Source organism: Microcaecilia unicolor, chromosome 2, assembly GCF_901765095.1.
Source record: "Microcaecilia unicolor chromosome 2, aMicUni1.1, whole genome shotgun sequence".
NCBI classification, from domain to species: Eukaryota; Metazoa; Chordata; class Amphibia; order Gymnophiona; family Siphonopidae; genus Microcaecilia; species Microcaecilia unicolor.
In genome coordinates this window covers 512417511-512545943 of record NC_044032.1, presented here as the reverse complement: position 1 = coordinate 512545943, position 128433 = coordinate 512417511, and the positions used below count along the sequence as shown (strand labels likewise).

The window sequence follows — 128433 nt, the reverse complement described above, 5'->3', positions numbered from 1 at the left end:
AAATATATAAAAACATAAACGGTTAAAAAAAATCTGACCCTTAGCAATCTATTTCGTTCTTCAAAAAAGGCCTTTACAAAATAGCGAGTCTTTAAAAAACATTTACATTGTTGAGGGGGTCTTTTACTTAGGCACGCTGGCGTTTTTAGCACGTGTAAAACATAGGTGCGAGCCAAATGCTAAAGAAGCCCATAGGAATACATTGGCGTTTTAGCATACGCCTATTTTTAACGTGCGCTAAAAATGCCAGTGCGCCTTAGTAAAAGACCCCCCCTCCCCGAGTATTTTCACAGGCTCTCCGATGTCCCAGTAAAGCATTCCATAGTGATGGACCAGCAATTGACAAGGCTTGCAGTTTTGTCTCCATATAATTATATGATTTTGGAGAAGTAAAAGTGGGCACTTTCTTTTATCCTGGGTGATATGCGGCCAGTATGAATTCTTCCTTCTCTACCTTTTTGTGTTATCTTATTGTAGACTCCTGAGGCAGGCACTAGCTGAAACACAGTGCCAGGTCGAGTCTTTTATGAAAGAAGATTGTTTTACACGATTCTAGGACTCTTTGTCATAATAAAGCATTGTTTCATCGGTGATCCCATTGTCTGCTGAGTCTCTTTCCACCTCCCACTCCTTCAATCTCTGTTGGTGTCTGTGGGATCCTTGTGTTTAGCCTTTACTTCTTGGCTCTTTTGTGTTATTTTGCCATGCTGAGATTTGGTATAGGTTTTATACAACAGACTCACCATATGAAGGTACTTAGCAGTTCACCAGCTTTCCTGCTACATTTTCCCCCTGATTCTATAAAAGTCACAAAAATTGCATGTACAAATTTAGGCGCGGCCCTGGTTTGCATGCGCAATTTAATAGAATAATGAGCTAATTAGTGCCAATAATTGATTTAACAAGCAATTATTGGCACTAATTAGATTTAATTAGGACTTATGTATGTAAAGTTAGATACAGGATCAGTGCCTATAATTTACGTGTGGCACGAAAAAGGGGGGTGCAGAAATGGGAAGGTCATGGGCGTTTTGGGCAGATCAGGGGCATGGTTTTGAATTACACATATACAAGTAATACCTCGGTTTTCATTGACTTCGGTTATCGTCGGTTTTGGTTTTCGTCAATTTTTTCCGCGAAAAATTTGTCTTGGATTTCGTCGGTTGCCTCGGATTTTGTCGGCGTGCCCACGTGACGCTGCTAATTTTGCAAAAACAAAGGGCGACCCATGCGTTCTCCTGCTCAGTGTGGCGTTGTTTTTCATTGTGTGAGCATCACCCCGCGCGTCTAGCCAAACAATTCCATGTTAAATGTTCATTTATTCTTTACATTAGTCTTTTATATTAATTTTATATTAACTTCTTATTGTTTTTAGTATTAAACACTATATTTATTCTCTATAAAATGTGTTTTTGGTACGTATTTTGGAGTGTCTAGAACGAATTAATTGGATTTACATTGATTCATATGGAAATAATTGCCTCGGTTTTCGTCGGTTTTGGATTTTGCCCATTGTTTTCGGACAAATTATCGACGAAAACCGAGGTATCACTGTAATTGTAGAATAAGGGTGCTCTGCATGTAAATTTAGGCATGGGTATTTGCACCACATTTTCGTTAGTGCAAATGGTGGCATCTAAATTTACGCACGTCAAACTATAGGCACATCTTATAGATACCACTTAAGCAGGTTTTTCGGCAACGATTTTTTAGGCACCATATATAGATTCTAGCCCTTTATGTTGTGCTTTATGTATGAGGAAATTCCAGTTGCAGTCCTAGTTTTAGCATAGAAGCCCATAAGGAGCCCAAAGCTGAAGGTTGCACTTAGAAGGCTTGAGCATGGACACTTATGTAGCTATGCTGTTTTTGCTAAAACATAAAAATTTGTGGAATCAAACCCTAACCTCCCAAATGTTTAATGATCAAAAATAAATTCACTTCAATTCTAATTTTTGGTTTTTTATTATGATAAAAAAAGAGGAAAAAAAGGCCTCGGTAGTCAAAGGTTAATGCTGAGGATATTGATCACTATGCATATGACCCCCTAAACATCTCAACATGAGAATTACAGCACCTAATGACTCAGATCAATCATCAGCCAAAACCCCCCTGTCAATCTATTTAATGTTCAAAATTCAAATCATAATCGCATGCTTAATTCTTCAGTATCATCCAATAGAGTTCAATGCCATAGAATGCAGCGCCACTAAATTCTTGTATCAGAACTCTTAAACAGTTCATATTTCTGCAATCAGTCACACAGCAATAAAGAAAGAACTCAACTTGTGTTCTCTTGTTCATATCCCAGCAGGGACCCGTTTCACCATGACAGGCTTCATCAGGGGGAAACTACACATTTTTAAGCAAACATTGATGCCAAACGCTTTTGATGCTGACCAGCAGCTGAGATTTTTACACATTGTAAACACTCAATTCAGAAAGCTGCTATTTACACATGGAGATCTATTCCATATGACATTTGAAGGAAGCATGGTTTGGGCAGGACTAAAGTCTACAGGATCAATATAAAGCTGGCGTTGGTGAGTGTTTTGCTGACCGTCACTGGCATTATTCCTGGATATTCAATGCCAGGACACATCCGGGCTTCAGCACTAAATATCTGGTTTATGCAATGCCAACTGTCCCGGTCCGGGCTCTTACCTGGCGCCCCGCGGCCCGTGGCGGTCGTCAAAGGCGCCAGGGGAGCGCGGACCGACGGGTGGGGGCTGCCGCGGGGATCACCGCGACGATGGAGTGCTCCGAGGCCGGCGATCCGAAAGAACTAACGCCGGCCTCGGAGAGTGAAACCCGCCAGCCAAGATGGCGGCGCCGACGTCGGCGTCCTCCTCGCTGCAGCAGGACCAGCGAGGAGGCTCCGCCCACCCGCGCCGGATTGGCGCATCTTCCTGGGAACACCGCCCATCAAATGAAGGGACCTATCCGGTTCCAGTGGCCGGCTGGGGTGGAGACGATTGGCGCCAGCTGTTCTGCAGGCAAGGCAAGCGGGGGATTTAAACGGAAGCACGGAGGGGAACCAGTGCTTCCGTTTTCCTGTCTGAAGCCGTCTTGCCAAGAGGATTACAAGCCTGTTTGTTCTTCAAGACTGCTAGCTGTCCTGCTAGCCTTTTCCAAGTTTAATTGTTCTTCAAGACTGCTAGCTGTCCTGCTAGCCTTTTCCAAGTTTAATTGTTCCTCAAGACTGCTAGCTGTCCTGCTAGCCTTTTCCAAGGTTAATTGTTCTTCAAGACTGCTAGCCGTCCTGCTAGTCCTTTCCAAGTTTGTTTGTTCTTCAAGACTGCTGGCCGTCCGGCTGGCCTTTTCCAAGTTTGTTTGTTTTTCAAGACTGCTAGCCGCCCTGCTAGCCTTTTCCAAGTTGTGTTTGTTCATCAAGACAGCTAGCCGTCCGGCTAGCCTTTTCCAAGACTGTGCGGTGCCTCAAGTCTACTAGCCGTTGTGCTAGCTACTGTCTAGTCAGCGTACGTTCCTGTTGTCCGCTAGCCATCCCGCTAGTCCACGTTACCTAGGACGCTGTAACCAGATCCGACCAGGCCAGCCGTTCCCCGTGGTTCCAGCAGTCCTGCTGGCCGCCCGCAGCTGAGGGCTCAACCCTCGGTGAACGGCGGTCGCCGCGGGTGAAGATTCGGGGTGCTCGGTTTTCCTGGTCTGCGGAGTTCAGGAAACTCAAGAGCTCACCTACACTAACGGGACCTCAGAGCCGCGACAGAAAACGGAAGCCATGAGCTCGCCGACACAACCGGATCTGCGGGACCTGGCCAAGGTTCTACAGCAGCAACAGGAACAGCTTAATGCCCTGTCTGGGGCGCTCCAGAATGTATGTTCTCAACTTTCCACGCTTCAGGTACAGAACCAGGCCGCTGCGGTCCAAGGGGCCGCAGCAGCTCCCCGTATGGGAGGGTTCCGCGTGGGACCTCGGTTCCCTGAGCCGGCACGATACGACGGGAACCCAGCAGGTTGTCGAGGGTTCCTCCACCAGTGTAATCTGGCCTTCCGGATGCAACCGGAGGCCTTTGCTTCAGATCACAGTAAGGTAGGCTACATTATGGGCCTGTGTACAGGAAAGGCCCGGGATTGGGTGGTTCCTCTGGATGAACAACAGGATCCCATTCTGGAGGACTATAGCGAATTTCAGCGCCGGTTCCGGATGGTGTTTGATATTCCGGGAAGACCCTCCTCCGTGGCATCGGAGCTGCTTCGGATTCATCAGGGAGAGGGTACAGTGGCCGACTATGCCATCCGGTTTCGTACCGCAGCTGCAGAACTGCGTTGGAATCCGGAATCCTTGATGGCCATTTTTATGGAGGGATTACAAGAACGAATCAAGGATGAATTGGCCGGACGGGACGTTCCCGGATCATTGGATGCCCTCATCTCACTCTGTATCCGGGTAGACACCCGATTCCAGGAGCGAGCCAGAGCTCGGATGGAGCGGCAGAAGTGGGGACGAGGGTTCCCCAAGACGAGCAAAGGGTTGGCCTCTCGTCAGGCGAGCCGGGACGCTACGGAGCCCGGAGAGGAGCCCATGGTAATGGGCCGGCAGCGGTTGACGGCCGCCGAAAGACAACAACGACAGTCTAAGGGGCTGTGCTTCTATTGTGGACAGGCTGGGCATTTCCTCCGGACTTGCCCGATCCGGCCGGGAAATGCTCCCCCCAAGGCACCCTGAGGGGAGGTTTCTTGGGGCACTCCGCTCCCCTACAGGAGACCTTGCTCGTCCTACCAGTGACCTTGCGGTGGCAGGAGGCCACGCTTCAGACCCGGGCCCTGGTGGACTCGGGGTCTGGGGGTAATTTTATTGGACTCGAACTGCTCCAGCAAATGGGCTGGCCCATGCTCCCCCAGAGACCAACGCTGCGAATAACCTCCATCCAGGGAACTACCCTTCCACAACCGGTCACTGAGATTACGCCGATCTTAGGATTGCAGGTTGGAGAGGACCATCGGGAGGAGGCCGAATTCTTAGTATTACCCCGGACCATTCACCCGGTGGTTCTGGGGCTACCATGGTTACGATACCACAACCCAGTTATTGACTGGACCAGAGGGAAGATTCAAGCTTGGGGCATTTCCTGTCAAGAGACCTGTTGTAAGGGTCGGGCTGGATGCTGTCCGGCGTTAAATACGGTGCCCGGAGAAGAACCACGTGAAGGGAGCTCCCTGCCTGCGGAGTATAGAGACTTTGCCGATGTGTTTAGTCCCAAGGAGGCGGAAGTATTACCTCCTCATAGGTCATTTGACTGTGCCATTAATCTGAAGACAGACACCGTGCCTCCGCGGGGTCGATTGTACAAACTGTCCCGCGGAGAGTTCAAGGCTATGCGAGACTATATCCATGAAAATCTACGGAAAGGATTCATCCAGCCGTCGACCTCCCCAGCCGGTGCGGGGTTTTTTTTCGTCGCCAAGAAGGATGGAACCCTGAGACCTTGTATTGACTATCGGGGATTAAATGCCATCACCGTGAAAGATCGGTTCCCTCTGCCCCTCATTCCGGAGCTCTTAGACCAACTGCAAGGGGCCCAGATCTTCACGAAGCTAGATTTACGGGGAGCCTACAATCTAGTACGAATCCGGTCAGGGGATGAATGGAAGACGGCCTTCAATACCCATGAGGGACATTTCGAATATCGGGTAATGCCATTCGGTCTGTGTAACGCCCCTGCGGTATTTCAACGTCTGATCAATTGTGTTCTAGAAGAATTCCTCCATTCCTCGGTGATTGTATATCTGGACGATATCCTAGTTTACTCCAAGGACCCCAGGGAGCATCCGGGCCATGTCCGGGCGGTATTGCACCGCCTACGTCAAGCCCACCTTTTGCGAAGCTGAGTAAATGTGCCTTCCATCAGCACTCCTTACCATTTTTGGGGCATATTCTGCTCCCAGGAGGGTTACAAATGGAACCAGACAAGCTCCAAGCCATTCGGGAGTGGCCCCAACCGAAGAGCCTGAAGGCCTTGCAACGATTCTTGGGCTTCGCCAACTATTATCGCCAATTTATTCCCCATTATTCCAGCTTGACAACACCGCTGACGGCGCTCACCCGTAAGAACGCAAGGGTCAAGGATTGGCCGCCAGAGGCGCAAGCGGCTTTTCGTCTAGTCAAGGAGGCCTTTGAGTCCGCGTCTATTCTGGTGACTCCTGACCCTGCGAAGCCCTTCACGGTAGAGGTGGACGCATCCGCGCTAGGAGCCGGAGCGGTCATTTCTCAAATCAACTCCGAGGGCCGGCGTCAACCCTGCTCCTTCTTCTCACGAAAATTCTCTCCAGCCGAGCGGAACTATACGGTGGGGGATAGGGAACTCTTGGCCCTGAAACTAGCACTACAGGAGTGGAGACATTTACTGGAAGGAGCGGAACACCGGTTTACGGTCATCACGGATCATAAGAACCTCCTATACCTCCAAGAGGCCCAGCGGCTGAATCCCCGACAGGCTCGGTGGTCATTATTCTTTGCTAGGTTCCATTTCCAACTGGTGTTCCGGGCAGCCTCCCAGAATACTCCGGCCGATGCGCTTTCTCGGGCATTTGAGGTACCAGAAGAGACTACGGAGACTCACCCCATGCTAGACCCCGATTGTCTTAGTGGGGCCACGGGGAAGCTTACCCAAATCCCGAGATTCGTGGCGGCCGCGGATCGGAAGAAGGTGCTGCAGTGGGGACACTCGTCAAGATGGGCCGGGCACTTCGGGTATCATAAGACGCTCCGATTCATCTCGCGACAATATCGATGGCCACAGATGAGAAGAGATATCTTCCAGTTTGTGACTTCCTGCCCGATATGTGCCCGAACCAAGCCAATAGGAGGACCTCCCGTAGGAGACCTACAACCCTTGCCCGTACCAACCAGCCCTTGGACGGAGATATCCATGGACTTTATCACGGAATTACCACGGTCCCAGGGTCATACGGTGATCTGGGTGGTGATCGATCGATTCTCTAAGATGGCTCACTTTGTTCCCTTTGTGAACCTTCCGACGGCCGCCGCTCTAGCTCAAGCATTTATTCAGCACATCTTTCGATTACATGGACTGCCCACCAGGATCATCAGTGACCGAGGGCCCCAATTTACCTCCCGTTTCTGGAGAATGTTATGCAAGGCCTTGGGAGTGGAGAACCATTTCTCATCCGCTTACCATCCACAAACCAATGGCATGGTTGAGAGGATAAATCAAACCCTGAAAGGATTCTTAAGAGCCTTTGTTAACCAACGACAAGATAACTGGGCTTCTTTACTTCCTTGGGCCGAGGTCGCATATAACCAAAGTACCCATTCCTCCTCAGGACAGTCCCCGTTCTTCCTGGTATATGGACGACATCCACGAGTTCCAGGGCCGCTCCCGGCTACCGCCATGACGCCAGCTGGGGACCAAGTGGTCGCCGACCTACGGAAGGTCTGGAGAATGGCTAGGGAACAATTACAGAAGACCGCGACCAAGAACAAGCTCTTTGCTGACCGTCATCGGCGGCCCGCCCCCGTGCTTCAGCCAGGACAGAAGGTATGGTTAAGCACGAAACACTTGAGACTCCGAGGGTCTTCCCGTAAGCTGGGTCAGCGATACGTGGGACCGTATGCCATCCAAGAACGAATTGGATCAGTAACCTATCGCTTGCGGCTACCCGCCACCCTGCGAGTACATAACGCCTTTCATATCTCGCTATTGAAGAGGTTCCGAGAATCCAGATGGCACCCGCCTCCAGCCCAGGAAAAGGATCTCCAGGTGTCCCCAGAACCGGAGTACGAGGTAAGAGAGATTCTCGACTCAAAGTGGCGGCGGGGAAAACTATATTACTTATTATCCTGGAAATCTTTTGGCCCCGAAGATAATTCCTGGGAACCCGTGGCTAATGTTCATGCTCCAGAACTGGTCAAAGCCTTCCATACTCAATATCCATCCAAGCCCGGGCCTCGAAGGAAGGGGTCTTCCGGGGAGGATACTGTCCCGGTCCGGGCTCTTACCTGGCGCCCCGCGGCCCGTGGCGGTCGTCAAAGGCGCCAGGGGAGCGCGGACCGACGGGTGGGGGCTGCCGCGGGGATCACCGCGACGATGGAGTGCTCCGAGGCCGGCGATCCGAAAGAACTAACGCCGGCCTCGGAGAGTGAAACCCGCCAGCCAAGATGGCGGCGCCGACGTCGGCGTCCTCCTCGCTGCAGCAGGACCAGCGAGGAGGCTCCGCCCACCCGCGCCGGATTGGCGCATCTTCCTGGGAACACCGCCCATCAAATGAAGGGACCTATCCGGTTCCAGTGGCCGGCTGGGGTGGAGACGATTGGCGCCAGCTGTTCTGCAGGCAAGGCAAGCGGGGGATTTAAACGGAAGCACGGAGGGGAACCAGTGCTTCCGTTTTCCTGTCTGAAGCCGTCTTGCCAAGAGGATTACAAGCCTGTTTGTTCTTCAAGACTGCTAGCTGTCCTGCTAGCCTTTTCCAAGTTTAATTGTTCTTCAAGACTGCTAGCTGTCCTGCTAGCCTTTTCCAAGTTTAATTGTTCCTCAAGACTGCTAGCTGTCCTGCTAGCCTTTTCCAAGGTTAATTGTTCTTCAAGACTGCTAGCCGTCCTGCTAGTCCTTTCCAAGTTTGTTTGTTCTTCAAGACTGCTGGCCGTCCGGCTGGCCTTTTCCAAGTTTGTTTGTTTTTCAAGACTGCTAGCCGCCCTGCTAGCCTTTTCCAAGTTGTGTTTGTTCATCAAGACAGCTAGCCGTCCGGCTAGCCTTTTCCAAGACTGTGCGGTGCCTCAAGTCTACTAGCCGTTGTGCTAGCTACTGTCTAGTCAGCGTACGTTCCTGTTGTCCGCTAGCCATCCAGCTAGTCCACGTTACCTAGGACGCTGTAACCAGATCCGACCAGGCCAGCCGTTCCCCGTGGTTCCAGCAGTCCTGCTGGCCGCCCGCAGCTGAGGGCTCAACCCTCGGTGAACGGCGGTCGCCGCGGGTGAAGATTCGGGGTGCTCGGTTTTCCTGGTCTGCGGAGTTCAGGAAACTCAAGAGCTCACCTACACTAACGGGACCTCAGAGCCGCGACACCAGCTAAGACATGGCCGGTTAAGTCAATATTCGGACTTAACCGGCCATGGACTGCCACATAAAGATAGGACTGTGTTTTATGTGGTTCCATTTATGCAGTTACCCTGGCCGGTTAAGTGATGTCAATTCTGCCTCCGGAAGTTCCCGGAAAAGCTGGTTTTCACTTAGGGCCTCTTTCTAAGGTGTGCTAGTGTTTTTAGTGCATACTAATATTTAGGGCGCGCTAAACGTTAATGACATCCATGGACATAGCTAACGTTTAGTGCAAGCTAAAAACTCTAGCGCGCCTTAGTAAAAGAGGCCCTTAAGCGCTAACTGCTAATTTTCAGTGGAAAAAGCTGGTTAAGTGCTGCTGAAAATTAGTGGCTAGCCCCCATCCAGCAATTTAAATGGTCAACAGCTGTTTCTGGCTGGTTAAATAATTTTGAATATCAACCGGTACATATGTATTTCCCATTTTACAAAGGGAATACATGTGCATGGGGAGAACTTTCCACATCAGGTTTTACACCAGCTCAAAGGCATGCATATATATATTTTTAAACACTGTTCATTTAGGCTAGTGCTTTACACAAGGGATTATGGGAATCATTCTCCTTAATCCCATGTGGTTTAGTTCCATTTTTTAAATGAAACCAAGTTAAAATTGTCGCCTCGCGTCTTCATTGGTGGCACTTATACATGTAGGCTTGTAAAAAGGGGCAGATACACATGGAAGTGGAGCCACTTAAACGTGGGGGTTGTGAAATCGCCACTTCCATGTGTAAGTGCTGACACATCTATGTGGAAGCTGCTGGGTTTGTGCCGTTCATTTTTTCAAAGTGTATGTTTGTAAAATGGCTGCTTCCACTGCACATGCCCCCAAATACATATACAGGCCTGCATGTATTTTAGAAAGGGCTCTAAAATACTGCTGGAACTGAGCACATCTTGACCGGGGTCTTTCAATTCTCATTTCTATGTTCTATGTAAAATGGAACTCTTTGTTTTACTAATTGACCTTTTCACTGTCTTTTATTAAAAAATCATCTTTAATCACTTTTAGGCCCATTCACTAAACACAATAACCCATTCTAAGTTAATGTGGGCCATAGTATATGTTTGCACACATTAATTGATCTGGGCCCATTAAATTTAATAGGGATGATTTATTAGCCTTGTACGTTAACCTGTATTAAAGCTTGTATTTAATCTGCCTTAATTTAGTGTGGGTACTTTAGTGAGTAGGCCTGTTTACGTATTATATGGGTAACACATGCAAAATAAGTTACTTCAATAAAGTTAATTGAATATGATCTTTGTTCTGACTTCCCCAATCGCAGAACTGCAGAAGACTTTTGTACATTTTTATTCACCTACGGAGGGACCAATAAATGGGTATTTTTGTACAAATCCCTACCAGTTTCTCCTAATGCTTCTCCCAGTGTGGGTTGCCTGTGCATGTTCAAAGACTATTCAGAGACTGTTAAGTCAGCTGCCAGGGACCTTTGATCTTTGTTCTTGGGCCATGGGAAGAAGAGACTGGAAGAGGAGATTGTAGCTACAGATTCTAAATTTATATGTATCCGTAGTCCCACCAACTGGAGGGACTGACTACACAGCCTTCAACTTGTTAATTAGAAGTGGCTTCTGTACTTACACTGCAACAACATTGTTCTGTGAATATCTTTAAAAAAAAAATTTTCCACAGTGAGCTCATTGGGTCACAGGTTAACAGTGCTACCACAGCTTCCTTCTACAGAGATTTCCCATTAGTTCCAGGGGTGCTAGTCTGGATCTAGGGTTTGTTGACTAGCTGAAACTATTTTCTGCTAGTGTAGACTGCTGCTGTAATATGTTACATCTCAAGATCAGGATTTCGCAATCCAGTCCTTGAAATACACCCAGCCAGTTAGGTTTCAGGACATCCACATTTAATGCGTATGAGATAAATTTACGTGCATTGCCTTTATTGTATGCATATCTATCTCATACATATTAATTATAGGCATCCGTTAAAACTAGGTGTGTCCCAAGGACTGGGTTAGAACCCCTGATCTAGATTAGTCTCCACTTTTGGTAAAATTCTAACATTCTGAAAGATCCAAAAAGATCTTTATGTCAGATAACTGATCTTTTTTTTAAAAATTTGGATTATCTCTCATGAGTCCACATCTCCAACGCTGCAGGTATTTAAAGATGTACACTTTTGCACAGAAAACAGAGTTGCCAATCTTTTTCATTGGCTTCTGGTGCTCAGGACAATGTTTTAGTAGAAAGGCCTTTATTCGGCTCCAGATCAACAGGCTTAATAAACGATTCCTGCAAGCAGTCACTTCCTGCAACAACATTTGCATCCAAAAGAGCCATTATTAATACATGATGTCTTCTGCTGTAACATTTGCCTCTTCTGTTTTAGTCTTAAATTTAGGAAGATGAATTGTGCTCGCTGCCATGAGTAACATATTCACAGCGGGAGTCCCAGCACTTGCAACACAGAGCCAAAATGAGAATTGATACTGTTCTTCCAGAATGACAAACTTAAAGACGTTTTCCCGAAAATTAGCCACTCTTTCAGTGAGGCGATGCAGTTTGACAGCAGCAATAAAGCTAGTGACTCCCAGCACTGCAAAGAAACCTGCAACACATTAAAAACAAATGTCTGATTTACTGAATAATTCCTTGTGGAGAACAAGAAATGGTAAGTCCCACCACATGAAATATGCTGTCTTAAAACCCATCTCATGCATTATGCTATTTCCATCAATAAATATCTATTTAATGTTTAAGGCTTGAAATACTGAATTATAGGAATTTTTCCCAAAGCATGCTTACATGAGAGAGAAAGTGATTAAGGGCAATTTATAAGAATGCACAAGCGTTTACATTTTCTGTTAGATGAACAGAACTGCCTTTCTGGGTCCAGCAGGCCCAATATCCTCTTTCCAGCAGTGGCTAAGCCAGGTCACAAGTACCTGGCAGGATTCTATGCTGTTTATACTCATAGCCCTAGGCAAACCTTCAGTCTTGTGCCCCCCCCCCCCCCCAGCCCACCTCCCAAATAATTTTCACGGTCCTAGCCTCTCCCCACCCACCCCCACACGTTTTGAAAATAAAATTTAACAACTGTGATTATTCCAGCACCACCCTCACAGCACAGTCCTGGGTAAACATAAATCAGAATAAAAATAAATAATTCTCTTCGGAAAAGGCAGAAGCAAAGAATTAATTTAGTTTTTCTGCTATATTCTTTTCCTTCCTAAAACCCCTTTAACCTCTTGGTCATCTGATAGTCCAAATGACCATCAAAGGCTTCTTGTCTTGAATAGACCTTAAAAAGTTTCTGAACAAGTATAAAAAATTGCTTGTAAAATTTGTGAACTACTTAATAAGAAAGTTAAAATAAAGCAATGTCCATTCCTGCTGTAAATTCTTAATCTTTGCAGCAGCTCTTTTTAGTTATTTTCTATTTTCCTAATTTTATCATTGCCTCCCTTTTGAGGGTTAAATGCTAATGCAGTAGGTTTCTTTAATATCCTCTCCCCCCTCCAAATTAGGTCAAATTTGATTGCATTATGATGACCATCGGGAAGTGGCCCCACTATTGTTACCTCTTGCATCAAATCCTGTGTTGCACTAAGCACTTGGTCTAAACATCTCACCATCCTGTCAGTTTGTCATTCAACTGCTCCATGAGGCAGTCAATTATTTCATCTAATAACTTTACTTGATGTGTCATTTACCAAGTCAGGTTATTGAAATTTCCCATTATTGCTGTGTAGTAAAATTTGTTAGCTTTACTCATTTCTGTTAGCATTTCATCATCTGTCTGTTCATTCTGGCTAGGTGGACAGAAGTATACTCCCAGCACTATACTCTTCCTCATCATACATGGAACTTCTAACCATAAAGGTTCTATAGTACATTAATGGGGCAGTTCCATAACTGGGCATCCCCTTGTAGGCACTCCAATGCAGTGGCATAGGAAGGGGGGGCGGGAGGGGTGGTCAGCCCCGGATGCACGCGCTCGGGGGGTGCCGGCCCCGCTGGTTCCCTGCTCCCTCTGTTCTGGGGCAGAGAGAGCAGGGAACCAGCGGGGCCGACGCAGCTCCGAGTGACGTGCACTCAGGGTGGATCGGCCCTCCCGCAGGTAAGAATGCAGTCTGGGGGGGGGGGGTTGCACTCTGGGGGGGGGGGGGTGCACGCCGTGCTGCACCCACGGGGGGGGGGGGGGGGGTGCGCAGCGGCGACCCACCCCGGGTGCCATTAGCCCTCGCTATGGCACTGCTCCAATGCAAAGCAGGGAGCACCTATGCTATAACATTATCTAGGTCCCTGGATTCCGTTATACAATACTAGTGTAAATCTGCATTAGTGCACGGCATGCCCATTTACGCCAGGTCAGTGGCAGGTATAAGTGTGCACCTAAGTGCAGCATGTAGTGTGTTTTAGAGTATTCTGTAAATTGCACACATAAGTGGCAGCCTTACCCATGTCCCTCCCATGCTCTGCCTATGTGAATGTTTTCAATGAAGTTACACACTATGGACTGGATTCAGTAAATGGTGACCAAGTTTAGGTAGAGGTCAACCACCGAGGTAGAGGAACAGGATCCACTATGAACATACCAGGTAAGACAGAGGAGTAGCATAATCAACAAACCTCTTCCAATGCTACCAGAGAGGCAGAAAATATCATATACACTTTATTCCACAAATAAAATTATGTTAAAAATGATGACTTGACACGGCATCATGTTTCGGCTAAAGTGCCTGCCTCAGGAGTCTTTGTATATATGATAGATTGCAAAAGTAGCAAAGAATGCTTCACAAAATAGCAACAAAAGGGTGCAGTCTTTAAAAAGACTATCAATTGAGAAAAATGCCAAAGCTTTGGTGTTTTTCTGGATTGAAATTTTGTTTTAAGCAGTTTGCACCGCAGTCAAAGCAGTATACTACTTTGGCGCCTTTTTATTATCATCGGAAGAGTTTTGTTGATCGCGCTACTCCTCTGCCCAACTGTAAGTTCCAGAAAGTCGTATTCTATAATATAAAGGGTGCTCTGTGCCAAGTGCCCTTATAGAATTGCACTTAGCATTGATTTCTGTGCCCAGCTTCAGGCATGAGAACTTATGCCTGCTGACTTCAGGTATAAATCCTCACACCCAACTGATAGCAGTTGGGTGCACAAATGACCCTATTCTATAATACTGCACCAATGCCCCTGACCCACCCATCCCCTTCCCATGGCCATGCCCCCGTAAGAGTTGCATGTGAGACAATTTAGATGCGGAGTGTTAAAGAATATCATGAAGGCAGATCTGTGAGCAAATCCTAATCAGTTTCCAATTAATATCCAGTAGAGGAGTGTGGTAGCCGTGTTAGTCCACTCTTAAGGTTATCAATAGAAATCAAACAAAATAAAACATGGAAAAGAAAATAAGATGATACCTTTTTTATTGGACATAACTTAATACATTTCTTGATTAGCTTTCGAAGGTTGCCCTTCTTCGTCAGATCGGAAATAAGCAAATGTGCTAGTTGACAGTGTATATAAGTGAAAACATTCAAGCATTACTATGACAGACTGACAGGGTGGGAGGATGGGGGTGGGTCGGAGGTATGCATGGGGACATCAAAGCATATCATTGATATTCTAACAGGATGGGTGTGGATAGGTGAGGGATGGGGGTGATCAACAGAGACATACAGCTTTATGGTTTATAATGGGCTAGGAACCCCAGGTCCTTGTTAAGTCCTTTCTGTTGGGTGTTAAAATATTCAATCATTCTGACTTCAAATGTCTTACGTTCTTGTATGGTTTTAAAGTTACCTTTCAATCTTTTGTTCAATTAATAGCCATAATTCATTGTTAATGACTCATTCTCTAGTTTCTACAAAGATCTGGGATCCACACTCAAATGTGGATGCCATTTACCAAAGCTGGGGGTAGATGACTTACAAGTGCCCTAATAGAATAGCGTGTACTGCATTTATGCTCGTGACACCTTTCTGTGCACTTATGGGTGCAAGATGCACGTAACTGTATGTTGCGTTCTCAAGGGCCTTGGCATTCTGTCAGGTCCTCGAGGCAGGACTGGAGTTCGTGAGCCCTTGGGCCACTGCCGAGGAGCGGCAGGCAAGACCACCTCGGGACTGGAAACACAGAAGAGCAGTACTGGAACTCTGGACTGGAGTAGTACAAGACAGGCAACTAGAACAGATGAGACAGGAACAGCTTCACCTGCACCTAGCCACCGTTCCTCCGGAGTTGAGCTCCGAAGTGCAGGCGGCCGGCAGGACTTGCAGGATAAGGCAGGAACTGAAGATCCAGAGGACCCACCCTGGGTCTGGGATACACGAGGGTGACAGGGCACGGAACTAGACTCAGACAGTGTGCTGCTGCACAGCCACTAGCAAGACCCAGAAGACAGACCAAGGAACACAAGGCGTACAGAAGCTAGCAGGAGCAAGGACTAGGGCAGCAAAACACTAGGCAGAACGGGGATCTGGGAATACCCACAGGGTAAACCCTCTAGCTAGGTGGAGACAGGATACAGGAATAATCACCCAGGAAAACACACTAGCCAGACAGATACAGGATACAGGATATACCCTCAGGATATACAAGCAGGGTAGGCACACAGGCTAGGCAAGGCAGGGTTCAGGGTAAAGAGAGCAAACCAGGAATAACAGGCCAAGGGTCTTGGGCAGGCAGCACAGCAAACAGAGTAACCAGGAAGAACAGGCCAAGGGTCTGAAGCCACGGCTGTTCCACACACTGACTGGGGAACTCATAAAGGCTGAGGCTTCGCATACAGATAGAGAACAAACCCGGACAAAGGCTTCACCCCAACCCAGGGTAAGCCAGGAACAGAGGCTTCACCCCAAACACAGGGTAAGCCAGGAAGGACCTGCAGTCCACAGACAGACAGTGGCAGGGAAGACCCCCCCACGGAAGGACAACAGAGACACAGACACAGAAAGAAACTGGGCTGGAACCCAGAGAGAGGCTAAGCAGTAGTGCAGCAGACACTTACTAACCTGACCTGGCCTAAGAGCATAACACTTATGCAAAGGCCTTGACTGCAAGCATAGCACTTCCTTATGAAGGCTCTCACTGATGAGTCACCAGCAGTAGGGCAGAAGCAGGAAGTACACAGACCCCAAAGAGAGGCTTGACACACATAGGAAGTGAGCCCACAGGAAAGACAAGCAGGAGCCATCTTGGAAGCTGGCACAGAGCCGGTGGCAGCCATCTTAGATGCTGGCTCCCTAGAGAGACATAGCCCACACAGGTGAGGTCTAGTGAAGCAATCAGGTTCATGCTGGAAGCAGCCAGCACACCAGGACAGAGACAAGACTAACACAAACACAGAGAGAAGCCAGCAGAGCTGCTGACCCCAAGAAAGAAGGTAAGGCTGAGGGTGGTCACGGCCACAGACGTGACACTGTACATGCTCAGTTATAGAATTGCTTTACACATTTCATGCAGAATTTTTATTCTGTCACAGCCAGGGCCATGTTCTTGATGCCCAACTCATGTCCCAACTCACTGGGCAGCGTCTTCAGGTGACCTGCATCTCTCACGCTGCAGTGGACTGCAGGCAGGGGCCTTCATGGCACCCCAGTCTGGTGCCGGCTCCTCATTCCTCAATGCCAGCAGGAGTTTCCTAGGTGCGTGCACGCACCGCATCACTCCAATTAAAGGTACGATAGCCAATGGTGCTCCTAAATAACGTCTCCCAGCTGGACCGCTCTGCCATTGCCTTCACAACTGCTACCTCTGGCCCAGTTGCATCCAGTGTCCTGTCTCCAGTCTGGTCCTGTGTCAGTGTCCTGTCTCCAGTCCAGGCCTGTGTCAGTGTCCTATCGCCAGTCCTGCCTGCCTCAGCATCCAGTCTCCACTCCAGTCCTGTGTTTCTGTTCCCAGCCTAGCCACTCCAGGTCCTGGTTCGCCAGGCCTGCTCCCAAGGGTCTTTTTTAGGGCCACTCCAGATCCTAGTTGACCAGGCGTGCCCTCAAGGATCCTTTTCAGGGCCATCCTCCTGATCCCTCTCGACAAGGTATAACTTGTCAGCTGTCCGTTGGAACCCTCCAGATCCCCTGGTTCGGAACCCCTATGACAGTTCAAGAGCTCACCCTTCATGGCCAGTGACATATTCTTTTTCATAATAAGGCCATCTTTTACATATAGCACCACCCTTCTAGCAGTTTGATTCACCCTATCTTCACACTTTCCCATTTGTTATCCTTCTACTAGGTCTCTGAGATGCCAATTATGTCTACCTTTCTTTATAAAATTCTAACTTTTCTGTATTAATTTTATACTTCTGGTAATTGATCCATACATTTTCAAGTATGTTTTGTGTTTGCATTTAGAACCTGCCTAGCTGACAAGGATAATTTGGAATATTTCAACTCCTTCAGCTCTATACTTAAAAGGCATCCAGAAAAATGTTGTCTTTATTGCAGCTTCTGTATCAGGATGTCTGATTTTGTTTGTATATACTTCACTCTGAACCATGCTGCTGATAGACTGTCATCTTTCCATCTTTTTGTTTAAAAGGTGCCAGATTTCCTTTTTAAACAATGGTGCAAGTATTCTGGTACCACCCTGGTTAAGGTGGACTTCAGACTTTCAGAATAGGCTCCTCCTTCCAAAAAGTGTTACCCAATTCTTATCTTCTTATGAAATCTAAAGGTTTCTTCTCTGTACCATTGTTTCATCCATGTATTAAGACTCTGGAGTGTTATCTGTCTCTGGGGTTCTGTATCTTGAATAGGGAACAGTTCTGAGATTGCTGTCCTGGAGGTTCCAGATTTCTTTGTTTATAAATTCAATAAAAATGATTCAAACATATTACCAAAAACAAACGTCTGACTTCTTAACAGGACATACAGGTGACAAATAGAATTTATGAAACCACAAGTTATGACATTTTCTTGAGACAGTGATCTAGCTTTCTCCATTTTTCACAACAAGCCTTTGATTTACATCTTTTAACATAATATTCCTATATTTACAAATTTGACATGCCCAATTCCACCATAAGTTAGAATGAAGATTTGAATAATCTTTCCAATGGCCAATAACCACCTTTAATGCCATGGATAGAAGAAAATAAAATAAATAACAGTCCTCCTGGGGAAGTGCAGCTTGCACTGTTAGTAATTTCCATATAACTATTCAAAAAGAAAGATCCTTTTCCAAACTCAAAATAGAAGTCATACTTCACCAAACTTCAGACCAAACAATCTGAAGATTTGGATAAAAATACTTCAAATATATATCAAATACATATATCAAATACGAAAGAGTGCTCACATCCTTTTTACAGGACTACCCGAGGCTACTGTTACAACATACTGCCTTAACCAGGGCTTATAGGGGAGGTTCTACTACTACTACTATTTAACATTTCTATAGTGCTACAAGGCATAGGGTTTCAATTTTCTATGTAAAATCCTAAAATTATCTTCCAGAATCTCCCTCCCTCACTTTGCTATGTTGTCCACCTGTATCGTAATCCCCAGCTTTTGTCCAGGAAAAAAGGTCCTCAAATACATTTTTCAGAGGCCGCAACCCAAGTAATTTTTCAATGTGCTGCATGCCATGAAGAGTCCCAGTGATGACAGTAAGGAGCACAGATACTGTTGACCTGTTCTGTATGGTCTTTGGCACTGGAATACCACTTGCTCTGACATATGTGGAAGTGAACTTCCTAGTTGGCTGTCCCCACTGGGAATGGCCACAGGAGGAGATGATGATTCACAGAGTTTATAAATTAAGAGGGTTTTTTTTTTTTTTTAAGATGGAATAGTGTTTTTGCCTTCTTTCTGCCAAACATGAGGCACATGGCTCCTGAGGATTCTGATATCCTTAGGCTTAGACCAGTGGTTCCAAACCTACTCCTTGGGACACATCTAGCTACATCAGGATACCCATGATGAATATGCATGTAATAAATTTGCAAGCACTACCTCTGTTGTATGCTAAACTATCTTGTTCATATTCATTGTGGATATCTTGGAAACCTGAATTGGCTGGGTAGGTCTCAAGGACTGGGTTGAGAACCCCTGGCTTAGACCAATGAAAAAGCAAGGGGTAATGGGATTTTGCCTCCTTTTGCCCTAATGAAATTTGAAGGGGTGCCTGCTGACAGCTTATGAGCAGTGTGGAATTGCAATGGGGGAGAGGATATGGAGTGTGGAGCAGTAAACTGGAAACTTATGACAAGAGGTACAGGACCCTGGGGAAGAAGATATTTGGCTTGTGTTTTTACATCTGAAACTCAAAACACACAGCTTCACACACGCTGTGTATTACAATGGATACAAGACACACTCTAACCCAGCAGTATCACTTATAATTCTTCTTTCTTTTATTATTATTTTTATTTTTTATATTTATCTCTTTTTCTTCTTATTATATTTTTAAGTGGAGAAAAAGGCTTCAGTATCGCCATCCAGCCAGCCAGAACTTAACCGATTATAAGGCATAGGCACGGCGCACCATCATTTCACCACAAAAAACTCCACAATAGTCAATCTGAAATACTGCTAGGCATCTCACGTATCCATAGCACACAGGATTAATATATGTACATTACTTTCCTTTACAATTGAATAATATGTGACTGCTGCCAGTTAATTAACTTAAATTCTCATCAAACTGGCTCTCTCATATCTGTCTTCACCCAACATGGAATCCCTGTTTCGCTGTCGCTGCTTCAGGGGTTCACTATCCTTGTAAAGATTCACATATTTCTCATCAGTTGCCGCTCATGGACACAATAACACTCCTGTGTCACCTCTGGAATGAGCTCAGGGCAGTGGCGTACCAAGGGGGGACGGTGGTGGCGGTCCACCCCGGGTGCACGCCGCTGGGGGGGGGTGCCGCGTGCCTGTCGGCTCTTCGTTTTCATGCTCCCTTTGCCCCGGAACAGGTTACTTCCTGTTCCGGGGCAGAGGGAGCATGAAAACGAAGAGCCGGCAGGTGCGCGGCACCCCCCCCCCAGCAGCGTGCACCCCGGGGGGTTCTTTCGCCGGGGGATCGGGGGTTCTTTCGCCAGGGGGGGAGCGTCATGCTGTTCCGGAAGGGGCACTACACCCGGGGGGCGGGGGCGCCATCGGCAATCAGCCCTGGGTGTCAGCTCCCTTAGGAACGCCATTGGCTCAGGGACCCACAGAGAGAAAGAGTGTGATGAAAAGGGGTCTTGGCAGTGTTCAGGAGGAGCTAACCCCATTGAAGAGATTAGTACAATAAGAAGAGGACACCAAAAGGAGGATTTAATAGAACCTGAAGAGGCCAAATGGAAGAGAAGTCCCAAATGAAGGAAAAGTAAGTAAACCAGTGCCATTTTGGTCTCTGTCACTTTTGATGAAGTTGAACAGATGAATTGTTTTTCTTGATATATATACATAGTATGCAGTCTAAATATGGAACTCTTTAGGGGTAATCTATGAAGCGGGTGCTAACATTTACACGCTGATTATATGAATAAATCCAAGTTTCCAAGTTGATTTAAAATTTACTATCCTGCCCTACGAGAAGCCTTCAGGGCGGCTTACAGATTAAACAATAAATCTTAAAACAGAAAGAAACAAATACACGTAAAACAGGATGGGAAGGACAAGAGGAGAAGAACTACAATATCTGATAGAACAAAGGGTAGGGAAAATATAAGGAAAATGCTACAGAGTGTTTCAGGACCCATCCTGAAGATTCACAGAAAGGAACAAAGATGAAAAACTAGTCAAATGCGTCATTCAATAAAATAGTAATTAAATAGTAGAAGTCTTCAGACAAAGTGATAATGGAGAGAGTTCCACAACTATGGACCTTGGACAGAGAAGGTCGTGTCTAATATGTACATACTGTAAGGAATATGCCGAAAGGAAGAGGGACCCCAGCTACCCACCGGAGAAAAGAGAGCCGGAGGGTAGGAGGGAAGACCCTAAGGTTGCGCAGTTTTTGCCCAAGAGGGACATACCCATAAGAGACTACAACTCCCAGAAAGCCCCAGGAGAACCCAGGGTAAGGAGAAATAGGGTGCAGAACCAAGAAGCTCCAGAAGGGGGCTACCAGAAAAGGGGAAAAGCTGAGTCACCACCCTGGTGGAGGAGGTGGCTGAACCGGTGGCAGGAGAAGGAAAAGCAGCCTAGCAGAGTTAATGAAGAAAAGTGTAATCAGCTGGAAAAGGGGTGGGGAGAGGAGAAAATGGACTGGGCTCCTGAAGGAGAGAAGGAGAATGAACCAGAGGCAATGGAGCAAGAGGAGGCAGAGCTGATCTTAGACGAACCCATGGAGCTCTTGGCTATGGCTCAGCCAGCACTCAGGTATAGGGTGGAAGTCCTGGGTCAAGCGGGAGGAGGTCAGGAGAATAGAGACTGACCTAGAGGGTGGGACCCAAGGCTTTGAGCCCGTGCAATGCCTGACTTTATTGAACTGTGCTGAGAGAAGCCTGGCTGTACTTGGACTGTGGTTAAAACAGCCTGACTTAATTGAACTGTGCTGAGAGAAGACTGGCTGTACTTGGACTGTGTTTAAAACAGCCTGACTTAATTGAACTGTGCTGAGAGAAGCCTGGCGGTACTTGGACGGTGTTTAAAACAGCCTGACTTAATTGAACGGTGCTGAGAGAAGCCTGGCTGTACGGGGACTGTGTTTAAAACCGCCGAGGAGCTGTTGAAGAAAGGGGGTCGGGTTGCAAATCCCAAAACAGGCCCAAGAAAAAAGAAGAAACACATAAAGGAGGAAAACAGAGAGCTCCGGGCTGGTGGTGAGGAGGCTGCTCGGACGTAGCCAGTAGGAGCCTTGTTTACAAGTGGTGGCAGTGGTGGGATCTTTCGGCAGGACCTGTCGCTAGAGGAGGCCGTGACCCGACTGGACGAGAAGCCCCACGAGAGGGCCAACGCTGAGAAAGGCGCAGACCCATCTTGGGTTCCGGTAAGCGGGCCTAACTGGGGGGGGGGGGGGGGAAGGTGTTAGAGGATCAGAGAAAGAGTCCAACGTAAGTGAGGTAATCGCACTTGGAGGTGGGTTCTCTGTTGTTTTGTCCCCTCCCCCAGGTGGCAGTGCCCGTGCCGTGATGGACCCCAAGGAGATCTTCGGGTGGATGACTCTCCAGTTCCAAAAACAGCAGGAGCTGACGGCCAAGATAGTCGAGGACTCTCTGATGGCGGCCCGGGATCAGCAGCAACCAGTACTAAACATGCTACAGGACTTCTTCCAGAGAGGGGCTACTGCCCCTCGAGATGGGGAACCCGGAGCAAATGGACAAGGGCCAGAGGAAGCGGTGCGGTAGGACATGTATCCATGAATGCACTTAATTGGGGAAAGTTGTCCGAGCAGGATAATGTGGACGATTTTTTGACTGCATTTGAGAGGGTGGGCTGGGGCTGCTGGGTGGCCACAAGAGCAATGGGCCATGCGATTGGTGCCTTCCTTGTCAGGGAGGCGTTGGCAGCCTTTAGGGATTTGTCTCCTGAGGAGGCTGCCAACTATGGAAGGTTGAGAGAGGCTATTAAGGACAGATATGGACTCAGTACCCAAGCTTACAGACGAAAGTTTAGAGCCACTAAATGGAAGAAGGGGACCCCCCCTAAAGCGGTAGCCATAAGCTAATGGATTTAGTGAAAAAATGGTTGGAGCCTGAACACCACAACCTGAACGAGATACTGCAAGAACTGGTAGTGGAGCAATTCCTCCAGGGGCTGCCTGAGGAGACTAGGGCCGAGTTGATAAAGAGGGGATGTAAGACGGGTAGAGGGAGTGACCGCGGGGTTGGAGTGTTACCTAGAAGCCCAGCAGTGGGGTGGACCCGATAGGGAGGGAGGAAAGGCTCGGGTGGTAGAAAAGTGGGGGCCAAAAGTTTCCCTAGTTAAGCCGGAGGCTCCCGCGGGGAGTAAAAAGACCGAGCTGGACGCCGGCCCGAGTAGAAAGGCTACTCCTTTTGGGGGCAAGGTGTGCTTTGAGTGTGGTAAAGCGGGACATTTCAAAAAGGGATTGCCAGGGGCGAGAGGGGTGGATCTCGCAGGTGAACCAAGGGTACAGGCCTCGGTACCTTACGCAGGTTAAGGTGGAGGGAGTACCCATCACAGCCATGTTAGACTCGGGGGCTGACCAATCCATGATCTCTAAGCGGCTGTGGCAACAGATACGAAAGAGGGGGACCCGGGAAGGGAGACCTATGATGGAGGCGTGTCCATACAATGTATACATGGGGCCCCGGACACGGTATGCGCTCCACAGGGTCAACTTAAAGGGGCCCACCGGGGAGCTAGAGATGGCCGTGGCAGTGCTGCCCAGATTACCCCATGATATTATTCTAGGGAGGGATTGGTCACCGTTTATAGAGTGTATGGGGGAGAAACAAGTGTTGGTTACTACCAGAGCTCAGTCACGCCGGGGGGCGGACGGGGAAGAGGAAGGCCTAGGGGGTGTTTTCCTTTTCAGGGGGAGGTTTGGGCGAGCCGGGCCGGGAAAAAAAAAGAAAGGCCGTGAAAAAAAAAGAACAGAAGGATAGAAGGGAGGCTTTTCAGCGGGTACAGAGGGAGAGTTACCTGCCGGTGGCTTCCGGAAGAATTAAGAGAGCAGTTTCCCCAATTTCATAGGGAGCAGGCCACTGACCCAACTTTAGAGTATGCCTGGGAGAGGGCGCGCCAGGGAGAAAGCCAGGTAGCCCCGGGGTTCCTGATAGAAGGGAACATATTATATCGAAGGGTGCCTAGCTGGGAAAACTCGGGAGGAGGGAGACAGCTGGTGGTACCTCGGGCTTTCGTCCGTTGGTGGTAAGGCTGGCTCATGATCATCCTCTGGGCGGACATAAGGGCTCCCAGGCTACCCTGACTCAAATATTGGCAAGGTTTTATTGGCCAGGTGTTTATGGGGAAGTGGAGAAATACTGTAAGTCCTGCCCCAACTGTCAAAAGGTATCAGACAGATTCCCTCCTAAAGCCCCGTTACAGCCTCTTCCGAGGGTAGAACAACCGGGGAGGAGAATAGCCATGGATATTGTGGGGCCCGTAACTAAATCACAGAGAGGGTTCCTCTATGTGTTAGTGATTATGGACATGGCCACCAGGTATCCATGGGCCCTGCCCTTAAGGAACATTTCGGCGAAGGGTATTGCAAGGGAACTCATAAAAATTTTTTGTGAGATAGGTTTTCCCCAAGAAGTCCTGACAGATAGGGGGGTCCAACTTTATGTCACATACCTTAAGGCAAGTATGGGAGGCATTTGGGATAAAACATGTACGTACGGCAGCTTACCATCCGCAAACCAATGGGATGGTAGAACGCTTTAACAGGACCTTGAAGGGTATGCTAAAAAAAGCCTTAGGGGAGGTTAGGACCGGGTGTGACCAACTTTTACCATTTGTGCTATATGCATACTGGGAGAAGGTGCAAGACTCCCTAGGAGTTTCACCTTATGAGTTAATGTTTGGCAGGAGACCCAGGGGTATGTTGGATATCTTACAGGAACACTGGGTACCTCCGGAAACAGCTGATCAGTCTGTAGTTGATATTTACATGATCTGAGGGCAGATTGGATAGGACGCAGGAATATGCCCAGGACCGGCTAGAACAAAGCCAAGAACAACAAAAGGGCTATTACGATCGAGGGACTAGGGAAAGGGAGTTTGCCTCTGGGGATAGGGTTCTTATCTTAATATCGGAGGATCCACATAGGTTCGCCTCTAGGTGGAAAGGACCTTGGGTGGTGAGGAGGAGACTGGGCCCCCTCACGTATGAGGTGGCGAATGAGAGGGGGCAGGTTCAGACTTTTCACGTTAATCTTATGAAACCTTGGGTAGCTAGGGTAGGGTTCCAAACTCGGGAGGAAGAAGAGGAAGAAAAGGAAGGGGAGGAGTTGGGGCCGCAAATACGAGAGATTTTCAAGCCCTGCGAGCCCGGAGTTAACCCACAATTACCCCAGGGACAGAAAAAGGAGATACGAAGGCTCTTGGAGCGCTTTAAAGATGTTTTGACGGCATGCCCAGGGAATACCCATCTAGTCGAGCATGAGATTGTAACCGAACAGGGTAAGGTTGTACGGCAAAAGCCCTATAGACTCTCCCCAATGAAAAGGAGGGAAGTCATTAAACAAGTGCAGGAAATGTTGAAGTTTGGGGTAATTGAGGAGTCCCATAGCCCCTGGTCTAGCCCCGTGGTATTAGTTCCCAAACCTGAAGGGGAGTGGAGATTTTGTATTGATTTCCGCCAGCTTAATGCTATCTCTCAAACGGATGCATATCCTATGCCTTATATTGAGGAGCTGGTGGACCGGTTGGGATCAGCACAGTATCTTACGACCCTAGATTTAACAAAAGGGTATTGGCAGATTCCCCTTTCTTCGGGAGCCCAAGCTAAGACAGCTTTTAGTACCCCCATAGGCTTGTACCAATTTAAAAGGCTGCCCTTTGGCCTTAATTCGGCGGCAGCAAGCTGCCAGCGATTGCTTGACCGAGTCCTCAGACCACATCAGACATATGCCGCGGCATATATGGATGATGTGGTAATACACAGTGAGGACTGGAATACCCATTTGAAGCAGGTAGGGGCGGTGGCTGCAGCTTTTAGGGAGGCCGGCCTGACCCTGAACCCGAAGAAATGTTACTTTGCACAGTATAGGGTGAATATTTAGGGTATAACGTAGGAAGGGGGGAGGTGCGACCCTTACTGAATAAAGTTAAAAGCATCCAAGAATTTCCAGACCCAATAGAAAAAAACAATTGCGTAGCTTCCTGGGTATGTGGGGTATACAGGAGATTCATCCCTCACTTTTCCGAAATGGCACACTCCCTTAACGGACATGTTGAAGGGTAAGAGCCCGGACCATCTGAGATGGGGGGAGGCGGAGTTGCGAGCGTTAGAGCAGATGCAGCAGGCCCTGTGCCATGAACCGGTGCTGAAGGCCGTAGATTTCGGAAAACCCTTTATCCTACAAACGGATGCTTCGGGGAGGGGGCTAGGGGCAGTGCTGTCTCAGGAACATGAAGGGGCAGAACATCCCGTGCTGTATCTAAGCTGTAAACTCCTACCTCATGAGAACCATTACTCCACCATAGAGAAGGAGTGTTTAGCTATTAGGTGGGCAGTACAAGAGTGTACGTCTATCTCGATGGGAGGCAATTTAAGCTAGTAACGGACCATGCCCCACTGAAGTGGCTAAATTTAATGAAAAATAACAACGGAAGGCTAATGCGGTGGTATTTAGCACTGCAACCCTTCCAATACACAGTGGAGCATCGGCCGGGGAGATGTTTGGGAAATGTGGATGCCCTATCCCGGGTAGGCGAGGATAAGGAAGAAAAGGGGGAAGAGTTGGGGAGTAAAAGCTTAAGGGAGGGGGTATGTAAGGAATATGCCGAAAGGAAGAGGGACCCAGCTACCCACCGGAGAAAAGAGAGCCGGAGGGTAGGAGGGAAGACCCTAAGGTTGCGCAGTTTTTGCCCAAGAGGGACATACCCATAAGAGACTACAACTCCCAGAAAGCCCCAGGAGAACCCAGGGTAAGGAGAAATAGGGTGCAGAACCAAGAAGCTCCAGAAGGGGGCTACCAGAAAAGGGGAAAAGCTGAGTCACCACCCTGGTGGAGGAGGTGGCTGAACCGGTGGCAGGAGAAGGAAAAGCAGCCTATCAGAGTTAATGAAGAAAAGTGTAATCAGCTGGAAAAGGGGTGGGGAGAGGAGAAAATGGACTGGGCTCCTGAAGGAGAGAAGGAGAATGAACCAGAGGCAATGGAGCAAGAGGAGGCAGAGCTGATCTTAGACGAACCCATGGAGCTCTTGGCTATGGCTCAGCCAGCACTCAAGGTATAGGGTGGAAGTCCTGGGTCAAGCGGGAGGAGGTCAGGAGAATAGAGACTGACCTAGAGGGTGGGACCCAAGGCTTTGAGCCCGTGCAATGCCTGACTTTATTGAACTGTGCTGAGAGAAGCCTGGCTGTACTTGGACTGTGGTTAAAACAGCCTGACTTAATTGAACTGTGCTGAGAGAAGCCTGGCTGTACTTGGACTGTGGTTAAAACAGCCTGACTTAGTTGAACGGTGCTGAGAGAAGCCTGGCTGTACTTGGACTGTGGTTAAAACAGCCTGACTTAATTGAACGGTGCTGAGAGAAGCCTGGCTGTACTTGGACTGTGTTTAAAACAGCCTGACTTAATTGAACTGTGCTGAGAGAAGCCTGGCGGTACTTGGACGGTGTTTAAAACAGCCTGACTTAATTGAACGGTGCTGAGAGAAGCCTGGCTGTACGGGGACTGTGTTTAAAACCGCCGAGGAGCTGTTGAAGAAAGGGGGTCGGGTTGCAAATCCCAAAACAGGCCCAAGAAAAAAGAAGAAACACATAAAGGAGGAAAACAGAGAGCTCCGGGCTGGTGGTGAGGAGGCTGCTCGGACGTAGCCAGTAGGAGCCTTGTTTACAATACCACAAATCTGCCTAATCTCTATTTTGTAAATATGTGGATATCTTACATAGCATGTATTTTACAGGTAGGCACATGCAGGCAGAGTCTGAGCAGAGCATACGTGGGATTCAAATTTATGCTCATAAATTCTAGAATACAATAAGTTACATGCATATCTTTAAGCCCAAACCAAACGAGGAGTGGAAGTCACCACAACCACAAGTCCAAAGATACCAAATTCCAAGGACATTCAATTTTAGTGTTCCAAATTATTTATTTGTCAATGGTACATATAGGCAAAAACCCAACAGGGGCCGTGTTTCAGCACATTGGCCTTCATCAGGGGTCTTCTTGTCAGAACAAATCTAGTCCCTGTTGCTGAGATGAAAATTCAAATGTGAAACCTTGTGCACATGTGTCTAGCATGCTCTCCCCCCCCCACACATTTGTCGCAGGTTTCCTGCACCTAAAATTGCTTGCAATTAAGTTCATGCCTATCATGGTATTATGCTCGTGGTAGAAGCCACACATCCATTCATCTGCATGTGGCTCTACTGTGAGCCTGTCTGCATCAGGGCCACAAATAGGTACAATCAGAATGAGATTAGCTTGTGCACAAAACTGGATCAGCAGTATCAGCCTAGTGCTTCAGTGATAAGCATTCTATAATACCACATGGAGGATCTGAGTTTGATTTCTGGGTATGGTCTTTTGTTTCTCAGACCAGCTAGTGTTCTGTCCTCCGACAGCCTCGCACTAGTTTATAACGTGATCCTAAAATGTGTGTAATGCCTTTACTGTTATTCTCAGTCCCAAGGACTATCATTGCTGCAGTTTCCCCACTGGAAAAATACATGAGCAATGCACTGTGGGTAATGTAGTTCACAGGCAGTGCAACCACACTTGTTTGGCTGTGTAAGAACTGCTATCACTGGTTGTGAGGCTGCTCAGACCTTCTCTCTCTCCCTCTCTCTCTGCCAAGCTTGGCTCTTTTGTCTTCCTGTTCAGTCTTACTATTTGTCCTCAGAGGTCAGCCAGGTATGACCTTTCCTTCCTATCTCTAGGACTACCCCTTGCTATCCGATAGCAGGCTCTGTCCCCATTGGTCTCTATCTGCTCCTCCCTGTGTGAAGCCCCACCACTTCTTTGTCCTTTCAGCCACGTGGGGCTTCTTCCTCCATTATAGCCAGGGACATGGAGCCAATACCATCTTGCTCCAGACAGCTCTGTCCTGCTGAAAATCCCTGTAACAAACCTGGATTTTTTACCCTGTAAATATCTTCTTCCAAATGAGATATCGCACATTGCAGTCACCCAGCTTTGGACTATTTCTACCTGTTCAACTACTTTCCCCTCCCCCTGCAATACAACTACCTCTCTTCAGATCTCCACCTCCCACAGCCTCCAGATTAAGAAGTCTCTGTATCCTGAACATCTATCTGTGAGTAAATTATCTGTGATTTATTCAATAAAAGAGACTTTATAAATAATAGAGACTTCAGGTGATTGCTGCGCCAGGGTTATGCTCCATGATATTGGGGCTTCTAATTACCAAGCTCCAAGAGTCATGACAGCTAGTGCTGGAGATGTTGGAGCAGTGTCAACAGCTCTGGTGACTGGATACACTTAAATTGCTCAAAGGTGACAATATCTGAGCTAGAGAACATTTTACATTTTTTATTTTGTTTGTGGCTTTAACAGAGCTGTCAAGTTACCCATTCCAGGAGGGACACTTTTTGTCCAGTCCTTGCTTTAAACTTTTATCCCAAAGCAGTGTAGTATTTGTAGTCCACGATTCTACCCATTGAAATAAGTGTTTCAGGTCCTATAGTGCACCACGAGGTTGGCAGAAATCCAGGACCGGCTAAAAAGTCTCCCTCCTGGAATGGGTAACTTGGCATCTCTGGCTTTAACTGTCAACTGAATTATTTTTAAAAATGTTGGTAACTACTGCTTTAACAGTTACACAAAGAAATGGCCATACACTCCAAAACCTGCTCTCTACCATGTATAGATTTTTAGGTTAATAAAAGAGTTAAATTACCGGCAAGCAGGTTCCACAGGCAGACCCCAGCTGGTCCTTTAATAGCACGGTATGGGACTTTGATTATATTGTGAATACAGAATCCAAAGCTGACCAAATCAAAGGACATGGCAGTACAGAGGAAGAGAACAATCACCACATGAAGGGCGGTATTCAGTTTTTTCACCAGATGTGGAAAAACTAAGAAGGAAAAAAAATTCAGTTATTCTGTTGTACTTTTTCTGCATTTTAAGAACTGTGTAAGTTTGCTTGCTACAAGTTGCTAAGTTATTGTCTGCTGCACAACTTCCAAGTTGCCCAGTTCCAGGAGACAGATTTTAAGCCAGTCCTGGAATTCTGCCAACCTCATCCTGGTGCATTAAGGGATACAATCAAAGACTACAAATATCATACTGCTTTGGAATGTAAGTTAAAACCAGGACTGGAGTGTCTCTTAGACTTGGGTAACTTAGCAGCTCTGCTGTTGGTGAAAAATTGATTAACCATCATTACACATGGAATAATTTTGTGGAACAGGACTAATGCAGAGCTGCCAAGCTACCCAGTTCCATGGTGGAGACTTTTTGGCCAGTTCTGGCTTTTAACGTACATCTCAATGCAGTGTGATATTGTAGTTTCTGATTTACCCTTTGAAGTCAGTGCTGCAGGTCCCGTGGAGGGGCATTTTTGATAGAAAGTCTAAATCAGAATTTGAACAGGAAAGAAGATCATTTTCGAGAAGATAGACATCTATCTTTGGTGTTCGAAAATGCTATGGACGTCTTGCGATTTGGACGTCCTTTTGGGGGTCAATTTTTGAACAAAAAATGTCCAAATGCAAAACATCCAAAATAGAGGAGGAGTGGCTTAATGGTTAGTGCAGTGGGCTTTGATCTTGGCAACATAGGTTCAATTCCCACTGCTGCTTCTTGTGACTTTGGGCAATTCAAATGCATAAGGGGCATGTTTGGATATGACATCTAAGTCTGAATTTGGATTTATTTTTGTAAAACGTCCAAGATCAGAACAGGAAAGGTCATGTTCTACAAAAAAAAAGTCTATCTTTTTGTTCTGAAAGTGCTGTTTGGAAAAGTGTTTTGTGATTTGGATGTTTTATTTTTTGGTCCATTTTCAAACAAATACATCCAATTGCAAAATGTACAAAATACACAAGAACAATCCACAATAAAGTGAAACCATTCACATGTTTTAAGTGTGGTAAAAGCTTTGGTTGTAATGTAAATCTCAAAGTGCATCAGAAAGTCCACATGGGAGAGAAAACATTTGCATGTATAGAGTGTGGTAAAAGCTTTGGTCAGAAGGTAAACCTCACAATGCATCAGAGAATACACAAAGGAGTAAAACCATTTACATGTCCTGAGTGTGGTAAAAGCTTTGGTTGGAAAGAAAGCCTCACATGTCATCAGAGAATCCATACAGGGATGAAACCATTTACATGCACTGAGGAGGTAAAAGCTTCAGTTGCATTGGGACAGGTAATTAAGGAATGTACACTCTTGCTATGAAGTATGGAAAAATAGCATTCTGGTATTTAGATATATGTAATGAGACCTCCTTTTCATCTATAGATCTGAATTCAAAGCCCAAATCTAATGATAAACAATAGACACAAGGCTCAGATGTTATAAAAAAAAATAGAAAGCTTGGCATCAGGTAGAATAGTGGAAAAGTGACATCCCAGGAAAGCAATAGGACATCTTGGGGGCACTGCAGTGGACTTTATAAAATGCTCCCAGGTACACATCTCACCAATGTTCCCTTACCTTTTCTGCTGAGCCCCCCAAAACCCATCCAAAACCTACTAACCCCAACTGTACACCACTACCATAGCCCTTACAGGTGAAGGGATCACCAATATGTGGGTACAGTGAGTTTCTGGTGGGTTTTGGAGGGCTCACAGTTTCCTCCACAAGTGTAACAAGTAGGGGGAGGTAGAAGCCTGGGTCCACCTGTCTGCAGTGCACTGCACCACTACTAGAATACTCCAGGGATCTGCATGCTATTCTAATGGACCCGAGTATAACATCTGGGGCTGGCATAGAGGCTGGCAAATAATATTTTTAATCACATTTTTTTTAGGTGGGAAGAGGATAGTGACCACTGGGGGTGCAAGGGGAAGTGAGCCCTAATTCCCTCCAACAGTTATGTGGAGTAGAGGAGTAGCCTAGTGGTTATTGCATCAGACTTTGATCCAGGGGAAGTGGGTTCAAGTCCCACTGTAGCTATTAATTTATAAAAACAGGTCTAGCTCAAAACACCTAAGTTGTAGTCTTGGACGTTTTTGTTTTGTTCCATTATGACTGAAAGATGTCTAAGTCTTAGGAACACCCAAGTCCCGCCTCAAACATGCCCCTGGCACACCCCCTTGAGATTTAGAAGTCCTTCTGACGGACTTCAGAGAAGAATGTCTAAAAGAGGTTTTGAAAATACTGATTCAGATGTTTTTGTGAGATAAACGTCCAAGATAAACGTCCAAATGCAGATTTATATCACTTTTTGGACATTTTTCTTTTTTGAAAATGAGCCTGATAATGTTTCATGACTGGATTGTAAAAATCCAGGCCTGTCCTAAAATCTCTCGCCTACTGGAACTAAGTTACTTGGTAGTTCTGCTAGTGATCGCAGGAATGTGTTCTTACTGTGCATCTTGAGAAACTGGCACAGCCCAAATGCTTGTTTGACTTCTATCCAAATAAAATATTATTGAAAGCTCATTAAATCACTTTAGGGCTCTTTTACTAAAGGTTAGTGGGTGATAATGGAATTAGTGAGTTAGCTAAACCTCTTAGCATTTAACACATGCTAATTCTGTTAGCATGTACTAAGCTTTAGTAAAAGGGCCCCCTATGGTGCCTATGTATGTTTCATTTTGCATGTAGTAAAGATAGTGTGACATGAAGACCTAAGAGTACATGCTAAGAAGGTCTCCTGACACATCAAGGAGTAAGCACTGAAATTAGCACCTGTTTGCACGCCCTTGGTAAGCATTTTCCCATTGCATATTAAAGTCCATTTTAACATGCACTTGTGCATTTTACTGCATGGGCACCTATGTCTTAGACGTGTTATGACCAGGACTACATAAAGTTATAGCAAAATTGAACAGTCACAGAACTCTGCTTTGTTACTGGATGCTACGGCTTTCTTGTGTCCTGGAGATTTATCATTTTTTTAATTAAAGTCCTTAGATTCAGCAATGGTTTTCTCCATTTCCCTTTTTACTTGTAGAAAGATGACAGAACACTGTATGATGGCCTTCCTTGAGGGATGAATTTGGACTTGTTTTAAAGTTATCCTAAGGATTGCAAAGTTACTGTGAGAATATTGATGATTTTATGTATGTTTCAATGTAACCTGCTTTGGATTAAGACGGGATATAAATATGAAAATAAATAAATAAAATTAACTATCACACTATGGTAATCTTGACCCCATGGACTGAAAATGTCCCTGCACTGTGTAAAGTTTTATCTGTTTTAAATTTTGCTTTATTTTTTGGCTTTATTGCTTTTTCCCAACAGTTTGCTTCATGTTCTTCTTATGAAGCATAAACCTGAAGGCCTGTTGATCCAATCATTCAATGATATAATAGCTGGGCAAAGAATATTATATTACAGTAAGGACAATGGGTGCTGGCAAACATGGAAATACTTTCAAAACAAATAAGGAGGAAATATTTTTTAAATCAAAGTATAGTTAAGCTCTGGAACTCTTTGCTGGAGGATGTGGTAACAGCGATTAGAGTTCCTGGAGGAAAAATCCATAGTCTGCTATTGAGATAAACATAGGAAAGCCACTGCTTGCCCTGGGATCGGTAGCATGAGTAATGTTGCTACTATTTGGGTTTCTGCCAGGTACTTGTGACCTGGATTGGCCACTGTTGGAAATGGGATACTGGGCTAGATGAAGCATTGGTCTGACCCAGTATGGCTATTCTTTTATTCTTATGTTCAATGAATTTATGATGCTAAGTTGAATAGTACCATCTGATATTTCTCCTAATTGTATGATTGACAAATGAAGTATACTCCTTTTTCTCCTGTGTTAGAACTCTATTAGTAATGTTAAGTCCAGTACTCACTTTTTATCCATAACTTAAAAAAAAAACATGGCCACACTTTTCTGCCCTGATATTCAGTGAGTCACTGTATATGGCCCTGCATCTCTTGTCATCCCCCATGGGTCACTCTTGCATGATTCAGTCCCTTGTGTTATTTAGGCTTGATTACTGTAACACTATCCAGAGAGCTGCCTGCTGTGATCCACTTATTATCGGGATCACACTAAACTGACCATATTTGTCCAATATTGTACATTTGTTAATCCAGTTCAATTTATTCTTTGAAAAAATAAGTTTGAAAGCAATTTCTATCATTGTACAATATTGTGAAGCCGCTAAGTAAGATGGCGGCACCTGACAGTGGTTGTTTTTAGTAACACAATTTAAAGGATTGAGGATATTAATGTATTAAGTGTTAAGACACGGTGTAATAAAAATATTTGGAGGGTTTTTATGACCAATGATGGTGGTAACCTCTTGAGGTTCTTCCATAAGCTTCATATAGGAGATATGAGAACCACTGAGATCTTTTCCGTCTTGATAAAATGTCATGTAATATGAAATATCTTAGAAACTCATGTGGCAATGGCTATGTGCTAATTGGGAAGTTAGCACATGGCCATTAATGGCACAAGCAAAATTGTGGCCATTTTATAGCCACACTGTGTTTAGTGTATGCAGGAAACCCACATGCTAAACACAGTGCCAGCCACTTTTTTAGCGTGGCTTAGTATAAGGGCCCCCAAGTTTTTCTTTCACCATATATTTATGCACCTGGTTTCAAACTGAGAATAGTGGTATTATAACTGCATTTGCTAGCACACAGGAACTTGCTAGATGTCATCTTATATATATTGTTCAAAAGTTGATTAAAATTCAAGACAAAATATTAGGTGAAACTGAATGCACAGGAATTTGTTAGATATTATTTTTATATGTTAAGTTCTTGATTTAAACTGAAGACAAGGTTTTGTTGACAAACTGGAGTTCAGATATGCTATCAACCCAGAACTGCCACTGGTCTTTGAGCACTATTGGGCCCTTCTAGTAAGCTGCGTAGGCATCTACACGTGCCCAGCGCATGCCAAAATGCAGTTACCGCATGGCTACCACGTGGCTCTTGCAGTAATTTCATTTTTGGCGTGCATCCGATACGTGTGGCGTAAAAATAATGTTTATTTTCTGTTGCGTGTATTGGATGTGCGCCAAGTGGAATTTGGCATGCATAGGTCATTACCGCCTGGTTACGCATGAGACTTTAGCACTAGGTCAATGGCTGGCAGTAAGGTCTCAGGCCCAAAATGGACATGCGGCAATTTTCATTTTGCCGCACATCCATTTTTGGCAAAAATTTAAAAAAGGCCTTTTTTACAGGCGTGCTAAAAATGGATTGGTGTGCACCCAAATCCCACGCCTACACTACCGCAAGCCATTTTTCAGTGCACCTTAGTAAAAGGACCCCTATGTACTTTGAAATGTGCATCTAAATGCATTTGGCACAGAAATGCAGTAACTCCTTTCACAATCGTTGAACTCTACCACTAAGCCAATACAATATTAATTCAAATCCAAGGTGGTAATCTGGCTTGTACTGTGCTATATATCCTAGAGGGGGAAGAGGGAGAAGGAGTGATTTCCAACAGATGAGATCACTTGCCTTGAGAATATGGCGCTGTACGCCAGCAGTCTGAGTGTCTTTGCTTTACAGACTCGCTGAGCTGACTCTTCATAGGCACCAAAACTCACGTTTTTTATAGTGACTGAATTCTCATCACCCTGTTCTCCACTCAATTATTCTGTTCTAAGTTTTACATTTTTTAAATTGTCTGTTTAGAACTTTTTTATTAAATGTTTTGATTTTTTTATAAAGAGATATTTTCGTACTGTTGAAAGCAACAATCAAGCAATTGGAAGCGAAATGACTGAAAGCAAAAAAGACCTGAGCACACTTATCTTCTCATTGTTTGCCAGGTCTTCACCGCTGGCCCAATGACAGAAATGCAGTAAGCCATTATTTTGGGGAATTTATTTTTCTGGAGCTTCCAGTCCAATCTAGCCCAATTTTTAACATAATGACTCTCATTTTCAAAAGAGAAAAATGTCTCAAAAGTGGCACAAAGCAGCAGATGAATGTTTTTCATAGGAAAACGTCAAGTTGCGATTTTCAAAACTCAGATTTGAGACATTTTTCTCTGCAGTTCATCTAAATTGCAAGGGGTCATGTTAGGGATGTGCTGAGGGTGTGCGTTGGGGGGATCTGGAATTTGGATGTGTTTCAGGGATAACAGAACAAGATAAAAATGTCTAGGGCAAAAATTGGGACATTTTTATCTAGACCTGTTTCAATCATGACTAAATCACAAAAAGGTATCCTAATTGACCAGATGACCACTGAAGGGATTAAGATATGACCCCATTTAATCCCTCAGTGGTCAATGACTCCCCTCCCACCCCTCAAAGATGTGACAGTAATAGTAAACAGCAGGCACTATGGCAGCCTCAGATATTATGGCCACTCCTATTAGAGCAGCAAGCTGGTCCCAGGAGTAGGCTAGTGGTTAGTGCAGTGGACAGTAGAGAAATGGACCCAGGTTGATATCCTACTCTAACTAGTAAACATGTAGTGGAAATTGTGAGCCTTCCAAAACCCACAAAATACCAACTATACCTATAGATAGGAGACAGTTTTGTAGTGGTTTACAGTTAGGTACAGTGGGTTTTTAGTGTTTCTGGAGGGCTCACAATACAAAATAATGGTGTTTAGGATTTGTACCCGAGTCCCTTTATGTGCTGTCCACTGCAATGACCATTAGGATAACCTTCTCCTCTGCTGGGATGTCTGTGTGGCCGGTTTATGAGGAATGGTGCCAGATAGCCATCCCTATGGCTTGTGTGTGTGCATTTTTCTCTAGGAGTTTTTATTTTTTTGGGGAAATAGTACCTACAGAAACATGTACCGAGTACGTATTTTCAAAACAAAAAAATAGATGTTTTCTTGTTCGAAAATTGCTATGTTCAGGATGAGAATTTTAGGCATTTTCAGCAAAACGTCTGCAATTGGACTTGGACATCATATTGAAAATGCCCCTCCATGTGTCTTTTCCCCTGTTTTTTTTTTCCATGCCCAATTTGCAATCTTTTCATTAAGTTTTTAGGCAGTTATTTTGCCCCCAGACAGACATTTCTGGTCTCTTATGTATAATTTCTTTCCATCATTTTTGGGGGTTGGAAACAATAAAAAACACAAACGTACAAAAATGATTGCCTCTTCAATTATAGCTAGGTCGTCAATAAACAGCAGATCTGTCTCATCATTCACTGTGGATATCCTGAAAACTTGACTCACTGGATTCCCTCAGGACAGGTTTGGGAACTAGTTGGTTATAGGAAGAAAGTGCCCCGTGTTTTCAGTTGTAACATGTAAAATCAGTATGTTTCCTTTCTAAAATCTCTCTGTTACTAATCTAATTGTATCTCTGACCTATATGAATTAGGAAACCAGAGTTATTAGGAGAATCACAATTCTCAATACTTTGGAGCCGGAGAAAGCTGAAGCTGAGTTTTAGGGAAGAGAGCTGGACCAGAATTTTTCTCATAATCTACTGACAAAATAAAATTTCCTAAGACATCAGCAGGTGGGCTTACACTGAAAGATTCCCAATAGAAGTAATATTCTCCCCCAAACATTTCAGATATATCATACAGTAGGGAATTCAATCAAGTAACATTATTTTAAATTAGAACTATCAACCATACTATCTGGGCCATGGCTGACTCAGCCAGTCAGTGAGCTGATGTATAATTTTGTCTGGATCTGTCATCACACCAGAACACTACTGGTTTGTGATTTTCTGCTCCTTGCTCATCTTCATGAATGTGGGAAGATTTTTTTGAGAGTATGAGAAAACAGTAGTGCAAGCCTGAGGGGGTGGGAAGATAGGAATGGGGAACAGGGAGATCTGAAGACTATCTGTAACTTCAGTTCACCAAAAAGTGATTCTTTTCTGCAGCACTTCATTGTTCTGAACCTTAGGAAAACACAAGGGGTGACCTGCCAAAATAAATGTAAAGTGGATGATATGATTATGGCTTGACTGTCTGCAAAGTGCTTTAAAAATTATTCTATATGGGGCCCTTTTACTAAAGGGTTGCCGTGTGGCAACCAGGAACTACCGCTGGCCCAATATGGCCACTGGCGGTAATTCTGCCTCCAGCCTGTGCCATTTCCAATGCTGCTGGTTTAAACAAAATACCACAGGGGGTTACTGCCGGGGTACTGCAGGAGTCCTTACCAGCAAAAAGGGTCCTGACACATGACAAAAACGGCTGCTGCCACTATCGCAGCTTAATAAAACAGCCCCATTATTATTTGTAAGTGGTACTGAGAGCAAATTGATGCATGCGTGTGATGATAATGCTGATAAGTTGATTTATTATTCAATGTGTATATGTGATTTCTGATTATTTTAGGAATGCAAACTGCTTATGTTTTTTTGATATGTGGTATATTAAATAAAATGAAACATGACAGAAAAAAAAGCTTTTGCTATTTTGCTGTACTGTACAGCAGTCATTCTACTTAAGATGGAAAGATAAGTAGCTATCTGGGAGTCTGTGCATTTAAATAATTCAGAATGCAGGCTCCTAGGGCATCCACACCTCAGCACTGGTGCTACTTCAGTAATACAGCATCACATTGAAGTATTTTCAGTCATCTTTGAGAAGTACATAGGAATAGGGGCTGTAGGTCTAATTTAAATAGTACCTGAACTTTCAGAGTAAAATAAATTTTACTCTTTTTTTTATAATGTACATCTCCATGAAATATATAGATAAAAGTAATACTTAAAAAATATTGGACAAATACATTGTGTACAATGGTAATAAATTCCTGCCCCCAAAGAGCTTACAGTAACTGCAATGATAAAGTGATTTTGCCTGAACTCACAAGGGATGTCAGTGGCAGGAATGGGTTTCAATGCTACGTACCTGTAAATTTTGACCATCTTCCACCCAATCCACAATGCCTTGTCTTTCCCCCTTGGAAGAGTCCGTAGTAAATACTGCCAATGAACTTAACGAGCTCTGGGTCTGAAGCATTCACCAGATCAACTCCTGTTTTGCAAAGTATTTTTCCCGTCATCCACTTCTGGGATGACATTGCAACAAAGATCAGGAGGAAAGATATAACGCTTACTGCAGAAGCTATGCAAAATAAGGTCTTTTTGAAGCATCCAGGCATTTTATGATGTTCAAGTCATCATCTTGAGGATAGCTGTGCAGCTGTGAGGCAAATGCTTTCTGCTATTTCCTCACATTTGGTGGCTCAAAATCCTTTTCAGTTTTCATTGTCCTTAAAGCTCCCAAAAGCAAGGTTCAATATTTGAGTAAAATTCAAACTCAAAACAATTTTTACCAATGTGAAATCCTGCAATCGTTGTATAAGAGAACTTCACTATACCAGAGTGTTCCTGTGTTTGTATCTGAAGGAAGTAATCCTATCTGTATTGTACTACTCATATTTCGTCAGATGGTTTCACTGTCCCTTCTTAATACTCGGACAACAGCGATTTCTCAGCCCTTTATCACATGCAAGATGTTTAGATGCAGGATCCAAGAACATACATCATTAAAAAAGCATTTGAAGCTGCCTTCATAGGAGAAGAGCTTAAAGTAATTTGCAGTGTGGCATCTAAAATTTTGCTGACAGCTGAGCTGTATCAAATGTCCTTGCTTTGCAGTTTCATCCCTCTCTCATTCACTAAATGCCAGTGCTGTCAGTTTTCTAAGCTATTCATGAGCTGTGCGTTGATCCTTTGTTCTCTATGACTGTATATAGAAGTATGTAGCTAATGTGTTTATACAGGAAGATGTCTCATTGTGGTAAGGTTATATATGGTGTCCAGAAAAAATGGGTCCCCCAATATTTTTTCAAATAACCCAAAAACTAATGTAATATTATTAAAAAAAATCAATGCTATTATTAGCAGGTGTTACTGCAAGATACTGTAAAAACTGGATGATCCCTGTTTTCAAAATGACATCATTCACAAAGTGACCATTAAGATCCATTTTAGCAAAGTGGTGTTTAGCGGAGAAGATAAAGTTGCGATTAAATTTTTGCAACAAAATAAGGCATACGGGGTAAAGCATTTGCTAAGGGAGTTTTCTAATAAAGGTTGGACTAATGTATTTTCAGAGGTCATACTAAGGGTCCTGCTTACGAAGCCACGCTGTAGGAGCGCTAACCTTTTAGCGCACGCTAAAAATTAGCATGCACTAACACTAGAGACACCCGTTATTTAAAACTGTTAAATCAGAAGTGGAGTGTGAGAAATAGCAGAACCTTAGGAAACAGGGAGATTGGGCATCAAAATGAAATTTAATATGGACAGGTGTAAAGCAAAGCACATAATCCAAACTGTAGCTACATGATGCTAGGTTCCATTTTTAGCACGCTAAGCATTAGCGCACGCTAAACATGTAGATGTCCACAATATTCTTATGGGCATCTACATGGTTAGCATGCACTAACTTTTAGAACATGCTAAAAACGTTAGCACACCATAGTAAACAGGGCCCCAAGGGGTCTGCTTACTAAGCTGTGTGGCATTTCCGAAACAGCCAGCCGTGCTAGCGGTTTAGTAAACCCCAGCATAAATGTTAGAAATTATTAGAAAAGGAATAGATATAAAACAGAGAATATAATAACTCTGTATTGCTCTATGGAACAGCTCCCCTATGAGGAAATGTTTATCATGTGGGCTCTTCAGTTTAGAGAAGAGAGAGCTCAAGGGCAATATGATAGAGGTCTATAAACTGATTAGCAGAATGAAACGGGTAAATGTGATTTGGTTATTTATACTTTCAAAAGGAACAAAGTAAGGGCCCTGTTTACTAACCCGCACTGTACGCACGCTAGCATTTTTAGCATGTGCTAAAAATTAGTACGTGCTAATGCTAGAGACACTCATAGGAATATATGGGTGCCTCCTGTGTTTGTGCATGCTAAATTTTAGTGCGCAGTAAAAATGCTAGCGCATTTTAGTAAACAGGGCCCTAAGGATGTGCACATGCAAATATTTTTGTTTCATTTGCAGAAAATGTGGACATGTTCTCATTTTTCATTAATTGCTCATGTTTGTTTTACACGGTTTAATACAAATTTCTAATGCACATAAATCAATTGTACACATGTTAATTCATAAGTTAACACACATTAAAAATTTTAAGGAGCCATTATAAACTGAATGTGTGCTAACAGATGCACATCCCTATTACAAGGACTAGGACTCTATGGGGGGGGGGGGGGGGGTGGTTCAACTTTGGTTACTGTATTTCCTCTCCCATCACCCTTCCCTAAATCAACTCTAATACTCTCCTGTCCTTCATTTCTCAGCCTGACCTCAGTATTTTTTGCCTTTTATATCTCCACAACCTCTGATGTTGCCCATTGCCTTTCTCTGGCCTGCATAAGTTGATTAACGTCACGTGCCACAAGGACTTCATTTAGCCTGTGTTAGCTTCCTTCATCCTATGATGCCCCTGCATGTGCCTCAGGCGTTTCCCCCTTCCTCTGTGTGGATGTGATCTCCCAACTGTGCCTCTGTCCATGGTGGGAGAGAGAACAGCTTAAATGATGGAAAAGTCAAAACTGCATGCTTCGCCAATTTTCAAAACCGTGCAAATCAAGGAGGTTAGACTGAGAACAGAAGATGATATGAGGCTATCTAGCCCATCATATGGGTTGAAGACACAGTAGCAGGTGGAGCTTGCCGACACACTGGTTTTACCTAAAAAAATAGCATTTTTCTCTTTTGATCTAGGCACTACTACTACTACTATAAATCACTTCTATAGCGTTACCAGTCGTACGCAGCGCTTTACAATTGAACATGAAGAAGACAGTCCCTGCTCAAAAGAGCTTACAATCTAAATCAGGACAAACAGACAGGACCAAAAAGGATAAGGGAAGGACAGACAGAAGGACACATAAGGATAAGATAAAAGTTACAAGTCAGGAATTGAAAGCAGCATCAAACAGGTAGGTCTTTAGCCCGGATTTGAAGGCAGCCAGGGATGGAGCTAGAAGCAATGGCTCAGGAAGCCTATTCCAGGCATAAGGTGTGGCGAGATAGAAGGAGCGGAGTCTGGAGTTAGCAATGGAGGAGAAGGGTGCAATTAGGAGAGATTTGCCTAGTGAATGGAGTTCTAGGGAAGGAGTGTAGGGAGAGATGAGGGTGGAGAGGTAGTGAGGGGCTGCAGAGTGAATACACTTATAGGTCAACAAGAGGAGCTTGAATTGTATATGGAAACGGATTGGGAGCCAGTGGTGATTTCAGGAGAGGGCTGATATAGGCACAGGGGAAAAAAAAGATTTTAAATGCTCCTAGTTTTAACCAAATTCATGTTTAATGTGGGATATAAATAAATAAATAGAAACTCTGAATGTTGAGCACCTGATTCTCATCATACATGATGTTTGTTTTAGTGGCTGCATGAATATAACACACGCTAGGGTGCATAGTTACTAGGAGCCAACTTTTCAAAATTATTGGGGGTGCTATAACCCCTCTCCGAACACATGCAAGGAATTTTCTCAATATTGGGGGTGCTCAAGCACCCACAGAGCCGGCTCCTATGCTAGGTTGTCCCTATAACCAGCCCCTCCAAATGTCAAGATTACGAATTATAACAAATTACTACTCTACCTAGGAAAAGTTATGCCATTATTATACTTCCTCTGTTTACATCCGTGTGCTGCACAACATGGCATGTTTCAAACATAAGTGAGATTAAATTAAAATGCTACCAACAATAAAAAAAACAACAACGTAGATTCAGACAGCAACTCATAGGTTTGGGGGAAAACACAGAACCAGTAAGTGGCTTCAACGTTTTGACGTCATGCCGTCTCCGCTCAATCAAACCTCCTTGCTGCGAATCATTACAATCCCTTTTCGGCTAGTAGAATCCACAAGACCATGGAACTAGAAAGGGAGGGAATATAATCTGAAGTGGCCAATGACAAAGCCAGTGCTCAGTGACCAATCAGATCTGGGCTTGCATTTCCATTTCAGCAGCTGGCTCAAGCCCCGCCCTGCCCTATCTGCTCGTTTCCTATTGGCTGTGGGTGCAGCTAGCTAGCCAGGCCAGGAGCCGCGAGGGTGCAAAGTGTCAGAGTGCACCGTGCAGCACGCGCAGACGGGCGGGCAAGGAGGCAGGACATGGCTGCAATAGTGGAAACTCAGAAAGTGTTGATTTATGGAGGAAGAGGAGCTCTGGGTTCTAAGTGTGTGGAATACTTTAAGTCCAAAAACTGGGTAAGTAATGGCATTTAAATTTGCACTAAATCAGATGCTGGGAGTACCAGTAAAGTGACAACATATCTTGGACTTGAAAGCATTACGACAGCTAGTTGTTGCGATTAGATATTTACTGTTTGTTGGTTGGCTACAAATCTGTGTAATTTTAGTGATCCAGCCCTAGGTTTACAACTATTACGTTAGGTCCCTGCACGCAGTGGTTGTAAACTCAGGACTGTATCATCTTTTCCAGTTGCTCTGGATCCTGTAGACAGCCTAACTGTTGTATGATCTGAGTTCTTGTTAGGTGTTTTAGAGCTCATCCTATATAGCTGCTGTCTTCCAAATAGTGGTTGAAAGCGCTGACTAGGTTGTTCGCCTGCATGAATTGGCCCCAACAAACTGTTGCTAATAGGTAGTTTTGGAGCTCTAGTATTTTTTTCATATGGGAGCATATTTAAAATGTTAACTAATGATTTTTTTATTTTTATTTTATCAGTGGGTGGCTTGCATAGACATAGTAGAAAATGCAAATGCAAATGCAAATGTCCTCGTGAAAATATCTGACTCTTTTACTGAGCAAACTGATCAGGTGAGTCATTAGATTTTATTTTTTAACTAATGTATAAATATCTGTCAGGTGGAGAACAGTAGAATACATTTTTTGTCCAGATATGATTGAAAACTGGAGTAGGTTCCTTTAATATGATGCAAGCAGCAACCCCCTAAAATCTACAGTTCTCATTACAATATGCCTACTAATTATAAGGCACAGTTCAATACTTTAGCCACTGTAGTGTTCAAGTTATATTGCTTTGGTACGCTTGTACTTTGACATCCATACAGATCCCCTGATGCAGGTAGAACTGTGGCTGTTTGAAATCACTGTGACAGTCTAATAAAGCCTTTTGTGCTACGTTGGACTCGGAGTTTTTGTTCCCCCTCTGAGATGTTTCTGCTCATCTTGGTTTGTTTGTCTAGCTTTGGTGGAGGCTACATAAAACAGGCTGACTGATTCAGTACAGAAGGTAGGGTAAGGAGGAGTAATTTCCTGTGTGTGTTGTTGACATGTTTCTGATTTTTTTTTCCTCCTGTAGCCATGAGGGCAGGAAGCTAGGATCACAGGCTGAGGACAGTGGCCAGCTGTGATTCATTATAATTTGAAAGGTTTTGCTTCCTTTGTTGGGCTCCATGCAACACCTTACCAGCTCACTGACAGATGAAAGCAGTGAACTTTCTCTCGCTCTTTTTTTTTTTTTTTTAATTTAATTTGAAATTTTCATGAAATACATGCAATATCATTATTTACAAGCAACCAGTGGCGTAGCTAGGTGGGGTGCCAGGGGAGCGACCACTCCCCCAAACGGAGTTCTGCCGGTGCTTATTTTTTTCTCGTCATGTTGCATTAAAAATGTGCGCTGGCGCCGCTTTCGCTCCCCCACACCGTCAATCTGGCTCCGCTTCTGCAAGCAGCCAATAGCCCACATCACGGGAGAAAGAAGAAAATAGTTAACATCATATAGTTAAACTAAAAGAAATCAAGAGAGCAACAACAAATGCATCCCTACCTATCTGGGGATTTACCTATGGTGATAACAAAAAATAGCAGCATTGAGCTTTCTCATTTCATATGTTTACAAGTGTCTGATGGGCACAGCTCAGCCTAATATATTCCTAGCTGCTAAAATCATTCCCTTTCTTGCCCGTCTTCCAGGGACCGCCGCAGATTTCTGAAAGGCAAGCAGGGAGGGTGGATGGGTTTGCAGTCTTATTTCTCCATCTCATATTGGTTGAGAATCATTTCAATCTAGCAGACCTTGAAGATGTTGGCTCTGATTGCCACATTTTTGAAAAGCAAGGTGGTTCACCGGATGCAAATATTCTACATTTTTTGGATATTGTCCTTATTGTCCATACAAGGAGTAAAATTGTCATGCAATGCACGGTTTTGCCAGATGAATAATACATATCACTTGTATGATTTTTGAAGTGGTATACTGTGACTTGTGTGGTTTGCTAATCTTGGAGGTGTTCTCCTGACTGGCCTTAGATATATGTTCCAGTAGGGGAGAGGGTGCATCTACACGCTTCACTATCTTGATCTGTCATAGCTAAACCCTTTGGTATACAACCAATGGAAAATAATTTGCAGAAGCTGTGTTTTTCTTTTTATTCATCTACTGAACACACAAAGATTTATAGAGCAAGATTTGTGTGTGTGTTTGGAGGGAATTATTGTTTGGTAAATTAATATTTGCCTTATTTGAGCAACTTGCGTAGAATCTGTGTAACTAAAAACTTGGTAAATAGACTCTTGATTGGGTTTGGAGGCCACATATTGACCACTAGATCAGAATCTTTTAGGTTACCTCCGTCTGGACATATGACAGTGTGCTGGCTAGGGGTTCTAGACAGTCTGTCACAATACCTGAATATAGTATTTCCCTGCAGAACCATTTGCTGCATAATTAAATTTTGCATCATTGATGTTCTCTTCTCTAGAAGTTGTAATGCTTTGTCCAGTGCCTTTGGAGACAAATTTTATACAAGCCACCTAGGCTGGGAGGCCAGGTAGGCATCTATTTTAAGCCTTTGTTTCTTCATAAAATTGCCTCCTAAAAAACAGCCAAAATTGTGGCTATATTGAACTCATGACACTTTTTACTACTACTACTACTACTATTTAACATTTCTAGAGCGCTACAAAGTGTACGCAGCGCTGTACAAACACAGAAGAAAGACAGTCCCTGGTCAAAGAGCTTACAATCTAATAGACAAAAAGTAAAGCATTTAAATTTAAAATATTTAAGCAGTCAAGCACAAGAGAACAGTCACAGAAGGACTGAAGATGTTGAAGGGTGGTCAGTGTGATTAGGTGTAACACTTTTTACCCTAGCTTGAAAGCACATACAGGCCGTATAAACGCATGTATTTGATAAAGAACGTGTGAAAATAATGGCTCTCCCCAAACTAAACCCCTGAATACATCTACACCCGGGTTGTACATACAAGTTTGTGTCTACTCGTCACTATCCATTCTTGAATGGGGGGGGGGGGGGGTATTATTCTGCATGGCAAGGGTGGTGAATTCATAGAGATGAAAACTGTAACCAAGTTCAAGAAAGCTTGGGACAGACATATAGGATCTCTAGGAGAGAGGAAGAGATAGTATATGACAAGGATGGGCAGATTGGATAGGCCATATGGTCTTTATCTGCTTTCATTTTTCTCTGTTTTTAAGATGCCCTTTACATGTGTTTGCTTGCTTATGTCTTATGTATTGTGTTGACATTGTAAGTAGCATATTTATGCTATAATATATATTGTTCAAATATTTTATTGTCTTATTACCTATGTCCAGGTGATTCTTGCTGTACTTCTTGGGTGAATTTCTTAAAAAAAGGTGGTAAATAACTCCTAATAAATATACTCGCAAAGAATCTTTTATTTGTAAAATTGCACCATTTTTACCATGCATTGAAGAGCTAACAAGATTTATGAGTCCTACTCCATCTTAATTTTTTCCTCTCATCCCTTAAGGGGCCCTTCTGCTAGAGCAGTGGTTCCCAAACCTGGTCCTGGAGGTTCCGCAGCCAGTTAGGTTTTTGGGATATCCACAGTGAATATTCAGGTTCCCCAGCCTGTCAGGTTTTTGGGATATCCACAATGAATATTCAAGAGAGATATTTGCATGCACTGCCTCCATTGCATGCATATCTCTCTCATGAATATTAAATGTGGATATCCTGAAAACCTAATATTCATGAGAGAGATATGCATGCAGTGGAGGCAGTGCATGCAAATAATCTCTCTTGAATATTCATTGTGGATATCCTAAAAACCTGAGTGGCTGGGGAACTTCCAGGACCAGGTTTGGGAACCACTGTGCTAGAGTGTGTTAAATTTGGGGCTTAATGCACTGTAATGGAGGATTTTTAACGTGTAGCAAGCCCAGAACTACCATGGCATCAAGAAAGGATGTTTCTACTATTTTGTTTTTTTTAATTGTAGGTTGTGCATTAAAATGTGGATTAATGTGTAGTACCTGCTCCTGAATAGCATGGAAGCACTTACTGCCTCCTATTTAGGAGCTGGTAAATGATCCTGCATTAAATCTGCTTTAGGCAGTTACCCCCGGGATTCTGCATATAGCGACTAAAGTTATGCGTGCAGTTTTGGCAGAATGGCCAAATTAAGGCACGTAACTGAATTGACAAGCCAATCGGTGCTGATAATTGGCCACTAACAAGCAATTATTGGCAATAATTAGAATTTACGTGCACAACTTGCAAAATGTTTTCTATAAAATGGTGCGTGTAAATTCTACCATGTAGATCTCAAAGGGGGTGTGGCCATGGACTGGTCATAGGCATTCCTGGGGATATCCTAAAAACCCCGACTGGCTGGGTGTGCCCTGAGGATTGGGTTGAAAACCTCTGCTTTATTCTATAAAGGTTGCTTGAAAAAAGCGGGTAGAATTTTAATAGGATAACAAGCCTATTAGTGCCAGTAATTGGCTTTTTAACAAGCAATTGGCATTAATTAGATTTAATTGGATGTTGTGTGTAAAGTTAGGCACGGGGTATACGCCTAAAACTTATGTGTAGCTCGAAAAAGGGGGTGCAGAAAGGGGTTGGTCATGGACGTTTCGGGTGGAACAGGGGCATGGTTTTGAGTTACATACATAGTTACAGAATAATGGTGCTCCTTACATAAATTTAGATGTGGTCATTTGCACCACATTTTCGTTGGTGCAAATGGCGGTGCTTAAGTGTTGTTCTATAAACCACACCAAAGTTTAGGCGTGGCTTAAAGAACAGCGGTTACACAGGTTTTTTTTTTCAGTGCTAGTTTTTTTTAGGTACCATATATAGGGCCCTGTTTACTAAGATGCACTACCGTTTTTAATGTGCCTAAAATTAGCGCACATTAACCGTGTAGGTGCCTATAGGGATATTGTAGGCGCGTACACAGTTTACGCGCGTTAAAATTTTTATGTGAACATGCCAATTACGCAGCTTAATAAAGAGCGCCCATAGGATCTAGTCCTTAGCACATGGTAAGTGCAGCAGGTTAACTGCCAAACGCCTTCCACGTCCACTCTCCACCCATGCGAAGCCCTCCAACAGAGAAATTTACAAAAAATTAAGTGATGTGTGATTTAACACACGATAACTGGCAAACTACTGCAGAACTTCTTAACATGGTCACACGGTAGCCTGTTTCCATGCGTTAACCACATATTAAGGCCCCGATGTTGAGAAGCAAATTCGGGTGCTAGAGGCCACTAGCACCTGCATTTGCTGGCACACAATGCTTAGAAACACCTGCCATGGAAAATAAGGAGGCCGCCCCAGTTCTGTTGAAATTATATTCAGAAGGAGGTTATTACCTATACCAGGGGCGTAGCCAGACCTCGGCGGGAGGGGGCTCCAGAGAGCCCAAGGTGGGGGGGGGGCACGTTCTAGTCCACCTCCCCCAGCCGCCACCCCCCCTCTGCCACCGGCGCAAGGTATGGAACGTGCATGCCGTCAGGACTCACAGAACAGTTCAGCGAAGTGAGCGAACACGCCGGAAGCCGGCACTGAAGAAGACTAAGGCCTGCCAGCAAAGGTACCTTGTGGTGGTGGGGGTGGGTGGGGGTTGAAAGTGGAGGGGGCCTGGGCTAAATCTGTGGGGGCCCATGGCCCCACCTAGCTACGCCCCTGACCTATACTCCGATGCTTAAAAACCGGCGAGCAGAATGAGGGTGCACCTACCATGGGAAATCCTATGCTAGCTCAGAGCTGGCATTAGGGTATCTAAACGTGAGAGATTTTCAGCAGCTAGCTGCTTTCAAACCTGGTTTAATTCCCCATTGTGTACTTTTTTATTGATCATTAGGGAGCTGTGTTGCAGCGGTGTTGTGGTATTTTCCCAGCGCTGTATTGAACACTGGAGTTTTGAGCATCAGGGCCTGAGTGCTGTAACACACTTCGTAAAAGGGCCCCTTAATTAGGTCCAGCTCTTCAGACCTGGAAAGAGATTCATGCTGAAACATTTTAGACTTAAGAACACATGGGAAATGTTAACTGTTTCACTTAGCATTTTTATACATTTAAGGTCACAACAGATGTGGGAAAGCTTCTTGGTGAAGAGAAAGTGGATGCCATTCTGTGTGTAGCTGGCGGATGGACTGGTGGCTCAGCAAAGGCTAAATGTAAGTGTTACAGATATATAGGATATGAGTAGAGATGTGCAAAAATCTTTCTAGCAAAAGTGAAAACTAGAATTTTCCTCCTTTTGTAAATATTTGGGGGGGGGGGGGGGGGGAAGGTCGGCAAATAGTATGTTAGTTCTCTAAAAGGTATTTGTGACTTTCATCAGATCAGTGCAGAATGAGCTATGGATTAATGTACCTGATGCATTAAAGGTGGTATTACAATGGTAATATGTGTTTCAGAGTTCTAATGACATAACTGCATAGGGATGAGAAAATTGAGGAGAAAGCCTTCTGTTTTCAATATTCTCAGAACACTATGATGTTCATTTTCAAAGCACTTAGACTTCCATAGTGACCTATGGAACTTTGTAAGTCTAGGTGCTTTGAAAATGACCCCCATATGGAACTTTGTAAGTCTAGGTGCTTTGAAAATACGCCTCTGTATATTATGGGAGGAATTCAATAAACGGTGCCCATATTTAGGCACCAGGATAATCTGCACTAAGCTAGTATTCTGCAAAGGCCGCTCTGGGTGAAGTGACATTATAGAATACTAGTTTAGCGCGCTTCTCATACCTAACTTTGGGCAAAAGGATGTACGCCTGCTAATGGCTGGTGTAAATGCTGGTGTCCAACTAGTGGCAGTTATATGCATAAATGACATTATTCTATAACATCGTGCCTAAATTCTGGGAACGCCCCTGACATGCCCATGCTCCTTCCATTGCCACACTCCCTTTGGAGTGGCGTGCTGTGAAATTAGGCGCACATGTTATAGGGCAGCTCCGCGCGTTTTCCCATTTACTGCCAATTAAGTGCCTGTTAAAACCAGTCATTGATAAGGCGTAATTAGCTGTTTGCACACAGATCTGTGATCCGCGCTAGAGGCAAGTGGAATCCAGTGAATTTGGTTTTGACTGAAACCAAATCTGCAACCGAAATTTGTTGCTCAGTTTCGGCTGAAACCGAAACTGTTATGCCTGTCATTTCCCCCCTCCCCCTGCAGAGACCTGGTTCTCCCACCCTGCGAACACCCATAGGCCCTCCCCAGGCCTACCTTAAGAAGCACTTGTGATCTAATGGCCTTTTTGGAGGCAGGAACGAACCCCATCTGTGTTCCTGCTCGGTGCCGCTTCTCAGTCAAAATGGCTGCCAAAGACTTCCTGCGGCAGCCTCATGAGACTACTGTGGAAGGTCCTGGTGGCCATTTTGAGAATAGAACCATCATAAGGAAGAGTGACAGGAGATTGGAACTGGCATAAGCAGGTCCAATCTTAGAATGGCTGCTGGGACCTTCCATGGCAGTCTCAGCAGCCTTCTTAATTGAGGTTCATTCCTGCCTCCAGAGAGGCCAGTAGACCACTTCAGCTTCTTCAGGTAAGCCCAGGGAGGGCCTATGGTGGTGATGGGGGGGGGGGCGCGGGGAGGTGTGAAGGGTGATAGTGGGTGAGGAGAGTTTCAGTGTCAGCTGAAAATGCGATGGTAATGTAATGGTAATGCAATGAAAATGCAAATCTGAACCTGGATTTCGGGCTAGTTTTAGTGTCAAATCCGAAATCAAATCCAAAATTCGGGCAGCCTTTAATCCACACCCAAATATGTGTATCCAACTCTGGTTGTATCTCTATAATAGTGTAAAAGGAAGTGGGTAGTGGACCAATGACTCCAGGGAAATAGGATACAAGTCTACAAGGATATCACTTTATTCAATGACTCGACACAGTACTGTGTTTCGGCCACAGGCCTGCCTCAGGAGTCTTAAATGATCCCTGGTGTTCGCAATAAGTCTTGAAGTTGATTGGTCTTGGACAAGACCTTTATAAACCTGCTGTGTCTTAGCGTTGCTGTGTGATATATACAACCTAAGACACAGCAGGTTTACAAAGGTCTTTTCCAAGACCAATCAACTTCAAGACTTATTGCGAACACCAGGGATCATTTAAGACTCCTGAGGCAGGACTGTGGCCGAAACACAGTACTGTGTTGAGTCATTGAATAAAGTGATATCCTTGTAGACTTGTATCCCGTTTCCCTGGAGTCATTGGTCCACTACCCACTTCCTTTTACACTGTTATATCCTTGTGGGAGTTAGTGTTCATCCACCTTGGTGGATTGCTCTCTCTCCTTGTATCTCTATAATTTCATGTGGAGAATAGCAATCTAGTATTTTGTGAACTAAATCCAAAATCCCTCATATCTTTTTCAGTAGTATCCCAAGGTGCGTTACATTCTGATACAACACAGACTAGATACTCCCCTGTCCCTGGAGGGCTCACAATCTAAGTTTGTAGCTGAGGTAAATTAGGGTGAAGTGGTTTGCCTAAGTTACAGGGAAGGTCAGTGGGAATTTAACACTGACTTTCCTGCTTCTTATCCCACTGCTCTAACCAGTAGGCGGTTCCTCTAAGCACTGGGTGCTAAGAGCATTCTGTGTTCTGTCCTCAGCGTTTTACAAGAGCTGTGACCAGATGTGGAAGCAGAGTGTTTGGACCTCAGCAATTTCCAGTCATCTGGCCACAAAACACTTGAAAGAAGGCGGCTTGCTGACCCTGACTGGAGCCAAGGCAGGACTTTCAGGGACCCCAGGTACCATTCACAGTATTGTTTATACCGGTCTTTCATCCTTACTTTTCAGGAAATTACAATCTGTCCAAAATACTGCTATTCGTATACTTTCAGGTGTTCACTGTTTTGATCATATCACTCCTGTACTTGGACATCATCATTGGCTTCCAGTTACCTTCTGTATCCAGTGTAAAAACTTAGTATTAACTCACAAAGTTCTTTTCTCTGATGCTCCTGCCTATCTCTTGTCTTTGATCGCTGCTTACGGACTCATACGTGCTCTTTGGTCTCCATCTGCTAACCAGCTTTCTAATCCTGCTTTATTACATACCATACTTCAGGTCACACGCCATTCTGCGTTTTTCTTTCTAATCCCATCCCTATTGAATTCTCTGTCTTTCACACTCCGTACTGAACAGTCTTACCAGCATTTTAAAATAGCCTTGAAGACCCATCTGTTCACCAAGCCTTTTTTGTAGGATCCTGAGGTTGGTGGTCTGGCCCAACTGACTGTTCAGTTTTGTGCTCCCTATTCCTTTTTACTCTGCCTCTACTCTCTGGCTACTTTCTGTTTTGATTTTTAGATGGAGTTCCTTTTATTTCGTACGTTGTAATTGGTTTTATTTGCAAACTGCTTTGTAGTAGTTTTTATGATTGATTAATAAACTAAACTATGCCACCAGCCTGTACAAGTCAGTTTTGTCACTTCCTTTATCTTACCATCCTCTCACCGCTGCCCTTTGTATGAGACCCAAGCATATTTAAATTCTATCATAGCTTCTAGTTGCCTGTAGGCTCATCTAGCCATCTGATAAAGAAATCTATACTGTGACCCTTCCTCCCTTCTTTTCCATATCATGCTCTCTTGGCCTTGGGCATGTTAATTAATAACAAACTGACTGAGTGCACCAAGCCAAGCAAGAGCAGCAAAACAAGGTAGGAAGACATCATCCTAACAGTCATTTTTCATAGTGAGCTGTCTATGCCAAATAATTTCCCAATTACAGTTATTTACATTAGAAAAGCTTGCTTGAGACAGTCTAAAACTATATGGATACATCAAAGGAATCTACAGGAATCTCGGTGATGATCTCTGTACCAGTGCGAATATAAATATGGCAAAAGAGTGTCCTGTAAGATGACAGGATAACAGATTTTGTCATCTGCAAAGGAAGGGGTTTTGTTTAGACATTGTGGTAACTTTTCTAGATCATTTTTCAGCAGAACTTATGACACCAAACCAAAGGTCTGCCTTACAAAGGCTCTTCTATTCTGTGGATTCGGGACCTGAGTCACTTCAAAAGTAAATTGTACTTTTTGAGAGGAAAAAATATTGGTGGGTCATGGGTAATGATGATTTCTCCTTAAGCTCTGGGCTGGGAAAGGCGTTTTTTTCACTCTTCCAGAATTGATGATTGTTATTTCTTGACTGAAGCTCATGTGTAAAAAATGAAAGTAGTAACGAGATTTTGCCAGATGTTAAGCTGAATGAATTAATAACTGAGATGAACCACTTTCTTAAGCTGCCTTTCTTTTATGTTCTTAGCTGGATGGTTTCAGTTGTGTGTTTCTAGACTGCAAGATTTGTTTACCATATGCCAGCGTTTGTTAATCATTAAACATGAAGGCTAGTGGGATTGGGAAAGAGTGATTATGTAACTGCAGTAATGTACTAGCATTTGACGTTTTAGTCCCATTTTTATGTTAGAAAGAGGCACTAAAGGGATCCATTTTTTTTTGGGGGGGGGGGTTATTTTTTGGGGAGCGGTTTTTTTTTAACCTTTTTATAAGGTTATTGTTGACAAATACATACGTACAATATCTTTCATTAAAATATAATACACACTTTAAAAAATGATTAAATTCCTTAATGAATTTGCAAATTTGGCAAGATGACTAAACCCTTGCACACACACTGTTGTATCTCTTTATGAATGATGTTTTAATGCTGTGAATATACATCCAACCAATACATGTTAGTTTCTTACAAAAGCATCAGGCAAGGTATAAACATCAAATTTGTGCCACATTAAAATCTTCTGTATCATTATTTTGTTCATGAAAATACTTTAAATGTACTGTTCTATGGTTCTGATTATCTGAAATCCTGTTTAATGGTGTGCAATTTTCACACTGTCTGTATTGGGTTGAAGATCACGAGTACTTCTTACCATGGACTTTGGTTTGCAAATTGAATCTTTGCTTCTGGTACAAAACACCTGCATACATTTATATCTACCTGATGCTCCTGGGCTAGAAAAAGAACAACCAGCTGTGTTGTTCAATTTACTTAATGAGATGTCTGCTATTCATTACATGCTTTGCATCTCATTATGTATTCACAGTACCTTAAATTAACATGCATTGGGGTAAAATAATGTGCCAATTTGCTGTTTAATGCCTGTTAAGATGCAGACATTGGGGTCCTTTTATTAAGCTGCAGTAAAAATAGGCCTTAGCACGCCTTTACACAGGTCTTCCCCGCATTATAAGGCCATTTTTGCTGTGGCTGTGGAAACCCTGATTTTTCTATATATTTTTTTTGCACTAATGTTGCTATTAGCACGTGGCCATTTAAAAAACAAATTACTGTGCGAGTCCTTACTGCCACCTATTTTGTAGGTGATAAGGACTTATGTATTATCAGTGTCGACTAAGCGTATTCTATAAACTGCATCTAGACTTGGGCGCAGTATATAGAATACACTTAGTTGATATTTCAGCACCTAAATCTAGGCGCATCCATTTACACCAACTAAAACTTGGTATAAATCCTGGCGTGTACATTTACACATTGTCCCCATGGACGTTTTAACAGGGTGGATTAGAGTTCCTTGGGTAGTAGAAGTCAGATATTGTGGTTGGAAGGGTGGTGGGGGAGGGGTTATTTCAGTTGCTCATTACTATTGTTTTCTATTTGTGATTTATAAACAGTTGTACAGAATATCATTCCTTTTTTTACTGCAGCAACACTGGTGAAAGATAAGCTACTCGGGGGGAGATGCATCAAACTTACCAGGCCAGCAACATGCTTTCTTGACTGGTTCCAACTGTTTTAGCGAACATGTTATTTTAGCAGGAGATGCACAAAGGGTTGTTTTCCATTTATGGCAACAAACAATGGGAATGGTATACAAAGTTTATTAAAATGAGCTGATTACCATTCAGCTGTGCATTCCAAGTAATGCACAGATTGCAGCCCCTGCCTTTTACGATAAAACTTTTTTACGGAAAGCCAGCAGCTATCGTACCTTCACAACAGTAAGCTGAAGAGGCAATTTCCCATGTGTTAGAAGGACACTACTGGATAGTGCTGCTAGAGAGGAGCCCAGCGGGTTGGTGACAGCTGTCATCGCTTGTGCTGGATTCTTTCCCCTTTCTCTCTCGTCTTTTCCTTCTCTTTCAGGCAGATGAGCTCCGAGGTGGGACAGATCTTACTCTGCTTTTCTTCTTTGCTGGATGACAGCATTAGCCGCGTCTTCCCATTGATCCTTTTTTGCTTTCTCTTCCTCCATCCCCCCCCCCCCCCCCAAAGTTGTAGCGGCTTTCAAGTTTGGGAAAAAAAAAAGCTACACATGGCTTTCATACATGCAGCTTGTATGCATGTATGAAAGCCGTGAAAGGCAATGGAGGGCTGTTCTGGGCATGCGTAGCATTGCATGTGGATCCATGTGGATTGTCTGCACATGCCCTGTCAGCCTTTCCTACGAGTTGCATAGTAAAAGTCCGTGCAGCTCATTTGCACATTTGCATGTGATTTCTTCTGAGTATCACTTGCTATTTCCACTTCGGTAATTTTTATCGAGGTGGAAATAGCGGACAGATGTTACCGGGGACTATTGAGCATCGGTCGCTCAGTCTTCAACATTCCATTTTTCATTTATGCAGATGATATTTTCTTGATTTCTCCGCTTTGCTCTTACCTCAAACAGTTACAGAGCTGCTTAGATGCTCTTTTACTGGTTGTTCTCTCATAAATTGGTTTTGAATCTGTAAGAAATTACCACATGATGGATTTATGGACTTCATCGAAAACCCAGTCTTATTCCATATTTTTTCAATATGCCCATACCCACTGTTGATTGTTTTAAATACTCAGGTTAATTTTCAATTCCAAACTTACATTCAAACATCAAATCTCTCATGTTGAGACTGGTTTTCTGTCATTGCGACATGAACATTCCATTCAGTCTTTTGGATTTCCTCATTACATATATTGATCCATGCATTTCTGATCTCGGATTACTGTAACATGTTTACACTGGTATCACTAAAGCTCACCTTTGCTGCCTCCAAACATTACAAAATACAACAGCATGTTTACTTAGTAAGACCAGGAAATCTGACTCTGCTTCTCTACCATTAGTGAAATTTAATTGTTTTAAAATTCTGATCTTGGTAATAAGGCTCTCCACCTGAATCCACTGTCATTGCTCTCCTCTCCTCTCTGACAGTCCCATATACTCCGAACCATAATTTTAGATCCTTTGACCATCTAGTAATTACCCTGTATTAAAAAGGCATACTGTGAACCTACAAGGCTTTTTCTTTATGGCTTCTAAACTGTTGAATGATTTACCCCTCCCCACCAGTACAAGAGTAGAAGCTTCGTTTTCCATATTTAAGTTACTGCTGAAGACTCTTTTTTTTTTTTTTTTTATTAAATTAAGATATAAAATGTCACTTGGATATAAAAGTCACTCTGATAGATCCTTGCATTGCAGATATAGAGTCCAACCTGATTCTTTGACTTTCTGTGTTTCTTTATTATAGCTATCCTGTGTCTGTTTCTTTTAGTGTGAATGTGGACTTACCTGTTATATCAATGGAGTTCTTTTTAAAATGTTTACCCAATTGTATTATACACCACTATGATCTGCATAACCAGCAATGGTGGTATATCAAAACTAAATAAACATATTAGGATCTGCAGGGAATTTCCAAGTGATCCAGACTGGTCACTGCCAGAGACAAGATGCTGGGCATGACAAACCATTGGTCTGACCCAGCATGGCACCTTTTATGGCTTTTAATTCCTTCAAACGGTGCAGTAAAGTAGCTAGCTAGCAAGCTAACATCCTGGTTCTTCCAGTGTTAGCAGGTTCCTATCTGTGTTGATTATATCTATCACCATAGCAGTATTGTACTACTGTAAATGCATACATTGAGACAGATGTTCATTTTTGTATTTTTCTGCATTGTGATAACAGATATCAATGATAAAATGGAGAGAGGTGGTTCACTGGGAGATCTGTGAGGAACAGTTATAGGAGCCTAAGTAGAAGGTGATGAGAGAGTAGATAAAATTTTTTGGCATGTGTTCAGAAAGTAAAAGATAGATTATAGCGTTTTTATAGAGGAAAAAAACACCCTTTTAACAATTTTTTTTTAAAATTAGAAGAATAGCGTTGAAGATGGCCTCAAAATTATGGGCTGAGGAGGATGATGGTGTTACCCACAGAAAATGGAAAGAGGGGTAGTGGGTTTTTGGAAAGATAATGATATAACATGGTCAAGACAGAACTTGTGTTTTAAAGGTGGTGGTGGGACATCTAGGTTGCAGTGGCAAGTGGGCAGGTTGAGATTTGGGACTGCATTTCTAATAAAAATTTCTAGTGTAGAGAGGTAGATCTGGGAGTCGTCAGCATAAAAGATAGTACCATAAGATATGGGAGGAGATTAAAGGACCATGGAACGGACAGAGACAAAACAAAAAGAAGAGAGTTTAGGACAGAGCTCTGAAGCACATGGATTGATAGATCCTCCTCTGTTGTTATCCCACTATCAGAGGATACCTTAAAATTGTGATGGTAGATGTAAGAAGAAATCCAAGGTAAAATGTAGTAACAAAAATCAAGTGAGGATAGAGTTTCAAGGGTAGATGATCAACAGTACCAAAAACGGTAGTGGAGGATGAAGATTGAATAAAGGCTCTTGGCTTTGGTTTTTAACAGGTTGTTGGAAACTTTGGCAAGGGGTGTTCTTGTACAGGGCAAAAGTCAGAGTTGAATGGCTTGAGAAGAAATGAAGGCAAGATAGCAGTGGTGAACAATAGGTTCAAATAGTTTGGGGATGAAGGAGTGGTGGAGTTGGGACAGTAGCTTGCAGGGAAGGTAGGATCCAGTGAGGTAATTTTTGAAGTGTCACCACAGCATGTGGGAACATCTTTACTGGTGAGTTACAGATAGAAGGGATGATTATATAGTAGAAATAGAGCTGGGTGGGCTGGGCTCAGAGGAACGATTAGTGAGTAAAGAGGGAGAAGAGAAGATGGGAAGTTTTTTTTGTGATTTCAGACTAACCTGGGGCCAAAGTAAGGGAGAGAGGATTGAAATGGAGGAGAAGGAGGTGGAAGTGGCAATCACCTGGTAGGGAAAAATAAATCCTTTGAACCTTGTCCTGGAAGTAATCAGCTGTCACCTGGGCACAGAGTGAAGGAGTGTGAGGAGATAAGTATGGCAAAAGATGGTGAGAGTTGGTTCTAGGGAGATGTACAATAGTAGTCTTACTTGGTGAGAGCAGGTCAGTATGAATTTGAAATGTATTGAGATAGCATGGGCAAGGGATCTGCTCATTAGGTCAGGCAGAAGAATACAGGAAGCACATTCTGAAGGCAAGATAGGGATTGGTTCAGCCTACAGAAAGGAGAGGGCAAGAGTCTCCAAAGCAGAGAAGAGTATAGTGTAAGAAGAAACTGGCTTATCAACAGGCTCTGACAAAGTAGTAATGGAGAGGAGAGATGAGACAGCAGTGAAGAGGATTCCATGGTTAGTAACTTTGTGATCCTGAAAGTGATGGCAGCTGGACATGATCGTGGGGAGAGTGGTTAAGTTTGAAAATGATGAGATGGTAGTTAGAAAGGGGGAAAACTAAGATGGAGAAATCTGAGCAGTTGAAAGAGAGAACTAAGTCAAGATATTAACAGTTCAACTTCACCACAATGGCCTGCTAAGCAAGGTGTATGGGAGAAAAAGGTCTCCATGACAGGGGCCAGTAACTGAAACAGAGTCCTCAGTGGAAAACCAAGTGTCAGTCAAGGTGAGAAGATGAAAAATGAGTTTATAAGGTCAAGAGCCGTTTATAGGGTAGAAGGCAGAATGTCTAGTTAGGTGAAGAGTGTAGAAAATGGGTACAGTGGACTTCTTATTTTCAACTGCAAATCAATACAAACATGATTTGGGAGGATTACTATCGGGAACAGAAAATGTATTGGTATTGTACGAAGCAAGGGAGAGAAATGTATGACATGTAGTAATACCATGGTGCATACTTCCTGGATGTTTAGTGGAAGAATCACAGGGTGGCAAAAGTTGAAGCCTGAGTTAGTTTTTTGTAATCTCTGAATTCTACTGAAGCAACAAGGAGAGGTGCGTAGATGAACTGCAGCTTTCTAAATTGGTCATCATTTACTATATTTCTATTCTCCTTGACTAAAAGTATATCTTTTGAAGCCTTCTTGCATTGACTGTTTTTTTTAATACACGTTTTAACTAATTGTCATTCTACCTCCTCCTTGCCTTATTAGGGATGGTGGGCTATGGCATGGCTAAAGCAGCTGTACATCAGCTTTGCCAGAGTCTTGGGGGTGAAAAGAGTGGATTACCAGCTGGTTCTACGGCTGTTGCTGTTCTGCCGTAAGTGACGACATAATTGTCTCCTCTTGTACAAATAAATATTTTGTTATGGACAGGTTTGTGCACAAGCACTAAGGAATGTAATGAAGCTTTTTTTTTTGTCTGAAAGCAGTTCAGCTGAAATTAGTAGCCCTTGTTTCATGATGTAGCCAAGTTAGAATTAACTAGTAGATTATTAGTGCATTACAAAATATCATTTGCGCATGAGTTCTGATCTGTAGTCTCTTTACCGTGGTGCAAAGTTCGAACGGCTGTATTAATTTGTATCTGAAGAAAGGGAAACCAACACCAAACTAAAGGAAAGTGTACAGCTAGGATCAGGTTTACTGTGTGTCTGTATTGGGAAGGGGAGAGAAGGCTATTCTGCCTATGCCGACTTGCTGTGATTTCTGTGAATTACTGGAAGAGGCAACCGCCCAGCATGGAACACTATTCCCCAGCATTTCCTAAGATTTAAACTCACGATTAAATCTTCAGCTGTCACTTATTTCCAGTTTAAAATATTTTTGTGATTTACCCCTACAACAGGGCCTTCCTGCTGGGCAGAGTTGACGTTGTGTAATTTTTCCATAGAGGTATAAAGTAAATTAATTCTTATGGCTATTTTTATTCTTTTTTGGTGTTCTTCTTGTATATAATGTTAGAGTTGAATCAATATATTTTAATATAGAGCGCTGCTGTTTGTTACACAGTATAATCTTACTAAAGACACGTACACACTGTATGAAGAGGAAAAGACAATAACTGTTGTAATGAAAGACATGCTGTACAAATAAAACACTTATCTCTCCTAATCACAGGGTTACCTTGGATACGCCAGCGAACAGAACATCAATGCCTAATGCAGACTTCAGTTCCTGGACACCGCTAGAATTTGTTGCTAAGTGAGTAGATAAACCATGACCAAAAGATTTCCCAGCAATTGTTATATAACTACCCAGTCTTTCTGCTTTGGAGGTGGATAATTTAATTCATCACTATATTTTTCCTAATTTCATGCTGATCCCTTTAATCAACCCCTCTCATGCTCTCTCCTTTTATCACCTCTATGCACAGTTAATAATTGTGCACTCTCCCTTACCGCTTACCATCCTGCTTCTCCATCCCTTATCCCTATTGTCCTTCCCAATCTTTGGTCTCCTTCTTAGTAACATAGTAATATAGTAAATGACGGCAGATAAAGACCTGTACGGTCCGTCCAGTCTGCCCAACAAGATAAACTCATTTTACATGGTATGTGAAACTTTATATGTATACCCGAGTTTGATTTGTCCTTGCCTTTCTCAGGGCACAGACCGTAGAAGTCTGCCCAGTACTGTTCTTGTACTAAGTTCTGAAGCTAACATCGAAGCCCCTTAAAATTTACACTTCAGCCCATCCCTATTTATTCAGTCACGATCAGGGCGTAGACCATAGAAGTCTGCCCAGCTCCTGTTTTGTTTCCCAATTACAGGCGTCACCACCCAATCTCCGCTAAGATTCCATGGAACCATTCCTTCTAAACAGGATTCCTTTGTGTTTATCCCACGCATGTTTGAATTCCATTACCGTTTTCATACATGCGTGGGATAAACACAAAGGAATCCTGAAGACCTGAATGGTCCATCAGTCTGCCCAGTCACACTCATTATCAATTCATGATTAAAAACCTATAATTAATGTGGTATAAAATACATGTACTTGATCCTGATCTTTCTTTGCCATTTTCGGTACACAAATTGTAGAAGTCTGCCCAGCACTGTCCTTATGTCCCAGCTACTAGAGTTGCTGTCAAAGTCCTCTCCAGCCTATCCTGATTCTCACTGCTTTTCCCAGCCTAACTCTTCCCTATCTCTCCCACCTCCTTTTCCATACCATTCTCCTTCTACTCTCATTCCTTCACCCCTTTTCTTCCCCCCTGTATCTCACTCCCTAGTTTGTTCCTATCCTCAGTACTGGCATCCTTTCTAGCCCTCGCATAGGGCAGGATTAAGGCATAGGCAAACTAGGCACGGACCTAGGGCCCAGATATTTAGGATGTGCTAACTCAGTGGTTCTGTAGGTAGATTTTTGCCTTGGTAAGTCAACTGCTGGGGGAAAACAAGAGCCACCACTGCCCTCCGAGGTCTTCTTCCTAAACCTTGTGCTTTGCTCAGAAGTGAGCAGGAGGAGTTAGTGAGCAATACTTCTTACCCGCCTCTTCCTCCTCTGCCAACAGAAGCATGAGGGAGGGGTGGTATTTGTGGGGGTTATAAAACGTATTTAGATTTCAAAGGGGTGTGTGTGTGGGGGGGGGGGGGGGGGGATGCGATTCATTGCCTAGGGTCCACCAAAGGGTTAATCCTGCCCTGCCTTCACCTACTTTTGTTTACCGCTCGCCAGCTCTAGCTCACCCACTTGCTCTGCAAAATTGCTTTTTTTTTTCTGTCTTTCCCCACACTTCTTCTACCCTCTTTTGCCCTCTCCTTAGTCTTCCAGATCCATTACACTATTACTCGGCCTCTCCCTACCGTACCCACCCCCCAACTCATGTATCATTTCCTCCACTTACAAATCCAGTTCTCCCACACATCCCCATTCATGCCTGTGCACTCCCTGTTTCACACCCACCAGACTTAATTCCCTCCAGCATATCCCTGGTCTCATCCTGGCACCTTCCAATCTTTATGCTATATAGTTTTTAAAGAAATTAAAATCTGATTTATGTATTGCATTGTAATTTGGGAGATTAGTTAACTAATTGTTTTCAAAATTGTAATTGACTGTTTTAGGTATGTTTATGTTCATTTTATTATTTGTGTATTAGATTTAGCTTTCATAAGTAGAGCAATTTTAGAAGCCCGCACATAAAGCAGTGTTTTATGAATGGAAATAGGTGCTTTATAAAACTGTCCATATAGCTTGTTGTATAGGAACATTCCTGGGGCTGGTGGGTGGGGAGGTATTTGTTTATATGCATATTTTTCAAAATTTGTGCCTATGCAAGTAAATTAACCCAGGAAATTTATGTGTAGTCAGGTACATAAATTGCCTGGGGTAATTTTCAAATCTGATAGATGTACTTACTTTGGTTTTAAATATCTACCAGTACCTGAACCTCAAAATCTATAAGTGTACTATTTGCCTGTCACCTATTACAAATTTACCCTCCTATGTTTTATTGTTAAATTTTATTGCCTCTGGATATTGTAATGTCTTGAGGCCATAATGGGAAATACAATCAGGCTTATTTTCGAAAGAGAAGGGCGCCCATCTTTCGACACAAATTGGGAGATGGGCGTCCTTCTCCCAGGGTCGCCCAAATCGGCATAATCAAAAGCCGATTTTGGGCATCCTCAACTGCTTTCCGTCGCGGGGATGACCAAAGTTCCCGGGGGCGTGTCGGAAGCATACTTACTCCCCCAGTGGTCACTAACCCCCTCCCACCCTCAAAAAAAAAAACTTTTAAAATATTTTTTGCCAGCCTCAAATGTCATACCCAGCTCCCTGACAGTAGTATGTAGGTCCCTGGAGTAGTTTTAGTGGGTGCAGTGCACTTCAGGCAGGAGGACCCAGGCCCATCCCTCCCCCACCTGTTACACTTGTGGTGGTAAATGTGAGCCCTTCAAAATCCACCACAAACCCACTGTACCCACATGTAGGTGCCACCTTCACCCCTTAGGGCTATTGGTAGTGTTGTACAGTTGTGGGGAGTGGGTTTGGGGGGGTTGGGGGGACTCAGCACACAAGGTAAGGGAGCTATGCACCTGGGAGCAACTTGTGAAGTCTACTACAGTGCCCCTAGGGTGCCTGGTTGGTGTCCTGTCATGTGAGTGGGACCAGTGCACTATGAATGCTGGCTCCTCCCACGACCAAATGGCTTGGATTTGGTCGTTTCTGAGATGGGCATCCTCGGTTTCCATTATCGCTGAAAACCGGGGACGACCATCTTTAAGGACAACAATCTCTAAGGTCGACCTAAATGTTGAGATTTGGGCGTCCCCGACTGTATTATTGAAACGAAAGATGGACGCCCATCTTGTTTCAATAATATGGGTTTCCCCGCCCCTTCGCCAGGACGTCCTGCGAGGACGCCTTCAGGAAAACTTGGGTGCCCCGTTCGATTATGCCCCTCCACATAAATTAGAATATATACATTTTCATTACATCTCCAAAGGATCTCTGTAAACCAGGCGGTATGGCAAATCTGAATAAACAATAAGGGCCAAATTCTGTAAATAGCGCCAAAACAAATAACATGCTAAGTGGTATTCTATAAACGGCATTGAAATTTAGGCGCCGCTTATAGAATACGCTTAGGAGTAAATTCTATATATGACGCCTGAAAAATCAGTGCTAAGTGTATTCTATAATCGGCATCTAGATTTAGGCACCGATTATAGAATACGCTTAGTTGATATTTCAGCGCTGATATCTGCGTGCATCCATTTACACCAGTGAAAACCTGGTGTAAATCTCAGCATGTAGATTTAGGTGCACTGGGCCATATTCTATAAGTAGGAGCCTAAATGTTGGAATACCCATGAAACGCCCATTTCCTCGCCCATAACCATGCCCCTTTTTGCCAGTGCGCGTTAGAAGTTTGGTGCACATCATTACAGAATATGCTTAGCGAGTTGTATGTCTAAATTCTAATCATTGCCAATTAGTACTTGTTAAGTGCTGTTATCAGTGCTCTTTAGCTTGTTAAACCAATTAAGTTATGTGCAGTGTTATAAAATCTGCGCCGATTTTGGCACCTAAATCTAATCGCATTATGTAGAATCCTGGTGTAAATCTTCATGTCTAAATTAGGCACGGATCCCCCTTATTACTTAATAGTGCACATAAATTCTAGGGACACCTCTGATCTAACCATTACCCTCCCATTGCTGCGTGCTCTTTTCGGAGCCGTGCAAGTAAAAATGTGTGCAGAAATTTCAATTAAGGCCAATTAGTGCTGATAATTAGAACCCAGTTAGCACTAATTGGCGTGTTAATTAAATTGTGTGTGCAAAATTGGGTGCCATTTATAGATTTTTGGGGTAAATGTATTCAAATAATATGCATGGAAAACTTGTGGCAAATTGGGTGGGGGTGGGGGGGGGGGGGGTTGCACATATCCATGCCTGTTCTTTTGCATCTAGATGTGAACCTTGCAAAAAATTCTTGCACATAATATTTTCACAAGGCTCATATTTAGGCACTGAAAGAACAGCTTTTACATTGTATGCAGAAAGCTAAATATATTCAAATTATATGCTTGGAAAACTTGTGTGGCAAATTGAGCAAAGATATTTCCATTTTAAATACAGCACATATCACATAATGCACAATGACTATGTGTGGAAAATATGCATACAAAGTTGAAGAAATGTCAAAACTACGACAGTTCATTACTGGCAGGCGGTTGCATAGAAAAGAAGAGGAGTGGGGGAAAGTAGGCTCTTTTTGGACATGTTACTACACACTACGCTCGCTGTACGCAGTACTGTCATTACTTAGAAAGAGAAGGAACTGCTTGTTCTTTTTTATTTTGCCTTTTTGGTGTGTTAACGATTCAAGCACTTGATTCATCCTTGGAAGACTCCTGAAGAAGGTGCTCCGGTGCCGAAACACGGCTGTGTTGTCAACCTGTTTATAATAAATATATTTTTGATCTAATTATACGTCTCCTCCTTTGTTTGGAAAGAGCCTGCTTTCCCCCACTCCTCTTCTTTTCTGTGTATTTGTTTCGTGGGGATTGAGTGCACCTCCACACTCCAGTGTGGTAGTCTTTCGTAGGCGGTCGCATAGCACATATCACAATTAGGTTGGGGAGGATGCAAATGGGGTGAGGTGAGGAAGTGAGTTAACATCTTGGAGACCTGTGTAGATAAAACAGGAATGAGAATTAGGGGTGCCTGGCTTCAGTATGTTTTTAGTGAGACTTGTATATGTAGGTGCAAATGAACAGGTGCCAACATGTGCTGGCACTTCTGGTTTCCTTTGGACATGCGCATAAAGAAACCATGGTTATCAGTACGCTCCCCCGCTCCATTTGCTGCAAGTTTTCTAGGCATATAATTTGAATGCATTTAGCTTGAATATGTGATGACGTGTTGCATGATGAAATATCTATGGTGGTGAGGTGTCTATTTGATGAAGTGACAGATTAAGGTGATGAAAACACTGTGTTCTTTTGCGCCTAAATATAATCATTGTGAAAATGTTATCTGTAAGAAGTTTTAGCAAGGCTTATATTTAGGTGCAAAAGAACTAATGCAGATGTGTGCTTGCACGCCCCTCCCCTCCCATTTGCTGCAAGTTTTCCATGCATGTAGTTTGAATACATTTAGCTTGAATATGTGATGAAGTAACACAGTGATCGAAGTGTTCGGCAATGAAATGTTCATACACCATATAATAACCAGTTTCCAGCTACGTGCTGTTGTGTTAAGTATGCGCCAATATTCAATTGCTCTTTGAGTCTATTTTATAAAGGCACATAGGATCCTATCCACCTTATAATCGAAAGAGAAAAACGCCTAGATTTCGACCCAAATCGTGAGATAGACGTTTATCTCACAAAAACGAATAAATCGGTATAATCGAAAGCCGATTTTGGACGTTTTCAACTGCACTCCGTCGCGGATGCGGACAAAGTTGATGGGGGCGTGTCAGAGGTGTGGCGAAGGTGGAACTGGGGCGTGGTTATCGGCCGAGGAGAGATGTACGCATTAGGGCGATAATCGAAAAAATAAAGGCGTTTTTAGCGAACATTTAGGACACTTTTGTTGGACCCTTTTTTCACACGAACAGGTCCCAAAAAAGTGCTCTAAATTACCAGATGACCATCGGAGGGAATCGGGGATGACCTCCCCTGACTCCCCCAGTGGTCACTAACCCCCTCCCACCACAAAAAAATGATGTTTCACAACTTTTTATTTTCACCATCAAATGTCATACCCACCTCCCTGGCAGCAGTATGCAGGTCTCTGGAGCAGTTGTTAGGGGGTGCAGTGGACTTCAGGCAGGTGGACCCAGGCCCATCCCCCCTACCTGTTACAATTGTGCTGCTTAATGCTTATTAGTCGTCCAACCCCCCCAAACCCACTGTACCCACATGTAGGTGCCCCCTTCACCCCTTAGGGCTATAATAATGGTGTAGACTTGTGGGCAGTGGGTTTTGAGGGGGATTTGGGGGGCTCAACACACAAGGGAAGGGTGCTATGCACCTGGGAGCTCTTTTACCTTTTTTTTTTTTTTTTGTAAAAGTGCCCCCTAGGGTGCCCGGTTGGTGTCCTGGCATGTGAGGGGGACCAGTGCACTACGAATCCTGGCCCCTCCCACGAACAAATGCCTTGGATTTATTCGTTTTTGAGCTGGGCGCTTTCATTTTCCATTATCGCTGAAAAACAAAAACGCCCAGCTCACAAATTGTCGAATAAAACATGGATGTCTATTTTTTTGCGAAAATACGGTTCGGTCCGCCCCTTCACGGACCCGTTCTTGGAGATAAACGCCCATGGAGATAGACGTTTTCGTTCGATTAAGCCCCTCCACGTTGTCTCTAGAAAATAGAATTGAATAGGCACCTTTTTGGAACTTGGGCATAGATGTCTTTTTAATAAAATTACCCCATATGTAGGTGGTCACACTGACACATACATGCAGCTGCACTTAGAGGGTAATTGTATAATGGTGCATGTAGGTGAATAGGGCAGAGAGGCACATATTTTTAGCCTATTTCAAAAAGATCCATAAGCATCGATGCATCTTTATAAATACGAGCAAAAATCCTGCAGACATAGCATCTACATTGGGGAGTTAGTGCAGTGGGCTAAAAGTTGCCAAAAAGTATGTGTCAATACAGTTTGCAATTGGAAAATGTATCCCACTCAAAAATCTAGTGTGAACTCAACACGAAGAGTGGAGTAGTAGTAATAAACGTTTTACCCCCCACCCCCCAGAGGAATCAATGTACTCTGTATATCTCACTGGACTAAGATTGTCCATATCAAGATAAAAGTGCTTTTTTTTTCCTACATTGGTACATAGAGACAGATAACACAGAGGACTGTTGAATGAAGGAGTATGATAATAATAAATCAATGGATATAGATTGTGGACTGAACCAGGAGGTTTTTTAAAGCCAATGATAGACATTAGCTGGAAGTAAGGAGGAGTTTGTATGTATCCCCTTTATTGCCAGTGAGTGTTTCCAGCAATTATGGAGGCTTTATCCTCCCCCCCCCCCCCCCCCCCACAAAAAAAATGTAAACAGTCCAGTGAGATATACAGAGTATAAGGATTCCTCTGGGATTAAAAAGTTGATTATTATTATTCCACTGTTCTTGTTGAGTTTACAAGAATTACGTGTGCAATTTAATTGAATAATGAGCTAATTAGTGCCAATAATTGACATTTTAACAAGCAATTATTGGCACTAATTGGATTAAATTGGAACTTATGCATGTAAACTTAGGTGCAGGATCGTGCTTAAATGTGCGAGTAAAGAAAAGGGCATGAAAATTAGGGCAATCCTAGCATTTACATGCTTTGTTAAAGGATACGGGGGAGATACATTTGCACCACGTTTCAGTTGGTGCAAATGGCCGCACATAAAGTTAGGCTCGATTCCCGGGCATAAGTGCCATTCTGTGAACTGTGCCTAACGTTAAGTGTGTCTTTCGTTTTTTTCAGTACCGATTTTTTTTTTTTTAGGCGCCAAATATAGAATCTAGCCCCAAATCCATATGAAATCCATTTAGGCCAGCTCATCTAAGTGCTGCTGCCACTTTTATGTTTAAGTAGCAGATTCTACAAATGCAAAAGGAGGCAAGCTCTGAAAGCCACATTGAGCCTGCAAAAAGGTGGGATAATGTGGGGTACAAATGCAATAAATAATAATAATAATAATAATAACTGAATATTTTGCTGTGTGAGATGATGAACTCCAGAGAGATAAACCCAATTCCATCCCCCCCACCAAACTCGCATCCAGATTAACCATTAACCTGACAGTTGTGTGCTTCAGAGCAAGTGTAAATTCTCATGAGGAAATTTTTTTGAAGTATACGTGTATTTATACTGCAAAATAGGGAAATACACATACTGGGCAAATTCTATAAAGAGCACCAAAATGTAGTATGTTGTGTTTGAATTCTATATTGGCATCATGCCATCCAGGTTCCATTTAGAGAATATTAGTGCATGTTGACATTTAGACCCACCCACTTACGTCATTTCTATATGACAGTATTCTGTAAAGTAAGTGTGTAGTTGTTTGACCTGCTCCATGCTCCACCTATGCGCCTCCCCCTGTGAATGTGAGTTACATGCTATGCGACTTGTTTACTCACATTCTAGAATGCCGCTGTGTTCACACATAGCATTTATGTGAATCTTGTTACTATTTGGGTTTCTGTCAGGTACTTGTGACTTGGATTGGCCACTATTGGAAGCAGGATACTGGGCTAGATGGACTATTGATCCGACCCAATATGGCTATTCTTGATGTTCTTATGAATGAAAAGCACGTGAATGTGATGAAGTGCTAGAATTCTGTAACCTTAGTGCACAAATGGTTTTTACATTTAGGTGCTAAGGTTATAGAATTAGGGGTAAAATTTTAAGGACCACCCAAGACCTTCAAATATTGTGTGTGCTAGATGCATACATGCATAGGTAGGTGCCTTTTCTAAAATCACTATTTATACATGTATGCTGATTTACGTGAATAATAGGGTCTTTTCATATGGGTAAACATGCTGATATCTCCTCCTTAGTCTGCTTAATCATGTGTTTTTCTTTTTTTGTAATAGAACATTTTATGAGTGGACTACTGGCAGCAACAGGCCAAAATCAGGAAGTCTTATCCAGGTGATTACCACAGAAGGCAAGACTGAACTCTCTCCAGCTCATCTTTAACCAGTGACCATTGACGGTTTGCGGAAATGCCAGCAAGAGGAAAGCTATTGAAGTGTGAACATTGCTCTGTGCAGTCTGGTTGTGATCTCCTGTATTTGGTACATTGTGTAATTTAGCTTAATAAAATGTGTTTCTGGTTCTGTATAGCAGTTGCTATAGACCAAATGTGTTCACCCAAAAGCCAACATCATTGCTGTAGCTGAAGTACCTTGTACAGCTCTGAAGCCAGCTCTTCTGTGTCAAAGTGTTTTGTGAGAACTGCCAATGATTGGTTGGCATTTAGAAGACGACGGTGAGGGTTAATGAAGATCAAATGCCAACAAAATGTTTTGTTTCAAATAAATATACATTCTGTTTGCTTACTTGTCTGAATGCATCAAGAGCTAAATTCAGTAAATGGCGCCGAAAAAGAAAATCAGCATGGAAATTTGGGTGCCAGGTCTTACACGTGTTGGAACCAGATGTAATTCCCATTGCCCAATTTGGGCGCACATTCCCAGTATTCTTTAACACTGCACGCAAATTTTAGGAATGCCCTAACCCACCCTTGCACCCCCCCCCCCTCCCCGGCCACGCTCCCTTTTGGGTTGTGCGCTATAGGATTTGGGTGCACATTTGTTAAAGAATAGTACGTAGCAAGATGTGGGTGCAAATTCCGATGGGCTCGTTAGTCTGTTTAGTTGGGTGCATACCTTGAATTGGCGCCCAAATACCGGCACCCAATTTTTGGTGCCATATATAGAATCTTGGGCAAGTGTATGAAGTTTAGGTGATTAACCAATGGTTATGTTGTGATTACTGAAAGCTCCACAGAGATTGATGCTTAATTATAACATATGCTAATAGTCTTAATCAGGCAAAATCTTAGGAATAGGCACAGTTAGAGGGTAATTTCTATAAGGAGCTGCTCAAATTCATGTGGCAGAAGTGGGTGTAACTAGCGATATTCTAGTCATAAATGGTCACTTATCTGTGTGAATGATCTCTTATAAAATAAAGGCTAGTGAAAAGATATGCGCAATGATTTGATGGTGCATATTTTTGCCAGTGGGTGTGTTCATAGATGGAGTATGCAAATACATATGTAAATTATAGAATACTGTAATTTACTTGCTTATGTTTATTAAATATTTGATATACCGCCTTTCATCAAATATAATCAAAGAGGTTAATTGATTAAATCGCCATGGAAAAGAAAAAGAAGTACAACTTTATTGACAGAAAAGGTAAAAAGAGTAAAGTTATGTGCTAACACTTAGGCATGAGCATTTATACCAGTTGTGGGACTGTTTAAGTGATCATACCTTAAATGTAACTGCATTTTCTGCTACGTAGGCTAATCTGCAAAGATAAGTAGGTACTTTCTTTCCTTTATAAGCTTGAAATAGGCACCTGCTTACCCTCTTCTTCTTGATGCCCTGTTGTAGAATTACCTTCAATATACTCAATCTTTTATTTGTCTCCATATGCCCAAAATTATATTTCATTTCATTGATATTTTTTATTTCACTTCACTGATATTTTACTCCTTATTTTTGACTCTGTAGTTCTAAGTTCTAACTCCATGAAATGTTTTTCATTTCAAATAGACACTCCACAGTTGATAACTGCAGTTGTTTGAATTCTAAACCAAATTGTAACATGTTTAATTTCTTGTTACCGTAGTAATAACCATGAAGTCAGGCCAAACAGAACTTGGGAATAAAGATCTCCTATCCAAATGTTACAGCTTGATTGCACCTCATAGAAATTTCAGTTCTTGAGTGTTACATTCTTGTCTTTTTCAAAATTAGACAAATTTATGTATACTACTACTATTTAGCATTTCTATAGCGCTACAAGGCGTACGCAGCGCTGCACAAACATAGAATATTAAGTGGGTTCTTTGCTCTACTGCAGTGCTGTCTGAAAATTTATCTAATATGACCCTATTTTAATCACAGACATTGATGAAATCAAACTGGATGACCTCCAGGTTCTTTTCTTCACTTATGTGTCCCCTCCCCCAACTTATCCAAAGCACGAAGAAGGCAATGTTGATGGCAGCAACAGTAGCAGCAGTTAGTACAGGGCCCACTGTTTCAGTATACATTCAGCACACGCAGGAGGATGGGACAGGGCCCATGAACATTTAATAACTTGCAGGCCTATAATTACTGACACTGGTGGGCATAGCTCATAGTAGAGGCAGAGGGTGAGAGAGCAGCTGTATATCTGTGACCTCATCCACTGAAGATATGACCTCGTTTGGGTTCTGATCTACAGTTTGGAATTGACATCTATTGTATGCAGATATTTTCATTTGTATTTGTTGTTTGCAGGATACAGAGTTCACTATTGGAGCTATGGAGCTATGAACGGATGGCCCAGTGTGCATGCAGTGCTTGTCCATAAAGTTGATCAAGATTTGTTTATCTGGATTTTCTGCCTCTATTAGTTGTAAAGGACTAGGGACAATTCAAAGCAGCACTTACAGCCTCTGGGAATGAGGGAGCTCTGGTCATCCTTCATGATGAAAAGCCTTTGTTGTAGAGAGCGGGTAACAGGCCGCCTGACACGGCCATGTTTTGCCCAGCAGGGCTACTTCAGGGGCAATCACCTGTTCCACTGGGACTAGAATACTCTAAGCCTTCGTTGCATCTAACCATTTTTAAATGCCATCTCCTCTCTCCTGTTAAAATCCAGCAATTGTGGTGACAGTCCTCTTCACAGCCTGGCACTATCCTGGTCATCCCAAAAACAAATTGGGTTTTCAGAATAACAACAGGGACAGATTTGCATGTGGTAGATCTCCAAAGTGATTTAGTTCATTTTGGATATCTGAAAAGTAGACTGGCTGAGAGATGACCAGTTATAAAACACATGGGCAAGTGGTCCGCTAGTCCCAGTAGAAGGGAATATGAAGAAGCAGACACGATGAAAGGTGAAAAACCGTTACTATAAAGAGCAGGTAACAGGGCACCCGACATGGCCATGTTTCGTCCAGTTGGGCTGCTTCAGGGGCAATACTTATACCTTGAGGTTTGATAATGTCATGCCACCAAAGGTAAAAGTACTGAGCCCTACTGTGTCTGAATGGTCTGTGTTACACCTCGAGACTTTTACCTTTGATAAAGTGATTTTTACATCTTTAACGTTTTATCTGGCAGTATTACACCTCAGGGCTTTGTTGAATAAAAGCATAAAAATGTTGAATAAAAGCATGAAAGATTAAAAGTATGAAAAATGCGGAGTGGAAGGCTCCATGATTACAGCAAGCTGTTTCAACACTAAATCTCCTGAGACATGAGGCCCACATCAGCCAAAAAGGCACGGCTCCAGAAAGTCTGGCAAGAAAGGGGGGCCGATAATGGGAACCAGATGCAGCATATGTTCTGCCCATGATTAACAGTTTGTGGTATTCAGAGACTTGCACAGGAATGTTGTATGAGAGAATTAGTCAGAGGCCCGGTATAAAACTAGAGGGAACAAAGAAATAAGCAAGCATTTTGAATTTCTCTTTGTCTGTCTATAGCATTGCTTTAAGCACTCTGATTTCTCTCTCTGCTGTACATTGCTTTGTTTTTAATCATTCATTCTGACTTGTATATTGCTTATCAAGAAATGCTTCCTGACTACCCCTATTGATGGTAATCAGTAATTTAGTTTGTACACTAAACAAATGAGTAAACTTTTTATATTAAATATCGTCTAGCCTTCTCTACAAAAGTGGCGGCATTCTTTTCTTCAAAGTGGCGAGCCAGCCAGGAGTAGGCCGCAAACGGAAAAGAGAAGGCGAGACGAAGAACAAATTAAGTGTGTGTTGTTAATGAAGTTTTTTACAGGATTTTGAGAGAGCAAGCGTTGTTTAAGCCTAATTTCTGTGCTCCACTGATGTGGGATTGATCAAACTGCTGAACTGGACATATAGGCTACGACTCCTGGGCTTGCTAAAGAGAAATAAGAAGACGCGTAAGTAAGCTTACACTGTGGCCTTATTACTGGTATATTTGTTTAGTTTTGTAGTTTTCTGTTTTGTATATTTTCTTTGTTTAGGTGCAGTAGTATATTTTTGTAGGTTGTGGCTCTATAGGAGAAATTGTAATAGTCAGAATAAAATGGAAGGGAAAGGGGCAGATAAGAAAGAACAGCCTCCTGTATATGCTATGTATTTAGATTTAGATAGTTCAAAAAAATGCTCCCCTTTGCAGCATGTCATAGAATTATTCCCATTAGAAAAAAAACAGATTGAAAAAATACATGAGAAATGGGTCAAATATGAAGGAAAAGATTCTGTTTTGAGCTGGTCTCAGGATGGATCGTTTGATCGTCCAAAATTATTATCTCTCCTGAGCTACTTACAAGAAAATAAAAATAAAACTAGGCAGAAGAAAAGCTTAGAGAAGCATCTTACAATTTGGAATTTATTTTCTTTAGCAGCAGATCTGTTTCATGCTGATGTAGATAGGATACAAAAAGAGGCAGAAAGAAATAATCCCCCGTCATATGAATCTAGCAGGGACACGTTGTGCCCCCTAAGGGCGACTGATAAAATGAAGGAATCAAAGGCAAAGCGCCCTGTGCCATGCGCTGGGTATTCGGCTCTTGATGACCCCCCCAGTGATTCAGAAGGTGAAAAGGGAGGGGATAATGAGGACAGTGATGTGGGGACTAGGGAACAGAAAAAGGAAAAAAAACGGGTGAGACAGAAAGAAAAAGGAAAATCTAGTGCAGAATCAGGCACTTACCCTGATTTGAAAACCCTAATTACATCAGAACAATATGACCTGGCAACACAATTTGAAATTGAGGGACGGCTTCGGCTATGTACCGAGTCACCCCCTGAACCTTCCCTTAGAGTGGATCCTCAGACACCCACGTTTAAAATCAGGGAAACACCGCCCAAATTGACACCCAGACCGTCAAAGGCAATTTTTAAGGAAACCTATGTAGCTGCAGAACTTGTGAGATTGGATAAAACTAAATATGGGGCAGAATGGTGGGGAGTTACTAAGAACCTGTTGGAAGTTAAAAACCTCCTTTTCCCCTGTGATAAGGGAGGACCTACCTCACATGAGGACGTACAGAGTTTGACAAACGTAATAAATAAATATTGCCCCAAGGCGGGAAGCCTGGACTTTATTAAAGCAGGGCTGGAGTACTGGGACGATTGGTTTTACAAAATGAAACAGGCTGAAGAAGAGGTGGAAGAGGAAGGTAAACAGGAGATTTGCAGTGCTTTAGATAGTAGTGCTTTACACATGCCAGTTATGACGCGCTTAGACGCAGCTGGCAATCGAATACAACATTACAAGCCATACACCCCCGTAGATGTTACAACTTTAGTTGCAAAAATTCCCAGTATAGTGAAAGGAGCCCGCATGTGGTTAGAAGGGATAGAACAGGTCACAGCAGGCACTCTATTGACTATAGGTGATTTTAAAGCTTTGTGTGCAGCCTCGGGCATTAATATTTCTCAATTGGCAGTACAATGTGGATATCCGCGCCTGCCGTTATATACGGGCGACGGGGATATCTACGCGGGACAAATTAAGGCGCAGCTTTCTGCAGCGTTGCATATTATGTACCCAACCCCAATTGATTTTTCAGCCATTACTGGTAGTAAGTGGGATCCAAAGACTGATTTTGCAGCCCACTTAACGCAGTGTTTGACCTTGTATAAAGCACAGACAGGGCAGGATGCGGATGTAGCTCATAATGTTGCCGTGTTTTTGCATCTTTTTATGTCTACCTTGCCTGGTAATATGCGTAAAAATTTGGATGCTGTTATTGCTCTGTCTTCAAAACCATGGCCAGAAATAAGACAGACTTTGATGCATTTTAGTAATGTGCATCGTAAACTGATAGAGACCCCACAGAAAGAACAGGCAAAATTAACTTCTAAGTTAATGACTATGCAGTTAAAAGATTTGGAAAGCAAGGAACAGGATAGAAATAAAAAACAGGAAACAATGGTAATGCCCTCTGCCTCACCACAGGTCATTTACTATGTACAACTGGGATATAGCCGGCCGTACCAACCAAGGGGACGAGGCATGGTTAGAGGCAGGGGTAGAGGTCGAGGGATGCAAGGATCAGGACCATCACCTAATAGAAGGGCACATGTACAATGTTGGGGATGTCAGCAATTTGGTCACTATGCTTCAGAATGTTATCAGAATGCAGGAATGCCCCAAGTACAAATGCAGACGCAGCAAGGATTAATGCCACAAGTAGTAGGGATACCTGTGAGTGCCCTGCAGACTGCAATACAGCAGCCGGCGATGCAATCACAGGGACCAGGGGCTGCAGTACAGAGACAAAGCACTGTAAATGCCTTTCCAACTTAGCAGAATACTCCAGACCAATGCTATTGACTGGAAGCAAACCCGTGTCAGGAAGAGGGAATGATTTTCAGGTTAGACACAAGGGAACCCTTTATTACATTGACAATTGGCAAATATGGAACTCCTGTGAGATTTTTGATAGATACAGGGGCGAGTACCTCTGTGTTGTGTGCAAAACCACTGGGAGTTAAGCTTTCAAATCAGTATAGAACAACAGTGGGATTTACGGGGATAGAACAAAGAAAAAGGCTAACGGAACCGACTCTGGTGCGCTTGGAATGCCAACCGCACGGTTCAAGGGAGGCTGTGGTACCCTTCTTAGTGGCACCTGATTGCCCAGTAAATTTGTGTGGTAGAGACTTATTGTCTCAATTAGGATTGTGTTTAGATTTTGGAAATAAAGAAATACCAAGTTTGCTCACCATGGTTCAACAGTTGAATAATGAAAATAAAGTAAGGGTTATGGAAGAATTACCGCAACATATTTGGAGTACAAGTGATTCACCATATGGACTAGCCATAAATGCAAAACCCCATAAGATAGAATTAATAGAAGGGGCAAAGGGGCCGAAGCAAGACCCTTACCCCATACGACCTAAATTAGTATCCAAAACCCTGGAACACATTGGTAAATTATTGAAATGTGGTATTATTGAACCTTCAGTATCCCCGTATAATACCCCATTGTTTCCTGTCCCGAAAGGAGAAAACAATGTAAGGATAGTACATGATTTAAGAGAGCTAAATGAGGTTACAAAAAATCAATTTCCGATTTGTGCAAATCCTGCTACACTTTTGCACACTCAGAATATATATGCATATAACACTGTTATTCACTTGTCTAATGCATTCTTTTCAATACCTCTTCATCCAGAGTCTAGGGATTTGACGTCATTTATAGTACAGAATGAGGCATACAGGTGGACTAGGATGCCTCAAGGCTTTACTGATAGTCCATCGGTATTCTCAAAACAACTAATGATGGATTTAAAGGATTTCAGGAGTCAATTGCCTGACACAGTGTCATTGTTTGTCTATGTAGATGATATTCTACTGTCTGCTGAGACTGAAGCAGAATGCCTAGATTGGACTACAAAATTATTTTTGTTATTAGGAGAGTTAGGATATAAATGTAACAGGGAAAAATGTGTTATAGCTCAGTCTACTGTCACCTTTTTAGGACAAAATGTTTCAGCAGAACATAAGGTCATTATACCGGAAATTATATCTATTTTAAATGAAACCCCGGTACCGCAAACAGTTACCCAGTTACGTGCTGTTTTGGGAATGTTAAATTACTGCAGACAATGGATACCAAATTATACACAAAAAGTAATGAGACTTTATAAACATTTGAAACTGCCCGCAGCCACACCAAAGAATACATTAATTGTATTGGAAGAGCAGGATAAGATAATATTGGCTAAGATTGTGAGGGATTTGTTATCCCCAGGACCGTTAGCAGTAATAGATATCCAATCACCTGTGCATCTATGGGTAAAAGACATGGGAAATAGTTGGGCAGCTATGATTAATCAAAACAATGAAGTAAATGCACCAGTAGCTTTTTTGTCAGGCTCTTTTAATCATGTGGAAAAAGGAATGAAAGAAATACCAAAGTTACTGACAGCTATAGTGGCTGCAGTAGGTAAATGGAGAGCACAAATGCCTTTTGTTCCTATTGTAATACATACCAACCACACGATTAAAACGCTGTTGAGCCCTAGCCAGACGGCATTGATAGCCACTAGATTTGGAAAATATCAAGCAGTACTTTTAGGACAAGATATAAGAATAATACCATTAACTAAAGAACAGAGAAATAAGATAGATCTGCTTTTTCCTGTCAATTTGGAGGGTGAGATTGATACTATAGAAATTCCTACATTTCACTGTCTTACTTTTGAACCCTTATCTGATGGATTAATATGGTTTACAGATGGAGCTTGTGAAAGGACTGTTGCAGGCTTTGCCTGCGTGCAGGTAGATGAGAATCTAAGAAAGATAATGCAAGTACAATATAAAACCCCTCCTAACCAGACTGCACAGCATGCTGAACTTTTAGCCGTTATTACGGCCTTACAACACACTGATATAACTCAAAATGTCACTATATATACTGATAGTGGTTATGTTGCAAGTTCACTACAGTATCATATATTAAAATGGCAGCGTAGGGGAATGATAACCAGTGCAGGTAAAAATCTACAACATTACACATATTGGAAATTGCTGTTTGAAATTTTGGCAAGAAGGGAACGTGAAGGTAGAAAAACTGCAGTTGTGTGGACCCCGGCCCACACTGAAAAGCCAACCTTTGAGGCACTAGGTAATGCAATGGCTGATGCAGCAGCAACGGAGGTGGTTAAGCAAAGTGAAAAGATTTTGTATAATACTAGACAGACACAGGATGGGCCACTTACGAATGTAGATAAGATTGAAATGTGGCAGCCAGAGGGACAGGAAAGTGAAAAATGGTTGAAGAGAGGATGTATGAAATTGGGAAGTGAATGGTTTAATGCAGAAGAAGGATTACCTTGTATGCCAATGAGCCAGGCGATTAAGGTATTGGCTGAGTGGCATGCAACCATGCATTGGAATAAAGATACAATGAAACAACAGTTTGAGCAAAGATTTTGGACTTTGAAAATTGATAACTTGGTTCAACAGGTTGTGCAGAATTGCATGGTATGCAATATTAACATACCTAAGCGAGGTCCTAAAATATCACCTGGGACACTTCCAATACCAGAAGGCCCAGCAAAAGAATGGTATATTGATTTCACTGATATGATTATTCCAGTGCAGGGAAAAAGGTATTTGTTAGTTTGGGTGGATGCTTTCTCAAGGTGGGTAGAAGCATTTCCATGTAAAAGGGAGACAGCACATGAAGTGGTACAATGCCTGGTAACTCATATTATGCCAAGGCATGGGTGTCCGTCTAGAATAATTTCTGATAACGGGACACATTTTAATAACAGTGGTTTGAAAGAAATGGCAACGATTATGGGTTTAACACACAGAAAAGTATCAGTGTATCGCCCCACCTCCAATGGTTTGGTGGAACGCTACAATGGTATTTTAAAAACTAAATTGAGAGTATTACTGAAGGCTTTAAACAAGGAAACAGCAGGTAAACCATATACCTGGCTTGATTTGTTACCATTAGCTTTGATGGTTATAAGGGCCCAACCTAATGGGCGTACTAAATTGACCCCATTCCAAATTCAGACAGGACGTCATTTCTTCCCGATGCAGACAGCAAGTACTGATAGCACAGCTCAGTACTGGCAAAAGCTACAACCTATGTTGAACCTGACAAGTGATATGATCCGAACAAATGTAGCATCACAGGCAGGAACTACTAATGATGTTTGTGCTTTTAAAGTAGGTGACCTAGTGCTACGAAAGAATTTTACACATAAAACATGGAAGGATCCTGTGTATGTAGGGCCTTTTGCTATCACGGCCCTTACTCAGACCGCTGCCTGTCTGGAAGGTCATACTTCTTGGATACATTTAGCAGATATTCGACGAATTAATAACATTGAAATGGACAAAGAATAAACAAACATCATGTCCCTAAACATGATGGTATTGGACTGTTGTTGTTTGTTAATGGACAATGAACACATATGATAATAGACTTGTTACAGTGGCCAAGATGTTGAATTTGACTGATTGTATCATATGTGCCCACTGACTGACATCATCCTTGTCCTTGCCAACTATGATATATGGGACTACAATGATAAAAGCATGTCTGTTATCCCAATAATACCTGTGTAAGAGATGATGAAAACCTTCATTGGACAAATGAGACTATTTATAAGCAAGCCTTGCTTATGGACAAGTATCCACATACATCATTTTGGTGTCTGATTAATAGTATGACAACTGAACACATTCCCCTGATAAAGTGCACTTACATGCAGAATGTTGTAACAACTGATTCAATGAATGTTATGCTTTTAATTTGTGTAATTTTTAATGCCACATCAGCTAATGAAAAGTAAGAATGAATGACAGTGTACTTCCCTTTGATGAAGCTCACTGTCCTATAAATTATATACCTCAAGAGATATAAATTTTGTACCCTAGTACAATTGAATCTGTTTAATGCTGTGTAACATGTGTATTAGCATGTTTGCAAAGATGTGCCAGGATGTTTTTAAAATAACAATGATAACTGAAATTCAGATGTCAGCCAAAAATATTGAAAAAGTGTGCAGAAACTGAATGCCACAAACAAGGGGGGAGGAGATTTAGAAGGGAGGTAAGGAAACAACAGACTGGAGCTGAAACAGATGTTTGAGTCCTGGAATACCCGGCCTCAAAAGGGAGGATGTTGAATAAAAGCATAAAAATGTTGAATAAAAGCATGAAAGATTAAAAGTATGAAAAATGCGGAGTGGAAGGCTCCATGATTACAGCAAGCTGTTTCAACACTAAATCTCCTGAGACATGAGGCCCACATCAGCCAAAAAGGCACGGCTCCAGAAAGTCTGGCAAGAAAGGGGGGCCGATAATGGGAACCAGATGCAGCATATGTTCTGCCCATGATTAACAGTTTGTGGTATTCAGAGACTTGCACAGGAATGTTGTATGAGAGAATTAGTCAGAGGCCCGGTATAAAACTAGAGGGAACAAAGAAATAAGCAAGCATTTTGAATTTCTCTTTGTCTGTCTATAGCATTGCTTTAAGCACTCTGATTTCTCTCTCTGCTGTACATTGCTTTGTTTTTAATCATTCATTCTGACTTGTATATTGCTTATCAAGAAATGCTTCCTGACTACCCCTATTGATGGTAATCAGTAATTTAGTTTGTACACTAAACAAATGAGTAAACTTTTTATATTAAATATCGTCTAGCCTTCTCTACAAAAGTGGCGGCATTCTTTTCTTCAGCTTTTACCTCTCTGTGGTGACCTGCAGTCTTCTGGAAGCTGTTGATCAGTGACTGGGAGCTGTGGTTCTCAAGTGAGGCAAACAGGTTTGAGTTTCAGAATTTCGACACTCTGTCCTAAGCTACAGCTGTTTACATTGTGGGGATAATTTTATAAAGTCATTTTTTTTTCACATACATAACCTGTTGGTAAAATTCTGACCAGGGTAAAAAGTATGTTGGAGCCAGCCAGCTTTTACTTTGGTACCTCTGTCTTCTGTCTCATATCAGCTGGTTTCCATCCGCTCCCCCCGCCACACATATCAGCTACTTTCCGGCTCCCCCCCCCCCATCAGTTCTTCCAGACAGCTCCTTACCCCTCACATCAGCTCCCTTTCAGCCAGTTCCTCTGCCCTGTGGATCAGTTCCCTTCTAGCCAGCTACCTCCTAACGCTCGTCCGCATCAACTCCCTTTCAACCAGTTCTCTGCCAGCTTGCTTTACCATATTCTTTAAATGGCAGCAACAGCATGCTGCTTTGTTGTCTCTGTTGTGCTCTCTTCCCTGAGCTGCTGCCAGAATTGCCACAGGTTTAAACACAAGTATAGGTACTTCCTGTTTCTCATGAGAACAGGAAGTGCCAGTGTGTGCTAGCTGTAGTGTAAGGAACAGAGCACATCAACATGCTCTTACTACTGTGAAGGGTGAGCTGGTGAGGCGGACTTTGGCGCTCTGAGTCGGTGCCTCAATCAAGCCCTTCTGATAGGTATGTACTGGGGTAGAGTTCACATGTAGATACTAAAATATGTCAATTCAAACACATTTTGAATAATCTAGGTCCGCTTCTGCAATGTAGGTGCAATTTCAGCCACTCATATTTGTATTTTGTAAAGGTGCATAGGTGCCTATCCAGCTTTTTTTCGAAAGATAAAGACGCCCATATTTCAACTCAAATCGGGAGATGGGCGTCCGTTTCCCGTGGGCGCCCAAATTGGTATAATGGAAACCTGATTTTTGGCGTCCTCAACTGCAGTCCGTCACGGAGACGAACAAAGATCATGGGGGCGTGGTGAATGCGGGACGGGCATGATTAGCGGCCGAGGAGAGATGGGCGTCTTTAGTTGATAATCGAAACAAGAAGGGCATTTTTGACGAGAATTTGGTCTGCTTTATTTGGACCCATTTTTTTCAGGTCCAAGTCCCCCAAAAGTGCCCCAACTGACCAGATGACCACTGGAGGGAATCGGGGATGACCACCACTGACTCCCCCAGTGGTCACTAACCCCCTCCCACCAAAAACCCCCCACTTTATAAACACTTTTTTCCCAGCCTGTATGCCAGCCTCAAATGCTGTACCCACCTCCATGACAGCAGAATGTGCTCTATCCTCTGACAGCCTTTCCCTTGTTCTGATGTGGGTCTCGGGTGAGTGTGACACCTTTTCTGTTAAGGGCACTGCAGAGTCACATCAGCAATGCATTGTGGTGGGTGTAGGGTATTGGGCTTCGTGATTCCACTAGCTTGTGTTAAATGCTCATGATGTTGGTAGTTGGTAGGCTCTACTTTCATGGTGCTTTCCCCTCTGCTTACTGGGTCAGAGTGTGCCCTGTTTTGTTTCCGGTAGTCCATGAGGTAGTGGCCATTTGTGTAAGACACTTTTAGATTCCTTTTCTTGTGTTAGCCACGTTACAGCACTTAGGCCCAGATGCACAAAACTTTAACGACTCTTTAACGAGGAAATTTTAAACCATAGCATGCATTAAAGGCCATTTTCCGACAAAGCTAGCAGCTAACGAAAACGGAATGCAAATGAGAAACTACCATTGAAATGTGGTCAATTCGGAATGCACTAACCATACCGATGACTGCAACGAACCATTTACCACCAGAAATTTAACGTCAGCTCAGACCTGTCGTTAAGGCCTGAGCTGTCATCTCCCCGCTGCCCCCTGCACCATAAAAATCATGTGTAGTAGTAGTTTAAAAAGAAAAGTGAGCTCCCCGCTTTCCCCTGCATAAAAAATGTCTCCACAAACATTAACAAAGGATCGGCAGGGGCCAAAGGCGCTCATCAGGAGCGATCTGTGTGGATGGCCTTGCCCCCCCCGCCCGAGATCGCCACTGCTCCCCGCTTCTCCGTTCATGAAATACAAAATGTTAAAAATCTAAACTTCTGCATTGCCGGGCCCCTCCGCCCTTCCTGTCTCTTCTGCTACTGGCGGCAATGCTCCGCCTCTCGCCATCCTCCGCCTCTGGCCCCGCTCCCCTGAGTTTGTCGCCACCGCTCCCCCCCTCCACCGGACCCCCCCTCCTGACGTCAGAGGAGGGCGGGCACAGGAAGAAGGAGAGAGACGGAGGAGACAGAAGCGATCGAGATCAGCTGATCCAACCTGTGCAGCGCCTTCACACACAGGTGAGAGGCCCTGCACCGGCCATTATGGCAGAGAGGGGGGGCCCGGTGGAGGGGGGGAGCGGTGGTGATAAACTCAGGGGGCGGGGCCAGAGGCGGAGGATGGCGGGAGGCGGAGCATTGCCGACAGTAGCAGAAGAGAGAGACAGGAAGGGTGGGGGGGGAGGGCCTAGCGATGCAGAAGTTTAGATTTTTAACATTTTGTATTTCATGAATGGAGAAGCGGGGAGCAGCGGCGATCTCGGGCGGGGGCGGGCAAGGCCGTCCACACAGGATGCTCCTGATGAGTGCCTTTGCCCCCTCCCGATCCTTTGTTAATGTTTGTGGAGACATTTTTTTATGCAGGGGAAAGCGGGGAGCCACGTGTTTGTATTGTTTTCTTTTTTTTTGGTTTTGACGTTTCTGGCATGTGCAGAGCAGTCAGCATAACGCTTGGCTGCTCTGTGCATGCTTTAGGAACCGATTACCAACGGGGATTGATGCATGGTTCTTTACAATACCGCACCGAACTTGTGTGACTTGTTTTTTTGGAGCATTGTTCGTTTTTTTAAATTCGGTAATGGCTTTTACAATTTTGCTTTTTTTATGTTTGGTTGATGCATCTGGGCCTTAGTTCTTACCTTGAATGTTGCTGAAAGAGGGCATTGTACACCATTCTGCCAGCTCGGACCTACTGCTAATCTCAGTACCAGCGAGACTCGTTGCCAGTGGGGCACAACCTCTGATCTGCAGTTAACTGTGAGTAAAGGTGATTATTCAAATAAAGGACGTTTTCAGCGAGATTAGTCTTCAGGTGTGAACTGCTGTGCCAAGGTTATACACCAGCAACAAGTCCTGTTCCTGGAGCACTTTTAGTGGGTACTGCAGTGCACTTCAGGCAGGCAGACCCAGGCCCATCTCCCCCTCACCCATAACACTTGTGGTGGTGAATGGGAGGCCTGTAAAACCCACTGTACCCACATGTAGTTGCCCCTTTCACCCCTAAGAGCTATGGTAGTGTTGTACATTTGTCCCTCCCATGACCAAATGGCTTGGATTGGGACGTTTCTGAGCTGGGCGTTTTTAGTTTTTAGCTAAAAAAAAACAAAAACGCCCATCTCAGAAGGGACCAAATCCATGGTATTTGTCCATCCAAACCGTATTTCCGAAACGAAAGATGGACGCCATCTTTTTCGATAATACGGTCTGTCCTGCCTCTTCACATACCCGTTTTCGGACATAGATGCCCATGGAGATGGGCGTTCGTGTTCGATTATGCCCCTCCACATGCCTTTATGCCCTCTTAAACTAGGTGCTCGTCTCAAAATTACTCTGCCCTTACAAGAACCAGGTTATACTGAATCATGTTTCCATTCTGTCTGTGGCCCTTGAGGACTGAAGTTCGTTTGCCACCTAGATATTATTGGGCTAAATAAATAAATGCATACACATATTAACAAAAAAAAAAAAAATAAGTGAAGAAACGCCTCATTCCAAGGTTCTATTTAACAACTAATTGAGTAAGCTGGTGCCTAGATTGGTGTAGAGCAGCATTGCCATCTTGTGGCCAATTGGAATGATGCCAACTCAGTGTAATCAGAAAATCCATTTCATGATATAACAGAGCTGGGTATGCGCCCTTGGCATTCAGAATATTCTAGTGAGCAAATGTGTGTTTCAGTTTTATCCACCCTATTTAGCTATTTATAAAAAAAAGTTTCCTAAAAATGTAATTGTGATGGAGTATAAGGTCTAGCATCACTCAGCAGCATTTAAGATTTTGATAATGATAGTTTTATTCAGGGGATGAACAAAATAAAAAAATATTATTGTATTTTTTTTATTTATAATTATCTAGCAAATTCATCTTTTTCTAGATGAGAAATCGATTCTTTCAATTTTTTTCTAAAAGCCTTTTCAAACTTTTATGTAGAATCACTCTTTTTTGGATCATTTTCAATTAAGAACTGTATTGTAAGCATTGTTTTGTTAGGATTGCCAGGATTCACAACTCAGATGAATACAAACTGTTCAAAATGCAGCAGCTAAATTGATCTTGGGAGGAAGATCTACTGATCATACCTCCCCATTCTTGATAAGGTTATATTGGCTGCCGGTAAAGTGAAGTTACCTGTAGCAGGTGTTCTCCGAGGCCAGCAGGATAAGTATCCTTACATATGGGAGACATCCTGATGGAGCCCAATGTGGACACTAGCCAGAGCTAAATTACATTGAGGTTTTTGGCAGTGGCCCCACTGTGCATGTGCGAGTGCCTTTCTGCCCGACGTGCAAACACGGGACCCTTGCAATGGAAAGACTATGTTGAATTAACTAACCTGAAATTATATACAAACTGCAAGTGCAGCCTGGTATTAAATAAAAATTGGACTAGGAGGGTGGAGTTAGGTTCTAGACACCAAACAAATTCTGCAGGACTGTCTGGCCAAACTGCCTGTTGCATTGGGTATTCTGCTTGAGGCAGAAGACGCAGCCTTGCATATCTCCTCAAAGAAGGCTGACCTCAAATGGGCTACCAATGCAGCCGTGACTGACATTGTGCACTTTCACCAGGATGGGCCCGAGGTTTTAGGAAGAATGTTGGCAGAATGATAGACTGGTTAAGATAACTACCCTGTTATGATGAAATCAAATGTAAGGTGGATCAGCTACTAAGACCTGAAGCTCACTAACTCTGCGAGCTGAAGTGACCACCACCAAAAACAAGACCTTTCCAGATCAGGTACTTCAGATGACAGGAGACTAGTGGCTCAAAAGGAGCTTTCATCAGCTGGGTGAGGATGACTTTCAGATCTCATGACACTATGAGAGGTTTGAGAGGGGATTTTGTTAACATCAACCCTTGCATTAATAACTAGACTGTACAGAGATGGGCTTGCCCTCCACCCAATGGTGATAACCACTAATTGCAGAGAAGTGAACCTTTACAGAGTTGGTTTTTAAAGTGGAGGAGGTACTTAAGTAGTTTTTGTGTAGGACAAGTTAGTGGATCTAGTGCCTTGTCCTCACACCAGATGGCAAACCTCCTCCATTTGAATGTGTAATTCCTCTTGGTGGAATCTTTCCTGGAAGCCAGAAAAATCCTGGAGACACCCTCAGGCAGTTACAAGGAGGCAAATTCTACATCCTCAATAACCAGGCCATGAGGGCCAGGGTCTGGAGATGGGGATGCAGAAGGGACCCCTCGTTCTGCATGAATAGAGTTGGAAAACAGTCCAATCCCCATGGATCTTTGGAGGACAACTCCAGAAGTAGAGAGAACCAGATCTGCCTTGGCCAGTAGGGTGTGATTAAGATCATGATTCCATGATCTTGCTTGAGTTTCAACAAAGTCTTCCATATGAGAGGAATGGGAGGATACACATACAGGAGGCCCTCCCCCCAATGCAGGAGGAAGATTTCTGATGCTAGTTTGCCGTGCGATTTCAGTCTGGAGCAGAACTGAGGGACTTTGTTGATGAGTGGCAAAGAGGTCCACTGAGGGGGTGCCCCACACTTGGAAGATCTTGCGGGATGCGCCCATGAGTGACCAGATAGTTGTCTTTCCTTACCAGCTATGTAGCTCTGAGCACCATACTATACTTGAGAGCCCTTTGCCACATCCTGACTGCTTCCTGACACAAGTGGCAGGATCCCGTACCCCCCTGCTTGTCGACATAGTATATTGCAACCTGATTGTCCATTTCAATTAGAATAATTTGATTCATAAGCCAATCTCTGAAAGCCTTTAGAGCATTCCAAATTGCCCACAATTTCAGGAAATTGATATGGAAGGACATCTGGAAGGACCAAGTCCCTTGAGTGTGAAGCCAATTTACATATCCCAGGTTGGATGTATCCGTGGTCAGTATCTTTTGGGAAGGCCAAATTTGATATGGTAGTCTCAGGGTCAAATTGGACCAAATTTTCCACCAACAGACAGACTGTTTGAGCTGTAGCATGACCTCTATGACATCCACTAGGTTCCCCATGGCCTGATGTCATTGAGAAGCTAGGGTCCATTAGGCTTTCCTGAAATGGAGATATGCCAAGGGTGTAACATGTATTGTAGAGGCCATGTGGCCCACAATCTCAACATCTGCTGAGCTGTTACCAGCTGGCTGCTGCAAACCTGATCAGTGATTGCCATGAGAGCACTTGCTCGATCCTGAGGAAGGAAGGCTCCAGCATGCTCTGTATGTAGCAGGGCTCCTATGTACTTCAGTTGGAGAAAATGGGCTGAAGATGGGACTTTGGGTAGTTGATTACAAACCCTAGCACCTCCAACACCCAGATACTTCTCTGCATTGATGCTTGAGTATCCTTCCATGATGTACTTTTGACCAGCCAATCGTCCAAGTAGGGAAACCCAAGCCCTCCCAGCCTGTGTAATGAGGCAATTACTACAAGACATTTAATAAATACCCTGGGCACAGATGCGAGGCCAAAGAGCAGTACAGGGTCCTGGAAGTTGTGCTTCTCTACTAGAAATCTGAGATACTTCCTGTGACTGGGAAGTATATGGATGTGGGTATATGCATCCTTCAAGTCCAGACAGCATAGCCAATTGTTTTCCTGAATCATAGGGAGAAGGTTGCTCAGGGAAGCCATCCTGAACTTTTCCTTGATTAAATATCGGTTCAGGGCCTTTTGGTGTAGGATTGGGGGAAATCCCTATGTTTTCTTGGTTATGAGGAAGTATCTGGAATAGAATTCTTGCCCTGGTGGTACGGGTGGACTGTGTGGGCCTGGAGAATGGTGAAGAGTTCCTCTTCAACTACCTTCTCGTGCTAATTGACAGTGTATCCCGCTCAGACTATTTGGCAAACCCCTTACTGGCAGGTCATCCAGAACAGATACTTTGACGGTGACTATGCTCTCCTGGAGCCAGCCCTGCTTTTGCCTGGGGAGCAGGTTGTGACTTCTGTGGACTTTGTTGGTGGGCCTTAGGATGTTGGGTCTAGGGCTGCTGCTGCTGATGACAGACAGAAGTAAACCTATGCCTTTGAGAGTTGTAGAAACTTCTTTGAGGCTCACCAAGGAATCTCATAGTAGAGGAGGATGCAGAAGGAGGCCACTGGGAGTGGTACTGGATGGTGTCAGTGTGTTTTTGATGATGTCAGCAAACTCCACCTTGTACCCAATATGGTGTCTTCCTGGCAAGGTATGTCTGCTATCCTCTCTTGAACCACAGGTTCAAGGTCAGAGACCTGCAGCCATGAGAGTTTGCACATCTCCACACCCAAAGCAGAGAGTCTGGATGCAATATCAAAAGTATCATATGTGCCCCTGGCCAAATATTTTTGACCCGCCTTCTGTCTTTTGGCCAACTGATGAAGCTCGGTAGCCTGCTTCTGTGGGAAAGTGTCTGCAAAGTCTAGCACACTATGAACCAAAGACTGCAAGTATATGCTCGTGTACAGCTGGTAGTCCTGGGTTCGGGAGACTAGCATTAAGGCCTGATAAACCTTCCTCCCAAAAGAATCGAAGGTCCCCTGGGGGTGCTAAGCCTTGAGATCTGGAACTCCCAGCCCTCTTGAGAGTGGATTCGACCAGTAGGTAGTGGTGTGGCAACTGGGCCTTCTTGAATCTGGGAGCCTTCTGGGTCTGATACATGGAATCTACTTTGTTAAGTAATAATGGATTTATCATCTGCCAACTCCCTTAATTGAGGTTCTAAGTGGGATACAAAAAGAAAACTGATACATTTGATTAGGATTTACAAAAGTTATTCAAGAACTACTACTTAAAAAATTGAAAAGCAGATAGGTCTTCACCATTTTACAAAAGGAAAAATAACTTCTAAAAGAATGGATCTCAATAGGGAGATCATTCCATAACTGTATGGCAAGATATATAAAAGTGAGAAAAAAGTGCTTTAAGCCTCACATTTCTGACAGTTGGAAAAGCCAAAAGCAAGTAATTACAGCTGCTAGTTACAGTAGTAGAACTAAGTAATTTAATCAATTAAGATAATCCCTCTGGGCAATAGCCTTTTGAGATCTTAAACACCAAACAGACCACCTTAAAATGGACTCAAGCCCACACTGGCAACCAGTGCAGCTGCACAAACAGAAGTGTAACATGATCAACTCTCGATATAAAATATATCAGTCTAGCTGCTGAACGTTGAATTAACTGAATCTTACTGATCAATTTTGTAGCAATTCCCAAATACAAGGAATTTCCATAATCCAGCAGAGCTAGAATTGATAACTGAACAAGAATTCTAAAATGATCCTGCAAAAAGTACGGATGCAACAAGCGTAGTTGTTTTAGCCTAAAATAAGCTTTCCGAACTAGGTTGTTCACCTGGGACTCCATAGTCAGCGAGAAATCCAAAAGCTTTCCCAGAACTTTAGAAACTCTCAACATTAAGTTGAATCCCTTCTTTCTTTAAACATTTCTGAACTGCACTATCCAGTTGTCCTAGGCTGTGTACCTCTGGATCATACACAATGAAAGACACAAAAATACAGCAGATTACACACAACTACAATAATGAATCACTAAGGGGTCCATTTACTAAGCTGCGGGGGGAAAGGCCCAGCGCTAGCGGTGGGGGCTGTTTTTCCCACGCAACAGGGCCCTTTTTATTGCAGTGGGTAAAAAGCCCCTAAAAAAGTAGCCATGTGGTAAGATAACTCTTACCGCATGGCTATGTGATGGGGAGCACTTACCGCCACCCACTGAGGTGGTGGTAAGTGCTCCTGGTGGTAACCGGGTAGCACGTGGCGATGCCCGGTTACCTCTGGGTTAGTGCTGCACTCTAAAAAACATTTTTCCAGAGCGCCGGAAATGGCATATGCTCGAGCCAGAACTACTGCCGGCAACCGTGTTGGGCTGGCGGTAGTTCTGGTATAGCGTGAGGTAAGCCTGCATTGGGCTTACCAACGCTTTGTAAAAGGGCCCCTAAATTAACACATTTTCACCCAGATGTGGTTGTAGGTAAACTACTCAGACTGAAAAAGCTTGCGCAAAAAGAAATGACTTGAACTGTTTCCTGCACTGAAGGATTGAAGTTATCACACGTAAGGTCTCAGGCAAAGTATTCCAAATAGCTGCGCCCGCAACCTGAAGCTTCAAGCCTAACACGCTTAAAGGAAGGAATTTCCAATAAAAGTTCATCCAAGGAATGCAGACTACAAGATGACTGATACAATGTTAAAGATGAAGCTAAAGCCAGGGATGCATCATTGTTCAAGGCCTTAAAAATCAAGGTCGACACCTTAAACCTAATTTGCCAAAATACAGGAAGCCAGTGCAATTATTCAAAACAAATTTGGGAATATTAAATAAGATCACACCAAACTGGAGAATTTTTGTTTTGTCAGCATTCAATTTTAGGCATACAGAAGTGGACCACTTCTTAATTTTATCAATACTACTATTAATAATTCTAGAAGTAGATTCAGTATCATGGCCAACAGGGACCAATAGAACGATGTCATCAGCATAGGAAAGTATGAGTTTGCCTGAGTTCAATGAAATTAGACTAAGTGAGCTCATTTATAGGCTAGAGTAATAAACAGTGGGAAATAGACCATGAACCCAAGAGAAAAAGACAATGATGTAAAGCTTCTTAAAACAAGTTTATTGGTTGGCGCGTTGACACAGTGACTGTGTTTCGGCCACAGGCCTGCTTCAAGAGTCTTCACAACTTAGATGTAGAAAGACTGCTATATGCGGAGTACTTGAATAAACAAAAAATGAGCCGGTCTTGAAAAAGACCCTTTGTTATGTCCTGACAGAAATCCATGTCTGTGTCATGCGTGAGAGTGAAAAATACTAACGAAATTGTGAAGACTCCTGAAACAGGCCTGTGGTCGAAACACAGTAACTGTGTCGAGTCTCTAACCAATCAACTTGCTTTAAGATACTTTACATCGTTGTCATTGTCTCTTGGGTTCATGTTCTATTTCCCACTCTCTATTACTCTTGTGTAACTGCTGTGGGATTCAACGTTCTTCCACCTTGGTGGATTTTTTCTGGACTCATATATAGACTATACAGAAGTGGAGAAATGAGAGAACCCTGTGGGACTCCACCAGGGGGTGCCCAGGGAGATGAAAAATTTCCATCTTTCAATACCAGATACTGTCTATTCTTCAAGAAGGACTCAAACCAATGTAAAACAGAGCCTGCTAATCCAAACTCAGATAGTAAGTAAAATATCATGATTGACAGTATCAAAGGCTGCAGAAATATCAAATTTAATAACATCATCTCACCTCCTCTGCAAAACACTCACTTTACCTCAGAAGTCAGAGACAACAGCAACTGTCTCGGTACTATGAAAGCAACGGAACCCATGGTGTGAATTATTTAACAGATTATAGTCATCCAAATAATTTGACAACTGAGATTTAGCTACAAATTCAACTAACATTGTAAGAAATAGTATATTTGTTATTGGTCTGAAATTGGAAACTTGAAATAGATCTGCATCAGCTTTCTTAGGTATTACTCGTATCCTGGGAAAACCAAGAGTAACATTTACACATAAGGCAAGCCAATTTAGCAGCTCAGAAGGAGGATCTTTCAACAAAAAAGAAGGAATACTGTCTAGAGGACGCCCTGCATTAGATAACCTACTTACCAGGGGGCACAAAGTAATAGAAGAAACAGATGCAAAAGTAGCCAAATTCTATCAGCTGGAATGTCTGCTAACATCATAAGATTCAGAACAAAAGAGATTAATTCAATATTAAACTACTGATGAATATTGCTAACCTTAGAAGCAAATAGTCAGCCAAGGCCTCCACTGAAGGTTGAACCAAACTAGGGGAGGAAGGCAAAGCCAGATTTTGTTGTAATATTCCAAATAGTTTCCTTAAATTTGGTTGCTCAATACCCACTAAGGCCGAATAGTAGGTCCTTCTGACCAAACGTAATTCTTGTTTATAGATTCTCATATCTTGTTTCCATCTAACCTTCATAGAATAATCTTTAGATTTAGGCCAACTTCGCTCAAATCTACAATTTATCTTTAATTCTTTGGCATGACTTGCACAGAGCGAGGGATCTCCCAATTCTTCATCTGTGCATCCTGGAGAATCTTGTGCAGAGGGACTGCACAGCATCTCTGGGTGGAGAATCAAACTCCAGGACTTGAAATAACTCAGCCCTAGGTTTGTCCTTTGTTTCCAACTTAAAGGGAATGGCATCCACCATTTCCTTAAAACAGGTAAAGAAGAGAGGCTCAGGTGGAGAATTTCTTCTCTCTTCAGGTGGAGAGGGGTCTGAGGGTATACTATATGACCCCTCCTCTGAGAGGTAGTCTAGCTCTTCCTCACTCTCCCATGACCAGTCTGTGTGAGACTCAGCAAAATAGTCCTGATGGGACTCCTGAGGTTGCACCTGTATCAGTCAACTGGAAGGTTGTCCAGGCCTTGGGGCTAGGTGCTGAGGTGTCTGCTCACTTCTCGATCTTGAGGGAGCTTCCTCTCCTGCTGTTGAGTGGTGTCATGCATGGAGAGGTGTCGGCACCGAAGCCTCTCAAGGCTGGAGACTGATCCACAGGTGATGTATGGGCCTCAGGGCTGGAGTAGCTGAGTGCTGTGGTTGACGCAAGTGCCCTTGATGCCTGAGCACTTTGGAGCTGTAGCAAGCCTGATAACTCCTCCCTCACCATGGCCCAGAACCGGTCATTAAGGACAGTCATCAGTACTGCTGGGGCCAATGGTGTGGAGACAGCTTGCTGAGTTGTTGGTGCTGAATTGAAACTGAGGTCCCAGCTGCACAGAGGCAGAAGTAATGGCATCAGTATTACAGAGGGGGAGCAGTCATCTCAGATGCCAGTGATGCCGATGCTCCAGAGTTCATGGCACAGTGTATCAAAGGGGATCAATGTCGATGCGTCTTGCCTTCATCTGATGCTAGACATTGGAGTCCCTTGGTGCTGATGAGGACGGCATTGAATCCACATGTGTCCTCGGTTTCAGGTCCGATGCAGATTGGTCCTGTTGCTTGCTACCAGTGCCCAATTTTGAGGGAAGTGACCTCTTCAATGCTGGTGCACTCCCAGTGTCGGATGGTGCCCTGATGCCGATATCGATAGACCAGACGTAGAGGATCCAAAAAGTTTCCTCTGGTGCACTTTCTGTGTTCTTTTCTGCATTTTTAAACAGAGAACACAGAGAGATCATGGTCAGGCTCCAACACCCTACACACCAATTGTGTAGGTCAGTGCTAGATATTACCCAATTTTGTTGGGTGTATCTCTTGAAGCCACTGGGGGTCTTCTGGGGCATGCCAAAAAGAACAGTGGCTAAATCAAAAGCTTCAATGATGAGGCCAAAAAGGGGCTTGCTTCAAATTGAGCTTGATGCTCTGGCCTAAGAGGACCTCGGGAGCCACGATAAAGAAAGAAAACATAAAAGAGCTGAAAACACTACAAAATAATAGAGGAAAAAGGAATACTGTGAAAAGTAAGAAAATAAAGCAAAAATACCCACATAGGAAGGCATAAACAAGCAGTGAAAAAATTGCTGAGGAGGAGATCAATGAAACATGACCTCCTAGCTCCACAGAAAAAACTAGACTTAAAGGTCCTGTGCTCGTGCTTCAGGTGGGAAGGCATTCGCACATGGGTGGAGGGCCTGTTGCCAAAATCCTCTTAAAGTAATAGAGTGCTGGGCAGCATCTGCATCAGGCACCATCGGGATGATGTCACCCAGATATAAGGATACAATTGTCCTGTTTGTCCTTGGAGATAGGCAAGAATTGAATTTAAATTACAGAGCATATTCAAAAGCATGGATTCATGAGACAAAGCCAACATGGATTTAGTGAAGGGAAATCTTGCCTCACCAATCTACTATACTTCTTTGAAGGGGTGAACGAACATGTGGATAAAGGTGAGCCGATCAATATTGTGTATCTGGATTTTCAAAAGGCATTTGACAAAGTACCTCATGAAAGACTCCAGAGGAAACTGGAAAGTCATGGGATAGGAGGTAGTGTTCTATTGTTTATTAAAAACTGGTTAAAGGATAGAAAACAGAGAGCAGGGCTAAATGGTCAGTATTCTTAATAGAGAAGGGTAGATAGTGAGGTTTCCCAGGGGTCTGTGTTGGGACTGCTGCTTTTTAACATATTTATAAATGATCTAGATATGGGAATAACTAGTGAGGTAATTAAATTTTCCAACGACACAAAGTTGTTCAAAGTTGTTAAATCGCTAGAGGATTGTGAAAAATTGCAAGACTACCTTACGAGACTAGGATACTGGGCATCCAAATGGCAGATGATGTTTAATGTGAGAAAGTGCAAAGTGATGCATGTGGGAAAGAGGAACCCGAACTATAGCTACATGATGCAAGGTTCCACGTTAGGAGTCGCCAACCAGGAAAAGGGTCTAGGAGTCATCGTTGATGATACTTTGAAATCCTTTGCTCAGTGAGCTGCGGCAGCAAAGAATGCAAATAGAATGTTAGGCATTATTAGGAAAGGAATGGAAAATAAAAACGAGGATGTTATAATGCCTTTGTATCACTCCATGATGTGACCGCACCTTGAATATTGTGTGCAATTCTGGTCACTGCATCTCAAAAAAGATATAGTGGAATTAGAAAAGGTACAGAGAGGGACGACGAAAATGATAAAGAGGATGGGACGACTTCCCTATGAGGAAAGGCTGAAATGTCTTGAGCACTTCAGCTTGGAGAAAAGACGGCTGAGGGGAGATATGATAGAGGTCTATAAAATACTGGGTGGAGTGGAAATGGTAGATGTGAATCGCTTGTTTACTCTTTCGAAAAATACTAGGACTAGGGGGCACACAATGAGGCTACAAAGTAGTAAATTTAAAATGAATCACAGAAAATATTTCTTCACTCAATGTGTAAGTAAACTCTGGAATTCGTTGCCAGAGAATGGGGTTTAAAAAAGGTTTGGATAGCTTCCTAAAAGAAAAGTCCATAAGCCATTATTAAAATGGGAAAATCCACTGCTTCTTTTTTATAACGAGATATACTCCCGGAGGTGAAGTTACAGCAGGGATAGTCAAGCGTCATTGGGATATCATTAGATCACATCCAGTGTTCGCCAACTGCAACTTGAGAACAGCCTTCTCGCGCTCAAAAAATCTTAAGGAATTATTAAGTCCTGCAGTTCTGCCCGACATCTCTATTCAGACTGATGCAGTTTCTACCATGTGTGGTCATTTTAAGTGTATGAAACCACGTTGCAAAACTTGTCCCGCCACGATTGAAGGAGCAAGCTTTAGGCATGGCGACATGACTTACACCCTGAAAAGCAGCACCACTTGCCGCACCTCGGGGATTATTTACTTCATCAAATGTCCGTGCGATAAAATATATGTAGGTAAATCTATTAGGTCCCTACATGAAAGATTAATTGAACATCAATCGCGTATAGCAGCATGGATCTTAGGGGCCCCCTTAGTCCAACATTGGGTGTCCCATGAGCATACCATTGATGATTTGAAATGCATGGTAATCGAGAAAGTGGCCCCGTCCATTAGGGGCGGTGATTATAATAGAAGAGTGTTGCAACGTGAAACTTTTTGGACTTTCACCTTAAATACCATTGAACCTTATGGTTTGAATACTTACTCACACTGGGGCTGTTTTTTCTGATGGTCTGACAGACTGCTAATATAACTTGTGACGCATCCTGGGGGCGGTTTAGTAGACAGCTGTTTCCGGTTGAAAGCATTAATAAGAACGCTGAGCGCCATTTTTCATTGTGAGAAGTGGTTGAGCACACACAGCTAAACTAAGTTATGCTGAAATTCGGTAAGCCAGGGGCATGCTAACAATGTAGAAAAATTGAGTAAAAGTGTTTAAGTGAGTATTGTTGAAGATTACATAAATTATAGATGTGACTATACTTTTTTTGTTGCTAGATGCGGCGTTACTCCCCCTTGAAAAAGATTAACGAAACGGGGACCTGTCGGGGTGTAAGAGTTCGCCAGCCGGCACAAGCTAAGTGCTGATTATATGTTATATTTTGCATTGAGTGCTTTCAAGTCACAAGTTTCTTACATCATTCAGCCATAATAATCGTGAACTAACGGGGCTGAATGTAATGGTAACTATGGGGCGGTGAAGGTTGAGTCAATGATTAGCAAATGGGCACGTAAAAGTGATCCACCATTGGGTGAGATGTGAATAATCACGTGCAAGGTATGAGACTCTAATCCACCTAGTTATTATAACAGCTCTTATTGTAAGGTTACTCATCTTTATACACTCAGTGCCACTTTTTGTAATATTTCTGGGATAAGCAGCATAATGTTTTGGGATCTTGCCAGGTACTTGTGACCTGGATTGGCCACTGTTGGAAACAGGATACTGGGCTTGATATATCTTTTTATCTGTCCCAGTATGGCAATACTTAATGTACTTATGTTACTGATGTTTATTTTTTAAATATTGTATAGATTAGCCTCAGATTCTTTTCAAAATATGTCCCTCTGCTTAGCTACCAGACCACTACATTTGTCTCAGGAAGTTAGAATAAAGATACCTTCAGTCTCCGCTTGTTGAAAATCTACTACTAGACAGAGATCTTTGGTAGTTTGCGGTCCTGATTTATGGAACAAATTACTACTTGATATTGCCTGCTACCATCAGCTCTTATCCTATTCGTGCAGGTCACACTGTGATGTCTCCAATCTAATTTCTGTTCCTCTCCTCCCCCCTGCTTCCCTGCCTTTCTTATGTGCTCTGTGGAATGCTGGCTCTGTCTGCAACAAACTTTCCTACATCCACAACCTCTTTATCTCTCGTACTCTCCATCTGCTTGCCCTAACTGAGACTTAGCTTTGCCCTAAAGAATCTGCTTCAGCCATGGTGTCATGCAGGTTACCTTTTCTCCCATACTCCTTGCCCGGTTGGCTGCAGAGGTAGTGTCGGGCTACTACTTTCACACTCCTGTAGATTTCAACCTCTTCTTCCACCTCAGTCTCACTGCTTTTCTTCCTTTGAAATCCACTCCATCTGTCTATTCGCTCCTCTGCCTCTCCGGGTAGCAATCATTTATTGACCCCCTGATAAACAACATACAGATCATAAACTCAATGCGCCACACAACGGGCAACCAATGCAAAACCCTGCAACTGAGGTGTAATGTGTTCCTCCTTACTAACACCTGTAAGCAACCGGGCTGCAGAATTCTGTGCAACCTGTAATGCCCGCAAAGCTGTACCTGGAAGACCCCAAAACAGGACGTTAGAGTAATCAAAATGTGGAAGCACATAACTCTACAGCATGTTACAGAAATTCTCACAAGAATGAAAATTCCTGAGCCTAGATATCAGCCACAACTTAAAAAACACAGCCTTAACCACCGTAGCCACATGCTGTCAAAAAGTCAAAGTAGTATCCAAAATCACCCCAAAACTACAAATAGAGGGCAGATCAGAAAGAAAAACAGAATCAAACTGAAACCCAGCATAAGGGCAAAGCTCCCCGGACTGAGTCAACCACAAAATCTGCGTTTTTGGCTACATTTAAAGCCAACTCATTAGCTCCCATCCAAGCCTGTATTGTCTTAAAATAAGTCTCCACCAATTTTACACCATGTTCTACAACGGGAGGCATGGAAAAATAGCACTGTAAATCATCAGTATAAAGCCAATAACCGACCCCCCATATCAGCCAACATCTTACAGAAAGGAAGCTTGAACAGATTAAATAACAATGAAGACAGACAAGAATCTTGTGGGACACCTGAAGTTACCTCTACATCTTCCCTCACCTGATGATCAATACAAGGAATATTTTCTGTTATCTTCCAAATTTTATCTTGAAAATAGTTAGAAAAATCCTTTGCAGTAAGGTGCACCACCACTTCCTGCGTTGGAGGTACACTTAGGGATTTATCTAACTGAAATAACTCTGATGAGGATTGTGGGCTCTTATTTAACTGAGAGAGATAATACTGTCTCTTTGCTAGAAGTATATTATCTTTATATAATTGTATTTTAGTTCTCCATTCTAACTTCAATTCCTCAGATCTAAGCACCAACCACTTTCTTTCCAACTTTTGGCAATCACGTTTCAGTTCAGCTAAATCCTCTGTAAACCACCTTCCCCGTCTTACACGTCACCTTTAATGGGGCTATTTTATCCACAGCACTTGCTACCTTATCATGTCAAACTGCAAATAATGTCAGGGTTCAATTTTGCATCTCATTACTATGTAACCCGTGGCGGCTTAATATTACTGCAGTATTTTTAGTCAAACAGCGTTGGGCCATTTAAGTTGCGTTAAGGGCCAATTAGCGCAACTTAAAGTCCTAATGCTGCTTGATGAATTTCCTAAATGATTAGAATCAAATTTAGATCTGCTAGATAGAATAGCTCTAATAACTTATGCAAACTATATCTCAGGAAACTATCAATCCACGGTTAAAAAAAATCTGCTAATTCTAAAGAGAGTGTAGATGATTGGAACATAGTTGGGGAATGAAGAATGACTCTGAAACCAGCTTATTATAGAAATCAGTGCTCAGCACATATAATCATCAGTTAATTGATACAAAAAATTCTTATTTGTTGCTGATTGGTAAACACACCCCAGATTAAAGAAATTATTTATGGTATTATATAATATCTACCAGACAAAGGGAATTTAATATCTCCTAATTCCACCATAAGTAGGACACCCACTGCTACAGAATTAGCAAATGTTTTCAAGGCAAGATAACTAGTTTGAAACCTCAATCCCTTTACCGAGGCAGGACATGGAAAATAAAATATTAACCTCGCAAGAGATTGTGAGTGTACCTGCTGATTGCTTTGGTTTTTTAAATATTTTGTATGTGATTTGTTCCCCGCTTAGACTTTTAAAGGTACAGCAGGTTATAAATAAAGTTTTATTATTATTTCTTCCTTTTGAACTACCTTGTGACTCTCGGCAAGTCATTTAACCCTCCATTGCCCCAGGTACAAACTAAGGGCCCCTTTTACCAAACTGTGGTAAAAGGGGTCCTGCGGTGGCATCGGTGCATGGAGTTGCAGCACACTGAGGTCCCTTTTTACCACAGTAGGTAAAAGGCTTAAAAAAAAAGGAAACGGCTGTAGGTAAATTGAACACTTGCCGTGTGATCATTTCCTGGGGAGCCCTTACCGCCACCTATTTAGGAGGTGGTAAGGGCTCCCACTCTAATCAGGAAGTGCGTGGCATTCCCGATTACCGCTGGATAAGCACCGGCACTAAAAATATTTTTCAAGCGCCGGAAATGGCGTACTCTGGGGGCAGGAACTACCGCTGGGCTCCTGTGGCAGCCCAGTAGTGCCAAATTGGTGCATGGCAAGCCTGCAGCAGGCTTGCCACACCTTTCTAGAAGGGCCCCTAAGTTAGGGTTACCATATGGCTCCAGAAAAAGGAGGACAGATTGAGCCAATCTGAGTTTTACTTCCATTACTATGTAACATAGTAGATGACGGCATAAAAAGACCTGCACGGTCCATCCAGTCTGCCCAACAAGATAAACTCATATGTGCTACTTTTTCTGTATACCCTACCTTGATTTGTACCTGTATATAATACGTAAACTTCTTTGTAGCCACTGAAAATGGTATATCAAATCACATCTTCTTTCCCCTTTGAAAAAAAAAAACAAAAAACTGTCGACAAGGCAGACTTAATCATTAGGTGCAATAGGCACAACATTGCTGTGTTTTTTTAAAAAGCAGAAACAATAAAAACAATGTAGAAGTTATTTAATTTCATGCCTTGCCTTTTGGCCTTGAAAATATACACAATAGATCGAATACAAATAAATCAAGTACAAATAAAATATACTTACAATTCAAATGAAAAGCTCAGTCAAATATTAAATGCCACCAAGAGAGAGGGGCAAAAGTGTCTAGTGCCCCCAAAAGTCATAAGGTGGCCCTACCTGTAGAGGTTCAGATGTTACTAAACAAATTCTCTGCTTCCCACTGTGATTTAGCTATATGTCCAGCTTATTAAGGGAGTCTTTTACTAAAACATAAGTACATAAGTGCATAAGTATTGCTATATTTGGACAGACCGAAGGTCCATCAAGCCCAGCATCCTGTTTCCAGCAGTGGCCAATCCAGGTCCCAAGTACCTGGCAAGCTTCCAAAACAGTACAACTTAGCTTGAGTTATCTGCAGTAGGACCCATAGGAATACAATGGGCCTTGCTGCAGATAACTCGAGCTAAGCTTTAGTAACCACTCGTAACCACTCGCCTCCACCTACCCTCCTCTCTTCCTTCCCGTTCACATTAATTGTTTTGATTTGCTTACTTTATTTATTTTTTGTCTATTAGATTGTAAGCTCATTGAGCAGGGACTGTCTTTCTTCTATGTTTGTGCAGCGCTGCGTATGCCTTGTAGCGCTATAGAAATGCTAAATAGTAGTAGTAGTAGATCCCCTAAAATTGCACCCTCTACTTTCAAAATTTGTTGGAGCTTTTTAAACTTGGTCAATTTCCAGATTTCATGGGGGGATATATTATTGACTCCAATCCTTAAAACACTGTCTTTTGGGTAACTGTGATTTATCTAACTGTAGACCAATTGTAAACATTCCAATCCTTACTAAACTTGCCGAAGGAATAGTTGCTAAGCAACTAGCTGACTATTTAGAATTACACAATATACTTTATGAATCTCAATCAGCTTTCGGTAAAGGCTTCAATACTGAAACCCTTTTAGGTTGTCTAACAGCTGAAATTAGAACTCAGGCCACACTGCTACAATTTGATGTATCCTCAGTTTTTGATCTTGTTGATCACAACTTGTTATTTCAATTGCTGAATGATATAGGCAGTTGATTAGTTGGTTTGAGGGATTCCTATGGTTCAGAACTTATCACGTGAAAATATCTATTGTAGTCTCAGAACCCAGGAAAGTAGATTGTGGAGTTCCACAAGGATCACCGCTCTCCCCAATTCTTTTTAACATCTTAAAGTCCACCTTTGGGCAAAAATTTATACACTTTGAGGTGAGTTTTTAACTTAAGTGGACGACTATGTAAAGGCTAAGATCCAAGAATGTTTTGATAGGGTTAAAAACTAGACAGATTTTTATTATCTAAAATTAAATAAAGATATAGCCAAAATACATTAGGTTCCTCTTCTAGGGCATTCTTTTATGATGAATTTTCTTTTCAATCTTCTTGTAGGATATTAGGAGTTAACCTAGACTCAGTATTGACCATGGAAGTTCAGGTTTACAAGCTAATATAGAAAAAATATATTGAGACAACTTTGACACATGAAGAAATATTTTCCACCTGACCGATATTATCTCATGTAAGTTATTGCACCTTCTTTATTTTTAATGCACAGAAAAATTGCAAAAACAAATGCAAACATTGCAGAACACGGTTGCAAGACTATTGTACAAGGGTCAAAAATCTGATAGAGTAACTCCTCTGCTGATAGAACTACATTAACTCCCTATTTATGCCCGTTGTTATTTCAAGATGCGTACACTGGTATTTAGAACCATATTGGGTTTATCCCCAGGTTATATGAATCAGTTTTATAATATTTCCTCTGCAAAATGGACCATACAAAATAATAACCATGTGATGCTACATTTTCCACCAGAGTCTTTACTTCAACATTTTCATATCAAGCTGCATATCTATCTTTTGAAAGTAGGCCAGAAACTTGCTGCTTAAGGTTCAGAAAGTAACCAAAATTTTTTTCTTCAAGAAGTTTCTAAAAGCATAGCCTACACTAAAAAGTTGTTGATTTGTGTTTATTGTAGTTCCTAGAAATGGTTAGTATGTTTTTTTTTAATTGTAATGTGCACTGAACCTTTTATGGTTAGCTGCAGAATATAAATTCCAGTACTGTACTGTATTACACCTAACACAAGCAGTCACATAACTGATATCAAAATCCCTTTTGGGAGCTACAAACTCTCCCTTAGATCATAGGTCAGGAACCTTGGGGTACAGTTAAATTCAGCACTTAAAATGGTCCCCCAAATCCAAGCAACCTTCAGGAGCTGCTTCTATCATCTGCAACAACTATACCGTCTCTCTCCACACATCGAGAAGGCAAGTCTTGTTACAGTGGTTCATGCCATTATAACGTCAAGGCTGGATTACTATAATACAATTCAACATTGGTGTGACTGCAAAGGGGTTGCACCAGTTCCAGCTGATTCCGAATCCCACAGCATGACTGATAGAAGGTTGTAAGAGACTTAACCACATCGCCCCATTGCTGCTACATGCACGATTCAGAACTAAATATAAACCTCTCTGTTTGATCGTCAAGGCCCTTAAATAAATTGGCCCAGAGTACTTGAACAGGGCCCCACTCTATGCATCTCCAAGGTTGCTAAGGATTTCTTTAGAAATGCTTTGCTTTAACACAAGACTATCTCTATTTTAGGTAACAGGCAGGGCTGCCGAGAGGGGGGGGGGGGGGGGCAAAATTCTCCAGGCCCCGGCCTCTATGGCTCTTCTGTTTCTGTGTGTTGCAGAGCAGAGTTATCATATTAACTCTGCTCTGCTGGCCACAGGTCCTTCTTCTTGCCACATCCCGCTTCCTGTGTAAAGTAATTCCTGTTTGGATGTGGCAGGAAAAAGGACCTGTGCAGCACAGCAGAGCTAGCAGGAGAGAAGACAAGCAAGTAGGAGGGGAGGACAGCAGGCGGGCTTGTGTGTGTGTGTGTGGGGGGGGGGGGGGGGGGGGGGGGGTTTGCCCCGGGCCCAGCTTTGTCTCTTGGCTGCCCTGGTAGCAGGCAAACATTTGACTCTTTTCTCAGGCCTTTAATGGAAGAAACAACTAACTAGCTAGTTACACATACAAGAACTACTGGCTGAACATACTGTAGCAGGACTTGTTTATCACAAGTACTCTAACTGAGATCATTTTCATGCACTTTTCTGACACCACATGCAATTTTTCCTTAAGTTAGTTACCTTTATTTCTAGCTTAACTCCTGTTACTCTATCTTCTCTGTCAATACGTTCAACCTCCGCTTACGCCCTATGCTGTGTATTAAGATGTTTTAATGTGTATTATGTTGACATTGTAAGTAGCCTACAATGCTGTAATGTGTACTATCATTTAAATATGTTTACTGTTGTAATTGTCTATTAATTATGTCCAACTTATTCTTGCAGTACACCACCTTGGGCGAATTTCTTCAAAAGGCTGTCAATAGAAATCAAACAAAATAAAACATGGAAAAGAAAATAAGATGATACCTTTTTTATTGGACATAACTTAATACATTTCTTGATTAGCTTCGAAAGCTAATGAAATGTATTAAGTTATGTCCAATAAAAAAGGTATCATCTTATTTTCTTTTCCATGTTTTATTTTTGTTTGATTTCTATTGATAACCTTAAGAGTGGACTAACACGGCTACCACACCTCTCTTCAAAAGGCTGTAAATAGACCCAAATAAGTAAGTAAACGAATGAATGAATGAATGAATAAATAGTTTATGCTCTTGCTTCAAAACATCTACAGTAGGACAAGCAATAATAGTCTCTTCTCATTATAGTCAGATATTCCTTTATAGTAACTCATAATATGATGCTTATCTGTGAAACAAACAATTCCTATAAACAGATTAGTCCACAATTTAGCATCTTCCTGCTAGTGTCTGCTCTTGCTGGCCTATGTCTCTGATGTATTTAAGGAGGTAATTTAGGCATGTTGCCTGGGAGTTATGGTTCTATCTGTCATTGGTTGGTTATATTAGAACATAGTATTCTCTACCTGGTAATCTGGGAGCCACTTGCTCTGCAGATTGTTTTCATACATGCTGTTATCACTTCTAGCCACATGGGGTCACTCTTGATCTAAGAATAAAACTATATCTGGCATTTGTTTTCATCAAAGCACGTTTTAAGAAACCATTTTGCATTTGTTACCAGTTCCTTTGACAAAAAAAAAAAAAAAGTTACGTTTAATTTGAACATCACACACAATTAACAAACATCTACTAATCACCCAGTGTCCATGAAAATTCTGGTATGCCCTGTCTATTTCAGATAGTAGCGCTTTCAGAATCTGTCATTATGCTAAAGTCACTGCAGTATAGTTTGTAAATCCTTGAATTGCTGTAGTATATAATGCTATCAGTCTTGTATTGAATTTTCATGTACTGTAAAGCAACAAATGAGCTTTTTACAATGTGTGTTCATTTTAATGTGAAAAGAACATGCTTTCTCGCTAATTCTGTTTAATAGAATTTTTCTTTCAAGCAGCTCATTTGTGCCTCTGCTCACTTCCTGCTTTTCTTGATCTTATTCATAGGTCTCCTTTTTAGGACTGCTTTAATATATAGTGGACCCTATTCAAAGGGGATTATATGTTTACATAAGTTTCATATCCATGAATTTTCATTGGATGATACACAGAGTGCTACCAAAAATTCCTCCTTGCATTTAGCATGCACTAAATTGGTTAGCGCACCTTAGTAAAAAGACTGCTAAGTGATTTAATTTAGGTCTGCAAAAAGATTCTCTAAATTAAACCACTTAGTATATGCATAGTAACTGAAAATCACAGATATATGTAAAGCTGCCAGTGGTAAGTGCTTATCCATAGTGGCACTAAATATAGGAAAGGGAAAGGGAATGGGACATGATATATTGCCTTTCTGTGGTTCCAATCAAAGTGGTTACTAAGGTGCACTGAAAAATGGCTTGCAGTAGTGTAGCGCAGGTTTTGGGTGTGCACAGAGCAGCTTAATAAACAGGGCCCTATATGTATATTCCTGTGTTAAAAAAAGATGTTTATTTCCATGTTTTACTATTGATCTGTAAATGTTTGTACTTGTTTTTCTAAATAAAATGTATGAACCTTCGTATTTTCAGCCTTTGTACAACGTTACAGAATTCCTTCCTTAAATGTGCTCTCTATACTATGGGGTCAATATTCAATATATGGTTAGCGTATCTGAGTTTAAAAAAGGGTTGGACAAATTCCTGGAGGAAAAGTCCATAGTCTGCTATTGAGACAGACATGGGAAGCAACTGCTTGCCCTGGGATTTGTAGTATGGAGTGTTGCCACAATTTGGGTTTCTGCCAGGTACTTGTGACCTGGCTTGGCCACTGTTTGGAAAACAGGATACTGGGCTAGATGGACCACTGGTCTGACCCAGGGCCATGTCTGGGCTTTGGCATTGAATATCCGATGTACGCGGAGCTGGCTAATGCATTGCTGGTTAAGTTGATATTCAGAACTTAAGCGGCGATGGGATACCGTATAAAGGGGTCCTTTTACTAAGGTGCATTAACAGATTTAGTGTGTGCAAATAATTAGTGCATTCTAAATGATAAGACTCCCGTAGGAATATAATGGGTGTCTTATCATTTAGCACATGCTAAATCTGTTAGCACACCTTAGTAAAAGGACTCCAAAGATAGGACTGTGTTTTATGTGGTCCCACTTATGCGGTTGCCCTGGCCCGTTACGTGCTGAATATTGGCACTTAACTGGTCAAGTGCTGACTCCGCCCCAGAACATCACTAAAATTGCCAGTGTTCAGTTTGGTGCTAACCGCTAATTTTCAGCGGGGATAATAGGTTAAATGCTGCTCACAATTAGCGGATAACCGCAAACAAGCAATTTAACTGGGCAGCGGCCATTTCTGGCTGGTTAAATCGCTGTGAATATTGACCAGTATATTCCTGATTTACAGGCTTGCTGTGATGCTCCCATGGGGTTTCTGATGGGGGCAGTATGGCCATGCCATGCTTTACGTACATTCATCATGAGAGTGGCTAACAGGATGAGTGTTCAAAAACCTTTAAAAATTAATCTCTCTGCAGGAATAAGAATAAAGACAAAAAAAAGGTGAGAGGGAGAGGAATTGTAACAATATTTTTAATTGCAAAAAAACATACCATCACAATTTTTGTGGCAGCAGCACAGCCCAGAAATAATTTCCCAAACACTGATCAGCAGCAGCAGACTGCAGTTAAAAATCTAGTAGTGATGTAGACAAGTTACAAAATCAAATCACTACATATTGTTCACAGTCCAATAGTCCTTGCTGCAGAGTATTTTTATTACCACATTTTACAGCACAATTGCAAATCAGTGTTTTGGAATGTCTGCTGCTGTTGTAAAATGACCTTTGGCCTTATGGTGTCAGAGAGAACTGTTGCACTCCTAGATAAACATTTTTTGTCTTGGCTCCTGGGATTTGGTGGATCTGCAAGAATATCTCAGTGGAGACAGACGTCTAACCTCAGCTATACATACATTAAACAATAAAACAGAATACAAAACTATATCATATGGCAACTTCATTCAATCACAGCGATGAATGCAATGAAATATTAAAGTCTGCAGAGAAGAAAAAAATGTTGAATGGGATCACAGTGCTTGCAGTGTTTATTATTAACACTGTAGGCACAGTACAAGCTTAAATTCATGGTCCCAATGTCCCTGCCTCACTGAGCTTACAGTCTGAGTACAGAAAGGGCTGGGGACAGGGCCGCCAAGAGACAAAGCCAGGTCTGGGATACTTCAGGGCCCTGCTACCACCTCCCTTCCCACCACTGCCACAGTCCCCCTCCCCTATAGCAATGATTGAGAGAGACTGCTCTGCCGGCCACAGGCCCTTCTTCCTGCTGCATCCCGCCTCCTGTAAAATAACTTCCTGTTTCTCCATAGGTGGAACGTGGTAGGAAGAAGGACCTTTGGCCAACAGAGCAGTCTCTCTCGATCGCCAGCGCCAGGCCCTCCTTGGAGGCCAGGCCCAGGGAATCTTGCCTCCCCTCCCGGTGGCCCTGTTTGGGGACTTGCGTTCAGACACACCCTCATTGGTGGTGAATAGAATGGACTTGAAGTCTTTAGGTTTTCAGTTCTGCACACTACATATGCTGCACAGTCAGTTCAGAGGACACTTATTTTGAGGTTGGCTAAGCTCAGAATGTTGGGAAAGTTTTTAACTACGATTTGAAAAGAGAACGGGGCAGAGGAGGAACATTCTTTTCCATTAAATGCAATGAGGTAATTTTAAAAAGTCAGTGTAAAATCACACATACTTTATGCAACAAAGGACCCAATTCAGATGTTTAAGAGGTGGTTTCAGAAGGGTGAGGCAGTATTTACACATTTATAAAACTGATTTACATATGTAAATTGGTATACTGTAAAGTAGCTGTTTTAGAAAAGGGCACATACATGAAAGCAGTATTATGCATAAATTTTAATGTGGTCCTTCAAAATATATGTGCAGTCTATTACAATGGAAATACATGCATAACCTGGAAAATGTCCACATATCATTTTTACCTGATTAACTGCTCATTTGGACCTGAAATTTGGAGGGGTGTTTGAAGGGGATCTAGTGCTTACCTCTCTGAAGTTCAAACTATCTTGATATTCCAAAAAATTTGATTTTTGGAGCTCCCACATAATTAATAATGTACCTGAACCCCCTACCGCACCTCCCAAGATTCTCATAACAAAGGACACCTTGCTGGCACCACCCCAACCTCTCCCAACACCTATGATGCCATTGAAACTTCTTGATCCATTCCAACCCAACTACTCACCTGCCTCTGCCACTGACATCTTTCAAAATGGTAGAACCTGACCTGTAGTGTGCTGCCAGTTTGAAAGATGGCAATGCCGGAGGTAAGAGTAATTGGGCATTGTTCCTACCTTCAGAATTGAGTGAGAGGTGGGACAAGAAGTCTGTACAGAGTTGGGGGGATTGCAGGAGGCAGGTGTGATTGGATATCGTTTCAGCCTTCAGAAGTGGGATGGACAGGAGGTGGGAACTTTGGGAATGTCACTGTCAGGGGCGTGGGCACTTGGACAACCACAGATTTTTTGGGAGGCATTGAAAGAAGATGTAAGTGGTCCTCTTGGGTCAGCAGAGCATTCTTTGTTGGAGGGGAGAGAGACGGAAGTGCAAGAGAGTCACTAGGCTACCATCGATTTTTTTGGAGGAAGTTGAGGGAGGGGGTGGGAGGTGCAATGAAGTCCCTGGACCAAAATGAATTTTTCTGAGTAGAGATTGGGAAAGGATAGAAGATGTAAGAGGCTCCACCTAATATCTGAGTACTCAGTGGTCTGATAGGAGTTACCTGGGTATCACTGATATTCAGAGATAATACCTGGGTAGCTACTCTGTTAACTTAGGATAGCAAAAAGGCTGCCCTAAGGTTACCTGGATACCATTGCTGAATATTAGTTGTGCCTACTAGGTAACTCCTGGCTCCACCCTGACTTCACCCCGCTAATCAGAGAGTGTTGCTAATATTCAGTGCCATTATCTGGTTAAGTGCTATTGAATGTTAACATTAACATTTTATCAGGAAGGAACCTCTCCTATCTGGTTAAATCACTTTGAATATCAATCCCAAAATGATATGCACACTCACTAAATCCCAAAATGTTTTCTCTTAAAACTTTGGCCTTGCACTGTCACTTCTATTTTCTTTCAGCACATGACACCAGTAGGAAAGCAACACCTCTTTCAGTGATATGGCAAAGATAAAATAAGGGTGAAAACTGAGAGGAGTATGAGGATAAGAAAGAGGAATGGAGAAAAAGGGAAGAGAGAATGGATGGGGCAGTAAACTGAAGGGAATGAGTGAGAAGATAGGTTGAAAGAAGAAGAAATAGAGAGGAGGAAATGAAGGGTTGGGAAACCGGAAGGGAGACTAGATGAGAGAGCAGTGTCAGATCAGAGGAAACATCGGAGAAAGAAAACTATGATGAGAAGGTTGGGTAAGAGAGTAGAGAAAAAAAATAAAGGATAAATAAAAATAGAAAAGACAAAATGAAAAAGAACAAAACATCTGGATGTATACAACAAAGATCGGAAAACTCATTTTTAAAAAAATGGTAGATGCTTAGAATAGCAGAAATTAAAATAAAAACACTGCCATTCATGTGATATTAAAGGTATAGTTGTTGATAAACTTGTGCAAATGTGACATCAAATTACCACAAAATCTTGTAAATACTTCCACAGATTCTTCTACTGTTAACCTTTGCTGCCAAATGTACAGTATTCTTGAGCTGCTGCTGCCGTGGTTATGTGAATCAGGGAACTGTTACTATTAAGATAGTCCATGTTCTGGGCTTTATTTCTGCACTCCTTTTTTTTTCCCCTAGAGTTTGTTTTGTTTAAAAATGATGCAGAATCCTTGAGGGGGCTTGCAATGCTGCTTGACAAAGCTGATGTAATTTTGTTCTTGCCTGACTCAGTGCTGCACTCTTCATACTGAGATGCAGGCTAGCTTTGTAATGTTTTTTTTTAATTATTTTCTTTTTATTAACATTTTCAATACTGCTCCTATGCACAGAAGAGTGAACGAACAAACAAACAGGAACCAATAATTTTGCAGCTCTTTGTGGCTCAAAAATGAATACTGTAATAAGGAAGAAAAAAAGGCTAAAATTAGAAAAAAATGACCCATTAAATTACATTTAGCTGTATGGCAGGGATAGTGTTCAAATAAAATCGAGTCTCTTTGCAAGCTGTATATTTCTGTGCCATATCCAACAAAGGACCTTATTCACAAAGGACTTTTCCCCAATTGTTCACCTATAGTAAAAAAAAACCAAAACAAATCTTTATTGAATAATGACCCAAAAGACAAAAACATGTTGTTGAAATTATCATCAAAGCATATTATATAGAAGTATATTGAATCAATTATTTCAATAAAAATTCATCATAAGCTGCCTGGGTGTTTGTTCAATGAGAAACTTTACCCATTCCTTAAGATTTTAGTCTAGCATCCAAGAATGTTTTCATATCATCGTTGCCCATAAAGAGAGATTTCTTTTCACCAAGCACTATTCTTAGCTTGACAGGGTATGTAAATAAATATTTTTATTGGTCAACCAGAGTTAGTGCAAATACAGATTGTCATGACTCAACACAGATATTTTTTTTCTTATTTGTGAAGAACTGGTGGTATATAGCATAGATAAGCCAAGCATAGACAATAGACAATTACAGCAGTAAAATTATTCAAACTAACAGTACACATTATAGCATAATACAGTGCTTCTCCACCCAGTCCTTGGGGCACACCCGACCAGTCGGGTTTTCAGGATATCCATAATAAATGTACATGAGAGAGATCTTCATGTCCTGCAATCTTTGTCTGCAAATCTGTCTCATGCATATTCATGGTTGATATTCTAAAGCCTGACTGGCTGGGTTGAGAAGCACTGGTATAGTGTACTCCTTGCAATATCAATACAGTGCACATTAAAACATCTTAATAGACAGCATAGAGTGTAAGTGGAGATAGAATATATAGACAGATAAAAGAGAGTAACAGGAGTTAGAAAATAAGGGTGATTAACTTATGGATAATGTCACGGCCCCAGGCTGTGCCCTGCGCCCCCCCCCCAACCTACTGGCAGCAGGTTGGGTTGGGTTCACAGTATGGAAGTGGTATGGCATGGTGGGGTGCTGGGGAGGAGTCCGCTGTCTTGGTACATGTGGGTACCAATGACATAGGAAAATGTGGGAGAGAGGTTCTGGAAGCAAAATTTAGGCTCTTAGGTAGAAAGCTGAAATCCAGATCCTCCAGGGTAGCATTTTCTGAAATGCTACCTGTGCCACGCGCAGGGCCCAAGAGACAGGCAGAGCTCCAGAGTCTCAATGCGTGGATGAGACGATGGTGCAGGGAGGAGGGCTTTAGATTTGTTAGGAACTGGGCAACATTCTGGGGAAGGGGGAGCCTATTCCGAAAGGATGGGCTCCATCTTAACCAGAGTGGGACCAGGCTGCTGGCATCGGCGTTTAAGAAGGAGATAGAGCAGCTTTTAAACTAGAAATGGGGGGGAAGGCCGACAGTCGCTCAAAAGAGCATGGTTCGGGATAAGGTATCTTTCAAAGATATCACCATAACAGGGAAGATAGAGTATCCTGATAGTGAGGTTGCAAAAGAGATTGTAGTAGATCGGGTATCTTTAAATAACAATAAAATCAGACAAAAGATTGCCAATTAATACTGTCAAGTACTAAGCATGATGTACTTAGGAACAACAAACATAGTTTGAAATGTCTATATGCGAATGCCAGGAGCCTAAGAAATAAGATGGGGGAGTTAGAATATATTGCACTAAATGAAAAATTAGATATAATAGGCATCTCTGAGACCTGGTGGAAGGAGGATAACCAGTGGGACACTGTCATACCGGGGTACAAATTATATCGTAGTGATAGGGTGAATCGGATTGGTGGAGGGGTAGCATTGTATATTAACGAGAGCCTTGAATCAAATAGATTGAAAATTCTGCAGGAAGCAAAACACTCCTTGGAATCACTGTGGATTGAAATTCCATGTGCAAAGGGGAAAAGGATAGTGATAGGAGTGTACTACCGTCCGCCTGGCCAGGACGAACAGACGGATGCGGAAATGTTAAAGGAAATCAGGGACGCAAACAAACTGGGCAACACAATAATAATGGGGGATTTCAATTACCCGCATATAGACTGGGGTAATGTAACATCTGTACACGCAAGGGACATAAGATTTCTTGATGAAATCAAGGACAGCTTCATGGAACAGCTAGTTCAGGAGCCGACAAGAGAAGGAAAAATACTAGACTTAGTCCTTAGTGGTGCTCATGATCTAGTGCAGGGGGTAACGATACGAGGGCCGCTTGATAACAGTGATCATAATATGATCGGTTTTGATATTGGCATTGAAGGAAGTGAAACTAGGAAATCAAGTACGCTAGCGTTTAACTATAGAAAAGGTGATTACGACAAAATGAGAAAATGGTGAAAAAAAGACTGAAAGGAGCAGCTCGCAGAGTAAAAAACTTGCATCAGGCGTGGATGCTGTTTAAAAACGCCATCCTGGAGGTTCAGGACAAATATATTCCACGTATTAGAAAAAGGGAAAAAAGACTAAACGTCAGCCGGCGTGGCTAAACAGTAAGATAAAGGAAATCAGTAGAGCCAAAAAACAATCCTTCAGAAAGTGGAGAAGAGAACCAACTGAAAGTAACAGGATAGATCATAAGGAATGCCAAGCCAAATGCAAAGCGGAGATAAGGAGGGCAAAAAAGGACTTTGAGAAGAAATTAGCGTTGGAAGCAAAAATACATAGTAAAAACTTTTTTAGATACATTAAAAGCAGGAAACCGGCCAAAGAGTCGGTTGGGCCGCTGGACGAAAATGGTGTTAAAGGGGCGATCAAGGAGGACAAAGCCGTAGCGGAGAAATTAAACGAATTCTTTGCTTCGGTCTTCACCGAGGAGGATTTGGGGGGGACACCGGTGCCGGAAAGAATATTTGAAGCGGGGGAATCGGAGAAACTAAACAAATTCTCTGTAACCTTGGAGGATGTAATGGGTCAGTTCAGCAAGCTGAAGAGTAGTAAATCACCGGGACCTGATGGTATTCATCCCAGAGTATTAATAGAACTAAAAAATGAACTTGCGGAGCTACTGTTAGAAATATGCAATCTGTCCCTAAAATCGAGTGTAATACCGGAAGACTGGAGGGTAGCCAATGTTACTCCGATTTTTAAGAAGGGTTCCAGAGGAGATCCGGGAAATTATAGACCGGTGAGTCTGACGTCGGTGCCGGGCAAGATGGTGGAGGCTATTATTAAGAATAAAATTGCAGAGCATATACAAAAACATGGACTGATGAGACAAAGTCAGCACGGATTTAGTGAAGGGAAGTCTTGCCTCACCAATCTAATGCATTTTTTTGAGGGGGTAAGCAAACATGTGGACAATGGGGAGCCGGTTGATATTGTATATCTGGATTTTCAGAAGGCGTTTGACAAAGTGCCGCACGAAAGACTCCTGAAGAAATTGCAGAGTCATGGAATCGGAGGTAGGGTATTATTATGGATTAAGAACTGGTTGAAAGATAGGAAGCAGAGAGTAGGATTGCGTGGCCAGTATTCTCAGTGGAGGAGGGTAGTTAGTGGGGTCCCGCAGGGGTCTGTGCTGGGTCCGTTGCTTTTTAATGTATTTATAAATGACCTAGAGATGGGAATAACTAGTGAGGTAATTAAATTCGCCGATGACACAAAATTATTCAGGGTCGTCAAGTCGCAGGAGGAATGTGAACGATTACAGGAGGACCTTGCGAGACTGGGAGAATGGGCGTGCAAGTGGCAGATGAAGTTCAATGTTGACAAGTGCAAAGTGATGCATGTGGGTAAGAGGAACCCGAATTATAGCTACGTCTTGCAAGGTTCCGCGTTAGGAGTTACGGATCAAGAAAGGGATCTGGGTGTCGTCGTCGATGATACGCTGAAACCTTCTGCTCAGTGTGCTGCTGCGGCTAGGAAAGCGAATAGAATGTTGGGTGTTATTAAGAAGGGTATGGAGTCCAGGTGTGCGGATGTTATAATGCCGTTGTATCGCTCCATGGTGCGACCGCACCTGGAGTATTGTGTTCAGTACTGGTCTCCGTATCTCAAAAAAGATATAGTAGAATTGGAAAAGGTACAGCGAAGGGCGACGAAAATGATAGTGGGGATGGGACGACTTTCCTATGAAGAGAGGCTGAGAAGGCTAGGGCTTTTCAGCTTGGAGAAGAGACGGCTGAGGGGAGATATGATAGAAGTGTATAAAATAATGAGTGGAATGGATCGGGTGGATGTGAAGCGACTGTTCACGCTATCCAAAAATACTAGGACTAGAGGGCATGAGTTGAAGCTACAGTGTGGTAAATTTAAAACGAATCGGAGAAAATTTTTCTTCACCCAACGTGTAATTAGACTCTGGAATTCATTGCCGGAGAACGTGGTACGGGCGGTTAGCTTGACGGAGTTTAAAAAGGGGTTAGATAGATTCCTAAAGGACAAGTCCATAGACCGCTATTAAATGGACTGGAAAAATTCCTCATTTTTAGGTACAACTTGTCTGGAATGTTTTTACGTTTGGGGAGCGTGCCAGGTGCCCTTGACCTGGATTGGCCACTGTCGGTGACAGGATGCTGGGCTAGATGGACCTTTGGTCTTTCCCAGTATGGCACTACTTATGTACTTATGTACTTATGGCTGTGTCTCCCTCCGTCAGTCTTCTTAGGCATGCGCGCAGCCTTGCCTTGTCACCAGTTCCAGCCTTGCCTCTCCAACCTGTTGAGACAGCCTTACTTGTCTTCAGTCCGAGCTGGTCTAGCCTAGTTCCTTGCCAAGTGTCAAACCTAGCCTTGGCGATTCGCCTGCTGCTAGCCAGTCCCCAGCAGCAGCCCAAGGGCTCACCTTCTCTGAGTTTGTAACTGCGTCTGCTCCAGTAACTGGCTCTACAGCTGCAGCACCTGTCTAGTTCTGTCCAGGACTTGCTTCTCACATGGACCAGTTCCAGCAACATTCAGGGTTTGTTCGGGCCCTGTACATTTGCCTGGACCACTTGATGCCAGTGGCACCCCAGGCATCAGTCTCTTCTTTTTCAGTCCCTGCTTTGGTACCCGCATCCACAACTCTAGGCATTTGTCTTGTGCCCCTCCCCCCCAGGTATGACAGGAACCCTAAGGACTATGGAGGATTTATTAACCAGTGCCGGATAATTTTTGAGCTTCAAGTTAGACTTCTCTGATAGGGCCCAGGTAGCCTATATTATCTCTTTGCTGACTGGCCAAGCTCTGGCATGGGCATCATCACTATGGGAGTGGAACAACCTAATGCTTGATGATCTCCACAGTTTCTTGGAACAGTTCAAGAAGGTCTTTGAGGAACCTGGAAAAGTCACATCGGTAGCTTCCGAGCTTCTTAGACTAAAGCAAGGGACATGGATCTTAGGCGATTATGTTATATAGTTCCGTATCCTAGCTTCTGAACTAAGTTGGAATAATGAGAGCCTTGTTGCGGCCTTCTGGCAGGGGTTGGCATCTCAAATCAAGGATGAGCTGGCCAAGTGATACCTCCCTACTGCACTAGATGACCTTATCAGTCTCTGTAATATGATAGATATCCGGTTCCAGGAGTGAGCTCAGAAATGACGCTCCCCAGAGAAGATGACTTTGAAGGTGTGCCTAGCTACCAGTACCCCCCATTTACCCATTTACTCCCAGTCAGAGGGAGGGTCCACTCCCTGATCTTGAAGAACCTGTGCAGGTGGACTGCTCTCCTTAAAATTGCTTCATGATCCACTTTGTATGGATAACCCCATGCTAAAAGGTGGGCTCACAGCTTAGAGGCTTGAGTCTCAAAAGTTTCCCATGTAGAGCATATCCTTCATGCTCTCAGAAATTGGCTGATGGGGAGGGTCAATTGTAACTTTTGCAATATGAGGCAGAGAATACATCAGACTGATTAGTAGTTGTTTTGCCATTTTCCCAAATGAGCAACAAAGTAACATCTCTGATTCAGAAATGTTGGCAAGTGCTAACGGTCCATGCTTGCTTTCAAAAATACCCATTGATCGCCTATAGACGAGGACATACCATAGGCAAGTATGTGACTTACAAGCGTCTGGATTATCCTGCTGATGTGCAACCATTGGTGGGTCATAAGAGTTGTGGACATTGTACTTGGTGCAGCTCAACTATGGAGGGAATAGTTTGGCAACATCCTTCCACAGGAACTAGATTTTATTCCCGTATGAATGCTACATATGAGTACCATCATGTTATATATTTGATCCAGTGCCTTTGTGACAAAATATATATATATAGGTAGGATGTCCTGTCCTATCAAAATCAGGTTGAGTGAACACAAATTGCATATTACTGGTGAAGTACTCAATGCTTCAGTGGTGTCACATTGGAAAGAGAAACATCATTTGAATATGTACATCAAGTGGAGTGTATTGGAGTAAGTAGAAATGGACTGGGAGGGAGGGGATAAGAATGCTTTACTTAACTATAAGGAACAGAGGTGGATTTTTGACTTAAAGCGCCTCTTCTCCTGAAGGACTGAATTTTGCAATTGATTGGAGCTCTTTGCTCTGACGTTATGTGTGCTGATTGGTTGTGCCAATATATAATTACATCCTTTTTTTAATGGTGTCTGGAAGTGTTAATAGACACCATCTTTGATACACATGGAAGCATGAGAAGTATCTGTATAATATAGGTATGGTAATGATTTGTACACCTGTATTTTATATTTGATTCTATTTACAGAAATGTATTTATTTTCTTCCATTTTCAAATGCACAAATAGAGCATTTACAATTTGCTCCCCATATTAAACATACATTTTTGGCTCAACTGTGCCTAGTTTGTTTTCCTTTTATTTTTCCCCCTTTCTTTGTGCATCCTTCTTCATCAGTTCTTCTCATTCCCTCACTCACCCACCCCTAATCATGCATAAATTTGGCTATGCTCTTCTGGGTACCTTTCCTTGTACTTTTGCCATAGTCCATAATATACTTTGTTTCTAGTCTGCCAGTATTCCTTTCAGAATTAAATTCCCATTCTGCTATCATGCATATAGGGTCATCCCAAGGGCTGCTGGGAAGCAAAATTCACTCCTTGTCCATTGTCTCCCTTGCTTGGCTGCGGCACAGTGGGCAGGGTGGGGGTGCTAGAGGTATGTCATGCAAGGTGCGATCTGGGCTCAGGATGCTCCTGCATGCATATATCTTTCCCAGCACTCTTTAATCCAGAAGCTTAATGGCAAAATCTACTCCAGGTGATGCAAGCTTCCCATGTCTATTCTGTGTGATATATAAAACATCAAGGAGCTCTACAAATTTCCTATTTAGATTTTTTTTCGGATTCCAAAGGACAATTATCCACCACTGTAGCATCGGGGCATCTCATTTTTTTCAGGTTTCAACACTTCATCAGCTCAAGAAGTGTTATCTTCAGTTCTGGACTATACTGAGAAAATTTTCAAATGGGTTACACCCCTCCTAATGCAATAAAATGCATCTATTGTAAGCATATGTTGAAATTCACACTCACAGATCTGGACCAACATGGTTATAATCTTTCCTGTAGAGGAGCTTGAATAAATAATTTTCCACATTCTAAAGTTACCTAATAATCATGAAATTCCTGTTTTTTTATTTTATTTATTAAGGCCTTATTTTGCTTCTGCAGAGCAATATCATCATGAATTAAAGATGAAATTGAAGCCTTATGTGATTCATATCGCACTTTACCCACAGCCAGTTCCTGTTGGGCATTCTAAAGTTTCTCTTCCAGTTTAGTGGTAATTACCGGCAAATCATTCATTCTCTTCTCCATTAAAACAAGTCTTTAATCAGTTTTCTTTTCTAAACCTTGAATAACTCACAAAATTATTGTCTGGTATGTGTCACTAGGAAGGCTACATTCAGGCAAAAGAGCAACATCCTTCCTTTCACTCTTCCTGGTGTCAGGAACCTGTTGTGCCTGGGTATGGATTCAAAGAGGGAGGTTCCGAAGATCAAAGCTGCTGTGACTTGGACACTGGAGCTCATCAGTGAAGGTGGGGGCGGGTGAGTGGGTGGGTGGGAAATCTTCTCTATGTATCCCTATCTTTCTAAACTATAGCTGTATGAGGCTGTGTCAGAAATGTGCACGTATTAACTGTGGGCCGGATTCAGTAAAAGGTGCTGAAATGTAGGTGCCGGGAAAAATTTGCTCTCAGTGCTATTTTATAAAGGGCACTCCAGGCAGACTTCATTGGCTTCTTATTGAGGCTAGAGTTTTGTTTAAATTGGCCTGTCTTTTATACACAATGTTACATGATTTGGCAAAAATGTACCTGTATTCTCACCTCCATTTTGCTGCCTCTGTTATTTTTTTTTTAGTTACATTTGTACCTCATGCTTTCCCACTCATGGCAGGCTCAATGTGGCTTACATGGGACAATGGAGGGTTAAGTGACTTGCCCAGAGTCACAAGGAGCTGCCTGTGCCTGAAGAGGGAATTGAACTCAGTTCCCCAGGACCAAAGTCCACCACCCTAACCACTAGGCCACTCCTCCACATAATTAGAAGGCCTAATTATACCATTTTAATTTCATTTTCTTCGTTGAGAGGCAGCAAAAAAGGTTAAGAATATTTGAGATGATGTTGGGGTTTCAGGCTGCCAGACACTGGAAAGAGATTTCTGGGATATTTTGGTTCTCTCGTTCCTATTTGTCTTTTAGGAAAAACACTAAGGAGCCTTTTTATTAAGCGGCGGGAAGCCCACTTCAGGCTTAACATGCGCCAATCTGGAGCTACCGCTGGCCCAATGTGGGTGCCAGCAGCAGTTCCACCCCTAGCATGCGGTATTACCAGTGCTAGCAGAAATATTTAAAAAATATTTCCACAGGCGCTAATTTGGTGGTAATCGGGCAGCGTCATGCACTACACGGTTACTGCCGGGTTAGCGAGGAAGCCCTTACCGCCACCTCAATGGGTGGCAGTAAGTCCTTCCCCCTGCATGGCCATACGGTAAGTGAAATCTTACCACATGACCATTTCTTTTTTCAGTCTTTTTACCCACTAACAAGGGCCTCAGCGTGCAGCAAAAACGGCCCCCACCACTAGCGCAGGGCCCCTTTTCTCGTAGCTTGGTAAAAGAACTCCTTAGACTTTGCTTTTTCAGAAATTTGTATTATAAAATGGTTTATAAAGTTTTAATTGTTAAGGTTTTTTTTTAAAAGTCGCTGACTTCCCAGAGGATTGTTCTGGCTCTCGATGTTTTGTAACCCACTTCGAACTGCAAGATGTTAGCGGGCTGTAAGACCAGATGTTATATTATGTTATATTATGCTATAGAATAATGCTTAGTGCATTTTCTGGCACCCAACTTTGGGCGTGAGGACTTATACCAACCGAAAGCTGGTGTAAATTTTGATGCACAACTTGGGCGCACAGTCCCCAAATTCTCTAACACTGCGTGTAATTCTTTGGAATTCCCCTGACCTGTCCATGCCCCTCCTATCACCACACTCCCTACTGGGTTGAATGCTGGAGGATTTGGACTAGGATCTTTACAGAACCGCATGCAGCCAAATCCGCACGCAAATCCATACTAGAGTTAATTAACATCAATAATTAATAGCCAATTATTGATTGTTAATGACCCTAGGATCACACGCAATTTTGAATACCCAAATGTGGGTGCCATTTATAGAATTCAAGGGTGTCTGGATAATGTTGTCAAGTTCTAAACCTCTTGATTGGGGATTAAGCTGGAGTGGAAGCTGCAGTAGGTGTCACTTCTGCACACTGGTTGTTACCTCTTCCATCATGATCAAAAACATTACAGGAATGTGAAGTCTCCATAAAAACAAGGCTCCCTCTTTTACACAGCCCCAAAGAGCTCCAGGAACTTGCAAGCCACTATAAAGAGATCCTGACAATCTGATTAGAATCAAATGACTTTTAAAGTTAAGCTCATTTGCAGCAGTGTGAAACTCCCACCACTTGCATCCATTTAGGGTTTCAGCAATGATGAGCTTTTCTAATTTTCTCTGATTTTTCTGTAAAAGTATTACCATTAATTAAATAACTGTAAAAAATAGGAAAGGTAGCATCCATCATTAATTCTGTTTGCATTTCTCTTATTCTCCCTTTCAGTCCTCACACAGTATAATTTGTGTTGGGTATTCTGTCAGTCATGTTCTATAAAACATATTTAACAGCATGTAAGTCATAGAAGGCAGTAATGTGGAATTCATCAGTAAATTTGTGCTTCTGTTCTGCAAGTTCTGATTTCACATTTTGGTTACCAGAAGGTGAAATAGCACTGCTCAGAAACTGCAAATAAGTGAAATTATAGAAGTATCTTTCACTGATACACCAGGTCATGGAATACTGAGAAAATGGTTTCAATTTCTACCAATGACAAATCCCCCCCCCTCCCCCCAAGATCCATGAAAATTTTGTGCTGTTTCTTTTTCTTTTTCTTTTTTTTTACAATAGCATTTCTGTGAAATAGGGGAGCAGTTCATGTTTTTAAGTATGTTCAAACTACTTGCACTGTTTTTAATTACTATGGAAACTAGATTTATTACTTTAAATCCCACCCATAAAATGAAGTTACTTTCCTGTAGCAGGTGTTCTCCGAGGTCAGCAGGACATATATTACTACAACAAATACCTAGTGTTCCTAAAAAATAAGCTTTTGGCAGTGTTGCACTGCGCATCAGCAGGTACCTACCGACCCGACCAACTCGTGCGGGACCCTCATTTGGATAAAAAAGAATAAAGAATACAAATCCTAGGGGAGGTGGTTGGGGTGTGGTAATCTATGTTCTGCTGTCCATGGAGAACATGTGCTACAAGTGAGTAACTTTGTTTTTCTGAGGACAAACAGGATGGATAGATTACCATGAATGGGAATCCCTGTTTACCAGGGTCACTGAAAACAATAAACAGTCAATAGGGACTTGCAACAGCAAGGCCAATATGGATCAATAACAGTAACAACAAAAACAGTGCTGCTGTGAAGATGCAGCATGGAATAGAAAAGAATGGGCCTGGGAAGGTAAAGTTGGATTCTAACTCCAAACAAATTCTGCCAGACTGCCTGATCGAACTGGCTGTCACACTGGGTATTTTGCTTGAGACAATAATGAGATGTGAATGTGTGGACTGAAGACCACGTTGCAGCTCTGCAGGTCTTCTCAATGGAGGCTAGTGGGCAATCAATACCACCATGTCTATGACATTGTGAGCTGTGACATGCCCATCTAGAGTCGGCCTAGCTTGGGCATAAGTATAGGAGATGCAGTCTGCTAGCCAGTTAGACAGAGTGCATTTACCAATGGCTGCCCCCATCATGTTTAGGTCAAAAGAAAAAAAAAAGCTGGGTGGACTGAGGCTAAGGCTTGCTTGCAGAATGGGCATGAGGTTTTGGGAAAGATGTTGGCAGGTCAAGCGACTGGTTAATATGGAACGCCAAACACCACCATAGGAAGGAACTTAGAATGTGTGTGGAGAACTGCTCTGTTATGGTAAAACTTTGTGTAAGGTGGATTAGCTACTATGGCCTTCAGCTCACTGTCTCTGCAAGCTGAAGTGACCACTACCAAAAACAAGACCTTCCAGGTCAGGTACTTCAAATGATAGAAATTAAATGGCTCAAATGAGCTTTCACCAGCTGGGTGACGATGACATTGAGGTCCCATGGCAAGGTTGAAGGGTTGACAGGGGGCTTTGTCAACAGCAAATCTCTCATGAAGCGAACAACTAGATGTTGTACAGGGATGGGCTTATCTTCTACATGGTGATGGTAAACACTAGTTGCACTGAGGTGAACCTTTACAGAGTTGTTCTTCAAACCAGACTTAAAAAGGTGTAGAAAGTACTCAAGTAGTTTCTGTATAGTACAAGAGAGAGGATCTAGGGCCTTGCCCTCACACCAGATAGCAAACCTCTTCCATTAAAAAACATAGCTCCTCTTGGTGGAACCTTTCCTGGAAGCTAGCAGGATTCTGGAGACACCCTCAAGCAGTTGAAGGGATGCAAATTCTATGCTCTCAACATCCAAGTAATGAGGGCCAAGGATTGAAGGGTTGTGATGCAGAGGAGACCCTTTGTTATGCATGATGAGGGCTTTAAAACAGCCCAATCTCATGGTATTTCAAGGGACAACTCAAGAAGAGTAAATCAGATCTGCCTCAGCCAGTAATGTGTGATGAGAATCATGGTCCTGCTTGGAGGAAAAAACATACAGAAGACACTACCCCCAACTGAGGAGGAAGGCATCTGACACTAGCCTGCTGTGTGATCTGAGTCTAGAGCAGTACTGAGGGACCTTGTTCATGTTTATACTTGTATCCTACAATTATCCAAAAACGAGTTTCGGTTCAATGTGGCTTACATTTAACAGTTGTTAGATATTACATTGATTCAATTACATTTACAGGTTTGTATGATGCTGTGTTTTACAGTAGTTGGCAAGATAACTATTACTGCATATGGAATAGTCATTGGGGACCTCTTTTACAAGGCCATGCTGCCAATTCTCGGTGCGGCAAATGAGAGGAAGCCCATTCAATTCCTATGGGCTTCCTCTCATTTGCTGTGCAGGAATTGCTAGTGTGGCTTTGTAAAAGAAGCCCCTGGGTTTCTTGAGAAGATATATCATCTCAAGAAGTGGAGGAGTAGCCTAGTGGTTAGTGCAGTGGACTTTGAACCTGGGGAACTGAGTTCAATTCCCACTGCTGCTCCTTGTGACTCTGGGCAAGTCACTTAACCCTCCATTGCCCCTGGTACAAAAAATAAGTACCTGAATATATGTAAACCGCTTTGAATGTAGTTTAAAAAACCTCAGAAAGGTGGTATATCAAGTTCCTTTCCCCTTAATTCATTTCTTATATGAAAAGATGCGTTACAGTTAGAGTGTATTGTTGTTCCAGAATGATAAGTACATATTTTACTCATAGAATTTCCTGAAGAGATAGGTCTGTAGGTCTTTTCAGAACTGGAGGTAGTTTGAGATGCTTCTTATGACTATAGGAATTGAGTTCCAACATTTTGAGCCCAGGTAGCTATATCCCGACGTGTAGGTGAACTTGTATAGTACGTTTTTGCAGTTGGGCAGGTGAAGTAGTAGGTAACCTTTGGTTCCTGGGTTTGCATTTCTTGGTGATAGTTTGATTATGTCTAGCATGTAGTCCGGTGATATGCCAAACAGTATTTTGAAGATGATTGTGCTGGTTTTGAAAAATAGTCTGGCCTTGATTGGGAGCCAATGTAGCATTATGAGTAGTGGGGTTGCTCTATCATATTTCAACTTTTTGAATATCAATCTCACTGCTGTGTTTTGGATGGTCTGCAATGATCATAGTAGGTTTTCTTTGCTGCCTACATATTCTGCATTACAGTAGTTGGGACAATATCAACGTCTGTACTATAAGACGGAATGACTGTCTGGGGGAATAGTCTCTGATTCTTCTCAGTTTCCATAGTGTTTTGAAGCTTTTTGATGTGATTGCACAGCTTGGTCTTTAAGGGTCAGATGTTTGTCGAGGATGATTCCTAGTATTTTTATTTGTATTTTGATTGTGTAAGACCTATTATGAGGTTTTGGTAAGTAGTGGGATTGTGCTGGCTGGATAAAACCAGGAGTTTGTTTTTTTCTCAGTTCAGTTTAAGTTTGACATCTGTGGCCCAGTTTTCCATGAGGTTGAGTCCCTTTTTGGCCTTATCTAGTATCTCTGTGATGCTGTTGTTGAAAGATGTATAGATGGTGACCAGGGCCGCCAACAGACTAGGCCAGGCCCGGGGCAAGGCCGCGCCCGGGGCCCCCCCGAGGTCGTTGTCATCGCCGCTTCCTCCACCCGCCCCCTCCGTCCACCACCGGGCTGGGCCCCCCTGAATTCAAATCATAGCGCCTCACCTCGACCTCGCTCTGTGTGAAAGAAGCGCAGCAGCGGCAGTCTGCAGATCGCCTCCCTTCGGGCCTTCCCTCCCTGTGTCCCGCCCTCGTGCAAGTTACGTCAATGTAGGCTTACCAGATAAGAAGTTGCATGGTCAAATCTTTTTTAAATTTTTTTTTACCAAACATCAATTTAGCTGCCGCACTCTGTAGAATTTGTAATTGGGAAACTGCAGTAGACATTATAGAGCAATACAAACTGCTGCAATAATCTAAACGAGACAGAATTAATGTTTGAACCAAAATCATGAAGTGTCTTTCTATGAATAATGAGCGAATAGATCTTAATTGACGGAGTTTAAAAAAAACTTTTTTAACCACAGAATTAATCTGAGGAACTAACGAAAGAGAAGTATCCAGATAAACCTCCAGAACTTTTGAAATTGTTTCTACCTCCAGTGTAGAGAGGTGTGGTAGCCGTGTTAGTCCACTCTTAAGGTTATCAATAGAAATCAAACAAAATAAAACATGGAAAAGAAAATAATATGATCCCTTTTTTATTGGACATAACTTAATACATTTCTTGATTAGCTTTCGAAGGTTGCCCTTTTTCGTCAGAGCGGAAATAAGGAAATGTGGTAGCAGATAGTACAGTGGTGGAAATAAGTATTTGATCCCTTGCTGATTTTGTAAGTTTGCCCACTGACAAAGACATGAGCAGCCCATAATTGAAGGGTAGGTTATTGGTAACAGTGAGAGATAGCACATCACAAATTAAATCCGGAAAATCACATTGTGGAAAGTATATGAATTTATTTGCATTCTGCAGAGGGAAATAAGTATTTAATCCCTCTGGCAAACAAGACCTAATACTTGGTGGCAAAACCCTTGTTGGCAAGCACAGCGGTCAGACGTCTTCTGTAGTTGATGATGAGGTTTGCACACATGTCAGGAGGAAGTTTGGTCCACTCCTCTTTGCAGATCATCTCTAAATCATTAAGAGTTCTGGGCTGTCGCTTGGCAACTCGCAGCTTCAGCTCCCTCCATAAGTTTTCAATGGGATTAAGGTCTGGTGACTGGCTAGGCCACTCCATGACCCTAATGTGCTTCTTCCTGAGCCACTCCTTTGTTGCCTTGGCTGTATGTTTTGGGTCATTGTCGTGCTGGAAGACCCAGCCACGACCCATTTTTAAGGCCCTGGCGGAGGGAAGGAGGTTGTCACTCAGAATTGTACGGTACATGGCCCCATCCATTCTCCCATTGATGCGGTGAAGTAGTCCTGTGCCCTTAGCAGAGAAACACCCCCAAAACATAACATTTCCACCTCCATGCTTGACAGTGGGGACGGTGTTCTTTGGGTCATAGGCAGCATTTCTCTTCCTCCAAACACGGCGAGTTGAGTTCATGCCAAAGAGCTCAATTTTTGTCTCATCTGACCACAGCACCTTCTCCCAATCACTCTCGGCATCATCCAGGTGTTCACTGGCAAACTTCAGACGGGCCGTCACATGTGCCTTCTGGAGCAGGGGGACCTTGCGGGCACTGCAGGATTGCAATCCGTTATGTCGTAATGTGTTACCAATGGTTTTCGTGGTGACAGTGGTCTCAGCTGCCTTGAGATCATTGACAAGTTCCCCCCTTGTAGTTGTAGGCTGATTTCTAACCTTCCTCATGATCAAGGATACCCCACGAGGTGAGATTTTGCGTGGAGCCCCAGATCTTTGTCGATTGACAGTCATTTTGTACTTCTTCCATTTTCTTACTATGGCACCAACAGTTGTCTCCTTCTCGCCCAGCGTCTTACTGATGGTTTTGTAGCCCATTCCAGCCTTGTGCAGGTGTATGATCTTGTCCCTGACATCCTTAGACAGCTCCTTGCTCTTGGCCATTTTGTAGAGGTTAGAGTCTGACTGATTCACTGAGTCTGTGGACAGGTGTCTTTCATACAGGTGACCATTGCCGACAGCTGTCTGTCATGCAGGTAACGAGTTGATTTGGAGCATCTACCTGGTCTGTAGGGGCCAGATCTCTTACTGGTTGGTGGGGGATCAAATACTTATTTCCCTCTGCAGAATGCAAATAAATTCATATACTTTCCACAATGTGATTTTCCGGATTTAATTTGTGATGTGCTATCTCTCACTGTTACCAATAACCTACCCTTCAATTATGGGCTGCTCATGTCTTTGTCAGTGGGCAAACTTACAAAATCAGCAAGGGATCAAATACTTATTTCCACCACTGTATATATAAGTGAAACATCCATCAAAGTAATGCTTGGATGTCTCACTTATATATACTAACTGCTACCACATTTGCTTATTTCCGATCTGACGAAGAAGGGCAACCTTCGAAAGCTAATCAAGAAATGTATTAAGTTATGTCCAATAAAAAAGGTATCATCTACCTCCAATGTTAAACCATTATTCAATAAGAGCCTGGAAGCAGCAGATCTGCACAATTTAGCCATAATCATTTTGTCTTATCTTTGTTTAACTTGAACCATGAGCAACACTCAGTCTTTCAGTTCTTTCCATACAAGATATAACACTTGGCATTATAAAGTCAATATCCTTCTCTACAGGTGATAACAGAAACATGCTGTCCACATAAGAAAAAACAGTCCTTAAAGAAAGAAAAGCCATGCCAAATAATGTCATATACATATTGAACAATGTGGGAGAAAGGGGAAATCCCTATGGGACACCACAAGGAGAATTCCACTGGGCCAACAGTTTATTATTCATTTTAATATGATAATGTCTATGAATCAGAAACTCCTTAATCCAATTAAGTAAACTGCCTGTAGTACCCAAAAAGCTTAGCTTATATAGTAAAATTTCATGATCGACTGCAAAGTGGCTACCACTGAAATGCGTTAAAGCGTTTTGCAATATTTTGCCTGTTTGCATGTGTTAACCCACTTGTTACCTATTTTTAAAAAATATTTTTGGAGGGTGTGTGTCATGGGCATGGAAGACTTAACTAGCCAGTGCATTATAATTATTTATTATTATTAATTTGATATACTGCCTCTTTTGAGCATGAGTTGAGGTGGTTTACATATAATTATACAGGTACTTGCACTGTCCCTAATAGGCTCACATTCTAAGTAGTATATTGTACCTGGGGCAATGGAGGGCTAAGTGACTTGCCTAGGGTCACATGGGGCTGTAGAGGGAATTGAACCCAGCTCCCCAGGATCTCAACCCCTACTGACTGTTAGGCAGCAGTGAGAACTGAACCTGGTTCCCCAGGTCTGTAATCCACTGCACTAACCATTAGGCTGATCCTAATTGCTTAATGCAGTGTTAACATGGGAACACATAAAGCCAGATTCATGGGATGCCCAAGATAATCTGCTGCTTGAAGTGAGCAATGAGCTACGGCCCCAGCTCCTCTGCCACAGCCTCCCTCCGTCACACTGCCCCGGTCTAACATCTCCCCCCTTCCTTCCCTAACCCCCTTCCCCAAATTTACCTTTTATTTTTTTTGTTTTTTGAAAGGTGGCAGCAGCGATTCCCATAGACTGTCACTGCTCTGCCGTCAGTCCTGACCCCTTCTCTACTGCGGCCTGCCTCAGAGGAAACAGGAAGTTACTTCAGAGAGGCGGGCCATAGTAGAGAGAAGGGGCCGGGACTGGAGGCAGGGCAGCCTATGGGAATCGCTGCCGCCGCCTTTGAAAAAGGTAAATTTGGGGAAGGGGGTTGGGGAAGGAGGGGCAGGGGGGGTGATGCCACCTCAGAAGAGTGCTGCCTGAGGCTCCCACCTGAGTTTGGAATACCACTGGCCGGATTCAGTAAATGGTGCTGAAAAGTAGGCACTGGGAAAAATTTGTGCTCGGTACTATTCTATAAAGGGTGCTCCAGGCTGAGTGCTCTTTATAGACTGGTGCTTAGCACATGATTTGCTAAGTCAAACCTACAAATTGCCATGATTTGCTGTGCCTTTAGACCTTGCTTCTGCTGCATATTTGTGTTTGTTTAGTTGTTTGTCGAATGTATTTTAATTGTGTATGTTGATTTGTTATCTGCCTTGGATAAAGGCGGGTTATAAATAATAAAAACATAAACATATTCTAGTGCCTAACTTTGGATTAGAGAATTTACTCCAGCAGAAAAAGCCCTAAAAAGATACCGCAGTAAATCTGGGCATAGCACGTGGTAAAATCCTGCATTACCCCATGTTAAGCCCAGATTTTGCTACACTTTAGTAAAAGGCCCCTTAGTTTGTCCCATAGTATTAAGAAACACTGGATAGCTAAGAAAATATATTCATACCCAACAAAGCAAGTTTTGTTGTATTTATTTATTGGAATGGGGGGGGGGAGGGGGAGTTATCAATGTAGGCTACTGTTAAGTTGGGGTTATTTTATTACAAATTGTGCTATTTTATTCAATGAGATCCTGTTCTAATATAACACGACTTGCGCTAAAATATCCCGTCTTAATGGGAGCTCACATTAATAACTTCCCTCCTGAATTTGCTAACTTTGAATCGTTGAATATTTATTTCTCCATAAATTAATTTTCAGAATCTAGGGGTCCCCATGAAAGCCATGCCAAATTTTATGCTTTCATTTAAAGAAGTCGGTGGAGGCTGAGCACTGCAGCCGTGTGGTGTAATTCTCAATCCCTTATAATGAGAAAATTGCTAGACTGACAGCAAGCTTCTGTTTGTCTGCTGCTCAGTGGGGAATATACAGTATGCTGTAGTTAATTTTATCCAGATATGTGTACTTGCTTTCAATGCTCTTAAAAAGTCTTTTACTTTTATATATGTCTGTCGGTTTAGGTTTATAATAACTTATACAATTATAAAGCTCAAACGTGCATAGAATCTTCTAATTTATCAGCAGTATGATAAGATAGGACAGCTGGAATGTAGGGAGACTGATAAATATAGTTAGACATAATGTCTAGACCAGAGTTTCCCAAACCTGTCCTAGGGACCTCTATGTCCAGTCAAGTTTTCAGGATATCCACAATGATTATGCATCAGATACAGATTGTCTGCATATGTTGGATCTGCAATGAGTGTGAATTCTCTTATACATATGGATATCCTCCTGAAAGGCTGACTGGCTATGGGTCCCCAGTATAAGCTTGGAAAGCTGTGTTCTAGAGGCTGACGACATTATTAGAAGTTCTGATTTGGTGAGTTTTTGCTCCTTAGGAAGCGGTTCTGTTCGGTTTCAAAAGAGTATTTTGGAACCTATCTGGTTCAAGTTCCAGTAGTTTGTTTTTCTCACTCTTCTGGATCATCTCAGTTGCAGAATTTTTCCACCCAAGGTTGACATCAATGAACTCACAATTTCTTGCAAACAGACCGATAACATATTATGCCAGTACACATTCCTTCTCTTTCATTTCAGCTTCTTTGCTCTGTTTAGGACACTTTGAGACTTCTACCTTAGCCTTCCTCCCCACTCCTTTTTAAACTATCAGTTGCACATGCACATCTCATGATTTCATCTGGCAACCCTCACTTCTCAAATGAATACAATTATTTTCATGAAAAAGGAAACCAAGAAGTTCCAGCTAGAAACCCTAGTAAGTAAGTAAGTAAATAAAT

The 128433-nt window shown here is 42.8% G+C and overlaps 2 protein-coding genes across 2 annotated transcripts; one reads left to right on the top strand and one right to left on the bottom strand.

The window, feature by feature from the left end:
- Positions 1 to 11395: 11395 nt before the first annotated feature.
- On the bottom strand, positions 11396 to 38783 carry CLRN2 (clarin 2). Its single transcript, XM_030192606.1, has 3 exons — positions 38531 to 38783; positions 29482 to 29661; positions 11396 to 11661 (listed from the first exon to the last, which is right to left on the bottom strand). Exons 1-3 carry the CDS (start codon positions 38781 to 38783, stop codon positions 11396 to 11398), a joined length of 699 nt encoding a protein of 232 aa, XP_030048466.1.
- A 3921-nt stretch (positions 38784 to 42704) lies between these two features.
- QDPR (quinoid dihydropteridine reductase) lies at positions 42705 to 70577 on the top strand. The gene is made up of 7 exons (XM_030191222.1): positions 42705 to 42864; positions 43346 to 43438; positions 48949 to 49045; positions 51494 to 51634; positions 59139 to 59247; positions 60048 to 60131; positions 69012 to 70577. Exons 1-7 carry the CDS (start codon positions 42769 to 42771, stop codon positions 69115 to 69117), a joined length of 726 nt encoding a protein of 241 aa, XP_030047082.1. The 5' UTR covers positions 42705 to 42768; the 3' UTR covers positions 69118 to 70577.
- The last annotated feature ends 57856 nt before the right edge of the window (positions 70578 to 128433 follow it).

What these genes read in the sequence shown, in the direction of transcription:
- CLRN2 (XM_030192606.1), bottom strand. Translation starts at nt 38,783, where the DNA reads ATGCCTGGATGCTTCAAAAAGACCTTATTTTGCATAGCTTCTGCAGTA. An exon ending in AAGATGGTCAAAATTTACAG is followed by an intron (nt 29,662 to 38,530) that starts GTACGTAGCATT and finishes TTTCCTTCTTAG; the next exon opens with TTTTTCCACATCTGGTGAAA. An exon ending in CCTGTGGAACCTGCTTGCCG is followed by an intron (nt 11,662 to 29,481) that starts GTAATTTAACTC and finishes AATGTGTTGCAG; the next exon opens with GTTTCTTTGCAGTGCTGGGA.
- QDPR (XM_030191222.1), top strand. Translation starts at nt 42,769, where the DNA reads ATGGCTGCAATAGTGGAAACTCAGAAAGTGTTGATTTATGGAGGAAGA. An exon ending in ACTTTAAGTCCAAAAACTGG is followed by an intron (nt 42,865 to 43,345) that starts GTAAGTAATGGC and finishes TTATTTTATCAG; the next exon opens with TGGGTGGCTTGCATAGACAT. An exon ending in TTACTGAGCAAACTGATCAG is followed by an intron (nt 43,439 to 48,948) that starts GTGAGTCATTAG and finishes TATACATTTAAG; the next exon opens with GTCACAACAGATGTGGGAAA.